This window comes from Bos indicus, chromosome 23 (assembly GCF_029378745.1).
Source record: "Bos indicus isolate NIAB-ARS_2022 breed Sahiwal x Tharparkar chromosome 23, NIAB-ARS_B.indTharparkar_mat_pri_1.0, whole genome shotgun sequence".
In the NCBI taxonomy this organism is placed as follows: Eukaryota; Metazoa; Chordata; class Mammalia; order Artiodactyla; family Bovidae; genus Bos; species Bos indicus.
The window spans coordinates 24430513-24567186 of record NC_091782.1 but is presented as its reverse complement, the minus strand read 5'-3'; the positions used below and the strand labels follow the sequence as shown (position 1 = coordinate 24567186).

The following is a 136674-nucleotide window of genomic DNA, read 5'->3' as shown; positions in this document are numbered from 1 at the left end:
AATATAAACATCAACAGGAACAAAGTTAACCGAACCTCGAAAATGGGTGCCCCTTAAGGCACAGGGTTTCCGAATTTCATCGAAGCAAACGCTCACCTCCTTGCCCCCTTTCCCCACCCCCTCTATTTTTCTACTCCCGTCCAGGGTGCGGAAGGATTCCCACTGCCAGAAGGGAAGTCCAGTGGAGGCTCTCTGCCCCTGGGGCAGAAAATAAATGACAGGAGGGAATGAGGAGGGACCAGGGCAATTTGGGGTGGAAGTTATTAAACCTGATAAGAGTGAATCTGCAAAGGGCGATTGTCTCTAAACCTCTGGACTGCCGAGCGCTGCCTTGCGCTCGAAGGAGAGGGCTCCGGACAACCGCGGTGGATATCGATTCGATCAAAACCAGGAGACGCTTCATATCGTGCAGAATGAACAAGTCTGCAGATTTTTAATTTATTTTTTAAAAAGATAAGTCACATGAAAGAAACTCGAAGAAGGTGCATCAGAAGGAACTTCAGAAATGTGCCCTTTCCTCGTTTCCAGTTTAATTTTTATGTTGTCTTTCCCTCCCTTCCTCATCTCTCCTTCCTTTTTCCCTCCATCCAGTCTTCCTTCTACCCTCCCTGACTCCTTCCCCCACTTTCTTTCTCCCTTCTCTTCTCTACTTTAAACATTAACACTTTAAATTATACAAAATCTGTACAAATCTTCGGCTAGGAGCCTGACCGAAGATTTCCTTCTTTGCTCCCGAACCTAGTCTGGACATGGGCAGGCATTCTTCCTGATTTTGTTGTGTGGTGGGACGTGAAACGGGCTTTTACCTTCTCTTTCCAGACTTTCCAGAACTAAAACCAATCTCAGATCAATATTGTCCAAGATAAATATTATAGACTTGGAAATTCAAATTCTCTAGACAAAATTTATTAATGGGAATAGCTGTCTTTTCCCTTTCAAGTCAGTAATTCCTTTATCCTTTTTACTTAAAGATCATTCCAACCCAAATAAAAAGCACTTGGAAAAAAACTTAACTTTTTTTCTCTAAATGCTTTTAACACCTTTTCATCTCTTTTTTGTATATCATTGCTTAGTCTAAAATAAATAAACTCTAAAGCTTGAAACAAACAAAAAAGCCTGAGAAGGATACTTTTATATAAACAACTACTTAAAAATACCTAATATGTTGTTAGGGTAACTATTTTACATAGCCGTATATAGAGAATTTCAATTTTTCCGTGTGTAATTTTATTTTGTGGTACAATTGTGTATTTTAAAAATTAGAAATGTCTTGAAATATTTGTTTGAAATTTAAATTCTTCAGAAAAACGGATATCTGGTTTATTAGGAATGAAGCATAAATTTAAAAATATGTACACATATACATATATGTAAGAGATACCCAAAGAAATACATAATTTATCATTAAAGTCCGAGTCAATTTTTCAACGTGGGCATTATTCAAAAAATCCTTGAAATTGCAAGGGAAATTTTTTTAGGAAGCCTTCCCTAAGTCATTGAACGGGCAACAGCGCCCTCTGTCGGGGTTTTGTGTAAGCAAATTCTGCACGAAAGCATGATTTTTTTTTTTCCCGAGAGATTTCTTTCGGTTCTTCAAAACCTGTTATTACTAAGGACATTTTAAAAGTTCAAGTCTTATCATATCTACTAATTTTAGAAATGATTTTTCCGCATCTAAAAATTCCAAATGCTTCAAGTATGTACAAATAAAAGCTCATTCTCTTCTAAGAAAAATTTCCTAACTTGAGCCAGCTTCTCTCTAACTTTCCATTGCATTTCGCTTTAACCTCCAATCACGTGATGCAGGAAAAGCTTCCCACGAGGACTCAATAAATGCAAAACAAAGGCAAAGGCAAAACAAACTCTGGTTTCGAAGGGAAGATAAACGACCCAATGTATGTATTTTCATCATCATTTCATTTTCCATTTCATCATGCCTTACACACACACACACACACACACACACATATATATATATATTTTTTTGTTTTTGTTGCTTTTTCAAGGCTGGTACACCTTGAACCACCCCAGGTTCATATTCTCCGCTCTCACTTAAATTTATTTCCGTTTTTAACAGCAGGAAGGACGGTTGATTATACTTCCCTTTCCTCAGTCTCAGAGAGAGGGACTATTTTCCGATAAATGTAGGAGCCATACATGGAAGTGAATGCTCTTAGCATGGAGCCCTCTGCTGGCGGTTTTCTAGTAGATTTCGAACCTTTTTTTTTTTTTTAATATCATCGAAAAATATTTGATTAAATCAACTATTCCCACTCTGATGTCTCACTTCTTTCTTCTAAAAATCTAATTAAGAACTGTCCAAATTTCTCCGACTTCCTTCCTTCCCCTATTTTCATAAACTCTCTCTCCCTGTAGCTCCTTGTGACTGCCTTTTCTTTTACACAATACGCTGTCGGCCTGGGTTTCCCTCTTCTGTCATTCCAAGCCACAAAGACAGTAAAATGGGGGAACACCAAGATTTAGGATTACCGTGTCACTTTAGGACCCGGATCCCTTTCATTTGGGTGTCGGAGTAAGCTATTTAATAGCCAGCGTACTGAGCTGTGTAATGGGAATGCATGTGAGAATTCGTTAGGATCACACATGGGAAGGAATCCATTCCATACTGTCACTTTGCAAAACAATTTAATTTCCCATCATCAATTCAAGACCCCGAACTGGGTGTAAAGAAAATGAAGGCTTTCATCAGCTGGGGATGTGCATAATTTCCTGCTTAGAAAGTAAGGGTGAGAACCCCAACCTAGATGTCCCGGCTATGTACATACTCAGCACTTTCTCCACACTGCTATGATGCTGTCTTTCTTCCTCCTACCCTTCTTTCCTTCCTTCCTCCCCAAATGAAGGAGACAATATTTTTGGACTATCACTTTTCTCCAGAGTTATTGTTGTCCTGGATTCATAAACAGGCAAAAGAAAGCAAGAAAAAGGAGCACTGACTGATTTTCACATACCCAAATACTACTTCAACCTCTTACCCATCAAAAAGCATAATCGCTCACCAAATCAGGCATTACAGGTACAAGTTTTATCCTGATAGTCTGACTCTAATTTGTTTTGTTTACCACATTTCTATCTGGAAGCTTTCTTGTAACCATATTTTGGAGGAATCTTGATTATATATTTTTAACATCACTTTGGAAAAATTACTGTTGAATGTGTGAAGCTACAGTTCAAGCTCCTGACCTTAGGCTTATAAGACTTTGCTACCGTGTAAGTGTCAGTGATCTGGATATGAGAGAGCAAAATAGGAGGGACTAATGTTTGCATTAAGGTTTTCTTTTTTTAAAATTAAACGCAGGTGGAATGACCTCTAGAATGATTCTTCATGATTATACAGATGGAGGCAAACACTGGAAAGGAAACAGCTTTTCTTGCTTTAACCATAACGTTTAATCAGTGTCAATATTGTGAATTTCTAAAGTGATGTTTAAACTGAAATCACTTGTAAGGATGAAAATCACTGTGACGACAGAAACTTCTACCTTCTCTTGGACTTTGAGGAGCAGCAGTAATTTTATTGCCTATTTTGGATGTTCGGCCATCCTCAGGCTTTCAAAACTGTTTAATGTGGGGGGTGTGAAGTTGCAGAAAGGAACACTTTTCAAATTTCTATCTCCTGCAGATAAAGAGGTTAAGGAATGGAAGATAGGGTAGGGCTTGGAGTAAATGGTGCAAACAGCCAGAGAACAATTGTTTCCAACACCAGTGGATATTTCACATACAAAATGTGAGAGGTGCTCATTTTCCCTGGCGTGACCAATGCAGGGGGACAGGTATTTCCATCATTGTGAATATTTTCCATATTATTGCTTAAAGAAGGGGCAATCTCAAAGGGTGAGAACACTAAACATTTCGGTTTCAAAATGCAACCAATAGACCAATACACATCTGTGAGGAAAAATTTGCAAATAAAGACATGGAAAGATGTAGAGCAGAAATCTAACCTTTAAAGCATGAGTAAACACATACGATGTATAACATCAGAGCTGAAATGTCTCTTAAGTCCAAGGAACATTCAGGAGAAATTAACATTACATTGGAACTATTTCCTAAAACTCCCATTCATGAACTTTGAGAAAAATGGAGAATTACATGTATTCTATGACTTTTTATTTCTTTAAGCAGATTCTTTCACTTACCAGCTGTGTCATCTTGGGCAAGTCCTTGGATCTTTCCATGCCTCAATTTTCTCATCTACAAAATTAGGTGAATTTAATGAATGATATCAAAGTTCTTTTTCCTTAGAAATGGATTTAATGAGATTTATAAAAGCAACTAATGGTAATTAATGAAAATTTTAAAACAAAAGTATTTCTTTCTGAACATGTTACAGCAAAATCTGAACTCTCTGGGACCATCTAGGGGAAAGTTTAAGATAACTGACCCTGATCTTTTGATAAATACTAGTCTCACACATGGGCTTCCCAGATGGTGCTAGTGGTAAAGAACCCATCTATTCATCAATGCAGGAGACATAAAAGACATGAGTTTGATCCCTGGGTCGGGAAGATCCCCCAGAAGAGGATATGGCAACTCACTCCAGTATTCTTGCCTGAAGAATCCCATGGACAGAGGAACCTGGCGGTCTACAGTCCATAGGGTCGCAAAGAGTCAGACATGACTGAAGGGACTTAGCTCACATGCACAGAAGTTTTTAGGAAAATCATATTGGAAGAAAATGAAGAAAGGATAAGAATAAAACTTGAAGGAAGAGGGAATCATTTTGATAGTACCTAATAGGTGCTTTGAAAGAGATTAAGTGTCAAGTCTAGAAGAATGACATCCTAATATAGTCAAGAGTTTGCAGTTTCAATCTTGAAATTATGGTCAGTTACCTTTGAAAATCATTGGAGAAGGAAATGGCAACCTACTCCAGTGTTCTTGCCTGAAGAATCCCAGGGACGGGGGAGCCTGGTGGGCTGCCGTCTCTGGGGTCGCACAGAGTCAGACACGACTGAAGTGACTTAGCAGCAGCAGCAACCTTTGAAAATGTATGCAAAATGGGAAGAATGTGTAATAGCAGAGGCTGGAAAAAAACTTATTTTTCATAAAGAGGGGGAAAGAGGGGCTCTAGAAACTACAGGTGGGGAATCATGCTGTTGTTTCCACAGAAAAACGATAGTTTAGGTTGTCAGCATGGCTAGTCGTGTGCTCTGGAAGGACAAGAGGGCACCCCTAGGGGCCAGCATGGATTCTGGAAGAACGGATCCTTCCATGTGTTTGCACATCTTCTGCTATAGATTTACTAGACTGACACAGAGACATTTCAAAACTTTTCTCACTGACTCTCCAATCTGAGTTGAGTGATGCCATGCTGTGTGAAGACATTTTGCCTTTAGACTAAGGACATGAGCTTTGGAGTGGGACAGACATTTGTGAATTTCAGATCCATCTTTTGCTCTCTTGGATATTAGAAAATTACATAACCTCTCTCAGCCATAATTTTCTTGTATGAAACCCTTGGAATATACCTCTATATATGAGACACATTCATTATATGAAACGTGCATAGCGATAATCTTTGCATGGGCATGGTTATGATGATTAAATAAGGTAATACTTTTGAAATGCTTATCATGGCCTCCAGCATAAGGAAATCAATTGATATGTTGTATATACCATTTTCACCCCAGATTTGCAGCTATTTGAATAATTCTCTCCCAAAGAGGTTGATTGACTAATAGAAACCAATTTGAGACAGTTGTTTCAATGATTTGCTATAGGACTCTTGTCCTTAGCCTTATCCTTTCTAATATTAAAAATTAGTGACTCAGAAGAATTAGAAGATGTGTTCATTAGAGTCAGTACCTTGCATTGCAGAATGAGGATCAAAAATATTTTGACAGGCTAATACTTTGAAAAAAATCCTCAAGGGTATAATTTAACAAAGATAAAAATAAAAACGTAAGCGTAAAGGGGATGATGAGAAATTGACAGAGGAAGACACGAAAATATGTACCGTATGGGGATTCTCTGGCAGTCCAGTGGTGAAGACGCCACACTTTCATTGACGCAGGCATGGGTTCAATCCCTGGTTGGGGAACTTAGATCTTGCAAGCCACAAAGCACAGCAACAATCACATAAGCATCTTGCCCAACAACATACTGAGACTGACAAACACAGAGAGTGAGTGAAATCCCGGATTGCATTAGTAAAGATCACGGGTGATGTGCTTAAGACCTCATTTGTAAACCCAAATGTCCCTAAAAGAGAGCAACCAGATTAAAGAAAATCCTGGACATCATGTTGAGGGAGAAAGAGTTGAGGAGACTGGGATCCTTATCCTAGAAGAGAGAAAACTTAAGAGTTGTAAACCCTATCCTCCAGTATTTGGGGCTGGTTTTGGGGAAGATGTAGACTGAGGATGAAGTTGATATTTGTCTCTTTCATTCTTACATTGCCAGCATACAGCAAAGTGGTTCACCCAGACGTGCTCAAAGCATTTTAGGTGAAATCATGCCCTTTTCCTGTAAAGATACAGGATAAAGGTCAGTCCAGAGATGTTACCAGGAGAACTGATTAAACTCAACGTGAGAAAAATTTTTTCTAAAAATGTAAAGGACTGGAAAAGACAGCTTTGACTGTGGTGAACTGTCTGTGCCTTCAGGATGTAAGCTTAGCCTGGGCGACCTCTGTCAGGGATGGGGTAACACCAACTGTATAGAACTGGGTGGGAGGTGCTTAATGAAGCCAGAGTATTGTGATTCTGCTCCACGTGCTCAGCTTGACGTTCTATTGCAAGTCTAACAGATTACTCATCGTAAAGGACTGGCATTGAGAGGTATATGCGGAAGACCCTGTCTTTTCTGCATCTGTATGACTATCATCTGATTGAGGAATTGCACACATCCACTCAGCTGGGTTTCCAGGTACTGTGTGTGTTACCCAATGTCTATTAGTAGAAATAATATCCTAATAATTATACTCAATAATATTATTGGTCTGTCAGTATCTGATTCTTTTGCTTCTGTCATTATCAGAATGATAATGATAATGACATTTTCTTTATTTAATTGGATTTCTGGGGGGTAGTTTTATAGAATTATAAAAAGAAATTTATTTAGGATATGGATGAAGGGCACTTAAGCTTTCATTTGTAATCATTTTTAAGGGGCATTTATTTGACCCATAAAAGTAATAAATCCTTTGCCAAGGATTTAGCCAATGACCACACTCCAAACTGAATTCTCTTGGAGCCAGTTTCAAAACTCTTTTATTATTAAGAGATTATTTTGTTATTCTAAACAATGAACAGTAACTTTTATTTCTGGGTTCTTTTGGGTAGGCAAATCTTTTTGCTCCCATACTACAGTAATGCTGTATCAACTTAACTCATGAAAAGGTATATTAAATAAATAAATAATTTTAAACAATGACAGCACCACAACAAAATCTTTAGACAGTTTAACAAGCACACGATAATGGAAAGTCTTTTTTTTTTTTTTTTTTTTACTATTTTTATTTTCTATTTTATTCAACTTGTGTTGTTCAGTATTTTTATTTTCCATTTATCCAACTTGTGTTTTTCAGTTGCTAAGCTAAGCTCTTTGCAACCCTATGGACTGTAGCCTGCCAGGCTCCTCTGTCCACGGAATTTCCCAGGCAAAAATACTGGAGTGGGTCGCCATTTCCTTCTCTGGGGAATCTTCCTGACCCAGGGATTGAACCAGTCGTGTCCGACTCTCTGCAACCCCATGGACTATACAGTCCATGGAAATCTCCCAGCCAGAATACTGGAGTGGGAAGCCTATTCCTTCTCCAGGGGATCTTCCCGACCCAGGAATTGAACTGGGGTATCCTGCATTGCAGACGGATTCTTTACCAACTGAACTACCAGGGAAGCCCCCTGCATTGGCAGGCAGGTTCTTTACCGCTGAGCCACTAAGGAAGCCCAGAAAAGTCATTCTTCTAAAATATGTCTTTAATTGCTTTCACCATTATTTATCAAGAAATTATGGAGTATATTCTTTTCCTGTTGTATGTAAAATGTTTTTATTAATGCCACCATCACAACCTAAACAAAGAGTGAGAAAATATTTTAAAGCCCAACTAAGTATGGACAGCATGTTTTTAATCATTTCTTTCTTACCAGTTTCCTTCAAAATTTTGGTCAATACATGAAATACAGAGTTTTCAGCTTGAAAACTATCTGGAAGCTTCGAAGGAATCAAAATGAAAGCTTCCATTAGGTCATATTTTCAAATTTGAAGCCATGGGAGACGTGGGTTTGATCCCTGGGTTGGGAAGATCCCCTGGAGAAGGAAATGGCAACCCACTCCAGTACTCTTACCTAGAAAATTCCATGGATGGAGGAGCCTGGTGGGCTACAGTCCATGTGGTCAGGAAGAGTCGGACATGACTTAGCGACTTCATGATGCTTTTATGGGGCCCATCCTTTCACTAAATATTTTTTAAGCGTCTATTGTTTGCAGTGCTTTATACAGTTATAAAGATAAATCAGAGAAGGAAGTTAATTGGAAAGATTTTACTGTCTGGCAAAGGAAGTGAAATAGGATGAGAAGAGTTTGTGATTTTTGCGATGAAACTACATTAAGTGTTATTTTATTTTCTAATGTAAAGCCTTAAATAACATCACATTCTATCTAGAGTTTAGAAGCCCTAGTTCTGACAAATTTTGCTTTTCTTTCTAAGAGTTTTGTTTTAATATACAAAAACTGTGATTAGTGTTAGTAAATGAAACGCATTTGTGTGTATATGTGTGTGGGTTCAGTTCAGTTCAGTCGCTCAGTCGTGTCCAACTCTGCGACCTCATGAACTACAGCACACCAGGCTTCCCTGTCCATCACCAACTCCCAGATCTTGCTCAAACTCATGTCCATTGAGTTGGTGATGCCATCCAACCATCTCATCCTCTGTCATCCCCTTCTCCTCCTGCTTTCTATCTTTCCCAGCATTAGGGTCTTTTCCAATAAGTCAGTTCTTCGCATCAGGTGGCCAAAGTATTGGAGTTTCAGCTTCAGCATCAGTCCTTCCAATGAATATTCAGGACTGATTTCCTTTAGGATTGATTGGTTTGATCTTGCAGTCCAAGGGACTCTCAAGAGTCTTCTTCAACACCACAGTTCAAAAGTATCAATTATTTGGTGCTCAGCTTTATGGTCCAACTCTCACATCCATACATAATTACTGGAAAAACCATAGCTTTGACTAGACAGACCTTTGTTGGCAAAGTAATGTTTCTGCTCTTTAATATTCTGTCTATGTTGGTCATAGTTTTTCTTCCAAGGAGCAAGCGTCTTTTAATTTCGTGGCTGCAGTCACCATCTGCAGTTATTATGGAGCCCAAGAAAATAAAGTCTGTCACTGTTTTCATTGTTTCCCCATCTATTTGCCATGAAGTGTGTGTGTAGGTGGGGTCTATTTGTTCCCTATCAGGCTCTATGATCCCTGAGCTTTCATTTCTTAATAGGAAGAACTGTTCCATATTTTGCCAGTGGTGACTGTGTCCCATGAAGTCTCAGCCTGAGCACCCCAGGTCTTGTTTACACACTCAGTAGCAGAAGCCTGGGCTTCCCTGGGGACTCAGACAGTAACGAAGCTGCTTGCAATGCAGGAAACCCAGGTTTGATCCCTAGGTCTGGAAGATCCTCTGGAGAAGGAAATGACTACCCACTCCAGTATTCTTGCCTGGAGAATCCCATGGACAGAGGAGCGTGGTGGGCTACTGTCCATGGGGTTGTAAAGAGTCAGGCACGACTGAACTACTAACACTAGCAGAAGTCTATCTTCAAGGTCACATCTCTTATCATCATCATAACTTTTGACACTTGGCCCAAGGAAAGCAAAGAGCTTTGGACTGTGAACTCAAGAGGAGGCTAGTCCTGGCCTGGACACCAGAGTACTCAGTACCTGGTCTTTTGACCTCCCTGGGCCTCAGAATCCAGGATAAGTATTCTGTGACTCAGTGTTGAATGACAGCTTGTGGAGAGAGCTAGGTCAGGCAGCAACTAGGCAGTTACATGGCGATGCTAAAGAGGATATGTTCCAGGATTAACATCTTTACCAGCTTTTCTGATTTTCACAAATCTTGAGTTCAAGTCTGACCTTGGTTTATTCTTAATCTGGTTTCATGGGACAACAGCTCCTTTTTAAAAAAAATTATTTATTTATTTTAATTAGAGGCTAATTACAATATTGTGGCGGTTTTTGCCGTACATGAACATGAATCAGTCATGGGTGTACATGTGTCCCCCGATCTTGAACCCCCCTCCCCACCCCATCCCTCTGGGTTATCCCAGAGCACCAGCTTTGACTGCCCTGCTACATGCATCAAACTTGCTGCTGCTGCTGAGTCACTTCATGTCCGACTCTGTGCAACCCCATAGATGGCAGCCCACCAGGATGCCCTGTCCCTGGGATTCTCTAGGCAAGAACACTGGAGTGGGTTGCCATTTCCTTCTCCAAAGCATGAAAGTGAAAAGTGAAAGTGAAGTCGCTCAGTTGTGTCCGACCCTCAGCAACCCCATGGACTGCAGCCTTCCAGGCTCCTCCATCCATGGGATTTTCCAGGCAGGAGTACTAGAGTGAGGTGCCATTGCCTTCTCTGATCAAACTTGCACTGGTCATCTATTTTATATGTGGTAATATACATGTTTCAAAGCTATTCTCTCAAATCATCCCACCCTTTCCTTCTTCCACATAGTACAAAAGTCTGTTCTTTACATCTGTGTCTCTTTTGCTGCGTGGCATATACAGTCACTGTTACCGTCTTTCTAAATTCCATGTATCTATGTTAATACATTGTATTGGTGTTTCTCTTTCTGACTTACTTCATTCTGTATAATAGGCTCCAGTTTCATCCACCTCATTAGAACTGACTCAAATGCATTCTTTTTATAGTTGAGTAATATTCCATTGTGTATATATACCACAACTTCCTTATCCATTCGTCGGCCTGTGAACATTCTAAGTTGCTTCCATGTACTATTTGTGACAACAGCTGTTTTTAATCATTGGCTTTGATGTTATTTTTGAAAATACTTTTCATTTCAGCTCCAGTCATGAGGACAGTCGTAGAAAATGAGGAATACAATTTTAGATGTGATGACGTTGGCTGCAAAGCAACCTATTACCCAAAGGAGTCCAAGAACAACAAAAATGAATTTGACTACAAAGAGAGGCCTCCAAGTCATATTTGATATGAAGGGAACCAATTTATCAGCTCTACCTTTTGAAATTAGGGTGTTTCAGAAATATTCTCCAAACATTACTTGGTGAATTTATTGTTTCCAGGCATAATTTTTTTCTTCAATAGTAAAAGGGAGTCATTACTTTTGGAATGACTATTATATTAATGTATTTCTAGCTCCTCCATCCATGGGATTTTCTAGGCAATAGTACTGGCATGTGTTGCCATTTCCTTCTCCAGGGGATCTTCCCAACCCAGGGAGCGAACCCCAGTCTCCTGCCTTGCAGGAAGATGCTTTACCATTTGAGCCACCAGGGAATCCCGTATTTCTAGTACCACACACTTACATTTGAGAATAAACTCAGTTGTTCCTGTGAAATGGTCCCATGACAGACACTTGGAAGGAATTAGCAATTTTTTGGTGTAACTTGGCAGAAAGACTCAAAGACTGATTGACCATCAATAAATTTGCCCTTTATTCTGCATTTATTTTCTTTGGGCTAATTAGATTGTACCTGTTTTGACAACTAACAATAATAATGCCTTAACTGCTATTGTGAGCTCTTCTACTCTTAAAATCTCTTCACGGTAACTGAGGTATGGCTTCCTTTTCCCTAGTAACCTCCTATTAGTAAGTAATAGTTGCCACCTGTTGAGACCTTCTCCCGTCCCATGCCCTAAGCTAAGTACAGTAATTAGTTGAGCTCACTTAAACTTAAGATTCCGCAACTCCAATGCAGAATTTGATTCTTGCTCAGGGAACTGAGATCCCATGTGCCACATGGTGTGGCCATTAAAAACAAATAACAAAAAAACCCTAAATGTCCATGAGATACGTACTACTGGTCATCAGCATTTTAATTCAGTTCAGTTCAGTCGCTCAGTCATGTCCAGACTCATCAGCACTTAGGTGATGATAAGGATGGCTGATGCTTACTAGGTGCTTTTCTGTGCCAGGCAAAGTTCTAAGTGTATGTGTTATATATAGGTGTTATCCCATGTACTGTAGCAGCCACCAGACGATCTGGAGATGAGTAGAAATCAAAGCAGGAGTCCTTCATCCTTTGGGAATATGTATTTAATTGAGAAGCAGTGCATACGAGCCTGAAACCCACTTGTATATGGAAGTGTCTGACTCAGTCTAAAAGAGAAAAGGATAGAAGGGAAAGCTAGTACTAGTCAGAACATGATTTTAATCAGAAAGGATTTCTAGGAGAAGGTGAATACGCAGCTAAAACTTTGGGGAAGCAGAGGAGAAGGAAAAACATGAAGAGGAGGAATGGGAGTGCAGGAATTTTGAAAATCTAAAGATAGCTCCTCCCAACAGCAACTGAGAAATCCGTGGAAGATACTGGAATATGCCCTTGGTTGATGGATTGTTTTCCATGGTTATATCTGAAGGTGGAGTTCTGAAGCTAACGAAGTGACTCAAGATGAATCTAATTCAACTTGATCCTCATGACCTTGGGACCTGAAGTCTTTGTGTATAAGCCGGACAGAAGGCAGTCTGAGCTGCGAGGGGCTCCAGCAGAGGGACTGTGCCCTTCTCAGATGTAGAAATGGATGTCCATACCTCTACAGTGCATTCAATAGTTTATTTTTTCATCTAGCTAGCAATCTCATTCAGTGAGATGAAAAAAAAGGGGAAAAAATTATCTATTTTCCCAGGTGACCAGAAATGTGCATAGGATGCTGGCTAATAGGCTCACTGATGTAGTCAAATATTTTTGCTCAAAGGTGTATCTCACTCAAACATTATATATATGGGCTGATTTTTTTAAAAGGAATAATAATACCACCCTTGTTTTAATAATGCTACTTCATTACATTAAAATAATATTGACTATTTTAGAGACACTATAACAAAATCCTAAAGCCTAGGTATGAAATTTCATTATTTGGTTTATTAAAAATATGTTGAAAAAGAATCATTTTGGTTAAAAAAATATAGTCCACTAATTTACCATAATATTCTGGTGGGGGGGCTACCTCTAGTTGAACTATCACAAGAAAGGCCCAGTTTTCATCTTTGTTACTTAAGGAAATCAGGAGGATTGGCCAGATTCAAGGATGCTCCTGGGTCTATGCAGGGACTTGTGTCATTAGGGAGTAGATTTTTGCAAAGCAAATCTGGCTCTATTTGCAAAGCAAATCTGGCTCTATTTTTACTTACTGGTTTATTTGTTTTCACCTTTTTGATTTTTTTTCCAGTGGTTCTCATTTGCCTCTTCCCTGGATCATTGCTTTTGTAATCTTCAAAAGCAAGTTGTTATGTCCTTGACATTTCCTATCTACAAGATTTGAAGTTAGGAATAAATTACACTAAAGTCATATTTTAAAAGTTTTTGTATAAAGAGGATTTGTAATTAAAATCAAACATTTCAGATTAATCCCTGATACAAAATGGAGCAAATAAAATGAGTGAAATATGGTGAAGGAAGATAAGTAGCAAAAACTGATAAAGGAAATGTTTCTTTTTGTTAACATTTGGCTTAGGGTTCATGTGGAATGAAATTTCATATGGCTCTGCAAATTTGAATTTTGGCATAATTTGTTGTTAGACAATGGGAAAAATATAGCTTTCATTTTCTATGCAAATAATAGCAATGTTATACTTTAAGCATTCATGGGAAAAGATAAATTAATTCAAACAAATATTTTAAAATCTTTTTTTTTTTTTTTTGTATCTTTTAATACAAGTGAAGGGCTTCCCCAATGGCTCAGAGGGTAAAGAATACACCTGCAATGCAGGAGACACAGCAGCTGCGGGTTGGTTCCCTGGATCAGGAAGATCCCCTGGAGGAGGAAATGGCAACCCACTCTTAGTATTCTTGCCTGGAAGATCCCATGGACAGAGGAGCGTGGCAGGCTACAGTCTAAAGGGTTGTGAAATGTCAGTCATGACTGAGTGACTCAGCACAAGATACAAGTGAAAATGTCTATACCAACTCGAGGAATTGGACAAAAAAATAACACAATAAGCAATTTTCTTTTTTTTCAAATTCCGAAACATCAGATGGGAACTAAATATTCCCTTCAACTTTCCAGGCTATGGGTCTACATATGTACATACAAAGAAAGAGTGAGAACATAATTGGTTAGATACAAAGGATGGAGAGATGGTGGGAGCCTTGAAACCTATATGTGATTACAAGTGGGAAAAAAAAGTTGTCTTTGTAGCACTCACCCGTTTCTTACAAACTCTCCAGATTGTGAAGTAAATAAGATGGTAAAACTCAGTCCTTGTGATTTAATGTCACCTGATTCATCCTGCAATTGTGACAGATAGGCAAGGGTAGAATGCAAGTGAAGACATTTTGCTTGAATGTTTTGCCTCAGACAGTAAAGAATCTGCCTGCAGTGCAGGAGACCCTGGTTTGATCCCTGGGTCGGGAAGATCCAGGAGTAGGAAATGGTAACCTGCTCCAGTATGTTTGTCTGGAAAAATCCCATGGACAGAGGAGCCTGGAGGGCTACAGTCCATGGGGTCGAAAAGAGTCAGATAGGACTGAATGACTAAGCACAGCACGGCACAGAAATCACGTGTTCTCACTGCATCCTATTAGAAGGTGATTGATGTCAGCCTGTGCCATGATTGGTGCTATCAACGTTGATCGATTGGCTCAAATGGTGTCTGCCACATGTCTCCACTGTAAAGTTATTTTTTCCCTTATCAGGAAGGGACACTGGACACATGCAATTTGAGAGATATATGACAAAATAACTGCTCATGTAATAAAAGAGGGAGAAACTGTTCCATATTAAAGGAGATTAAAGAGATAAGACAGCTGAATGGGGTGCATAATCTGATATTTTCTTTCACTTTAAAAGACGTTATTGGTATAATTGGTGAAATCTAAATAAGATTGTAGATTATAAATAGTATCTTAGCAATATTAAATTCCTGATTTTGCAAATTGTGTTATGGCTTTGTAAGCGAATACTTTTCCCTACTAATATATAAAATGGAAAACTAATAAAATCTTACTGCATAGCACAGGTAACACTACTCAGTACTCTGTAATGCTGATAAGGGAAGAGAATTTTAAGAAAGAGTGGATATATGTCTGTGTATAACTGATTCATTTTGCTATACAGCAGAAACAAACGCAATGTGGTAAATCTACTATACTCCATTAAAAATTTAAACGATCTTAACAATTAAGAAAACTAAAAATTTTTTGAAAAGAAAAAAAGAAAGAAAACTTAATGAAAAAAGAGAATACCATCACACTTAGGAAACACACTGAAGTTTTCCAGGATAAAGCAGCGTTATGTCTGCTGTTTGTTCTCAGATGGATATACAAAAAGCAAATGAACTAGATGGTTAGTATTTGGAGAATATGGTGAAGTGTATATTAACATACCCATCAGCAATCAATAAGGCAGAAGAAAAAGCCCAGGGAACATACCTCAACATAATAAAAGCTATATATGACAAACCCACTGCAAACATTATCCTCAATGGTGAAAAATTGAAAGCATTTCCTCTAAAGTCAGGAACAAGACAAGGGTGCCCACTTTCACCATTACTATTCAACATAGTTTTGGAAGTTTTGGCCACAGCAATCAGAGCAGAAAAAGAAATAAAAGGAATCCAAATTGGAAAAGAAGAAGTTTTGATTTCTTGTCTAACCCTGGGAAAAATCCTGGGGCATCTTACTTTTTAACTACCGTAACCATCACTCTCACTATTTTTCACCTCAGTCTGTTCTCATTTGTAAAGACGTCATATTCGTGTTCTAATGCATTTCTAGACTTTCTATTCACTTTCTTACTTTACAACCTTAATGAGTTCAGTTTTGCTAGGAGTAAACTTTGCTGAGAGGCTGTCTTTTCCAGCCTCTGAAGGTCATATATGTATATGACCAGTGAACTAAACATGCAGTGAAATTTCAGGATGGATGCTCAAAGAAAGATTAGGCTGGAAGAGTACTTTTAGTCTTTTCTGTCTTCCTCAATTCTCTTGCCTGCTATGGGGGTATGGTGGCGGTCATCTTGAACCATGAATTGAATCTTAAAAATGGAAACCAGCACTTGAATGGTGGATTTGAAGGATAGAAGGAGCTTGGGCCATTGATGACTGGCGTCACCACACCAGCCCTGGGCGGCTTACTTCTGGAGTCCTTTTATCAAAGAGAGAAGTAATTTTTATCTTACTTAAGGCATTGATATTTTGGATTTTCTGTTAAACCTTTTCCTGATTAACCATGTTACTGTGAGATTCTCAATAAGACAGTTTCTCCAGGCACTTACTTTTTAAAGATACCAAACTTAAGTTAATCTTAAGTCTTTCAAGCTTGGCAGGCCTGATGGAATGAGTACATGGCCAAAGATCAAGCTATTCTTTAGGTTTATTTATTGAGGGAGATTGAGTCAAGACATGCTATACCTTTGGTTCTTCCCAAAGAGCTGCAGGTGGAGGACCCAGAAGTATAGTGATTTTAGTTTTCTTCTTGTGCAGAAGGGATGCATATATTTCTCGTCTCCTCCCAAGACTTTAGAAGTTCACTAGGTCTGGAAAGGGGAGGCTTCTGATCCCTGGGAGAGGCTGACAATGTATGCCTATTCTTGAGGGAAACTTACAGTAGACTCAGTATGTAGCTCAGACCTTCCTAAGACAGTGCTATCAACATCTCCCTTTCATGTTTGAGACTTCCACTGTATTGTATCAAACCCTCTGTCTGGACTTTAAGACTTCCAAAATATTTCTCCATGCCCTTTATCTGGTTGTTTCTCTCAGTCCTTATCAACCAGTTTCCATAATTGTACATCAATTACATCATTCCAATTCCCATCATTCCAATTCCCATATCTGACTTTTGTTACTCTCTGCCGAATTTCAACATTATATAAGAATCAATCCAAGTTTCACCTTCTCCTTGAATCGTCCCTCAATAGTTAGTGCTCCTTGCTATCTCCAACTGCGGCTACAGTCGGCAGCACACAGGTTAGTAACTGATTATTATATGTCTCATGGCATAGCTTTCTCCTTGCACAAGATTAACACCTGCTTGAGGGTAGACAATACAGCTTATCCCTTAGTGAGTGCCATAATTGCCTCTTCTCTTCTTTTGTGTACATGGCTTTCTGTATCCTTGCTCTTTTTTTTTTTTAATTTTTTAAGTGTCTTTTTAAATTTTTTTTTAATTTGGCTGCTCCACACAGTTTGTGAGATCTTAGCTCCCCAACCAAGTACTCAACCCATGTGCCCTGAGATGGAAGTGCAGAGTCCTAGCCACTGAACCAAAAAGGAATTCCCTCCTTGCTGTTTTCAATTTCAAAACACCCAAATGAGGTATATAAAAGGTATTTTAAAAAACAATTATTTAATAGGAAGAAAAGCCATAAGGCTAAGAAAAGTGAAATGGTTAATGGAAAATAAATTGGACAATAAACATTAGAACCCAAATTTTGTTTTCTAGATCTTACTCATCCATTCGGTAACACAAGTTAGAATATATGCTCCATGAAGGCAGGGACATAAGTTTGCTTTATTTGCTGATATATCCCCAGTGCCTAGAAGAGTGTCTGGAACACAGTAGGTCCTCAGTAAACATTTACTGATTAACTGATGGGAGCTTTTGAGCCTAGATAATCATTTGCTCTTTATTTAAAGACCACAGACAAATAAGTGTTGGTCAGAATGTGGAGGAAAGGGAACTCTCCTGCACTAATGGTAGGAATAAAAATTGGGGCAGCCGCTATGGAAAACAGTATGGAGTTTCCTTCAAAAATTAAAAATAGAGCTACCATATGATCTGGCAATGCCACTTCTGGGTATTACCTGAAGAAAATAAAAACACTAGTTTGAAAATATATACGCATTCTTGTGTTTATTACAGCATTGTTTATAACTGACAAGATATGAAAGCAATCAATAGGTGCTTATCAATAGATGAATGGATAAAGAAGATGTAATATATATATATATATACCTATATATATATACACAATAAATATTATTCAGCCATAAAAAAAGAATGAAATCTTGCCATTTGTGATAACATGGATGGAGCTGAGGGTGTTATGAAACAAGTCAGACGGACAAAGACAAAAACTGATTTCACTTTAATGTGGAATCTAAAAAACAAAATAAATAAACAAAAAGAAACAGACTTATAGACACAGAGAAGAAAAATGGTAACTGCCGGAGATCAGGGGATGTGGGGGAGAGAAAAAAAGGTGAAGGGGATTAAGAGGCATAAACTTGTAGGTACATAAGTCATGGGAATATAATGTACATGATAGGGAATACAGTCAATAATATTGTAAGAGCTTTAAATGGTGACAGATGGTAACTAGACTTATGGTGGTAAACATCTCTCTCATAACATATATAAATATCAAATCACTATGTTGTACACCTGAAACTAATATAACATTTGTACTTGAATTTTAAAAAAAGACCATAGACATATAAGCTCTTTTCCCATATCTTCAAGACAGTGTCAGAATGTCATGTATTTTATGGCAGGAAGCAAATAAAAATACAAGGTCTATTTCCATCAAGTAAATATAAATATATGAAACACCTATTTTTCTTATGTTCTTAATTAGCTGATAGAATGAGTCTTCAAAATCCAGGTTAGTAAAATTGCTGCTTTTTTGGATTTGTAAAACAAGTACTATTTTTAAGACATTAAAAAAGATCATTTGTTTAAAATAAAAAAGGAGACATAATTTATTTTAAGAAATGAAGAATTCTTAAATGTGACTTTATTGCCATATAAATTTGTACTATATTTTCAGGGGTAGTGATTTAGAGTATTGTTTTAAAAATAGAGATAACCACATGCAGCTGGAATGTACTGATTAGTACCATGGAAACTAACCTGAAGTTAAGTGGAAATTCCCTCAAATTTTCCAGCTTAGAGTCATAAAAGCCTGTTTCACCAGGGGGTTTATGAATGAACCATATAATTTCGTGGTTCACAAGTAAGGTGTTTTCATGATACCTTCCCATCTGTTACTTACGTATGCAGGTTGGAGTTGCAGACACATGAGGAAAGACTTGAAGGATAACACTTTGATCCCTGGGAGGAAATGCTTCACCTGGTTAAAGCAACCAAGAAGGGCAAACATTCTTACAGGGGAGGACATTATAAAATGGTTAATGGAATAATCTGGGCTGAAGACATGCCTGCTGAAGGGAAATGAAAGGTATCTACCCTGAAACCACTGGACCAGCAGGGAGGTCACCTCACTGCCCAAGAGGCTCTGAGAATCAAGAATGACAGCCTAATCCATCTCTACTGTGGTCCCGGACCTTATGTTCTTTCTAAATTATGACTTAAGAGAATGAATTGATTTTCTCTTTGCATTTTGGACACATGGATTCTTATAATAGATAACAAGGAGGCTGGTCTGGATCTGTGTAAGTCATGGGATTGCCCTAATAGTTTAGAGGTTAGCGCTGGAGGTAAAAAAAAAAAAAAAAAATCCTCACCTTCATAGCTGCTCTGGTTGTAAACATCAATTCAGTTAGGTCCAAGAAGGGGAATCTATCCTATGGCTCTAACTAACCTGGTTATGGATAAAAGAGGGGAAAGGAGCTGGAGAAGCAATGGTACATGTAAAGACAAGGGTATTTCTCTCTCCCCTCAATGCTCTATAGGGGCTCCAGTTTCTCTCAGCTGGTCACCTGTTTATGGGTCTCCACCCTCAAAATGGAGGGTCTAAGAAAGGTGATTTTTCAGTTTTCTTCTTCTTTTTTTTTTTTTTTTGAATATCAAGCTGCTTTATACACTTCAGTTACAACAAGTTTAAAAAAAGTTAAAACAAGAAGCAAGATCTCCATTCTAACACAAATTTGTAGCAGTTCTATTTTTCTGAGCTGAAACTACAGTTCCAACAGTGGTTTTGGATTTTTTTGTTTTTAATTTCTTTATTTTAATTGGAGACTAATTACTTTACATCATTTTTCTTCTAATGCTGCGTTCTGCAGGAAGATCCTGCAGTAAATTCAATGAGTGACCCATTGCTTTTAGAAACTGAAATACTGCCAGGTAGTCCATAAGGACCAAGTCATTAAATGACAAAATACCAGCAACAGTTTTTTTTTTTCAGCACTTGCTGGGTGCCAGGACTCATGCTTCACACTCTGTATGCACTGTCCCACTTTCTCCCCTAAATTCGGCAAGTTGAGTTTCTTTACTTTCATTTTATGAATGAGAAAAATTCAATGCAGAGAAGATATTTCATGACTCACTAACTCCATGATTGAAGTCAGTGAAAGTTACTTAATACTTTCTGTGCCTGAGTTTCATCATGGGTAAAATTGGCACCCCTCTCCCGGGTCTCTTAAACGTGGTATATACTATGCAAGTATTTGCTCTAACAGATATTCAGTGCTTTGTTAGAACTGAGATAAAATTCCAAGTTTGTCTGAGTCTGAAACCTATGCCTGTTCGCAGCATGATGATGAGAATACCATCCTTGAGTCAATATTTCTGTCCAAACATGACCCCAGTGAGTCACGGAGGCATCATTCAGAAGTGAGTGTCAGCAATACCTGGCAAGGGAGGATACCAGCATGTTCCTAAACTGCTGCTACTGCTAAGTCGCTTCAGTCGTGTCAGACTCTGTGAGACCCCATAGATGGTGGCCCACCAGGCTCCCCCGTCCCTGGGATTCTCCAGGCAAGAACACTGGAGTGGGTTGCCATTTCCTTCTCCAATGCATGAAAGTGAAAAGTGAAAATGAAGTCACTCAGTCATGTCCGACTCTTAGCGACCCCATGGACTGCAGCCTACCAGGCTCCTCCATCCATAGGATTTTCCAGGCAAGAGTACTGGAGTGGGGTGCCATCGCCTTCTCCGGTTCCTAAACTAGACCTGCTTAAATTTTAAAGCCATTTTGTTTCCAAGTTTCTGGAAACTTTGAGTTAACCCTATGGTTCTAATAAAACTATGACATTAAATACGACATCTGTTCTTAAGAAAATTCAAGCACACACAGTTGGTCACCCTTAGGGTACTTGGAATATTGGAGTAAAACTTAGATGGGTAAGCTAAGGTGCAAAGAGATGCAACTATTTATCAAATGTGTTCGGGCTCTCACGGAATACATATAGAATAGAGAAATGAAATAAAGTATAATGCTGTGATAAAACCTTCTTTATCTATCCAGTTATGCTTTTCTTACCTGACAACAATTTTCCAGTTTCTAGCCTAAATCTTTTCCCTCTGCAGAGCATCTTCAGTGTATCGATTATCTGTATATGGGTTAGGACATCTCCTTTCACATTCCCTCCTTGTCCAATGCCTGCCATCTAAAAAGTGTTATCCTAGTTTTATTTTTCAAGTTTGTAGAAGTTTGACTTAGAACGGAAAATAGATCTAACGCAGTTGCAGAATATAATCAATCTTATCTCTGAATAATAATCTATACATCTATCAGTTATCTATCGTCTCTATCATCTATCCATCTATTTATCTATGTATCCACCCATGTATTCATCTATCATCTGTCTATGTCCATATCCATCACCTGTTTTAGATGATACTTTGGCTGACAGATGATAACTAACCTGGATTGGTTAACCGAGAGAGCCTCCATTTCCTTTCAGGTTGATGGGTGATAATTCTATCTTCCAGCAGAGGGCAGTAGAATACGGTCTCTTGCTTATCAACGCCTTCGGAGCTACGGCTAATATTTGGAAAAGGGAGTATTCATTTGGAAAGAGGGTAATGTGAAAGTTTTAGGTGAAAAAATTTAGAGGAAAAGTAGGGGTTACATTAATTCTTGTGATAAGAATGAAAAACTATTTTTATTATAACTTCTTTCTTCTTCAGGGAATTGGTAACTGCTGCATGACTCAAGCCTTCATTATCACATAACCCTGTGCTTTTCCTGTATCTTTGTGAATTATCTTCTATATTTGAATATTTCATCCATTTTGTATTTCCTTGTGAAATGGGTTCAGTATAAATATAACGCCTATGTGTCTGTGTGTGTTCAGTCGCTCAGTTGTGTCCGACTCTTTGTGGCCCCATGGACCGTAGCTGGCCAGTCTCCTCTGTGCATGGAATTTTCAGGCAAAAAGCGTCTCCTGCATTTGCAGGCACCACTATCACCACTTGGGAAGCCCCCGTGACACCTATGGTTACTAGTTTAATCAGTAAGGTAAATCTGTGCTTTATAGTTACTAAAACAATTAGTAGTCAGAGAAAACTGTGCTCTTAATTATTAGTAGTAAACAGTAGTAAAAGTCACTCAGCCATGTCCAACTCTTTTCGACCCCATGAACTGTAGCCCGCCAGGCTCCTCTGTCCATGGAATTCTCCAGGCAAGAATACTGGAGTGGGTAACCTTTCCCTTCTCCAGGGGCTCTTCCCAGCCCAAGGATGGAACTCAGGCTTTCCCACTGCAGGCAGATTCTTTTCCATCTGAGCCACCAGGGAATCCCATTTTATTCAAGAAACGTGTAAAATAACTTTTAAAATGTTTTAGAGCCAGTGGGCCAGAGCCCCACCTCTATAGACGATTTTATCCCAAACCTTGTTTATTTGTGCCATTCCTGTAAGTGTGTGAGGATATACAGGAAGTTCCCTCAGTCCTTGGATCTCACTGCCTGTTTGATCATATTTTTGTTCCCTGTTACCCACATGTACACATCTCCACCATTTGCAAAATGTCAGTGCCAATTTTCAATTAAGAAGACAACGTACAGGAAGTAAGAAAATGGAAACGTTCCCCCAGGTCGCAACTCCTTGAGGTCTCCTGGTGCTGGAGGCTCTTCGTTGTTTGCTAGCCATGATGAAGGCGAAACTAGAATTTGGGGAAACAATGTGAAGGAAAGAAGGGTGGGCCATCATAGGAGAGATGGGAAAGTTTGCTGAGCAAAGTCACAAAAAGTTTTTTGTAGCTGTTCTTTCGAAGATTTAAGGTCTGTATCACCTCAAATACTCTATTCATTCCTATTTTTAGGACTAAGAGACTGAATTGTTTACATGTATGTTTTATTCCAACTCCAAATTCTCTGAATAGCTCTTCTTATCTGTTGTCTGGTTGGTTTGATGCAACATCTTCAATAACTTTTCATGCTGCCCCAGGTGCTGTAGGAATGAGATAGATAAAATCCCTGCCCACTCATGGACTTAATAGCTCAGCAGAACTCACAGTGAATAGATAAACCCAATCAAGAATTATAGGATTGCCCCTTTGTTTAGCCTTTCTTTATGTAATTGACTGACATGAATATTGGAGTGGGTTGCTTATCCCTTCTCCAGTGGATCTTCCTGACCCAGGAATCAAACCAGGGTCTCCTGCACTGCAGGCAGATTCTTTAATAACTGAGCTATCAGGGACGAAACATTAAATTTTCCCACACATGGAAGCTCATTTGAAGGAATAAATAGGAGAAAATTACTCAGGGAACTGTTGTCAAGAACTATGTAGAGTCTAAGATTTTACTATACTCACAAGCTAACAACTTAGTCTGGCTTGATTTCATATAAGCTGGCAAAAAATATGAGAATCCTGGGTCAGAGAAGAAGGACTTTATTAGGAGCCAGAAAATAAGCATTTGTGTCTGTTCCCACAGGACAATGTGAAAGGGTCGGGTAATACCTATACATGCAGTGAGTTGTGTTATAAGGGAGGAAACCTGAGCTTCCTGAACTCAAATCTTTTATAAAAGACAGTGAACAGAAGCAGGGCTATCCCTTGCTCCAGAGGGAGACACTATACTATCTCCTGTGATGGAGCACAGTACAAGCAACCTTGAAGAGCTAGTTCAGACCAGTATACTCAGTGCAAAGGACAGGAACACAGGAGATCCATGGAGGACAGTCCTCCAACAGCTTTGTCTCTGTTCCAGTCCACTTCAACATGGGCCATGATATTATTATATGGCAAAATGAGACCGAAGTGCATCTGCTTCTTTTTTTTAGTAACAGTATATCTGGATCTATCCTTAGTGGGTCTGCACAGGTGAGTTTCTGTGACTTGCTGACTCTATACATTAGATCTGCAGACTTTAGTCCTTCCTGCAGACCTGTTCTGAGAGGCCAGGAGGTTTGGGGTTTTAGATCCTCCCTTTTGTGGCTGGAACAAGCACAAGCTGGAATCAAGATTGCCGGGAGAAATATCAATACCCTCAGATATGCAGATGATACCACCCTTATGGCAGAAAGTGAAGAGGAACTAAAAAGCCTCTTGATGAAAGTGAAAGAGGAGAGTGAAAAAGTTGGCTTAAAACTCAACATTCAGAAAACGAAGATCATGGCATCTGGTCCCATCACTTCATGGCACATAGATGGGGAAACAGTGGAAAGAGTGTCAGACTTTATTTTGGGGGGCTCCAAAATCACTGCAGATGGTGACTGCAGCCATGAAATTAAAAGACGCTTACTCCTTGGAAGAAAAACCTGTGACCAACCTAGACAGCATATTGAAAAGCAGAGACATTACTTTGCCAACAAAGATCCGTCTAGTCAAGGCTATGGTTTTTCCAGTGGTCATGTATGGATGTGAGAGTTGGACTGTGAAGAAAGCTGAGTGCCGAAAAATTGATACTTTTGAACTGTGGTGTTGGAGAAGACTCTTGAGAGTCCCTTGGACTGCAAGGAGATCCAACCAGTCCATTCTGAAGGAGATCAGCCCTGGGATTTCTTTGGAAAGAATGATGCTAAAGCTGAAACTCCAGTACTTTGGCCACCTCATGTGAAGAGTTGACTCATTGGAAAAGACTCTGATGCTAGGAGGGATTGGGGGCAGGAGGAAAAGGGGACGACAGAAGATGAGATGGCTGGATGGCATCAATGGACGTGAGTCTGAGTGAACTCCGGGAGTTGGTGATGGACAGGGGTTTCTGGCGTGCTGCAATTCATGGGGTCACAAAGAGTCGGACACAACTGAGCAACTGAACTAAACTGAACTGAACTTTTGTGACTGTTGGAAGTTTGTTACACCTTTTAGCAAACTTCAAAGCTGCTTTTCCTGTTTACATGGCATTTCCATGCTTATGTATAAAGATAAGAACAAGGTAAAATAAAACATACCGAAAAATAGCTTAATTAGTAAAATTATTGTAGAGAATACATTGGTGGTTGCCAGGGGAAGAGGAGTGGGAGAGGGAGGGATTGGGAATTTGGGATTCGAAGACGCAAACTGGTGTGTCTTGCCTTCCCACGTGGCACTAGTGGTAAAGAATCTGCCTGCCAATGCAGGAGATTCAAGAGACGTGGGTTCCATCCTGGGATGGGGAAGATCTTCTGGAGTAGGAAATGGCAACCCACTCCAGTATTCTTGCATTCTTGCCTGGAAAATTCCATGACAGAGGAGCCTGGCAGGCCATAGTCCATGGGGTCACAAAACAGTTGGATGTGACTGAGGACAGAAACACACACAAACTGGTGTGTGTGTGTGTGTGTGTGTGTGTGTGTATAACGGGTAAACCACGAGGTCCTGCTACACAGCATAAGGAACTATATTCAGTATCCTTTGACAAAACATAATGGAAAATAACATGAAAAGATACATATATATATAAAGCTGAGTCACTTTGCTGGACAACAGTACTTAACATAACACTGTAAATCAACTGTACTTCAATTTTAAAAAATCAACACATTGTAAATCAACTATACTCATAAAAATTTCAAAAAAAATAAAATAAAATAAAAAATTTAAAATTGTCAATGCGGTACCTCTTAAAAAACTGTCGTGGAGAATTCTCCAGCCAAATTTTTAGTAGATATTTAAGACTGGGTATCCTTTTTGATGGCTACTTAAATCTGTCAGTGCTTCTAAGTGATTTTCAATCATATAAATAATATTTTAATTGTTACCTTTAACTCTAGAACTCTAGTTACTTTAAAGTTTAATGTTATAGTATTTTCATACAACATATATTTAGTTTCTTATGCAATAATTATTGTTAATTTTAAAAACGAGAAATGCTATTCTTGTCAAACATACAAAACAACCATTTTGGGGAGCTGCATGGATAAAAGTATTTTAAAATACTAAAGGAGACAGGACCAGTGTCTTAGTTAAGCACAGAATTTTTTTTTTTTTGGCAAAAACCTCACACTTGAAAGATCCACTTTGTTTAAAACCATTGATCAATCCAATAGAACATCCAACTTCACAAAGTTGAATGTTGATTTTACCCCAAGTCCCTGTCCTCTTTTTTTTTGGATAAACTATTGTATGCTAAATCTAGATGGCGCTTATCTATTTAAATAGGAGTAGCTTTTTCTTCCGAGAAGGCAATGGCACCCCACTCCAGTACTCTTGCCTGGAAAATCCCATGGACCGGGGAGCCTGGTAGGCTGTAGTCCAAGGGGTCGCTGAGAGTTGGACACGACCAAGTGACTTCCTACTTTCACTTTCCACTTTCATGCATTGGAGAAGGAAATGGCAACCCACTCCAGTGTTCTTGCCTGGAGAATCTCAGGGACCGGCGGAGCCTGGTGGGCTGCCGTCTATGGGGTTGCACAGAGTCGGACACAACTGAAGCAACTTAGCAGCAGCAGCAGCAGCAGCAGCAGCAGCTTTTTCTTATTTTTCCTCTAAAGAAGGTAGGGTGGGCATTTTTAGATGAATGTCATCAATATTTCTATTTCTGGATATCACAGAGTTAATGTAAATTCATATGCCCAACACACAGTGAGGACAAAGAAACTGAAAGCAGAGAAAAGTTCATTGCAGAGCCATGCAAGGAGACATGTGACTCATGCCCTAAAAAGTCTGGAACTCCCCAAGGGTTTTGGCAAAGCATTTTTAAAAGTCAGGTGAGGGAGCAGGTGTTGCAGGGTACTTTGTCAGATTGTGCAAAACTATCTGATCGGCTAATGGTACATCACAGAGGTTATCATTGTCAGTCCCTGGCTCCAGCAGACCTGGGGCTATGTGCTCATGGTGATCAAGTAGTTAACATCTTCCAGTTGGTAGGTGTTTTCACATCTGCAAAACAACTCAGGAAATTTGCATCAAATACTATAATCTAGGTACTTCAAGGAGTAGTCAAGGAGTATGTCAAGACTGTATAAGTCACCCTGCTTATTTAACTTATATGCAGAGTACATCATGTAAAATGCCAGGCTGGATGAAGCACAAGCTGGAATAAAGATTGCTGGGAGAAATATCAATAACCTCAGATATGCAGATGACCCCACCCTTATGGCAGAAAGTCAAGAATTAAAGAGCCTCTTAATGAAAGTGAAAACAGAGAGTGAAAAAGTTGGCTTAAAACTCAACATTCAGAAAACTAAGATCATGGCATCCGGTCCCATCACTTCATGGGAAATAGATGGGGAAATAATGCAAGCAGTGAGATACTTTATTTTTGGGGGCCCCAAAATCACTGCAGATAGTAACTGTAGCCATGAAATTAAAAGGTGCTTGCTCCTTGGAAGAAAAGCTACAACCAACCTATACAGCATATTAAAAAGTAGAGATGTTACTTTGCCAACAAAAGTTGGTCTAGTCAAAGCTATGGTTTTTCCAGTAGTCATGTATGGATGTGAGAATTGAACTATAAAGAAAGCTGAGTGCCACAGAATTGATGCTTTTGAACTGTGGTATTGGAGAAGACTCTTGAGAGTCCCTTGGACTGCAAGGAGATGCAACCAGTCCATCCTAAGGGAAATCAGTCCTGAATACTCATTGGAAGGACTGATGTTGAAGCTGAAACTCCAGTACTTTGGCCATCTGATACGAAGAACTGACTCATTGGAAAAGACCCTGATGCTGGGAAAGATTGAAGGCGGGAGGAGAAGGGGATGACAGAGGATGAGATGGTTGGATGGCATCACTGACTCAATGGACATGAGTTTGAGCAAGCTCTGGGAGTTGGTGATGGACAGGGAAGCCTGGGGTGCTACAGTCTATGGGGTGGCAAAGAGTCAGACATGGCTCAGTGAATGAACTGAACTGAGGTACTTCAGAAATGAGCTAAAGCAGAGGATATGGGGGAAGGCCTGTCCTGGCCCCATAGGGTCCTACCTGGTTACAACAGGAATATTTATAGTTTTAAAAACTAAGAAGATGTGAGCTGGAGTTTCTTAGGCCAGGCCCCATATTTAGAGAGCAATCTCATGCATCTCACTGGGCTTTCCTGGTGGTAAAAAAAACCTGCCTGCAATGCAGGAGACCCAGGTTCCATCTCTAGATTGGGAAGATCCCCTGGATAAGGAAGTGGCAACCCACTACAGTATTCTTGCCTGGAGAATCCCATGGACAGAGGAGCCTGACGGTCTTCAGTCCATGGGGTCACAAAGAGTCCATGGGGTCACAATGAGCAACTCACATTAGTCCAACAGTGTTAAACTTTATGGGAAACCCGTGTTCTTGGGAAACAGCAATGTTTAAGAAATCCTCCCTCTCTTCTGCTTTCGGGAAATGCATTACTGCCAAGAAACACACTTCCCCATGTGACTTTGATAAGACCCAGGTATCCCCTCACTGACCTTTGGCCATGCCAGACACACACCCTCCATATTCTCATTCTTTGTCTCATAAATGATGGGTTGAACAGTTTGTACCCACTGACTAATCTGAACAAAATCCCTGACTTGACCAAAGTGAAGTGAAGTTGGTTTCTTCCCACAAACTCTTGAACTTTGGGTTACTCTCAACCTGAGCCAGTGGACAAGCCCTCCTTAACAACCCTTCCGAGAATCAGCTGACCCAAAGAAGAGGCACTCCTGGATGAACTGTCGATCACTCCACGTCCTCCCCCACCCCAGATTCCTTCTAGCCTTATTTACTCTCCATCTCTTATTAAAGTTCTAATGAGGTGGATGAAACTGGAGCCGATTATACAGAGTGAAGTAAGCCAGGAAGAAAAACACCAATACAGTATACTAACGCATATATATGGAATTTAGAAAGATGGTAACGATAACCCTGTATGCAAGACAGCAAAAGAGACACAGATGTATAGAACAGTCTTTTGGACTCTGTGGGAGAGGGAATAGGGGGAAGATTTGGGAGAATGGCATTGAAACATGTATAATATCATATAAGAAACAAATCACCAGTCCACGTTCAATGCAGGATACAGGATGCTTGGGGTGGTGCACTGGGATGACCCAGAGGGATGGTACAGAGAGGGAGGTGGGAAGGAGGTTCAGGATGGGGAACACATGTACACCCGTGGTGGATTCATGTTGATGTATGGCAAAACCAAAACAATATTGTAAAGTACTTAGCCTCTAATTAAAATAAATTTAATTAAAAAAAAAAAAAGTCCTTTTCTGCTGGACCATTGAAATCCTGCAGACCTTCCAGCTGGGGTGTCTCCCTCCTGCAAGAGGTCCCCCTTCCCATCCTGCAATGATCTCTTTGAATGAAGTTTCTCCTTAACTAAGTTCAAACCAGTTTTTATTTAACACAGGTTTAGTCTCTAATACTGTTCTTTTCACCCCTCTTTGAGGAAATTGTCAACCTCGTTTACACAGAAAATTAAGTTCAATTCACAGACATGTTCAAAACATTCAAAACACTTGACTGTGGATGGTCGGGTGTTAACTAGGACTACCATGATGCTCATTTCACAATACATACAAAATCCGGTCAGTATAATGGGCACATGAAACTAATAAAATGTTGTAAATTATATCTCAATTAAAAGCAAAACAAACAAAAACACACTTGACTATGGTTTCCAAAAATGCTTGGAATACATCTAAAATGTCAAGTTCATATGAATTTCTTGGGGGTCCAGTGGTTAGAACTCCATGCTTTCACTGTGGAGGGCTCCGGTTCAATCTCTGTTCAGGGAATTAAGATCCTGCAAGCCACACAGGACGGCCAAAAAATAAAATAAATAAAAATTTGAGATGAACTTTTGCTGCTGAATACTTGCTAGTGAAAAGTCAAGTTCAGTTTCTAAGGAAGCCATATACTAAAGATAAAACATGATGTGGCAAATAGTTGAATATCAATTGGTTGCCAGACCCACTCTCAGCAAGTGCTCCTGGGGAATATGAAACTTCAGACATCAAAGAGAGTGGCTCTGCCATGATCTTTGGTTGGGTATCTTCACTGAGGACTTCAGCAATTCAGGATTTTGAAGATGCAGATTATCACACTTACCCCGAGGTCTAAGGGGTAGGGGGCTGGGCAGCCTCCCTCTATATTCTCATCGATGCTCCTTGTCCACCTCATCCTACAGACATGCACCTGCTTTTCTAAAGAGATTTTAAAACATTTATTTCCAAGCTCCCAAAATTATTTACCTGTTTCCAACTGGAAGGGAGCCCTAAAAAGAAAGAAAAACATAAGGGTTCTAAAGGACAGATAGGAAGAGGCTTTGAGGACTGAAAACCCCAACTGGTTTCATCATTCTTCTGGATTAAAAACTCTCATTGGCTCTCTACTGCACACACTATGAAATACAAAATCTAGAGTTGGACCACAGGTCTGGAACATTCCTGCCATTTCATCTCCACCCCTACCCATGGCTCATCTGGTCCTAACTCACCCCATGGGAGCCACACTGGCCTCTGACTGTTCCTGCAGATGCCAAGCTCTCTTCCTCCTCGAAGTCTCAGCACTTGCTATTCCCCCACCAGAAGTGATCTTCACTGTCCCCATGGATTAAACACCACCGTCCTTCAAGTTATTTTCCGTTTCATTAGTAAGGTTTACCTTCTCTCTCCTTGCCTAAATTAAATCTTTGTCATCTTGTCTCCATAATAGTACTTTACATTACTTGTTGATTTGTTAATTCATTTCAAATTAGTGAAGTGCTGAGTTTGAGAAACTCTAATCTGCTGAAAGAGTGTTGTTCATTGTTCCTTTCCCAAAGATTTTTTTGAAAGACTTTCCCCCTCTTAATCTAAGTGTCAGAAATAGTTGTATTTCTGCCTAGCAATTGTTTTGGCTTAGTCTTAGGCGCAAACACAGTGAGCTGAATAAATGATCAATTTCCATTTTACTATTAGAATTAAATTTGTTACCTACCTGTAGTAAATGGGACTTCCCAAGTGGCTCGGTGGTAAAGATCTCCTGCCAATGTAGGAGATGCAGGAGATGTGGGTTCAATCCCTGGGTCAGGAAGATCCCCTGGAGAAGGCAATGGCAACCCACTCAAGTATCCTTGCCTGAGAAATCCCATGGACAGAGGAGCCTGGCGGGCTACAGTCCATGGGGTCACAAAGAGTTGAATGTGACAGAGCACACTTATAGTATATACTCATAACTCTATTTTTTATTTTCACTTTATTTCTGGCTCTACTTTTGATGATCAGTTTGTGTTTCCCAGCTGTTTCTAAATTGTATTATGTTATTATCTGTATAAGTTCCTGAAAACTGTATTAAATCTTATTTTTAAAGAATCCAGGGGTATAAATGAATAAATGCATAACACAAAATAAGGTATTTTCACTCTGGATCAAGGACTTACTAAAAAATAAGTACATAATAAGAAATTCTACATAGCCACTGGAAATGAGCATGAGGATTTGAAATTAATATGAATCTTTAAATATTTAACGTAGTGACTAGCATGTACTAAGTTCTCAGTGAGTATTTGTTGAATGAATAAATAGATGAATGAATTTGATTAGTCTCCGTTCTCATCATGACAGTGAAATGATTTTATAAGAAGAATTTCTGGGTTCAAGAAAGTCTGTTATTTAATATGATCTATTGCTGAAAATTAGAATTTTAGCTTGAACAATTTGTAAAGAAATCTGGAATTCCCAAAGTTACTATTATTTGTTCTAGGAGTTACATGTCCTTATAACAATTAAATACATGCTTTCGTTCAGTGTAGCCAGGCGATAGAGGAAAAACTTATATACAGTGTGCTCTGAGCATAATACTGCTTTTTTTTTTTTACATGTTCTAAGAAAGTCACAGGCAATCTTCGCCAAAACCCTTTCAATAAAATCATTATAAGTCTTCTGTTTCAAATCCAATATAATAGCTTTATATCTTCTAGGATAAAAGACTATAATTATCAGTGAAATTCTGTTATTCATTAAGAAAGCAAAATTTATCCACTATAAAATGGAAGTTAACTAATTAGAGAAAACATTTAGGAAGTCAGAAAGAAAATGCAGCTTTGCCATACCTTCTCCACTACTCCAGAAAAAAAGCATCTCAACTGCTAGTAAATAGGCTTTATAATTAGGATAATTAGGAACAATAAGCATTTATACCCATTTCAGTACTTTTTGAGGATATGATACTATGTACCAAGAATGCTCTGCTGTGCATGAGACAACAAGTTGTCAGTTTTGTTTTGCATTGCTCTTTCATTTAAAATCTTGGTTTTAGCAACGTGCTTACAGGATTTATGCACTGGATTTATGAACGTGACAGTGACTTTTTCCGTGTTAATGCAGGAGATATTTTGCTCCTATCACTCTTTGTTCTGGCACTGTGAATCTGAAAACACTTCTAGGGCACTCAATAATTTATGATTGTCCATTTTCTTAGAGTCCAACCTGCCCTGCTCACCAGCTACCTGGGTTCCTTGTGGGTGTGCCTGAAATATCCATTTTTTGCTTCATCTCTATGAGTTGCCAGAATAGCTACTGCTTTTGTTTTCTGCTCACATGCACATCGTCCTGGTCTCTCCTGGCCATGCTGAGAGACTCTTCTTGGGGAAAACCCAGTGAGGTTGTCCGAGAACTGTCTGCCTAGACACACTCCACGTAGACAGCATCCCAGCTTCTGCTCAGGGCCGGGTCTTCTTTCTCCCTCCTGCACCCCCAGGATGTGGTCTCATCTTAGAGGGATGCAATGATCACTAACCTTCCTTCAATGCTTCTTTTATCCTCTCATTCTTTTGTCAGCCTGAGGACTATTTTTTTGGGCTGCCATATGTGTGTGTGTGTGTGTGTGTGTATGAGCGTATGAGGAGAAAGATAAAGGTCCTGACTGACTTTTAAACCTCAAGTTCCAGGACTTCCCTAGGTTAGGACTCCACGCTCCCAATGCAGGGAGCCCAGGTTCCACAGCTGATCGGGGAACTAGACCTCGAATGTTGCAACTAAAGATCCTGCGTGCCACACCTGAAAAAAACAAAACGAAACAGAAACCCTCAAGTCCTCCTCAGGGCCTAGGGTTTTGCAACTGGAAACTTGTAGAGTGGCGCAACGGCTCTGCTGCCTGCATCCACTTGGTCCTTCCCTGAGGCAGTATGGGCGACTTGTTAGGTGCCCTTGCAAATGGAGGGAGAAAATAACCAGAAATACAAGCAACATCAGTTAGTCTTCAAAAATCACATCCTGCCCTAAATGTTTTTAACTTACCCAGAACCGTAAAATCTCCTATTTCTGGTTTCTACCTTTCCCTTCCACCTTTACAACCCCCTCCTTGATTTCCCTCCCTCCCCACAATCTCCTGGACCTGGGTCTGGTTTGTGTCGGAGTAACTTGAGCACATTTACATCAGGATGCTAACCATATTCTAATGGCTGGGATCATCATAGGAGACCGCAAGAAACCCTCAAGAAAAACACTTAATCCCACCATCTTCAGTCTCTCAGACAGAGCCTGACATATATAATAGAAAAGATTCAATAAACTGAGGAGATAAAAAGTATGGTTTGTCCCAACTCTAAGTATGAATGACAACAACTAATACTCAAGTAGCAGTAGCTACGCCCCTGCTCTTGGCAATTTGGATATGTCAACTCTTTGATTCAGACAGTAATTCTGTGAATAGGTATCTATTATTATCCTTATTTTACAGATGGGGAAGTGGAGACACAGAAAGTTTCAGCAACTTGCCCAAGATCACACAGAAGCAAACGAAAGGTTCATGATCTGAACCCAGGTAATTTGGCTTTAGTCACTATGCTCTTAGTCACTATCTCAGGCCACCTCTCATATATTGACTTGGCTTTCATAGGGAGATGGCATATTCATTGTGTAAAAGATGGTGATACATTTAAAAAATTACTGGCCAAAAACACCTCCAAAGAAACCCAAAAGAAAGAAAATATAGGGCAATGGAATTACATTGCTTTACTCGTCTTAACAAGGATAATTCATTGACACGTTTACTTTAAAAGCGCCAGATGACAGGGTCTGGACGCTCATCTATGCTAAAGGTCATGTTTGGTCTTAGACACTGAAGAGAACACACCCTCACAGATGGGAAAGAAAAAAGGAACTACAAAACTAGAAAGAATTACCCTTTTTAAAAGCATCTGGAAAGAAGGATGCAGGAGAATAGACTAGATATTTTTCCTGTGCCCTGATCTTTCCAGAGAAGAAAATATAGAATAATTCAGAGTTTACTTTGAGAGAACCCTAAACTTAAGTTAAAAAATAACTCCAGTGAAATAACCATGGAAATGGCATTTAAATTGGTTACTGAAATGGCTTTAAAACAAACATTTCTTTTTGTGGGAGTTTGGCTCAATCTTTCACAAGTTTATTAATTCTAATAACGGCACCCCACTCCAGTACTGTTGCCTGGAAAATCCCATGGATGAAGGAGCCTGGTAGGCTGCACTCCATGGGGTTGCTAAGAGTTGGACACGACTGAGTGACTTCACTTTCACTTTCCACTTTCATGCATTGGAGAAGGAAATGGCAACCCACTCCAGTGTTCTTGCCAGGAGAATCCCAGCAACGGAGAAGCCTGGTGGGCTGCAGTCCATGGGGTCACACAGAGTCAGACACAACTGAAACGACTTAGCAGCAGCAGCAGCAGCAATGACAGGTTTGGACAAAATGCCTGGGCCAGTAATAGTTAATCTAGAAAGCTTTTTCATTGCTTTCTTACTAAAACACTGAAAATCAGATTTTGGTGAACTTTCTTCCTTTGCTATAAATTATGATACTGATAATGATGATAATTTTACTTCTGTGGACATTCTGATACTTACCTTGTTGCTTTTATTGTTTTATATTAAATGCACCTAATTGCAACTAATGTGATAGAGTGGAAATATTTTCTTACTCAAATAAAAAGTGTTATCCATAAACTACCTTGGAAGAATCCAGCCAGATTGAAGCAATGGGTATCAAAAAGAAAAAAAAAATCAAAAGTAAAAGGTCCTTTGGCCCATTTTGGACAAAGAACACACACACATTCATTTACTCATTTATTTAAAAAGTGTTGAGTACCTATTATATACAAGGTAAAAGCTGGCATGTTAACAATGTCTATTAAATATGATAAATAATTACTCTGAACATGACCAGTCCATTGATTCATTTATGTCCTAATGGCTGGTTAAGTTAAATGATGGGTGCTGTCCATTTAAGGCTCTGAAGACACCCAAAATCCTGGTAAATAATATGCACTGTAGTTATAGTTATACTTCTGTTTCCAAAGTTAATAAATATAACACCCCAATGAGGTGTTAAGAACCCCAACTAGTTACATCTATGGGTGAAGTAAGCTGGTACTATAAGCCGGATCTAATTTTTTTGTCTGATTATGGGTGAACATTTGACATGGTATATAACTACATTAAGCACCTAGCAGATATGCATATCAAAATGCCATATTAAGTACATATGTATGTTAATAATAAAAGGAATAAAAGTCAATGTGGAAATTTCATTAAGGAAATAAGTAGCCCGCATTATCTGCATATAGCTTTCCTACTACTTATTAAACTGAAATAGTCATCATTTTTTGTTTCATGTATATATTTTACAATATGGGAATTTTCATGTAAAATGGAATCAATTTATTTTGTGATGAAATTTGGAACTGCAGCAGAATCTCAGCTTTTATTCTATTTTATTAAAAAAATTTAAAGCCATGAATAACGGTAAGATTTTAAAAAATGGAACTAGAGAAACACACGAAGTCACAATGCATTACTTTTACATTTTCTTTAAACTCTTCTACTGCGTTAACTATAAAACCGCTTTATTATAGAATCCCTTATTAGGGTCTTTTGTTAACGGAATTTAATCTAGAAAATTTAAATATCCATTGGTTATGTTCCTCTTTTCTGTATAAGATTGAAGATAAAAGTTAAATGATTTTAAGAATTATCAGGTAAAAAACATTTTCTTGTGATCTCTTGATGAAAACTCTCAAGCAATTTCCTTTCCATTAAAAATAATAATAATATTCCTTATGGGGTTATACTGTGGCCGAGACTTTCTGAAAGTAATTGATGTATGTTAACGAGAGGAGAATATTTTCATGCTAAACAATGTCAGAGGTTCACGTGTTTTTTAAATGATATTTTTCATTGATGATGACCTACATTTTTATTTGCTTACAACTTTGAGAACTGTTAACAGTAGAAAGGTTAGTACTGTGTGGTGCCAATTAGGTTTCTCTACACATTCAGGTTTTAATGGACTGAACTTTCATTCAATTAGCCCCTGGACTTTGCAGCCAGGAACCTCTTGTTTTCAGTGTTTTAACTAAAGGACAATAAGGCTTAAGAACAAGCTATGAAAAAAGGAAGCATCTAAAAAGCAAAAGTCTTCTCTGATCACTGTGTTTTCGTTTTCTTTATTGAACACAGACCTGAATGCTTTGAGCCTCTAAAGGTTTAGAACACAGCTACTGGCAGGTAGAAGAACGACAAAGGCAGAAAAAGAAGAGCGGCTGTCATTATAACCACACAATCATTGGCCGCCAACACTTCGAGGGGCCTCCACGAGTTCCCTGGCTCCTCTCCTGTCTCTGAGGGGCAGGGCTTCCTGGACAGTGCTGTTCCTATTCTCATGCTTTTCCAGGTGAGACACTACCACAGCTTTTCTTTGGAAGCCTAAGTAGCCGAGCTACCCTTTCCTATATCCATCTTGCCCTGACCCGCTATGTGCCGTCTGCTTCCTTAAACTGTTAGGCTGGGGATGTGAGGAGATTGGATAGAAGAGGTCATCTCTTATCTCTTAAACATTCTGCTGAGTCTTTTCTTTTAAAAAATTGGTCTTAGGATGGGGTGGGAATAATCACATGAAGAGGGGATAGAGTTTTCTGGAGTTTTTAAATACCACCAAGGCACTGGTAGTTAAGTGGGCTAGCGGTGACCAAGATTTTAAAATTGCTGTCAGTTCACAGGACAAAGATTCATGAATGCCCTTTTCAGTTCCCAAAGCATTTATTGATGGATTGATCGCCAAATTGGTCTATTTAGTGGAAAGAGGCACTCTTTTGTTATAGGGGATTAAGTGGAGAAAGACGGGCACTGTGGGCGCTGGTGGTGGGTTCCAGTTTGGTCATGCTTTCTGATCCCTAACTACAGAGTTGGATAAGAAAGTGCATCAGTTAGATGTGAAAAAGCATGTGCTGCCTCTCCAAAGTCCAGAAGTGCTTAAAAATTGTGATGTATATAATTTGGAACAATAAATTACGTGCACAAAAGGAGTTTATCATAACATAAATTAAAAAGTGACAACTTTATCACACAGTTACACTGCTGTTTTCCTTTTTTTTTGTCTTTTTTTTTTGATTTTGTCCTTTTTTGTTTCATTTTTCATTTCCATTTTTGTTTTTTTTTTATGGAGGGCTGGGGGAGGGCAGAGATTTTGTCCACTGAAGATTAATCACCCTCAATGATATATAAATTAGAAAAAATATCAGCAGCAAGACTCTCTGGAAATAGATTCTGTTTGATGTAGTTAGTCTGTCTTTTCGGTTTTGCCCTCTTTCACGGCGGCCTCTGAAGTTTTCCGCAGGGGGGCTTTCTCCGAGGTGCCATGTCCTTGGCCAGAATCTGCTGCTCCACCATTTTTGTGAGTCGTGTGTTTTTCCAAGTAGTTCAGCATTTCACTGAGGACTGTTTGGAAAGTGCTTAGGGCTGCACATATTGCTGGGGTCCCAAAGCCATGAGTGATCAAACTGGAAATGAGAAACAGTAGAAAAAGAGATGAGCAATTGGCAGTATGATATGGGATAACAAATCATCCCTCCCTCCCCATTTAATCTGGAACATTACATTAAAAAGCATTTATTATTCCTAAATGGTGCCAAGCATGGTGGAAGGTAGACGCAAGTCAATGCTCTGAATGATAAGAAGTTTAGGTCTATTTGTTATAATATGTCATTAATAGACTTGATTTGTTGTTGTTTAGTCACTGAGTTGTGTCCCATGCTTTTTTGACCCCCATGGACTGCAGTCCGCCAGCTTCCTTTGTCCATGGAATTTCCCAGGCAAGAACACTGGAGTGGGTTGCCATTTCCTTCTCCAGGGGGTCTTCCTGACCCAGAATTGAACCTGTACCCCCTGCACTGGTGGGTTCTTTACCACTGAGCCACCAGGGAAACCCTGATAGACTTGGTAGGCACTAATTATTAGCAATTCCAAGTGTTTGACACATGCCTTGACTCTGCGTCTCTATACCATTAAGAAAGCCAGTAAATACAACTTTCTATTGTGAGAATCATTGCTTTTAAGAATGGCACATACACTTACATAAGCCCAGATCACACAATAAGAGACCAAAAGTGGCTGAGTGTGCCTGACGGTTAGCTGTTCCTCTAACTTCATTTTTCTTTTCTTCAAAGTTATGAAGTTTTATCTGAGCATAAGGCATCCTGCTGGAGGCCACATTCCCAAGCTTCCCTTGCAGGTAAGTTGGACCCAGGACTAACCTTTCCACAACAGACCAAAAGAAGTGATGTTTGCAATTCCCATCTGCTTAAAATGAAAGGTACTGCCCTCTACTTTCTCTCAAAATAGCCATGCAGCTGTGCAGATATGAACAGAACAAGATGGCAGGAATCTACTCATCTCCTGTCTCCTATCTCTTTTCTGGGGTTTCAGCAGGTAATTAATTCACTAATAACCATAACTAATGAGTCATGTAGGGAGGGCTGTGGCAACCTCAGCATTGGTAGCCCATCCAACCGTAACAAACATCCTCTCTAGTTGAACAAACACCTAAGCGTAGATTCATTCTTTCTGCAAACAGAACCCACCCAGATTATTCACTTGTGTCTGTTGTTCCTGAAGTGACATTGTCAGGTTGCTCCCCATTACTCATATCTTATAAAATATAGAAAAACATGTTTGATGTACATCTTGCACATGTTATTATATCCATTTATCTATAAATACCATGGCTGATAAATGGTACATTTGATAAATGAAGTCGTTAACTACTTACAAGCCCTAGTTGTTATAGTTATTGTGACGTTATACTTAGTCGCTCAGTTGTGTCCACCTCTTTGTGACCCCATGGACTGTAGCCCTCCACGCTCCTCTGTCTGTGGGGATTCTCCAGGCAAAAATACTGGAGTGGGTTGCCATGCCCTCCTCCAGAGGAACTTCCCAACCCAGGGATTGAACCCAGGTCTCCTGCATTGCAGGCGGATTCTTTACCAGCTGAGCTACCAGGGAAGCCCACTGTGACATTAGCAATTTTAAAATCAGATAGTACTATCCTTCACAATATGTTAGTTTGCTAGTTATCCTTCTTTAGGTATGTAATCTTAAGGGACAAAAATGACAAGCTCTTAAAATATTGCAAATGATGAATTTAGGATCAAGGCAGCTACTGATATGCCTCAATGGTGATAATAGTAAGATCAAGCACATGGAGTTATTGCTTATATTAATACACACAAAGGAGTCTGGAGGATGCCAGACTATTAGGAAGTGTTTCAGCAAATGGTAGAAATTGTTGGCTGTGGGATGTTCATGGTGAGGGTGAATTTTTCTGCATGTCCATTATATTTTACAGGTTGCTACTATCTTTCATGCTGGCATTTTACAAAGCCTACCCTATGCCTAAGTCACAACTAACATACATTAAAAAGAAAAAAAACCAGACCTCAGTCACCAATTATTTAGAAAACAAGACTGGTTAATGCTTGGGTAACTATATACACCAAAGTTTGCCTTTTATGAGTAAGGCATCACCATTGTTGAAGCATATACATATACATATCTCACATTGCTGAACAGGAAAACTGACTTCGGCTCCATTTCTACAATGATAACAGTTAGAGGGGAATCCAAATGTTTTAGAACTTACCAGGAAGACAGAACATAAATGGAGTTGATTAAAGTGGTAGAAGAATTAATCATGGTGGCAACCGCATAAAGAACAAATGAGGCCATCTATTAATGTCTAGATGCTTGGCCCTGAGCTCAAACTATTTGGTTGACCAAAAAGTTCGTTCAGTTTTTTCCATAGGATGTTATACATGCTAACGGGATACCTCTTTTCTCATGCTTTATTCCTGTTCAGGGCTCCTTGTACCATTGAAAGTGAAAGTGAAATTCACTTAGTCCTCTGCGGTGTCTGACCCATTGTGACCCCATGAACTGTAGCCCACCAGGCTGCTCTGTCCATGGAATTCTCCAGGCAAGAATACTGGAGTGGGTTGCCATTTCCTACTGCAGGGGATCTTCCTGACCCAGGGATCAAACCAGGGTCTTCTGCACTGCAGGCAGATTCTTTACCATTTGAGCTACCAGGGAAGCCCATTAGACGAATTTATTTTCCTCTCTATTGCCATGTCCTCTCAGTTTTGACTCCTCTTTCAGAAATTACAGAATTTAGTTCCACTTGGGTAAATATTAAGGTTAGTAGCCAATATCTGAGTTCTGACCATATGCCAGGCTGTGTTCTGAGTGCTTTCTTCTGCACCTCTGATATAATCTGGGCAACAACTCTAAGAAGTATTATTATGTCCATTTTACAGATGAAGAAACAGATACTCAGACATATTAAATAATTTGCAGGAGAAATTCTGTATTGACTCTGTGCTTATTTACATTCCTCTCAGGCTGTGGGTGTGTTTATGACTTCATTTTGAGAAATCAGTCTATTGGCTGTTTTTGCTCAACTTCTCTAACTGAGCTTTGTTCTATGGGCCGGCTCGTAGCATGAAAGATCATTCTTACTCATTTTCCTGTTTAAAGCTAGGATTCTAAAAGGCCAACTACAGGAACTTTCCTGGTAGTCCAGTGGCTAAAACTCTGCTCCCAATGCAGAGGGCCTGGGTTTGATCCCTGGTCAGGGAACTAGGTCACACATGCTACAACTAAGCGTTCACATGCCTCAACTAAAGATCCCACGTACAGCAGTGAAGCTCGAAGACCCTGCACACCGCAACTAAGACCTGGTACAGCCAAATACATAGATAAAAATAAATATTAAAAAAAACTTTTTTAAGGCCAAGTACAAAGTAGATGGGTCTATATAAATGCTCTACTTCTCCATGTTGACAAGAGTGGTTGCCATAATGAAAGATTCTCAGGTTGGCATCCCTCCTTGGCTGATGGTCTTTCTTGCTTCTAAAATCTGTACCTGATCTTTTGTAAGCTGCATTGTCCCATGTGCCCTGGGTTGAGAACTCTTTGCACAGAGTCTTCACATTGCCTTTGACCTTAGGCACTGTGTAATTTGTGGGAAGTTACAAAGAGCCTTGTAAGATGGTCTGATGAAAACATCTGCAAGTTTCTTTCCAGCTCTAAGCTGAAGTTCACTGGAATAATGCTTATGGTGCACTTCTTAAAACCAAGGACATGACAGAAGGTTATGGACATTGAAAAACCACTTAGCTCAACAGAGAAGTCTAAAACTCGGAAATATTCGATGTAAGAAAAGGAAGGATCTGAGGTGTTATCTTCAAAACAAAAAATATAATGTAAATGTTAATTTCCTTGATTTCACACTACCTGCACATCAAAAAATATGCATGGAACATTGCATAGGATAATGCTAAATGCAAAGTATAGCTCTGTTCTAGCAGTGTTCAGTGAGGTTTATGAACCTAAATAATTAAAGTAATCCGATACTGTATGAGAATCACAGAACAAAGTGTAAAATCAGAGGATGATTAAAACAATTTCTGGGGACATCCATGTTTTTCTTTTGGCCCCAACCATTTTAGAAAAATAGGTATATCTCTCATTTACAGTGACACGCAAAAAGGAGAAAAGGAATAATGTAGAGTCTACAGAAAAACATGAGAAAAATGGAAAGATGAGGCTGATTTTCAGTCCTAGACAGAAAATAAAGTCATGTGTAAGGTAACACACCATAGTCAAATCTTCAAAATCTTTGATAAGGCCATTTTTTTGCCCTTAGAAAATATTTTTTAGCCATAGATTTAACGCTTAAGTTATATTTGGCATTTGCATCTATTTTATCAAATTAATACCAGAGAGCATTTCACAAGTAAATATTACCTGGGCTAAGTAGCAGCCATGATGGCTTGAAGTAGGTTATCAAAATATAAAAGTCTTTATAAATTCATATTCATCTAAAAGTTTGCCCTCAAGTAGACAAGTGAGAAAGACAACCAACATTGTGCTAGATGTTTCTAGCACATGCCACATTTAACACATTTTGCTCAACCCTGGCAGACAATACAAAGGTTATATCAGCTTTCTTAATGTGTTTGCATTTTACTGCTCTCCTTTCTTCACTCTTTATAATCATATGTTCTATTATTTTATTTTTGAAAGGCTTATCTCTTCTCTATCTTTAAACCTACAATGGTCATTCCCACTTGTGTTTGTTTATCCTCCACCCCCCTTTTTTTTTCCAGCCAATCTAAAAACCACTCACCCTTCAAAGCTCCTTGGATAATATTGAAAAAAGGAGTTAGTTTCCTGGTCCCCTGATTAAGACATTGAAAAGGATATGCTTCTACCAAAGGACAGAAACTTGCCAAAGTGATGAGAAAACTTGAATTCTGAAGAGAAAGGAGTAACATTCCCCACCCCACCCCCACCCCAAAATATAAAACTAGAGCCCAGAGAACACAATGAAAAGAAAATAAATGAGGGCAAGATCTCATCATCAAAGAGGAAGCTATATGGAGCCATATCAGTTACAGCATAAGTGATCATCCAAGTTTCAACTTTGACCATGCCTGAAAAGGCAGTCATGGAGGTCCTCCAGTGCCGGCAGGAGGGCCTGGGCTCCTGAGGCTCCGAGGGGAACAGCAGCCTCCAGGTTCTGCCCTTGCCCTCAGGCTTCTAGAGACTTCTCAAAGCTATTCCTCAACTCTGGAACCCCTCTTTCTGCTCTGTGTACGTAAGCTGTGAACAGATACCAGCTCTCATGCGTACACGTGTGTCTACCCAATGCAGGGGAAGATGGTGCTCGTGGCTTCCTCCAGGCAGCCCTCAACCCATCACTCCCTGCAGGGCTTTGGCGTTTGCACGGCCCCTGCTTGAGGCCTGAGCTTTCCTGCTCTCAGCACCCTGGGCCGCGGGCTGCTCCCAGGCCGGGCCCTGGTCTCCCTTCTGCCTCTGGCTGGGTTGCCTGCCCTGGCCAAGTGAGTTCTGACAGTGCCTCCCCTTCCTGGGGCCTTCAGGAAAAGTATTTTTACACCTCTCTCTCTCTCTTCCTTTTTTATTCAACTTGTTACTAAAGAGCTTGTAGTGAGAAAAAAAATTAATATAAGATTTAGTATATTAATATAAAATCTATATTAACATAGATTTTAATGTAAGTGGCAAATAAGATGTTAAATGTATCTCCAACAATCTGTGGCTTGAATTCTTACTGTAAACTGGTAATCAAATGTTAGAGTCTAGCCTTCAAAAAAAACCAAAATAGAACCAAACCACCAGCCAACAACAACCAAAACAAACAGGACTGAGCGGGGCACTAATATTGTCAACCTGCGCTCTACTTGGCTCAGAGGTTAAAGCGTCTGCCTGGAATATGGGGACCCAGGTTCGATCCCTGGGTCAGGAAGATCCCCTGGAGAAAGAAATGGCAACCCACTCCAGTACTCTTGCCTGGAGAATCCCATGGAGGGAGGAGCCTGGTAGGCTACAGTCCATGGGGTCGCAAAGAGTGGGACACGACTGAGCAACTTCACTTTCACTTTCACACTCTACTTGACATTGTCTGATTGCCACCATTTGGGTATTTGTCACTTCCAGGAGGCAGAGTCTTGAGGGAGAGGAGGCAGGACCCCCATGTACGGAATAATTGAGTTAACAAAGACTAAAGTTTCCTTGGTTTCGTCCAGGAGTCTCTGTTACCCCAGCCTGTAGAATTTAATTTTTTGGGGTTGTGCTGGGCCTCCATTGCAGGCACACAGGCTTAGTTGCCCTGAGGTATGTGGTATTTAAGTTCCCCGACCGGGGGACCTGTGTCCCCTGCATGGAAGGTGAATTCATAATCACTAGACCACCAAGGAAGTCTAAGACCTGTAGTTTGAATTTCTGTTCCAAGAATGAGGAAGAAGAACAATACAGAGACAGGCTTAGGTGAGGGAGTACTACGTTAGCAAGTGAAGGATTAAGTGGTAATTAAGATACTTTGCTTTCTTTTCAAAGAGGTTAATCTTTAAAACTGGCAAGGGTATTAGTGGAACTGCAACTTTTTTTTTTTTTTTAAAGTATAGGAAACTCCTATTTAAAGATAAAACATAAGTGTTTGCTTCTGAGACATTCGAGTGGCTGAGTAATCTTTGAAAAATTATAGAAGATGGAACAGAAGTAGTGAAATAGAATACTCCAATACACTGGCCACCTGATATGAAGAGCCAACTCATTAGAAAAGACCCTGATCCTGGGAAGGATTGAGGGCAGGAGGAGAAGGGGACGGCAGAGGATGAGATGGTTGGATGGCATCACATGAGTGTGAGCAAACTTAAGAAGATAGTGAAGGACAGGGAGGCCTGGCGTGCTGCAGTCCATGGGGTTGCAGAGTCAGACACCACTGAGCGACTGAACAACAGATACCTTAATAATCAAAGCAGGGGAGGAAAGAGACAGATTTTAGAAATTCTCGGTTATTAAATTACATTTAATTAGTCCCATAGTAAATTTCTTATAATGAGATATTTTTAAAAATCATGTATACCTAGTTTGAATTTACATACAGTAATACTAATCCTTTTTAGGGATGTAGTTTGTTGAATTTCGACAAACTTACAAAGTTGTGTCATGACTACCATTACCCAAAACATTTTCTTGTAATTCGTTTTGGTCAATACACTTTCTTCATCCCAAGATCCTGGGAATCAGTGTTCTAATTTCTATCTATATAGTTTTTACTTTCCCCCTGAATGTCATATAAATTGGATCATGAAGTCTACAGGCTTTTATCACTGGCTCTTTTCCCTTTGCCTAATAATTTTGGGATTCACCCAGATTGTGGTGTTTATCAATAGACGATTTCTTTTTACTGCTGGTAGGTTTTCCATTAAATGGAATTATTGCAATTTGTTCATGTAATGAATACATCTAAGGGGCTAATATTTTTTTTAAAATATCACTACAGTGTTGCATGGGTTCAGTAATAATAATTGAGTTAACAAAAGCTAAACGTTCCTCAGTTTCCAGTGGAATGCCGCAAGACTCTCATTAATCCTACTCTGCTCCACATCTTAATTGACAATGTGATTGACAGCATCATGGATTTGTAACTTAATGGCTGGCATTAGAATAGAGAGGAAAATTGCTGCATTGGATAACAGAACCAAAGTTCTGAAATACCTTTACGTGGTAAAAAGCTTAGTTGGTGGGCTAAATCAATGATGTGAAATTTAGGAGAGATTAAGGAAAACATCCCCTTGCAGTACATTGAGAAAAGGAGACAGCTGACTCGAGCAATTTTCAGGGAAAAGGCTCACCAAACAGTAAGTCAAACCAAAAAACGAGGGTCAAAATGTGAAGTTTGGATGCTAGCTAGTCAGGCTTATAACTACATTCACCTTGAACTGTTTTCTAAGTAGATTCCAGCTCATTGATTTAATTTTCCCACAACTAATTTCACACTGAGGAGCAGACAGGTTTTGACAACTACCTACTGAGAAAACCCAGACTGTTGTAGTTTACAGCACCCAATGTTCCAGAAAATGTAACTTATATTTAACAGTCATCTTCTTACTTTTACTCATGGTTTTAAAAACCCCTGATTTGCTAGACCTCTTAATCGACATTCTCTACAGCATCTTTCTCGGAGAAGGCAATGGCACCCCACTCCAGTACTCTTGCCTCGGAAATCCCATGGACGGAGGAGCCTAGTAGGCTACAGTCCATGGGGCCGATAAGAGTCAGACACGACTGAGTGACTTCACTTTCACTTTCCATTTTCATGCATTGGAGAAGGAAATGGCAACCCACTCCAGTGTTCTTGCCTGGAGAATCCCAGGGAGTGGGGAGCCTGGTGGGCTTCCATCTATGGGGTCGCACAGAGTCAGACACAACTGACGCGACTTAGCAGCAGCAGCAGCAGCAGAGCATCTTTCTGCCACATAAACCATCTTCTAATTGGCTCAGTTTAGGAAGTTAAGTAACAGTTTGCTGGATCCAGAGGTGAAACCCTATTTTTGACATTGCCCCTAGTGTTAAAGTATGTTTGTTCACATCTCAGCAATGGGACAGACACCAAATGGTAAAACCACCTTTTCTAGGGAGACTCTGCATTAGTGTATGCACACATGTACACACAATTGACTTATACTATTTTTATTGACCTGAACACATACTACAGAGATAGATTTTAACTTTTTAAAGGAAAATATATTGCAACAGTTCAAATTGTACTCTCTGTTAGTGAGATTAAAAATGAAAAAATTGAGAAACTCCCTGGTGGTCCAGTGGCTAAGACTTCGAGTTCCCAATGCAGGGGGTCTGGATTCGATCCCTGGTCAAGGACCTAGATTCCACATGTCTCAACTAAGACTTTGCATGCTGCAACTAAGACCCAGCACAGCCAAATAAAGAAATAAATATTTTTTAAAAAAAGAAGAAATTGAGGAAAAATGAAAGCGGTCATAGAGGATAGTAGAGAAGAGATTGTTGCTTGAAAAAGAATAAATTGTTATTCTTTATTCATTCTCCCTGTGCAATTTTCTAAGAAGACGTTATTAACAACCCATCTTTAACTCCAGCAGTATTTATGTTTATAAACTACTTGACATTAATCATGAGGAATTATCAGGAGACTTCTATATAATAGAAATTTCACAAACTCCCTGTGATCTCTGGCTAAATGAATATTTTTTGCTTGTGGCTACATCCTTACGTATTTATCTTTAAAATCTCCAAAGCTTCAGTGCTTACTTGGAATATAGGTTAATATAGGATCTGAATAAACATCTACCAGAGGAACAAGTAAATATAGTTTACATTTCAACAGCCTTGCTGTCCGCTAGAGACATGTTACAAAGCTTTTTCCATATTGCCCTAATTGTCCTTCAGAAATGCTTTATCATTACTTTAATTGATTTGTCTAAACTAATTTAAATTAAGCTACTAAGGTAATTTTCTAAAGCATGGCCTAAAGCAAATTTCTATGGAATCTTCCCCTGAATTCTTCCTATCTTGGCAAGAGTTGGGCCTGGCACACGAAAAGACGGATCAACACCACTAATATTAGAGAAATGCAAATCAAAACAACAATGAGACATTACCTCACACTTTTCAGAATTGCTATCAACAAAAGTATCAACAAATTGCTATCATTTGCAAGTAACAAATGTTGGTAACGATGTGGAGAAAAGGAAAACCTTATACACTGTTGATAGGAACATACCTTGGTAGAAAACAGTATGGAGCTTTCTCAAAAAACTAAAAATAGAGCTATGATATGATATCCAGCAATTCCACTCTTGGGTATATATCCAGAAAAAAATGAAAGCACTAATACAAAAAGATACATGTATGCCAGTGTTCACAGCATCATTATTTACAATTGCCAACATATGGAAGCAACCCAACTGTCCATCAACAGATGAATTTGCAAAGATGTGGTATAGCCACTGCAGGAAAAACTAAGGTCTGCCATTTTAAGCAATGTGAATGAACCCAGTGAATATCATGCTTAGTGAAATAAGTCAGAAAAAGACAAAGACAAATACTGTATGAAATCACTTATATGTGGAGTCTAAAAAATAACACAGATAAATGACTATAACAATACAAAAACAGACTCACAGATACAGAAAACAAACTAGTACTTACCAGAGGGCAGAAGGAAGGGGAGAGGGGCAAGTTAGGGTTAGAGGATTAAGAGATCCAGTTATTATGTATAATAGATAAGCAATAAGGATACACTGTATAGCACAGGGAATTATAGTCATTATCTTATAATAACATTTTAAAAAGTCTAAACATACTGAATCACTGTGCTATATACTATATACTGATATATACTGAAACTAACATAGTACTGTAAGTCAACTGTACTTGAATTTTAAAAAAAGTTGGGCCTGAGGTCCAACATATCCTTTCTACCTACTAAGTAAACATTCTCTAATGGCAGAAAGTGAAGAGGAACTAAAGAGCTTCTTGATGAAAGTAAAAGAGGAGAGTGAAAAAGCTGGCTTAAAACTCAACATTAAAAAACTAAATCATGGCATTTGGTCCCATCACTTCATAGCAAATAGAAGGGGGAAAAGTGGAAGCAGTGAGAGATCTTATTTTCTTGGGCTCCAAGATCACTATGCACAGTGACTGCAGCTATGAAATTAAAAGACACTTGGAAGGAAAGGACATTTGTTACTTACTTTCCTTGGAAGGAAAGTTATGACAAACCTAGACAGCATATTAAAAAGCAGAGACATCATTTTGCTGACAAAGGTCCATATAGTCAAAGCTATAGTTCTTCCAGTAATCGTGTACAATGTGATAGCTGGACCATAAAGAAGGCTGAGCGCTGAAGAATTGATGCTTTCAAACTGTGGTGCTGGGGAAAACTCTTGAGAGTCCCTTGGAAGGCAAGGAGATCAAAGCTGTCAGTCCTAAAGGAACTCAACCCTGAATATTCATTGGAAGGACTGATGCTGTAGCTGTAGCTCTAGTACTGTGGCCACCTGATGTGGAGAGCCGACCCACTGGAAAGGACCCTGACACTGGGAAAGATTGAAGGCAAAAGGAGAAGGGAGTGGCAGAGGATGAGATGGTTAAATAGCATCATCGACTCAATGGACATGAATTTAAGCAAACTCTGCAAGATAGTGAAGGATAGAGGAGCCTGGGGTGCTGCAGTCCATTGGGTCACAAAGAGTCAGACAAGACTCAACAACTGAACAATAACAACAACGAGCAAACACTAATTTAACAGGATTAGAAGGAAAATGAAAGTCTCATTACTATGTGCCACTGAAGACTGCCTCACTCAGTTGTGTCCAACAACCAAGGACAGATTTTTTTGGCTTTCTTTTGGGAAACAAAAAGCTGGGCGTAGTAGATACTATTATGCTGCAAACTGGAAGACTGAAATTCAAGGGAAATATCCTGGGACTTCCCTGGTGGCCCAGGGGTTAGGGCTCTGTGCTTCTCCTGCAGGGGGCATAGGTTTGATCCCTGGTCGGGGAACTAAGATCCCATAAACCACACGGCCAAACAAAAAACAAAAAGACAAAAAGAAAGAAAGAAGATTATCATTTAGATAATTAGAGCAAAACCTGATTTTATTTTATCAAATTTTAACTTTCTATCTGGAAAAGTTTTGGTGTCTGTAAAGGTTGAACTAGTTTGGGCTGCTCCTATTATTTTGTTATGTTGCATCACGCCAGTGTGTGCTTGCTCTCATGCATCTTTGATGTCCTGCATAGCATACGGATGCCACTGTCACCAACCTCAGTTCTGCTTTCTGGCCTCCGGGAGGCATGCAGGTAGCAAGATTTAAAGGGAAGATAAGTCTTCTTTTCCTTCTCTCCTGGATTATTCAATGACTGCAGGTTTGGGTCCAACTGTAGCCTGAGGCTCAGTCTGTACTCCTCACTACAGTTTTAGGTGGCAGCTGGAAAAATGCCTCCTTCCACTTGTGAGAAAAGCCATGAGGGCAGGAGGCTGGGAAATAGCCACTGGAGAACACCAGCAAAGGATTGTGGGGCTTCTCTGCAAAACCTTAGTTCTTTTCAGAACCATGAGGGGAAGATGCTTCATGTCTCCTGAATATAGGTCATGGAGAGAGACCTCAGCCTGAGAAAAACAGCTGGGGCCTTTGCACCCAGAGCTGCTTGATGACATCTATCCTTTGTAGCCTAACCGGCAGAGGAAGCAGAGAAAAAGGGAACTGGCTGACTGTGCTTATTGTCTACATAAATTATATTATCCCATTGGCCCAAGGGCTTTTAAAATGGAGGTTGATTGAGGTGCATAATTAAGGTGTATGATTCTCTGGTAGTGAGGAATCCTTATAGTCCACTCATTAGCAAGGCCTGTCAACATTCAGAAAAGGTTCTGTGGTTCCTTTGGGTGCTGGTTCTCAACCCTGGATACATGCAAAAATCACCCAGGGACATTATTTAAAAAATGCCAGTGGTCTGGATGGGAGGGGAATTTAGGGGGAAAATGGATACATGTATAGTATGTTCATTGCTGTTCACCTGAAACTCACAACACTAGTCTCCTATATGCTGAACCTAAAACTCCCCAAAAACGTTATCAAATGACCTGCAATAGATGTTTGAATGTTCGAATCTCTTGCAGCATTTGGTTTGGGGCCATGCATGTTGGGAAGTGGTGCTTCCCTGGTGGCTTAGTCAGTAAAGAGTCTGCCTGCAGTGAAGGAGACCTGGTTCGATCCTTGGGTCAGGAAGGTCCCTTGGAGGAGGAAATGGCAACCCACTCTAGTGTGATTGCTTGGGAATTCTCATGGACAGAGGAGCCCGGCAGGGGTTGCAGGAGTTGAACATGACTGAGTGACTAAATCACTGCCACCTTATGAAGTATAATAAATGTTGGCAACTGATTTACACTTTAATTTCCTGCTTAACATTAAATGAAGGTAAGTAATTTAATGTAGATTCACACAAGAAAGGCATCGTGGTTTCACTTGTCTGCTAAGGAAAACAGTTGTCTGTTTTATTTTTTAGTCTATATTTCTTTCTATTGAAAGTTTTCCTTCAAGGGAAATGGGTTTTTTTCTCTTATGTAAATACAGACTATCCTTTTTAACTTAAATAGTGAATAAGACTTGACCACTTACACATTACGTTTTTCTTTGCAGTTGTGAATGTAAGTACATTTTTTGAGTTTAAGTTTTAAAGTTTAATTTCAACCTTATAAAAAGGAGTTTAAGTTGGCAAAGCATACGATTTTTTTTCCTTCACAATTCAGGCCTATTATTTCCGATATTCTTAAATAAAATGGTCTTTGAAGTCGCCTTGAACTGGCAAAACATCCTCAAGGAGGCCTAATGATTCTATTTCTTAAATCCAAGCCTAGTCATGTAATTTATTTTATGATGTTTTTCTTTGGGGATTGGAGGTTGGAGATTTAATTGAAATTTAAATTGAAATTACTTCTCTTCTGCCAATAACAATGCTTTCACAAGATTAATAAAATAGCCCCTCCTCACCATTTTTCCATCCCAAGAAAATTTAAAAAATAAAAGCAAACAACAAAAACAGTATACATCTTAGGCTCCTTGGAGAGGAAGACTAAACATGCTCACATTTAGTAGAGACACATATCCTATCTTCCACGTGTCGCCAAGCCAGAGCACTCAGAAAACACTAGTCAAGTTGACTGGAGTGCATGTTATGTGTGGAACACAAAGAAAAGGAAGATGAATAGCCCAGAAAGAGAAAACTCAGAAAGACATGAGAGCTGCCTTTAGAAACTGGAAGGGAAACAGGATTAAACTGACTCTGTAGGGCCCCCAAGGAGTGGAATGTTAGGAAGACAGATGTTGCCTCAGTGGAAGGAAGGCATTTCTAATAGAGCTGTCAGAGCTAGAAGGGATGCCGAGGCAAGAAAAGAGCCGCCTATCATGGGAAGGTGTTCAGCCTGGAATGGGTGACAACTTGACAGGGATGTTGGAGGGACGATCCAAATGTTGAAGGAGAGTGGGCAACTTGAGGGGCCTTCCAACACTGAGAATCAATGATGAAAATTTAATCACCAGCAAACACAGATATCTAGGAAGCCTAGGCATTTCTTATTTCCAAGTGTTACAGAATTTGTAGGAGAGTCTATTTCTAAGAAGATGTGATGTCAGTACACTTTATGACTCAAACAGAAGAATTTAAGTACATTGATCATTTCACTTCCCCAGCCCATGGTTCAATTAAAATACTATGGCCCTGGGAAGGAAACAAGGGAGAATGCATACAAGACCTAACAGAGTTAGTATCATAATCTACATTTAGTAAAATATTTATTGGGCACATACTAGTGCTAGGAGCTTCCCCAGTGGCTCAAGCAGTAAAGAATTTGCCTGCAATGCAGGAGACACGGGTTCAATCCCTGAGTCAGGAAGATCCCCTAGAGAAAGAAATGGCAACCCACTCCAGTATTCTTGCCTGGAGAATCCCATGGACAGAGGAGCCTGGCGGGCTACAGTCCATAGGGTCGTAAAAGATTTGGACACAACAGAGCATGCACACACAGTCATTCATTTACCAGTGCTAAGTACTGTGGATCTAAAGAGGAAATCCTTCAAGTACCTGCTGTATAGCACAGGGAACTATTCTCAATATTTTGTAATAACTTATAAGGGAAAAGAATCTGAAAAAGGACATATATGTATGTATAACTGAATCACTGTGCTGTACTCCTGAAACTAACATGATTGTAACTCAACTGCACTTCAACTATAAAAGTATTTACAGTAAAAAAAAAAAAAAAAGAAGACATCCTTTCCGAATTATCCCCGGTAACTACCTGCACTCTGCTTAACCCTCTATTATAAGCTCCCTCTCTCTTGTATTTTAAATCTTTGTATGTAATTGTCTTCCATATTAGAAGTTCTTAAAGATGGGACAATTCTTTAGCCGTCTTTGTACCGCCTGCCATTAGCATGGAAAAATACAAGAAAAAATAAAATAGACTCCCAAGGTGGGTGTTGAGAAAGAAAACGTCCTTATTTTTCTGATAGGCTGTTTTCTCTAAACTAAGTATTAGAAAGGGCTTTCCTGGTGGCTCAGTCAGTAAAGAGTCTGCCAGCAATGTGGGAGACCCAGGTTCGATCCCTGGGTCGGGAAGATTCCCTGGAGAAGGAAATGGCAAACCCACTCCAGTATTCTTCCCTGGAGAATCCCATTAGAAACAGTCTAACTTCCTCCCTTTATGTTTGCTGCACTTTCACTTGACCTCAGATTCAAGGATATTATGAGAACATAAGAACAAAGAAGGGCAAAGTTATTAATTTCTTGAGCTCTCCAAGAAGGGAATCCCTATCATTTCAGAAAATCAGAGTTTTGATTTCTGTCTGAATGGTGTCTGTAGGGGTGTCTGTAGATTTTTATCAACTGTCTTCCCCTTTCCCGTAGGTGTTGTGGTGTCTGCTATGTTCTCTAAAGCAATATACACTTTGGATGGCACTCAGTAAACTACAAATAACGAATAAACCTGCCTCCTGTCATTTTGATAGAAACAAGCAGCATCCCAGGCTGTGAGTCAATCAGCAGAAGGGTCACTGCTCTGCCCACAGTTTCCCAGAGCACCCTGATATGTCAGCTACCACAGAAAACTGGAAGTAGTTATTTGGGCTTCACAAGGCCAGTTCATTTCCTAGCTCTACCTGGACATATTCAATCTGTTGAAAGTAAGCCAGAGTTCTCCAGATATCAAAGCAGCCACCCTGGAAGGTGTAATTCAAGAAGTTCGCATTGGGAAGGAGATTTTGATCAAATAAAACAGTGTAGCACAACTTGATGCTACCAGAGTTGTCTCTATGCCTGTCTAATTACACTGTCTCCTTACTTCTTTCCCAGCCGGCACTCAGCAAAAACAGTGGAAATCAGTCTCTCCCAATGGACTGCTTTCAATGTCAGATGTAATATACTTTCTTTCTAAGTCATTTTTCTCTTGAGCTGATGCTTCTGTCAAAATTAAAGTTACCACTACCAGGAAATTATGAAATAGATACCCTCCACACTAACACATTGCTACCCAGATTATCAGTAAGATAATAGATGTAGAATTCATTTAATTCACTAGTGTACAAGATAGAACTTTACATAATTCTCAGTCACTTTAAAAATGAATTCGAATTATTTTTTCTTTTAAGGGAAAAAAAGCTAATAGTCTAGGAATATCCTAGGACTGTGGCTCTTTCAAGCTGTCTATGAAAATCAACTTCAGATTTTGCAAATTATACAGATGCCTGACTCCAATCTGAGACCTGACCTATTAAATCAGATCTTTAAGAATGTACATCAGGTTTCAAGATTTTTAAAAAGCTTCAAGAGAAATTCCACTATGAAGCCACATTTAAGAGCTACATTTTTAAAGTGTAGAGTCTTTTTCCAAGGTCAGGCAACAAGCTGGACTTTACAGTCCTATTAAGATATTTTACTGAGGCTACTTTTAATAAATGCATAGTAAAAACCAAAAAATACACATTTAAATTCAGTTTACAGCAGGAAACTTAAGTTTGGATTTTAATTGGAAATGTCAATCATGTTTAAACCCTTTGTTTAAAAGAAAATTCTTTAACACATGCAAAAAAGTGAAGTTGGACACATACTGTATACAAAAATTAATTCAAAATGGATCAAAGACCTAAACATAAGGCCTAAAACTATAAAACTCTTAGAAGAAAACCTACTAGGGGGAAAGCTTCATGACACTGCAAATGGCAAGGATTCCCTGGAAATGACACCAAAATCACAGGCAGTGAAAGTAAAAATAGGCAAATTGAACTACATCAAAAACTTCTGTACATCAAAGAATACCACAGAATAAAGAGGCAACCTATAGAGTGGGAGAAAATACAAATCATATGTCTAATACGGGGTTTATATACAGATTCATAAAGAACGACAACTGAACAACACAAAGCAATCATGTTTACAAATGGCAAAGGATGTAAATAAATATCTTTCCAAAGATATCACAGAAATAGCCAACAAGCATATTAAAAGATGATTAACATCACAATCATTAAGGAAATACAAATCGAAACTTCAATGAAATATCACTTCACACTCACTAGGGTAACTACCACCCACCCCCCAAATCAAACCACGATGGTGAATAACAAGTGGGGGCCCTGTGCACTCTGGGTGGGAATGTAAAACGGTACACCCACATTAGAAAACAATATGACATTTTCTCAAAAATTAAAAATAGAAAACCACATGACATAGTGACTTTACTACTGGACATATATACAAAAAAAATTGAAAGCAGGCTCTCCAGGACATATTTGCACATGTATGTTCAGAGTAGCAGTATTCACAATAGCCAAGAACAGAGTAGCACCATTCACAATAGCCAATAAGTGGAAGAAACCCAAGTATCCACTAATGGATGAATGGATAAACAAAATGTGGTTTATGCATACAGAAGAATACCACTTAGTCTTAAAGGGAAGGAAATTTAACATGTGCTACAACATACATGAACCTTGAGGATATTATGCAAAGTGGAATAAGCCAGTCACAAAAAGAAAATACTTATCAATTTACTTATACAAAGTATTTAGTCAAATTCATAGAGACAGAAAGTAGAATGGTGGTTGTCAGGGGTTGGGAGGAAGGGGAAATTTGTTGTTTAATGATTATAGGGTTTCAGATTTGCAAAATGAAAAAGTCTTGGAGATTGTTTGCCTAAAAATGTGACTATACTGAATACTACTGTATTAGAAATCATTAAGATGGTAAATTTTGTGTTGCGTGTTTTTTTTTTTTTAACCACATTTTTTAAAATGATATAATTTAGGAAATTTGCTATAAGGTAAATTTTGGTTAAGTGATATCTAGTGTCATACTATCTGCCATTATGAAATCCAGAAGATTTCATCTAAATAAATAATCTGGGATGTAGTTAAAGCAAAATAAATGAAAAAATCTGACAAACATTAAAAAAGTATAGTAAATGAGAGTTAAAACTTTCTGATGGCAAACTCTTCAGCATATAAATAACAACACCAAAATTTTATACGTGATACTTTTATAAGTAGATATACCAGGTAATGTTGAATGTTTTAAGACATGGTTATACATTTCAAATTGCTGTGATTGAGAATCTGCAGCCATACATCCTCTCGAGAGTTTTACACCCAAAATGTAATCTCTCCCTTTTTTCTTTAAACTGAGAATAAGGAGGGGGTAATTTACCATACATTTAGCTCTTCTTCGGGAAACATCAGATTAGTTTCTCTGGGTAATTCTAGACTAGATTGTTATCATATTCTGCATGGGTAGGAACCAAATAGCATATAAAACACACTAGAAAACATTCAGCCCAAGTGTAGCAATGAACATTTTCTCTAAAGAGTCCTGAGGCATTAAGCTGGCAGTGACTAAAAATTATAAACAAATCAGCGGATTGTGCCTATGCTAAACAAACAAATGGTTGCTGATAGTCAATTTACACATTGATATGTAGTCTGTTTTGAGCCTGGTAAAGGACAGACCACTGTCCAAAAAAGCTGCAACATCTGTGATTGGAAATGACCTAGTACACATGACAGAGAGCCCCAGTTCTCTGTATTTGAACAGTGAATTCCTTCTTAGAGTAAATTCGTAACTCAACAAACTTCCTTAAATCCAGAATTAAACTTGCATAAAAATTATTAAGTTTTTAATTGAACTTCTGTTGAAATTATCTTTTTAGTATGTACATAAATAAAAATATGGAAAATATTTGTACAGATATGATAGTAGAAACCTTTAAACTTGGATCAGTGGTGCAGTAAACAGTGTTTATTTATCAAATGCTTACTCTATGCTCATTTTCTCACTTTAGCCCACTGCCACTATATAATGGCAGGGTTCTTATTCCATCTAAAGCTATAGAAAGATAAGCTTGAGAAGAATACATACATTGCCCTAGATAACCCAGATCAAATGTACTAGGGGTCCGGATTTGAAGACAAGTTCTCTTGACTCCAAAACCTTTTGCTCTTACCTCTGGGCACTATACTTTCTCCAATTTTAGCACATTCACCTTCACTAATCCAATTGAATGGTAGGAGAAAAGTCCTGGGAACATATACTACATTTGATTCATTTTTAGAAGATAAATTCTAAGTTTAGTTTTCAGAGATGTGTCTGTTACATCTTGAGGAGCATTGTGATGCATGAAAAAAATATTCTTTTTTGACAATCTCTAAATTGCTATGGTTTTTCCAGTAGTCATGTATGGATGTGAAAGTTGGACTGTGAAGAAAGCTGAGTGCCAAAGAATTGATGCTTTTGAACTGTGGTGTTGGAGAAGACTCTTGAGAGTCCCTTGGACCGCAAGGAGATCCAACCAGTCCATTCTAAAGGAGATCAGTCCCGGGTGTTCTTTGGAAGGACTGATGCTAAAGCTGAAACTCCAATACTTTGGTCACCTCATGCGAAGAGTTGACTCATTGGAAAAGACTCTGATGCTGGGATAGACTGGGGACAGGAGGAGAAGGGGACGATAGAGTATGAGATAGCTGGATGGCATCACCAACTCAATGGACATGAGTTTGGGTGAACTCTGGGAGTTGGTGATGGACAGGGAGGCCTGGTGTGCTGCAATTCATGAGGTCGCAAAGAGTCGGACACGACTGAGTGACTGAACTGAACTGAACTGAACTGAAATTGCATATAAAATTCCAATTTATTAAATACTCACTACTTTATATAATGTAATATCCTCTTCAAAGGCATTATAGTCATCGAGAGGTATCAAAAACTTTTTAAAGTTTAATTTATGTTAGTCTTTCCTTAGCGTTGCTTTTTTAAAAAACTAAATGATAGTAATAAAAAAAGAGGATAAATATTTTAATTGGTGAGAAATACCATGTTGGCATTAGAATTCTAGAGTTTTACAATTGGAAGTCACCTGAAAAATTATCACAATCTTTTTCACATTGCATTCAGGGTATAAATTAATCAGGAAAAACAGTCTATTCTCTTCCAAAGTATCTCAGAAAATTAAAGATATGCTTTCAATAATCCTGGGTTCTTTAAAAGTATCCGGGTTCTTTAAAATATGTTTTTGTGGTCTAACTTAAGAACCATTAACTGAGGTGTACAATTTCTAACTGCAGAGAAATCATTAACGTAGTCCTGGAAAAATCAGTCTATGATAGCCTACTAATTTCATCTGTGCATTCAACAATTTATTTAATCAAGATAAAGAACTGCTTAAAGGATTTCAGTATCCTAATCTGAAAGTGTTCTTGTCTGAAATAACAGCGCTCACTCTCAAAGTCACAAACTCTTGGAAATCACACAAAAATATAAATTTTCTGATCCAAAGTGCTTTATGCTTTATTTATCTTTACAATTTGATCTCAGATGCTTGGAATTTCAAAAAATTCAGGCAACATCATACAAATATATATGTTATCTCTAAATGGAACTGTGGCAGGACTACAAACATGCCTAAGTTAGTAAAGACTGTTTTAACAATGGAAAAGAGAGTCAACAGAGGGGAGAATGGGGGAAAGGGATAGTTAGGGAATTGGGGATGGACATGTACACACTGCTATATTTAAAATGGATAACTAACAAGGACCTGCTGTATATAGCACATGGAACTCTGCTCAGTGTTATGCGGCAGCTTGGATGAGAGGGGATTTAGGGGAGAATGGATACATGTATACGCATGGCTGAGTCCCTTCACTGCGCACCTGAAACTCTCCCAACATTATTAATCAGCTATCCCCCAATACAAAGAAAAAGTTTTTTTAAAAAGGGGAGTCCAACCAAATTGGAAAACCAGTCTTACCTGAAATGTGTTAAGTGTCTCTGAATGTCAAGGTCTAGAATTGGAGTGGGTCTGGAGGATCCCAGCGGTGATCTATCTTGGCTCAAGAGGTCTTGAAATTCTTTACAAATTTGTCTAAAATGAAAGACTCAAAATTAAGGTTGAACTCTTTAAACAGGGTTTTAATTTCATTGCATGATATCTTTCCAAAAGTTTGTTTTCTCTTTTAAAAGAAGGCTTGATAAAATTTCACAAAACAACCTCTGAAGTTCCATCTACAACACACAGGTGAGGAGGGACGAATTGACAGAATAACACTGAAACATACCCATTAACATATATTAAAAAGACAGCCAGTTGGAATTTGCTATAATGATGCAGGGAGTTCAAACCCAGCACTCTGTAACAACCTAGAGGGGTGGGATGGGGTGGGAGGTGAGAGGAGGTTCAACAGGGAGGGGACATATGCATGCATATGGCTGATTCATCTTAATGTTTGGCAGAAAATAACATAATATTGTAAAGCAATTATTCTCTTATTAAAAAGAAACATAAAAAAACATACAGATGAGGTTCACAATGGCAACTATGTCTCAAGTACTATAAGATGATTATTTAAATATATTAAAAAATTTAAATGGAGGTTAAAACATTGCTTTAGTTCTTGTATTAGGATATTTGAATATTTTTGATAATTGAATAAACTAATTTATAAGTTGGCAAATCAACTGCCATGCTGTTTAAACAATAGAATCAGTTACAATAAAGTTAAAGCTGAGGAAGAAATGAGGAAAAAGCAAGTATGGAAAAATTTAGCTTATGCTAAGCAATTCAAGTACATCACACATGAAGCTGTATCCGGAGAAGTTTCAGAATTTCAACCTTGATGTTTGATTCTTCTTCTTAACTCACTGACTTAGGAGAGCCTCCAGACTTAAAAACAGATGACAACTTTGTAGATTTCCTTTAGGCAATTATTATATCTTATTATGACAGTTACTGAGTTATTATTTTTAAGCTTGATTTCATTCTTATTTAGATTGTTATTTATGAAGCTACAGTAAGAAATGTTCTTATTTTTTAAGCAAAATGTCACATTATGAATTATGTAATGCACAAGATGATCTTTGGTGAATCATAAATTCTAACTTTATCACTTACGTCATTGTCCTTAAGGACATAACTTTTTAGCTGATGTCTGAATTTAAAGTTCTGTTTTTCCTTTGACCATCAATGTTACGCTATCAATTAAAACTCCCTAGCTTTACCCTAACACAGATTAGTGTTAATCATACTGAATTCTAAATTCAATGAAGAGGTTTACTCATGTTTTTCAAAAATCAAATAAATATTTTGTCGGGTACATTTTTCGATTCCCAAAACTGTCTAACTCATTTCTATTCCTCTCTTTAAATAATTGTCTAATTAATCAAAATATTTCGTTAATCAACAAAGCCCTGGGAACTATGAGGAGTTAGGAGGCTAATGGCATTTAACAAGCCCTTCGTACAATTGTATATTTGGCAATATAATTAAATAGAACAGAATCTGTTATTCATAGAGGTTAAAAAAAAATATGCAGCCCAATGTGCCAAGGCAGATCAGTAATTGGGTCTCTCATCTAAAGAATTTTGAATTTTGTATATATTTTGGATACAGTTGTCACAGTCTTGTGAACAAAGGTGAACTAATCAGAATGTAATGAATATCCATATAGACTACTTCATTTCAACTTTGAACATTTTATTTGAAAACAGCCAGTGCTTTACTGCTGGAAAAATTAGAAACTACTCAGAACACATGTTGGATGCACTAATATGTTACAGAAAGGCATTAATTCCAAAACTCTCCTTACTTCATCTACTTATATTAATGACTACTTGTATTTAGTACATTTGCTATGACTGCATAGTCTCTGGTTCTTCAATCCTTCATATGGTCTAAAAAAAGATGGAATGGATATATAAAACCACAAAGACAAATTATTTTGTCTGTCTCTTAATTTTTAGATATTTATAGCCTATCTACTCTTGTATAAAATAAGGTAATTTTAATTAGTGAATTCAATTCTTGCTTGGGCAGAGGGATCAAAAAGAATTACATGTTCTTGAAATATTTTTTGAAATCAAAGTTCAAAATATCACCTAAAATAATATATACTACTTAGATCCCAGGTAACAGGGAAATACTACTCCTTATTGAATCCACTACTGTAAGACAGATGTTTCTGTATAACTTTGACAAATATGAAAATACTGATGCTTCCCTTACTTCTCCTAACTTCTTCTAATGTTTACTTCTATGAAAACAAAATCTCAGCATCCATTTGAATGCACTGGCTTCCAAACACTCAGAGTGATGGGAATTCTTAAGAAAATGGAACTTGTGTTTGGAATGGTAGCGCTGCTGTGGATGGTAGGAGTGGACACTTATAAAGACATTTCTGGAGGAAGGAGGACAAGAAGGATTTCTCTGGATCAGGGAGTGAAATTCTTGGAATATGCATGGTAAAACCACAATCAAGTGATTTTGAGGTATAAAATATGAAGGTGTTTTACTTTGGGTAATTAGTATTGGGCGATAATAGTATCATTCAGAGGTTATCACATGGCTGTACATATTGGGAAATCTGTAAAATCCTGCCAGTTACAATGCTTTGGGAACACCTAGAAGATGGGACCTAACTTGTAGCACTATATGTTTCTCTTAATCTGTAACAAATTGTTAAGAGTCTCCTGAGATTATATTAAGAATAGAAATGAACAAATGACATGTGTTGGGTTGGCCACAAAGTTCATTCAGGGTTTTTGTAGCAACATTCAGTTCCTTCTGGAAAACCTGAAATATGGTGGATAAAGTCCCCTCTGAGTCCAAAACTGTTAGAAGAGGGAAAGAGTAGAAACAAGGCAGAAGTGAAGACGCCCAGGGAGATAACAGCACAAAAAAATCGAGGTTTAGGTCTTTTCACTAACAAGTATTCAGGAACTTCCCCGCCACAAAGCTCATCTCAAAATTTTAAGCCCAAATGCTACACCCCTCACAACATTCTTTCTCTAACTCTTGGTCTTCACTCTCTTTCTGCTATTCCTTTCCCCTTTATCTCCTTGTTTTGTCTTTTCTTTTGCCCTACCTTATGTTTCCCTTCTCTCTGGGGGCAAGATGAGAGAGCTATCTAGTACTCTCAGAAAAGCAATGAGTAAATACATCTGAAACCCAAGCAGTGACAGCCATGAGCAGCACAAACACCAAATGAGGGGTTTGCATTTCTTGGGCAAGCCTGTTGGGTATCCCATATAAAACCTTAAATTTTAAAAAAGACCTAACTTTCATTGGATGGGGTAGAAGGAGGAATATTTAGTTTTTGTTTTATGCATTTTGAGACCATTTACATTTTAGCCAACACATCATAAGGTCATTTTTTGAAACAATGTTTCCAACGCTATCTACCATATACTTTCTCTTTAGAAGTTTCCCCCAAATAAGAAACTAATTTATACCATCTTTCTAAATTCCATATATATGTGTTAGTATACTGTATTGGTGTTTTTCTTTCTGGCTTACACTGGGACGACCCAGAGGGATATTACGGGGAGGGAGGAGGGAGGAGGGTTCAGGATGGGGAAAACGTGTGTACCTGTGGCAGATTCATATTGATATATGGCAAAACCAATACAATATTGTAAAGTTATAAAATAAAATAATTTAAAAAAAGAAACTAATTTATAAATGATAAGTTAATCAGCTGGAACTATTAGTTCTAAAATCTGAACACAGAGTTAGGAAATTAAACAAGACTATTAAGGGTCTATATTTAGCAATAACTTATTTTAGTAAAGAGAAGAGAGCAAGAATTAGCTACCACTTGAAAGATTTTGGTCTAAAAATCTGAATGTGACTTGAGCAGTACTTAAGTACTTAAGCAGTACTTCTACTGGGTTTTCACACAATAAATGGTAGTTCTTCCTTTAATTATCAAAAAGTTTTCAAGTTTGAGGGAATATGGAATCATCTTATGCAAGCTTCTTCCTTTCTGCATCATTTCTCTCATTATCTTAATTCATATTTTAATTGAGCTTTTTACAATTTGCAGAAGTTCACATAGATTCTATCCTTTTCTTTTTGACAATATCACATGAAAGCTGGGACAGTACACAGATCATTTGCTTAATCACATACAGGAAAAAAATGAGGGCACTGACGCCAATCCTGGATCCTAGAGGTCTCCCTGTTACCTCTCATGTATCTGGGTCCTCAATTTTTGTCACACTCCCTGAACACTTCTAGTGTCTCAGATCTTTATCCCCATTTACTATGGCACAGTGAGTGGCTTAGACCAAATTACACGTTTAATACCAACTAACTGGCATATCTGCCTAGAACTTACATCTTCTAAACACATTTTTCTCCTAAGAGTTCCCATTATTCTGAAGAGGTTTTCTAAGAACTTTCATCAGGGTCAATGGTAGCTCCATCACTAATACAATTGGCAAATCTTGCTACGGGTACCATGTTGAGGAGGTCCTTGTTTAATACATCTAGCTGCTGGTGTGGGAGATCCTCTTGTTTTAGAGAATGGGTGTTTTCTAGACTGTTTTCCCTCATTCAAAGAAAATGAAAAAACAGGATGAAGGCACACAGAGGCTTCCCCATTCTGCTTACTTGGTGGCTAGGATCATCTTTTTTCTTGCTGTCTGTTCTTTCTGTTCCATATGTTGTCTGGCAAGATGTTCTCCTACTGCTTTGGCTGGAAACTCTGTTTCACAAGTGTAGCCAAAATCTCGAGCCAAGTGTAACGCCTCCCCTGTTGGCAGACAGTAAAAGTCAGTTTCTCACTGATGTCCACACTCAACAAGAGGAACACCTTCTCTTTCCTCAAGCCTCCTTCCTGGCTGTGGGTCAAATGGATCATTTTTCCCATTCATTGTAAACAATCCAAGAGGAAAGGAGCTTTGAGGGGGGTGGGGGCAGTGAAGAAACAGAAGTTACTTACCTGGCAGGGGTATGTTGAAAATTGTAGGAAGAAAACCGGAACCACCGTCAAGCAGTTCTGACTCCCCACAAGGCTCTGACCATTAGACCAGACGGACATCAGAGATCCTACATCTTAATGCCCTGGGCAAAAAGCTCTATGGGCATGTCATTTTGTTGCTGCTCGACCTATAACTTATTCTCAATGTAACTGAAATATTCATATATATTTTCCATGATATCTTCCCTTGTGGCTTCTATAATAGCTTCCTTGTGGCTCAGCTGGTAAAGAATCCACCTGCAATGTGGAGGACCTGGGTTTGCTCCCTGGGTTGGGAAGATCCCCTGGAGAAGGGAAAGGCTACCCACTCCAGTATTCTGGCCTGGAGAATTCCATGGAATTCCATGGGGTCGCAAAGAGACACAATTGAACAACTTTCACTTTCACTTCACTGCCTTTTCCATGAGACCTATCAAAACATTGACAAATGGTCCACATAATTTTTCAAAGAAGTTGGAACACTTTGGAAAGGCAAATAATCGAATTATGTCAATTTCATAACATTATGTTGCTAAAGAAAGCATACTGCATAATTATAGTACTAGCAGCATCAGGCTTTATGGTGAGCCTCAGTACCTTTTAGCACTATGTACAGTGCTTCTTCAGTACATTATTAAAAATAATAATATTTTAAAGTATAGTATAATGATTAATAATGTTTGTTCTTTCATATAATCTAAACCCTGAGCAAACTTTTAAGACAAAGGGTAAAACGACTTATCGGCAAAGTAAGATTTGGCCACGGATGTCAGTTTGGAAAACAACAGTATTTTAAAAACTCAATCAAACCAATTCTTACTTGACCATTAAAACTTAAAAAAAGCAAGGTCTTGCTACATATGTACTAAGCACCTATTTTGCTCAAGGTGCAATGCTAGGTAGGAGTAAAGGGGGATAAAAGGACACCAAAGATTGTCCCTGTTTCTGGGAAGATGACAATCATATCAATGATAGTAGTCACAGCAACAATAAACCCAGAAAACACCTTAGTAGCACTTCATAAATTATACTGCATCTATGTAAGCATTATCTATAATCTGTACATGTTCATTAACATTATACTAATATTGTATATAATGAATGTTATCATATTGTATTACAAGTATCAAGTGACTATTAGAGATAAAAGATTTTCAGAGGAGGAGAAGGTGGTACTCATGGAAAGGTGACCAAACAGTCAATCAAATTTTGTCATGAAGAAATTAAAAAATAGTCAGGTTTGATGTGTCAAACCTCATGACATTTGTTTGGTTATTGGCCAGAGCAATGTATTTGATTCTGTTTTATATTCACAGAATAAAGAGTAGTCAATAAACCAATACCAGGAAGAAATAAAAACGATTAATATTACTACAGAGAAGGAGGAAAAGTTTATAGATAAATACACATAATAGGCTAACTAATTTCAATGAAATGTCCCTTAGTAAAGATACTATTTTTTTTTCCTCTAGAAAAAGAGAAAAATATTAATCTTTCAGATTGGGAAGCTCATATTTATAAAAATGACACCAAAATTATCAACAACAGAAAACAGTTTAGGATAGTATAGAGCTGAAAAAGTATAATCCTGAGAGTACTTCTCCCTTAAATTTTTCTTAGATACATTTTTTTCCCTTAGGATCTTTAGTTGTAAAAAATGTAAATAATTATGTTCAATATTTGTTTGTGGGATTTTTTTTTCCTAAAAGCTTCTATCTCAAAGGTTTTTCCTATCTGCCTTAAGAAGAAAAAGGAACAAGATGAAGGGTTCTTTAATGATGGTTTAGTTATGTGATTTACGCCCACAGAGCTAATGGAAATTGGTAGGGTTCCTGCTCTTGTTTATCTCACAGAAAGGCACACGTAGCCTATGGAAAGCTCCACTGTCACTGTGCAGGTATTAGTTAATACCCTGATTTGAAGTTTCAATGTGTACAAATATTAACCATACATCAAAATCAGACTTCCATTTATACAAGTGTGTTTAAATTTTATTTACGCTACTATGAGACAGGAATGTTGCAATTCATCCTTTTCATTCATTCCCTGAGTCTTTAACAACTTTTTTCATTCCCCAAACCTGAAAAGCCCTGTTCTAGGCCTTGGAAGAGTCTAATTTAATATAAAAATATGATAATGTGGTAAAATGCTAGATCAGATAATGCTTTGTGAATGATCCAGTCATAATTCTCCCCTTAGTCTGTTTCAAAGCAGCAGCAGGTCTTAAGACTTCTATATTCATGTGGTAGAAAACATCATTTTTCCTCCATTCAAAATAGAAAGATGACAAAATGGATAAAAAAAGGTCTCTATATTGACTAGTCTGAGTAGTGCTAATTATTGGAAGGTCACACTTTTGGATAAAGCTGCAAGGTATGAGTAATATTTTAAAAGTGCTTATCACAGGAGTTGATCACTCTAACCAATTAGGAAAGAAAATGTGTGCTTATTTGACAGAAGAAAAGGCACAAAAGTTTTTTTAAAAAAGGGACATTGTAGGGACGTCCCTGGAGGTCCAGTGGTTAAGACCTTGTTTTCCAATGCAAGGGGTGCAAGTTCGATCCCTGGTAGGGGAGCTAGGATCCCACATGCCTCGTGACCAAAAAACCAAATGCAAAAGGAGCAATATTGTAACAAATTCAATAAAGACTTTAAAAATAGCCCACATTAAAAAAAATCTTTTAAAAAAAGGACATTGTAATGCCATGTAGGATGATGACTTTTGCTAAGAAAATGACAGAAAGGAGATAATTCAAGAAATTTCAAATGTGAGGTAAAAAATCTTAAAGCTTGACGCAACAAAGAATGGCTATAGCACCTGACCAGAGAACAAACTCATGTGACCTTAGGACTCAGAAGTATTTTGCAACTAACACAAACACCTTTTATAACTTCATCCTTGTAGAGCAAGTTGAGTTATTTAAATTGATATGTCTTCATATTGCAATATTCACACAGAAATTGATATTTAAATAAAAATTCAAGAGACTATTATAGATATACCCACACACATATATATGGATATATGTACATTTTTCCCCTCTACTGTTTGTGCAATAGGAGGAGGAGTGAAACAGTGCATACAGGGGAATGGCAGCATGCCTCTTAAATTTTATGCTAAAACCTGATTCTTGGGGATCTGGGTCATTTTATGCAAAGCTCTCACCGTGCGGAAGTTTTAAAAACAGTTTGGATGGAACAGCTGCTATTTACATTTGCACTGACAGCCAGATCCTTTCTTCCCTTAGCTCTGTTTACTGCTTTCTCCTGCTTGCGAGGTAACATTGTTACTGGATGTACAGGGGTCCTACATCAAAAGAAGTGGCAAGTGAAGACACTCTGATGTGTAGTTAAAAGGTGTAGACTGTGCCACAAAGCTTTGGGTGTGAAAACCCAAGAATGAATAACTAAATGGGTCCGTGAATTAAAAGCCACACGATATTCAGGAACAATGACAAATCTATAGTTCAATCCTGTACCACAGGCATCATAGAGTCAACAGGTTTAAGAAAAATGAAATAGGGGGAGCAGAAAAGCATGTGAATAAGACGTTGGGGGATTCAACTGATTGGTAACAATAAAACTCTACAAGCGTCTCTGTCTCTGTGGGGGGCGACAAAGTACCCATGTGAACAAGTAGGTGCAGTAACCTGGGGTGACAGAGAGATCCCTGAAGGGCTATATCCCATACAGCAAACATGGCTGCTGTTGCCTCATTTCTGGGCATGACGAGGTGGGCTGCCCCCTGGTGGCTGTTGCCCAAAGTGGATTTAATCTCTTTATTTCAATGCACTGTGCTACCTGACAAACCAGTGCTAGCCCACCCCCACTTTTTTACACCACCGAAGCAACAGAGTAACTTTGGCAAACACCTCCATTGTTATTTCATGCCATTGCAAGAATTACTATTTTAGAGGTAGGTTACATGGGGATAGTAAGAGAGCTTAGAGTATTCTCAGTGCAAGGCTTTAGGCTCTCTAGGCCAAGGAGTGCCATCCTCCCCTTCCAAAAAAGGGGAAACCACTCAGGGTTTTCGATTTTTCAGCAGGAACAGCAGCAGTTGATGACCCATGTTGAGGATCTCTCTCCACAAGTTGGTACACACAAAGTTACAGAATACGGGAAGAACATAAAGAGAGAATTTGCTCCCTGGTTTCAGGGCATTCATTTTTCACACTGTAAGGCAAAAAGGAAAAAAAAAAAAACTAAAGGGTAAATATTAGGAAAAATGTAAATGGCAATTATTGATGCAGCCCAGAAATGGACAGTTAATGGAAAAATGTTTTCTGAAGAAAGTGAATTGCTCATTTTCCTGACATTCTGGGTTTCCCCATTATTTTACCTGAAGTAGATCTAAATGCATCGTTTTCAAAGATTTTTAAAAATTGGAGTATAGCTGCTTTAGAGTGTTGTGTCAGTTTCTCCTGTACAACAAACATGAAATCAGCCACATGTGTACATATATTCTTTCCTTCGCATCTAAATACAGTTTTAAAATAGAAATGAACACATCTGATTTCAACCTTTTATCCAGTCATTAAGGATTTTTTTCTTCCTTTAAAATTACTGTATTTTAGAGGTAAATATATTTTAGACAACTATCAATAAATATATAAAACTAGTTTGTACAAAAGATACTTCTACATTATTATTCACTGGATAATTCTCACCAAATGTTGCTAACTGCATTGCCTTAGAAACTATTTAGGTTTAACTTCTTACTGTAATACTCAATAGTATTCAATGGACGCAATAATTCATATGTGTTAAATTCTACTCACTTATCTGTGATTTCAATTTTAGTTACATGTGTGGAAAATAATACATTCAAACCTATCTCTGGGATTATTCCAAGAAGTACCTATTGGAAAGCAAATTTGAGAATATTTTCAAATCTGGATAAGATATTATATTAAATAAGTTATCTTATAACATCAAGCTGCAGTAAATTCTAAAGCTGAAGAACAGGTTTAATGTATCTGTTAAGGCATCCAGAAAGATTCTAATAGGAGTGCATTCTGTAACACTATATATCATACAACCTGGGTTATAGATAAGGGTCTTATAAGATGGTAGTTTCTCTATTTAATGATGATTTTGTTTCAATACCAATACCTTGTTTTCAAAGTGATAGTTTTATTCCCCATTCCATGCCCTGTACTTAGTACAGTATTTGATTCATAATAGGTACTTAGTAAACATTTCTTAAATGGAAAAGCTTTCAAATATTTTATTGGCAAATTATAAAAGTCTTGAGAGGTACCCCTTACAAAGAATATAAATGAAAAACTAGAGCAAAAGAGAATTGCTAGAAAGAATGAAATAAAAAAAACACTTGAGTATATCACTGTATCAGTGAAGCCATTTAATAAAATAGGTAAATTTAAAGGTAGTGTTTTTCAACCCTTGCTATTCCCACAACCGGGGAGTCTGTTTAATATGCGTATATACAAGTGTGCACACACACACTCACACACACTCACACATACACACATCAGGGTTTCATCCTTCATCATTTAATCTCTGGAGCCAGGGCATCTGCATTTTTTGAAAGCTCCCAACCTCCTCTCTAGCCAGGTTTGAGAATTACCGTCCTAAGGTGAAAGGAAAGCGTTATGTGGGAAGGAACTCTACAGCTTCCCCCAAACTAGGATTCTGTGGCTGATGCAAAAGAAAGCAGTTGCTACAGAGTTAATATTAAACTGTAAAGACCTGTGTCTGTCTGGGTTCTCTGTGTTCTGCCTTATTGGCTTTAACACAGTACACACTATAGAAACAAAAATGGCTATGTGGTGGTAACGGAGACATAGCATTCTCGGGGGAAAAAAGTCATCAGTCTATTAAAAACTACATTTGTATAAGGAGATTTAATGTGAGATAAAACTTGCTTATCATAACAGTAGGGGGAAATGAATTATCAATAAAAGGTGTTGGGACAACTGGCTGGCCATCTGGGCCAAAAAAGCGAATAAAATTATATCTATATCATATATCCAACAACAAAAAACCTCCAGATGGATCAAAGATTTAAAGTATAGATCCACAAAGTAATTAGAAGATAATGTAGAAGAAATATTTTATACTCTTAGAATAAAAAAAAGGACTTCAAAATATTATAATAAAAACTAAAAGCTATGGAATAAAATATATGAGAAATATGATTATATCAATATAAAAAAGTTCTGCATGATATAGAACTGAACAAATAAGCAACCAAACCAAAAAGTCATAATAGCAAACAGACAAACCAGAAACGGGGTGGAGAGGCTTCACAACTCATATCAGAAACATACAACCTGTTTTCCTTATATATAATGAGCACTTACAAATGAATGAGAGATATGTCAGAAATTACCCCACCAGGACAAAGGAATAGACAAAAAAGCTCATAAAATTCTCCTAAGAATATACTTAATCTCTTTCATAAAAGATGGAGTTTATTTTTTCCAATCAAATTAGCAAAGTAATTAGCCTCTAATTAAAATAAATAAATTTAATAAAAAAAATGAAAAAAAATAAATTGATAGTACCTGGTTTGGACTAGTGTATAGAGGGAACTACTCACATATCGGTACTTCTTATCTCCATCACTGATAAAACTTTAAATTTAAAACTACTGTAAAGAGCAATCTTCCAATAATCTCCCAAAATTACAAATGCAAATATCTTTTGATCCTATAATGCATTCTTAGGAATTCACTGAATAGATGTACTTGCATATCTGTAGAATTATTTATATAAATGTAAGCTTGCTCATTGTAGCACTATTTGTAAGAGCCAAAGATTAAAAACTCCTATATGATATCTAGTGGAGTACTGGTTAAATACTTTATGATGCATTTAAACAATGGAATACTGTGAGTGTTTAAAAGAATGAACAACTTGCAAAAACTGAAATAAAAAGAACACTAAGACAAGGTGTGAAAAAATGTGTAGGACAGTATGTATAGGTTGCTATAAATTTTTTTATTTATTAAAAATAATTTATTTTTAATTAAAGGATAATTGCTTTACAGAATTTTGTTGTTTTCTGTCAAACATCAACATGAATCAGCCATAGGTATACATATGTCCCCTCCCTCTCGAACCTCCCTCCTATCTCCCTCCCCATCCCACCCCTCTAGGTTGACACAGAGCCCCTGTTTGAGTTCCCTGAGACATAGAGCAAATTCCCATTGGCTTAGATTGCTATAATTTTTAAAACAAAAACCAAAACTATGCACACACACACACACACACACACACACATCTCCTTGGAAGAAAACAGACAAACCAATAACATTTCTTTCTTCCAGGAGGGGAACTAAATGAAGGATAAAGTGAAAAGAAGCTATTTCACTCTTTTGTAACTTTTGGGTTTTTACCATCTATATAAATTATCTATTTAAAATTATATTAATTAAAAACAAAACTACTCTCTGACCTAGATCTTAGAAAGTTTTTATTCAAAACTCAAATATTTGTTGCAAATTAAAACCTAAGCAATTTCAAAACTTCCACTACTATTCAATGGGCATTAGACAGCACTAGGAATTATACAGTTTACAGTTTTATTAGAATACCTACAAATTTTGATAAATCTAAACAATGGAAATAAGCAGAAACAGGAGTGTTTGAAAAGCACATTAGCTGGCATAAACTTTGAAAGAGAGTATAATAGAAAACAGAAAAAAAAAAAAAACCTAGGAAAGTAATGCAGAGACATGCTTTTAAGGGAGCATCACGATTCATGAGAGTGAGTACTAAGCTGGACCTAAGGGGTAGGGAAGCACTGAGCCAAACAGGCTTGGATAAACTTGACTTTTTGTGCCAGAATAGGAGTAGGACTCTAAGGACCCCACAAGCACACAGTCAGACACAAAGGCATGCGTGTAATAATAGCCTATTTCTTCTACCCCTACATGTAAACACCTTTCTCTCTGAAAATGAAAGAACCGTAAGATGCAGGTCAGAGAAGTACTGTTAGGAAGTAAGCAAACCATTTAAGAAAATCCCTCTGAGATTGTGTCTATTTATGCATAATATTATAAGACACTGAGACCGATCATTGACAATTCTGACAAATATTAGATCTCAAATATTAGACAAGGATATTGGATTGTAATCTATCAATAGTCAAAGCAGAGCCTCTCAGATAGAAACTATTCCATGAGTTAGAATAAGAAATTTACAGATAAGACAATACCTATTAGTCTGAAAAAGAGCCATTTTCCAAGAAAGACCTTAACATGACTGACTAACATAGTGTGCACTGGCATTTACTTATTGAGTCCAACTCCACTGGCATCTCTGAAATGCAAAACTGTGCCCGAGAAGACACTGTCAATGCCAGAGTGTGTGCAAAAGGGGACAGCAGGGTCCCCTAGTGATTGGGCTTTTGGAGAAGGAAACACCCACTCCAGTGTTCTTGCCTGGAGAATCCCAGGGATGGGAGAGCCTGATGGGCTGCGGTCTATGGGGTCGCACAGAGTCGGACACAACTGAAGTGACTTAGCAGCAGCGGATCATATGACCAAAAGGAGCACCAACAAGAACAGTTGCAATATAACAAGGAGTCAATTTATGGTCTTTCTTTAATATCGTATACAGTTTTAGAAGAAAGCTAGACCTTGTTATCCCAGAGGAGGGACTAAAGCGGAAATATATCTGGAGTGGGTGGTGGAGATGTTATATCAGGATGATGGTCCTTTCATATCTACAAACATGCCGTGAGTCCTTGGAGATCACCCTTAAACTCCACATATCCAGAGAAATCCACTGTGGTACTTGTGTGAATATCACAGTAATATCAGCTTTGTCCTAAAATCCCTGAGAAGAGCAAACAATCCTGAGCATACCCTGTGAGTGTATTATTACTGATACTAAAGGATTTTGGTGTTTTGAAGCCTCAAATAGTGAACAATACCTCTTTCTAAATTAAACAGCCATAAACTAATTATAGAAAAAAAATCTGCTCCCTATTAACTCTTTTAAAGGAAAAGAGTTCATTGTCAAGTTGATGGTTCTTTTCCCTCTTTTCTTGGAAATGCAACTGTACAGACTCAAGATTAGAGGCAAAAGGGAAATAGCGCCAAGTGATAGCACTCCTTTCTCCTATCTTTGGTTGGTTTGGCTGAAGTGGAAAGAAAATATTTTGTAAGATAGTCTAACCAACTAGATTGGCATCCTCTTGAAAGGACAAGAGATACTTTTTATAATTATTCCAGAAAAATGGAAAGAACCAAGATTTAATGTCATCCTAACTTTGAGGGATTAAGTGGCAGCAGATGGTGTATCAGGATGTTTTAAAACAAAAAAGGACAAGAAAGCTCAACAAACGTGCTCAGGATTCCTACCAGCACGGGATGTCCAATCCATAGTGAAAAACAGGCCAACTTCTTTCTATTCCTTGGTTATACTGTTACACTGTTATAACTATAAATATATAGCTGAATTCAGAAGTAGTTCAGCAATGCAACTGTTCAGAATCTATATCACTAACATAAATCTGAGTGGAAAACACATGATAATGTTGCAAATCAGACCTGGATTCTCGTCCTTGCTGTTCTCATAATCCTGTGCAAAATGGTGAATCTCACTGTACCTTCCTTAGTTTTCTCATTTGAAAATAATGATCACTAAATTTAATTGACACTAACTTTGTGCTGGGAACCCTGTGAACCACTCTACAAACATTCTGGTTTCACTCCCATGACAATCTTATGAGGAGAGTACTGTTATTGGTGATGGACAGGGAAGCCTGGCATGCTGCAGTCCATGGGGTTGCAAAGAGTTGGACACGACTGAGTGACTGAACTGAACTGTTATTAACACTCCTTAACACTGATGCTCAGAGAAGCTGTGTGTCTTTGCTTATACGACACAGCTAGCAAGTGGTAAGTGGTGGAAGTGGGTTCATACAAGGTTATTTGACTCCAGAAGCACACTGTTAACCAGAGGTACTATGACTTAGCACCTTGGACTATTCAGTCTTCCATTTCCCTCCAGGGCTAAAGTTTTATGATTCGGAGTAAATTCTGCTATGAAGTAATACTGTTAAGGAGAGTAATACTGTTTAAGGAGAGAAAAACGAGAGGACAGGTACTAATTTTTAACAACTGCCTCTGTGCCCCATGGTGTCAAGTGTTTAATCTAGCAAATGGATTTAATGCCACAAAAGACACATAAGGCAGATGTTATGGAAGAAAGGGGTGCTGGACTGTCCAAGGTCTGTCCTTTCTCTAACACTACAGAGTTGTTGCTAAGAAGGTTCGGGACACGACATTTTCTAGCATGTCTCACACCCGCCTCTGGAATTAGGTGTGCTCGTGGGACTGGTTGTCATGGAACGTAGACAGCAGCAATGTAGGCTACTTCCTGGCCAAGCGGGTAGGAAGCTATGTGCTTTTACCATCTGATCTTTCTTTATTGTGAGCTGAGTGCACAGGGCTCCGAGAACCTAGAGGAGGGCATAGCTAGAGGCAGAAGGATTCTGGCCCCTGAATGAGATGATGAGAGGAAGGAAGGGTCCCAAGGAGGAACACTCATGTCATCTGTGAAGACTGAGAAATCAGCTTCTATTGTGTTAAGCCCCTGAAAATTTGGAAATTAACTGTTATAACAGATAGCACTACCCTAACCATTACAGATAGTATGACCTTTATCTGTATATTAGGAAAATGAAGCTTAGTCAGGTTAAGCAACTGACCCAAAGTCAGACAAAATGTCAAAAGTGATATTATGGGGGGTGTACAGGATAGGGTCTGGAAGCCTACTGATTTCTTTTTAACTAAAGAAGGAAGCAATAGCAACAAAGGTTTTAGATTTGAAAGAGTGAATAGAAATCATACACATATTTGTAAATGGTCCCCTTTCTTTTGCTGATGGATATTTATACCCTTCCCTCCCCCTATACTGTTTTTTAAAATATATATGTTGTTCAGTCGCTCAGTTGTGTCCAATTCTTTGTGACCCCATGGACTGCAGCAGGCCAGGCTTCCCTGTCCTTCACTATCTCCTGGAGCTTGCTCAAACTCATGTCCATTGAGTCGGTGACACCATCCAACCATCTCATCCTCAGTTGTCCCCTTCTCCTCCTGCCTTTAATCTTTCCCAGCATCAGGGTCTTTTCTAATGAGTAGAATTTGACCTCTAGCCATGACAAACTGAAAGGGCTTCCCAAGTGGCGCTAGTGGTAAAGAACCTGCCTGCTGATGCAGGAGATATAAGAAACACCGGGTTCAACCCTTGGGTCAGGAAGACCCCCAGAGGAGGGCATGGCAATCCACTCCAGGATTCTTGCCTAGGGAATCCCATGGACAGAGGAGCCTGGCAGGCTACAGTCCATTGGGTCGCAGAGTTGGACTGAAGCAACTTAGCACGCACTGCACGCGTGACATGCACTACATACATGACAAACCGAAAGCCAAGGCATTTACGTTTAAGGACTTAAAGTGTGCTTCAAACTCCTGGTGTTGCCTGAGAATGCCATGTGAGTTTCGCAAGTTCAGCAAAACTGTCCCAGGAAAGCGCCCCACTCAAGTAAACAAAACTTCCCTTCAGCAACACTCTGCAACTTTGACCATCTTGGAAAACCTCAAGTGAGGTGGGAGTGATGGGCAAGAATGACTACATACCTGACTCTCATATTTGTTTCAACACCACCAACACTGCAAAGATTGTTCTGGAGCAAAATGTAGGGGAGGCAGTTAATTGGTGATTCATAAATAATAAATATACAGCAAGGATATTAGAACTAGGACAATAATATTGGCCAAATTCTTGGAATGCTTTCCAGAGATAGAATTTTTCCCACTCTAAGAGAGTCTGGGATTATCCCAAGATCTCAGGAAGATCAGTAAATTGGGTTAAGTAAGTCTAATCTGAATTTTCCAGAGAATGACAACTCTTTGGTATTATAGATACTACAGTGGACCAAGGAGAAGTCATAGTAATGTGATTAACAAGGGGAAATAAAAAGAACTTCAGGCTTGCAATAAAGTGGATAAAAGAAGCTGTACCAACCATTAGTTATATATTTAAACCCCATTAAATGAAGGTAACAAGGAAACAGTTACATTCAGGGGATTATTTTTTTTTCAATTATAAATTACCAATATTTATTTTAACCACATAAGGTAACTTCAAAGTTTTTTTTTTTTTTTTTTAATCTAGAGAAAGTAGAGGGAAGGAACCACTACAATATCTAATTTAGCTGAAAGCAGAGTTGTTAGCTACTGTTTTGATCAATGAGGGCTCCTTTATATATATTATTTCAAAGCGACAATAATAAATAAATCTTCCGTTTAGGGTTTAGTCATCAAAACAAAGGAGAATCCTAGTCAGGACGGGGACAGCATGATTTCTGCCATGGTCCCTCCATCGACACAAACTCAAAATTCAAGATGCTGGCTATGAGCAAAAAAACATCTTTACTGTTTGGGATGTAACAAGGAAACAGTTACATTCAGGGGATTAGTATTACATTCAGGGGATTCTGAATTCAAATACTTATATTTTATTATAGATCAAGTATATCTGTACATGTGGACCAAAAAATAAATCCCCATTATAAAGACATACCTTACTAAAATGTGCCCTTTCAAACAGCTTTAAAGGTGAAAAAAGTCAGCTACTTTTGAGTTTATCCCATTGGTTACTAGGTGCAATGATATTTGTAACAAATGTTGTGAATAATTTAAATCTTGTAAATTTGCATGAAACAGCCCTCTCATACATTCTTAAAACAGTCCCTAAAATAATGACTCTAATACGTTGATTTGACAATGATGCTAGGATGGCACTATTAATAGAGAGATTCCATTTAAAAGAAATATAGAAGGGAATGATTATAAACATAATTAAAAACTAAATGATTGAAAACCCAAAGCAAACATGGAAATCTAGGACTATCATGATGAAACCACTACTAGATTAGGGACAAGTTAGTTGTTGGTTCCTTTTTTTTGATAAATAAACTTTCATTTGCTAATTTCAATCCCCATCATATGGTACCTTACTGTTCATTGTTTGCATCTTGACAATGGTTAAGTCATGTCTGCATGGAGAGTCTAGTTGGGTCCCCATATACCACTCTTTCTTTGGGATTTTTATCAAAATAGCAACAATGGAAAGGCTGAATTCACATCATTCCCAGAAAGCAGCAGACAAGTACTGAAATGTCACAGAAGATGGACCTTCAGGAGATGTATTTCTAAGTGTGGTCAAGGAGGAATAAAGCCCATCAGATATTACTTATCTTGTTCTCAAGTGCTATACCAAAATGGGAAAGGGCTGAACCATTGCTGAATGCATTGGGCCATCAGGAAGTTAAAAAATTTCCATTATCATATGTGAAAAGGATCGCCAGTCCAGGTTCGATGCATGAGACAGTGTGCTCAGGGCTGGTGCACTGGGATGACCCAGAGGGATGGCATGGGGAGGGTGGGGGGTTCAGAATGGGGAACACATGTACACCTGTGGCGGATCCATGTCAGTGTATGGCAAAACCACTACAATACTGTAAAGTAATTAGCCTCCAATTAAAATAAATAAATTTATATTTTTTAAAAAAGCATTCACAATCACAGTGTATTTGTAAAATGCAAATAAACTTGATTGAAAGTTAAAAAAAAATTCCAAATGATTGAAAAAAAAACTAGTATTCTTTCCTACAAAACGAGAGGTTTACAAGAAAGCTGATGAACTATTTTTGACAATTAGAAATCTCATTTTAGAATTTCTGGAGAAATGCTTCTAAAATGTTGCTGACTCCTGTAAAAATGTTTGCTTGAGGGGCAAAAATATTACCCAAAGACATGGTCAAAGAAAGGTCCATGAATACCAGCTAGTAAATATGGTAAAGTTTTAATATTTACTAGCTAAAATTATGTAAGCAAAACACACGAAATAACTAAATCAAATTCACATTAGCACCAAAAGGACCAAGGTCACAAAATATTAGGTTCTCCTCTTACTTTAAGACAACTTGCAGTTTTTAAAACTGTCAGTCATGACACATGACTCAACAGTGAGTCTTGAAATAAATATAGTGGGCTTACGTTCAACATTTAAAAGTAGTAGGTCTACAATTAGCATTCTAAAATAATATAAAAATATGGAATAGAATAAAAATACTATAATACATATTAATGTATATAATATAGTATATAAATGAAACTTAAGATGTGTGTGTGTGTGCATATGTGTGAGAGAGAGAGAACACACACTTGAAGGTCATAACATAATATGTGAGGAGTTAAGAGATACAAACAGTCCTTTTGCCCTTAAATTTCATTTTTTCAGTTCCATCAAAATGCCTGGCCTGGAATTCAACAATGAAATATTTCTTTCTCTACATCGTGAATATCTGGGGGATTTCAAAAGCATCCAGTGAAAAGTAAGACGTATCTGTAGAACTCTGCTCAGTGTTATGTGGCAGCCTGGATGGGAGGGGAGTTTGGGGAAGAATGGACACATGTATATGAACAGCGGAGTTCCTTCACTGTTCACCTGAAACTGTCAGAACATTGTTAATCGACCATACCCCAAAACAAAATAAAAAAGTTTAAAAGAGAAAAACATAAAGTAAAATGTATCTGGGAAGAATAAAATTTTAAGTTTCATCAGCCAAGGCTGACATAACTCCTCTGTGACCAGAGGTCAAATGAATAGAACCCAAGTTAGGCATTTTTGTGATAAGAGAGGTTTGCTGGAAAAGTAAATGCCAAAAGCATGAGATTGGTCCTAGGATTTCACACATTTAACCTGTATCCTTTCTGGTAGCATTGCTCAAGGATTCCCTCACCGGATACCATAAAAATCAACAAGAAGAAATGTGAATATGTGCTTTTAGGGTTCTCAAGGTTTTACTGGGAAGCCTGGCGTGCACAGTCCATGGGGTCACAGAGAGTCAGATGTGACTTAGCGACCGAACAAAAACAACTGTTATTATATTGTACATCTGGTACTATTTGTGTGTGTGTGCTGGCATTCCAGCATGCGAATATCCACATTCACAGACACTGTGGATAAAGGTCTTTCTTGAAAGTGAAAGGAAAGTGGAGTTGCTCAGTCGTGTCCGACTCTTTGGGACCCCGTGGACTGTAGGCTACCAGGCTTCTCCGTCCATGGGATTCTCCAGGCAAGGATATTCCCGACCCAGGGATTGAACCCAGGTCTCCCGCATTGGAAGCAGATGCTTTAACCTCTGAGCCACCAGAGGTCTTTGCTTTTCATACCAGCTACATGGAAAGTATCTCAAGGAACATTTAAATCAAGGATCCTTAAACTTCATTATATATCAGGGGCTGTTTTTAAAAATAAAGATATGTGCACCATACCCCCAGAGACTACATTTCAAGTGGTTTGGGAATGGGGTCCAGGGATTTTTAATAAACATCCTCAGCTGATTTTACTGTGGAATTGGGTTTGAGAACCAATCAAGTTCTTCTATTCATGTAATTCTTGAATTCACCATTATATTTTGAACATACTTTTGTTCTTTTGTTAGGTAGCTATAATTTTAATGATAGTTTTACTTAAGCAGGAATCTGCTTCTCTTTTGAATGAACCCATGAGTCATTTTTTTCTACTTTGACCCCTGTGAGTGGATTATGAGTCAACTTCCTTACCATATGCCAGCTCTCAGTATCAGCACACATGGGCAAGTACTACAAGACGTACAATATAATGACAGTTGTTTTCGTTCAGTCGCTAAGTCACATCTGACTCTCTGTGACCCCACGGACTGCGCACGCCAGGCTTCCCTGTCCTTCACTATCTCCCGGAGTTTGTTCAAACCCATGCCCATGTGATGCTTATTAAACGTTCATGGCCAATAATAATATTGTGGTTGTTATCATTACTACAACTAGGAAGTAAAGCAAAGATACCTGTTAAAAGCAAAATCACCAAAGTGATTTTGTCAAGACCAATGTCAAGAACACACTACTTCCCAGAGTTGTTCAATAAATAGTGTGTGTTGATAATCTGGAAAAGGACAAGATATTTGTTTTTGTGTTTCACTTACTTTTCACCTCCTACAGTGCCTTATAGATATCAGGAAATCAATGCAAGGCAAGTGTCACAGGTGTGTACAGGTGAGTCTTGGCAACAAGGTTCTTTCATTCATTTTTAAAACAATAGCATTCTAGGTTATACAACAACTCTCCCTGACATTCAACGGCTCCTCTACAAAGTGTGGAAGATGTCCTTTTCTTAGAAGATTGAACAAGAATATGTAAAGTTTAGTTCTTACAGAAGAAACACAAGAGAAAAAATAAATTGAAAAAAAAACTTATGAAATATGTTACAGAAAATATGTTATAGAACATATTCTATAGCACAGAATATGTTCTGTGTTAACCCCATTGGTTAGCCTTTGTGGGTCAGCTCATTTGCTCATAAAGCCATGGAACTTCACTGTACCTTAAGAGATGTCTACAGCATTAATACAACGTGCTCTCAGACTCGTGACGATGCATTGAGTCCTGTGAACTCCTTATAAAGGATTATTGGTTATCCTGTAGATTCTGCTGCACTGAATAACAATTAGTTAAGCCAGATTGATCTGAACTTTAAAATAAACAATAATAAAAAAAGCTCAGTTTTTTGTTGCTGTTATGTGGGGAATACTTGTCTAAATATCAAAATCTTCCATTGCCATCGTCTTTTCTATTACTGCTAAGATTAGTAAATGCAATGATAGTCTATGAATCTACATCTAAGCCTTCTATTAAGTCTAATTGAATCATCACTATCACAATTAGTTGGGAAATTCACCTGTAAATCAACTGTGTTTAACATATAGACAAAAATGAAATGGCATCATCAACAAACCTGAATTTCAAAGAACTGCTAACCTGCCATCATTACTTTGCTGTGCTGAAAAGTCCTACCTTCAACTAAGGAAGTGAGCAGGGTAACGTTGGCTGCTTTCCGTCTTCCCGCTGGCAAGTTCAGACCCAGCCTATCCAGCTTCTCCCTCAGGCAGCGACCCCCGTTCTTGGATTTTGCTCTGTCCAAGAACAAACAAAAGCTAGGTTTTGCAGGTTGACATTTAGAGGAAAACAATGAGAAGACTTGACCATCTGAGGTGTTCAACATGGGACAGAAGACATAAGGGCTGAGGGTTGAGGAGTGTGGTACCATACAGTTAGAAGATCACAGTGCCAGTGACTTCCCTGGCCGCCCAGTGATTAAGACTTCGAGCTGCCAATACAGAGAGTGCAGGTTCAATCCCTGGTCAGGGAACTAAGATCTTACATGCCACACAGTGCGGCCAAAGGATAAAACACCAACCCCCCTACCCCCCCCCCCCCCAAAAAAAAACTACAGTATCAGAAAACTCCTTTGTCTTACCTTCTCAAAATGCCTCCCAAGAGTGAAGCATTGAGGCATTCAGGGGGTGAGAGGCGTCTCTTCACCTCGGCAATGGTCACCTTGTATTTGGAAGTAGAACTGAGAAGGGACAGACGACCAGGGACAGAGCAAAACAAGTCTGTGGGGTTGACCACACAGGTGCCACCTTTGGAGGGAAAAGTATATTATATATTAATGACCATGAGCACAGATACTAATAACTATATAAAACATAGTTACTATCATGGTGCTACTTAGGATTTGGAAATACCCAGTACGATTTTTCTTATACATTCACCACCTGGGTCATCTCAGAAAGCTGCTCTGAAGATGTCTCTTCCAATAACACTCAAGCTTTGGTTTTCAAATATCACACGGAAAATGTTTGTGAGGGTATGATTTTCATTTTAGCCAAAGTTAGCATCCTATGAAGTGCTGGCTGGCCCACCAATGTTCATTTTGCCATCATCCACACCAAGAAACAACTTCAATTAGTTAAAAATCTCAAACTATACCAACTAGCCCACAAAGGGTAGGTATGATATAGCCATAGCTCTGTGTATGGTTGTGTACACACATATACACAATGAATAGATATAACTGTATCCATGACTTACTATATACACAAAAGTTTTGAAAGCTCTGTTCTAAAATGACTGAGAACTGCCATCTCTCTTCCCTTGTCTATCTGCCAAGTACAGGCACCAAAGTCAGTTAGTCCCTAGGTACCGTTAAAAATCACGTGCCCATTGCCAGACACCTCCAACCCATATATGCATGCCTGCGTGCTAAGTCGCTTCAGTCCTGTCCGACTCTTTACGATACTATGGACTGTAGCTTGCGAAGCTCCTATGTCCATGGGATTTTCCAGCCAAGAATACTGGAGTGGGTTGCCATTTTCTCCTCCAGGAGATCCTTCTGACCCAGGGATCGAACCTGTGTCTCCTGTGGCTCCTGTATTACAGGCTTTACCGCTGAACCACTGGGGAAGCCCTGCACTGTGCATGAGACACACGAACTTGAGTTAACATTAGAACATAGTAATAGTAACATATAAAATGCTAGTGGCCACTAGCCACAACTAATACTGCTGTGCTTGTTATTATTACTACTACTAGGGAACAAAGCAAAGATAACTGCTGTTGGCAAAAATCACCAAAGCAATATCCCACTGCTGGTGCTCCTGGAGCAGAAGCCTTCTGTCTCCAGGATCCAGAAAGCCCCTGGAGCTTTTCTGTTCTCCAGGAATAACAGAGAACATCCCCAAACTTCAGGCAGCTGAAGTAGACTGAAGACCCAGAGCAATCCGTCAATCATCAGTGGGCAAAGTTTCCTATTGTCTGACCTTCCTTTATTGCAAAAATCCTGAGCCAGTGTCCACACCACTGCATAGCCCCAGGATGCAAGGCTGCCTCCCTGGGCACCAAGGGCAGAGCTTTGGAGGTTCAGTAGCAAGTTCAAATTCAAAGGTTACTTTTCTGAGCATACACTGGATTTCTTGAGTTATGGGCAATTTTAAGACCCATTTCCAGAAAAGGGTCAAGTTCAATGAGGTTAATGAGAAAAAAAAAAGAGAGAGAGACGACGATTAAAGAAAAATGGGCAGGAGAGTGTCAGCTAATATTGTTACTCAAAGGGTGGCTCTCAACTGGCAGCAGAGGCATCTCCTGAGAGCTTGTCAGAAATGCTGAATCGCAAGCCCAGCCCCAGATCTTGAGTAGAGCCTGCATTTGAACGAGCCCCTCAGGTGGTTCAATGTGCACCTTAAGTTTTGAGAAGCGCTGGTCTAGGACTCACCACCCGCCTTCCTTTCTTTGACAAAGCAGCTCAGATGGAATGTTATGTCCATCAGGTCTGTGGCATTCAGATTCAGGTATATTTTCTAGGCACAGGGGTTAAGGAACCTGGGAGGATCTTTAAAAAGCTAAAAGAGGCCCTGGACCTGGGTGCAGAGAACAGACTAACTTTGCCCCACTCTTAGGGGATTTCTACCCCTGTGCTGCCTGGAATTCTTCCTGCTTTCCTAGGGTTATCCAAGATTCCCCTGAAAGTGCTGGCACCCATCAAGGTCTTTCTCCTGAAGCATTCCAAGGCTGGAAATCTCCCTGAATGCCTCCTACCCCAAAACACAAGAGAAGATAACGAGAATATCCAAGCAGCCAGCTCGCTACAGGTTGGAAGATGGGCCATGTACCGTTGGCTAAATTCCCAATGCTAGAGTTTGGAAACTTGCCCTCAGTTTGAAATCTGAAAGGTAATAGTTTCAATGATCAGATTTGAATCTTTTTCTTGGTAATTAAACTTGTAGCCAATATAATGAAAAAACATACAAATGCCTGCCTCAGGAGCAGGGAATACAAATTCAACTGTGCTTCTTCACCTCATATTCTCAGAGAAGATTTTAAAACCAATAATAATAATAGCAATAATAATTTCCCCAGATGTCTAGAAGTAGATCCCTGGTGGCTCAGATGATAAAGAATCTGTCGGCAATGCAGGAGACCCTACCTCGACCCCTGGGTCAGGAAGACTCCCTGGAAAAGGAAATGGCTACCCACTCTAGTATTCTTGCCTGGAGAATTTCACAGATAAAGAAGCCTGGAGGGCTCCAGTCTATGGGGTCACAGAGACTCAGACAGGACAGAGTGACTTTGCACACAATGCGCTAGAAACTACCATCATACTTTCACTGATGTTCTCACTTTGTACTTGTAGATGCAAAATGTATTTTAAGGACTTCCACGATGGCACATTGGGTAAGAATCCACCTGTTAGTGCAGGGGACACAGGTTCAATCCCTGGTCCCTGGTCCAGGAAGATGCTGTGAAGCAACCAAACCCACGTGCCACAGCTACTGAAATCTGTGTGCCTAGAGCCTGAGTTCTGCAACAAGAGCAGCTGTCACAATGAGAAGGCATGTCGCCACAACGAAGAGTAGTTCCTCGCTCAACACAAGTAGAAAAAGCCCACATGCAGCAACAAAGACCAATGCCCTTATCCAGGGGATCTTCCCAACCCAGGGATTGAACCCAAGCTTCCCACATTGCAGGCAGAGTCTTTACCATCTGAGCCACCAGGGAAGCCTAAGAATACTAGAGTGGGTAGCCTATCCCTTCTCCAGGGAAACTTCCCGATCGAGGAATTGAACAGGGGTTTCCTGCATTGCAGGTGGATTCTTTACCAGCAGAGCTACCAGGGAAGCCCAACAAAGACCCAATGCAACCAAAATTAAATAAATAAACTCAAGCAACCACTCAAAAGTTGAGATGAATAAGAAAGTAAGTTAGGTATCAGTAAATCTGGATTTTATTGTCATGTAAGAATCACGACACAGTGAGCTTCAGAACTTAGGTCACACTGAGTTTATCTGAAGCAGAAATATTAAGAAGATAATACCCTGAAGGTTCAGTGGGTTAGGACTCTGTATTTGCACTGCTGGGGGCCCCATGAGCCAGAAACAAACAAAAAAGAAATGATAATGTTTTTACTAAAAATTCACACGTTTTCACCTGAAAATGAGCCTTTCCCTGTGGTCACTATGAATCATTAGCTAATTTATATTCTTGCATAAATCTTCTCTTGCACACTAGCCAGTACACAGTGGAAGACACAGGAATCTCACTCAACTGGTCTCAAGTTTATTATAAGTGTATGTGCTGTTTTCCAAGAAAGGAAAGGGCATAGTTTTAGAACTTTCCTATCTTGGCTAATCTATGGTAGGTGAGACATGAAATTTAGGGAGATGCAGAAGATTGTAATTTTTGTAAAAATTAAAAAAAAAAAAAAGTTAAATTGGGCTTTCTCCAACTGGAAAATCGCTCCCTTTGGACAAAGTGAACCCGCATGCTAAAAGCCAGCTACTTTCAAGGAAGTCACTGAGTTTGCTACCTAACCAAAGGTGAAATCCCTGAACCCTAGGCCTTCTCCCCTGCATCCAGGTTAGTCTTCTGGCTTATGCTCAAATAAGCATTTATTAGGTAAGTCACACAGACTGCATATTAAGAATATGTTTTATGCACACACAAATTGCCTGGAGGATTTATTTTGTATTCAGGATTAGCCATCAACTCCAGAGTCTTTTATTTTTTATGTCACAGCATCTTTAAAGGGAATTTCTGTTACTTTGATACTTGGCATTGCTGCAGCCTTGGGGAACTCTCTTGTCCTGGCTGAAGATTTGGCAACTTGTAGAGTTTACAGCAGCGCAAGGAACCTGATGTCTTTCTTCCCAGTGCTTTATTTTTTAAGGAGGAAGAAAAGAGTCACAGGTCAACATAACCAGAGTTTTGCATTTGGAATGAAGGTGGGACATCTCTAAGGGGATCCAGATGACAATGATGAGATTTCAAAGAAGGAAAGGATGCCAGGGTCAAGGATGCCAAGCCATTGACAGTGTTCCTCCCCAGTGTCGCTAGCTGAAGTTCCTCATGGTACCTGCATTGCATGTCAGCTCTGATTGAAATCATGCAATATTCATTCTAGATCCAGCACTCCAGTTAGGGGCATCTCTGCTGCCATGGCCAAAGTCCTCATGCCCAGCTCTCTTTTCCAAAGAGTACATCTCTTTTCCATTCATAGTGTGCAGAGGCAATAATACTTCCACCGGACTTACTATTTTAAAAATCAAAATTTGGAAATAGAGATTCCTATTTCCAGTGAGGCTTCAAACTCAGATGGGTAGCTATAGTAACAGCATAAGAAATCACCTACTCAAGGTCACTTGTCTAGGACATGGCTATCATAAAAGGGATAACTTTGCCACAGCTGTATTGAAAAGTCAGCCAAAGACGGTATGTGGGGCAAAACCAGCACAAAATACAGAGAGGCAGATCCTCCAGCTGCCAGATTTTGTCAGATCCTATGAAGCTAAAAACAGCGCGGGGAGGGAGCTGCGCCTCTCCTGGTGTGGCCGGGGACGGTGTCAGGGCGGGAAAGAAGTAAAACGTTGGCCATCTAGTGAACCATGCCACGTTAGGGGAGTAGTTCTGGGCCTCAGTCTGCCCATCTGAAAAGTGGGATGCTCTCACCTGCTCTATTTAACTTAAGGAGGTAAATAGGCAAAACGGAGGCACACGCCCTCAGTATCCTGGGTTTAGGCCACTCAACCCCACCATTGTGCTGAGCAGCCGTCGCGGCGCTGGGTGCAAGCGCTGGAGCGCGACAAGACTCCGCCCACTTTGTGCGCGGCTACGGAATCGGAAAGCCAGGCGCCGCTGCCTGGGCGCGCTTTTTCTTCTCCTCCCAGGCAATTAAGGCCGAGGAAACAGCCCGAGCCCTCTCCCAGGAACTGCGGCTCCCCTGGAGCCCCTAAAGCTGCCTCTAGGCTACTCACCCCCACAGGGTGCCTTCCCGTCTCGGAACAGAGCGGGTGATGGCTAGAGGCCCCACGCGCTCTGCAGGTGCGATCAATACTTCCCGGCGGGCTTCCGGGCGCGGGCCCGTGCGCGCAGCCTCTCCAAAGCCGCAGCGCCGCCCCAATCGCCGCCGCCTCGGTGTTGACATAATTAGACCAAATCTTGAGAGCAAAATAAATGTTCTGTTCGCCTTACAGCCAAACAGATGTTTACAATTCAAATGAAATAAATACAAACGGCAGGGATTTTTTTTCTCTCTCTCTCTCCTTCTTCATCTCCAGTGATCGCTCGTTTTTTCTGACACATTAAAAAATGTGTAAGCGATTACAGGAGTTTCCTGTCCCTGTTTGTTCTTCGGCTGCATTTCTGCGAGGTGCGCGTGTAAATGGGGTGAGGTGGGATCGTTCTCGGCTGCTTCCTCTCTAGCTTCTCGACCTTCTCCATCCCAAACCCCCCAAGAATCCCCTTCCTCCACGCAAAGCGGATGTTAATTGTAATCAAACACCAAAGGGATAGGGGCTTAACTGCAATTAAATAGGCCTCGAGATGCTGTATCTGCAGCGAGTTGCAGTGTTTAGGAGAAGGTTATGTAGTAACAGGTATTACTGGATTACCAGGTCTGAGTGCGCTTCTCCGGGTGCGGATTCCACGCAGAACAAAAGAAAGGGAAGTCTGCATAGAGAGACTACTGTCTTAAGGTGGCGATGGATGTTTAATGGTGTGTGTTAGCGGAGCGGGGGGGAGCAGGGGGTGAAATTAATCCCCATTCCCTAGCGCAGAGAGTGCTTGGGCTTTTGGTGATGTTCAAAGCAATAACGAAATTCAGAGAGGCGGCGGTAGGCTATGGAAAGTAGTCCCCCTTCCCCGTAAAATAGATTTCCCACAAACCAGGCCTCTAGATCCTCTCCTACATGAATTTTAAACTTCTTAAAGGAGACTGAATTCTGGATCTGCAGCATCTGAATTTGGGTAATGCAAGACGGGTAAGGCTCCTGGTGTGTTTCTGACAATATTTTCACAATGGATGAGCCACAGAAATGAGTTTTGGCGGTTTAAGAGCGATTCCCTGGGCTCTGAGGAAAGAAGAGGAATAAGGCTTCTCACCCCGCTTCAATCTTACTCCTTTCAAGACCTGCTGAAAGAGCCAAAAGGCTCTCTCTAAATCCAGCTCCAAAACTCAGGACCCTCACGAAAACCGAAAAAGCAGAAGAAAGTTCATCTTCCTGCCCAAGCCGCCTGTGGGCAGCCATGAAGGCAGCAGACAGGAAGAGCGATCAGGCCCATCCACTGTTATTGGCAGACTGGGCGACTGATGCTAAGCTCCATTTCACGGAAGCTTTTTTTTTTTTAAATTAAATCAGATCTGACAATGTTTGTACCGCAGCGTAAATGCCTCCGCTGGCGTGCCAGTCACCTCTAAGCGATCTGACAAACTCCAACTCTCTTAAAACGTGCAGAGTTCAGATCATATTAATTCCCCAAAAATGTTTTGATTCAAAGTAGTTTGTATTTTGTGTAGCCACGGGCAATCCGGTAAGCGCTCCTGCCTGCCCGTGGCCGGGTCCGCTCCCTCTCCGCGTGGCCCAGAGGCTATGGCGGTATTTAAGCTTCTGAAATTAGCCTGGGGCTGCAAGGCAGAGTGATCACAAAGCGAAACAAGGGCGCTTCCCCTCTACACTTTTTTCATTTTTTTCTTTCTTCCTTTTTTTTTTTTTTTTTGAGTTTGCCATCCCGATTTCACACACAAAAAAGACCAGGGCCAAAATGTCACTTTTTCACCCAAATATGGAACAGCTATGTCTTCTCTTCTAATCTCCATTCTCTTCTGAAAGCCAGGAGCCCCTACCCAATTGAACCCCTACCCCTGCGATTTCAATCTGGATACACTCATTATTAGCTTCATCATCATCATCGTCGTCATCAACATTGTTCTCCCTCTATTAAATTCTCAGAGCCAGAAATGAAAGGGACCAGCATCTGACAAAAGGGAGGGGGCCATGAGGGAGCCTCAGAAGATTCATGGGGAAAAGAAGAGTGGGTTTTCCTTTCTTTCTTTCTTTTTTTTAATGATTAAAAACACAGACGACTCCTGTAAATAGAAGCCTCATTTCTTCAAGAGATGCCTTTTGAAACCCACTATCTGAATATTCAACGAAGGCAAAGCTCCACTCTGTACGTACAACATTAATATGATCTCTGCAGAATTTGCTACTCAGAAATATTAACATATCAAAGCCGATGCCGGAGGCGAGAGAAGCTATCGATACGCGAGCACAGGGTAAAGTAAAGATTATTGGTTCTGATGGTTGGAGTGGCGGAGCTGCGGGCAAAATCGTGCACACCATTAACCGAGAGTGAGCGCGCGGGGAGCTGCACCTCCGAGGCGGTGGCAAATATTTTATCTAGGTGGTAATTACCTCGCCGCTGCCCCTCTTCCGCTTTCTTTGGCTATAGGGCTTCATTATAGGCAAAAACAATGTAACTGGTACTTACCAAAGTGAGTCAAGGAAATGGTATTTTGTTCTTTGCAAACAGAAGTGGCTAAATTTAAAGAACTGAGATACCCCTACCCCCAACAAGCGCACACACACAACACTGTAAACAGGACAGCTTCTCCCTGGTGAATTTGTGTAGGGCATTAAGGGATCTTTTTTTCTAGAAGAGCATCCGGGGGTCTTGAGAAGTTAAAGAGAATCTCTATTTTTTTTTTTTTCTCCCATTGCATATTTTAGAAATCATTAGAAATTTAAGTTTATCCAAGAGCTCAGCAGGAGAGAAACAATGGCAAAAAGTGGTGCTTTTCAAATCATGTTTCATATGGTGAGTCACCTGCAAAGCATGAATTAGACGAGAAACAGACTTCTCCATCTGAGCTACATTGCACAGTGTGGTCATATAGCAAAGCGCTTGAGTTAAAGTCCTCCCAATTCTTGATGAACAAAGGTGGCTTGAGCTATGGATATTAGAATGCTGTGTGCTGCCATGACAATAGAGACAACAAACTTCCTTAACTGTTCTTGAAAAACGAGTCCTAAGATGAAGGACCTGGGCCAGCGGCAGGAGAAACACCACCTTTTAATGCAAGACTTCCTTGCTATCCATTTGTAAATTGTCATGAACATTGATCGTTTCAGAGTAAACAGACACACAGAGACACACTCCCTGGTCTCTGAGGCACAACTAAGTTAATTGGTCTTTTTTTAAGACACGTGGAAATAGAATAGACTCAGCAGCTAAATTCTGAATTCCTTCGCATGGAGGGGGATGGATCAGGTTTAGCCAAACAATAGAGATGTAAACCCCAAGTTACCTCCCATTTTTGCTTGGAGCCCTGCTGTTATTCTAAAAGATCAATATTTGGTTTAAAATACATTCAGCTGTGATTTTTAGGTGAATGACACCGAATTCTACAAGAGCAATCAAACATCACCTAAGGAAAACCATTTCTGTGGCTCTGAGAGGATAGGAACGCAGTTCCCTTCTTGTGGTGACTGGAGAGCGTTGGCCTTTCTTGAATAGCTGGTGAAGTCTATTCCGTAGATCTCTTCAAAAATTCAACTCATTGCACAGCAGCCTGTGCAGACTTTCCAGCTCCCCGCCTGGGTCTCAAATAATTCTAACCCCCTGTCAGCTATTGTATGATCTGATGCAATTTCCAAGCATTTGAAAAGGTGATCTTGGAGCAAGCGCGGAACTGAACGCAAAAACGCAGTAGCGCGAGTCGGGCTCTGCGAGGAGCCGGCTCCGGGCGCTAATTAGTGGCGCTGTCCTTCAGCACCACCGACATCTTCGTGCGCCCTGACTGCTTGGCGTCACCTTTAGTGTGGCCGCCTCAACACACTTGTCACCTGGTCCCTCTTTCACTGTGTGTTTTAACCCCCTCGCTCCAACAATATGTATATTTTATTTCAATTTTCACTAGTCTAGGGCTATTTCATGTCTTTTCAATATGGATGAGTATTGGCCTAGCTGACAAGCTTAAATCTGGCTCATTTTTAAAAAATCTTCGTGGAACAACGCTAGCAGTGCGGGGGAGGAGGGGGGGTACTTTCAAATCTCCATAGGGTGAAACAACAGATTTAAATAGCCATTTTCCATGTAATGGAAATCCCAAATATCCACTCTGACAATAGTTTCTCAAAGGAAAACATTCTGTTTTCTTCCCACCTCAATTTAAATGGATGTTTCACACTGGACACTGGGTTGTAAAACCTGCAGTTTAAACATGAAAGAAACCAATGCTTCCTATCCATGCAATCCTTTCTTTGGAAAAGCACTGTAGTCTTTCAATAAGCTTTGAAAGGGATGGAGAGGGACTGAAGAACATTTATTTGGTGCCACCAGGAGTGACTCAGTTTTTAGTCGTTCAGTTACTAGAGACAACTGTGGCCCTGGAGCTGGAATTAGTCCTGGTGAATAGGCCATGTCTTATTAATTCGTATGAAGTTGGGATAACAGCTGGTCCCCCTTGCCTTGTGTGCTCCTCGGGTTACTCAGCTTGCTAGGAAAATAAGCCTCAGAAGCTCTGAGTACAGTGAAGTGAGGAAGCCAGTGAAATTGGCATTGCCTTGAGGCTCATAAAATGTCATAGTTCAAAACCTTTTGTCAAAATGGAACATTTGAGATGCAGCCCTCTTCAGTGTCTGGGCCGAAATCAACAGCTCTCCATTCTTGCCTTGCCCCCACCTTCCCATTCCATGGGTAACTCTGGGTTCAGATGTTTTCCTCAACAGATGGGAACAAGAAAGCTTTATCCAGTACAGTTAACACCACCTCCTCTTCTCACCCTCCCTTAAAGAAAGAAATGTTCTGGACACTTAGAAAAATAAGGGCAGCTACAATATTGGTGTTTCATTAGTTTTCCCTGAAGCCCAATGAATTTAGCCTTTCATAGAATCCTTCAAAGCCTCAAGCTAACACCAACACCTCAAACACCCAGGCTGTGGCTGGCACATTTAGGGCTAAAAGAGACCAGAAATTCTGCTCGAGGATGTGATGATGGGGGAAGGGTTTGTGAGAAAGATTTTTTTTTCTTCTTTTTTCTTTTCTCTTTTGCCTCTAACTTTGATTCTGTCACTGTTTCATTGAGGAAGAGCAAATCTCTTCTATCACTCTCTTTTGGGAACAGGCTAGTTCAAGCCTCAGTGGAGTAAGGGAAGCTTTTTAATGTGGGTATGCCTGTGTGGGACAGGCGTAATTGACCAAGAGTCATTGTTTTCTTTATCATCAGGTGGGGATCTGATGTTTAAAAGCGCTGCTGGACTTTGAAAACAAAGTAACAGATGAGAGAAGAATGTTTAGTTTCATTATGTTGTTACTTACCCCTTCTTATCACACCACCTTGGCCATTGAGAACAAGCCCACATTGGGCTTCCACAGAGCCCTTAATGAAAGAAAAAGAAATACAATCACTCATATGGATACTAACAGATACATGAGTTAAGTCTTTCAATCTGCCCCAACTCTGAACCCCATATCCTCATTACCCCATAGTAGACATTTAAAAGCAACCATTGAGCTGAAGCAACTTTGGCAGCACACACTATTGTAAGGGGGAAAAAATTGCCAGAAAAACCACAATCTAAAAGTTGTATAAATCTTAAGGTATGCATTTTACAGCACCATACAATATTACACTTCAAAGCACCTGAGTGCCTTTTATCTTGGCATAAGAGAATGAGAAGCCCTTTAAGTCTCCATCAAGGCACATAGCATACATATAGACAGTTTCCACAGCACTTTCTGCATGGAGCAAATTACACTGGAAGTGTCAAGTCTGGCACTGCAGGTTTCTTGGGAGCTCAGAGGAGCTATTTCAAGTGCAGGATTCAAGGTATCTTATGAAGGTACTGTTTTACCCCAGATGTAGAAATATCCTATCATGCTACCCAAAATGTGTCTTATGGAGGGAACACCTTCAGAGTCACTCACTGTATATCTTCAAGCTCCTAGTGGATTGAGGGATCATTTTAGCTGGGAAGAAGGAAAAGGCCTGCTGATTTTTGATTAAGAAAAATAAAAATTTCTGTCTCTCTCTCTCTTTTTTTTCCTGAGTCGAAATGTGTTAAAGGCTCATTTTCCTTTACAAACAAACGAGGTATTGGACTTGAAAGAGGCCTTGAAGGGTGTTAACCTACCCAACAGCCCGTGAAGAGTTAAGTAAATGCGGAGAGAGTCGGTGCATAATAAAAACCCACTTTACAAAACAACCTTTACAGCCCTGGCTCCCTTTTGCTTCCCCATTTTCACCATATTGAGGCAGGCCTGTAAGACCCCCCTTTTCAACTTACTCATGAGCTCTTTCTTATTTTAACTGTTCTGCCTTAAAGTGATTATCAAATCAATATGAAAAAAAAAAACTTAGAGACTGAGCATAAATTAAAGCGGTGATGGGAAAAGGTGTGACAGTTTCCTTTGTTGGCCATAGCAAATCTTTTTAGGGGACTCAAAGATGGAACTGAAGCCACAAGACTGTTTGCATCTGTTAGGCAGACTTAGACCGCCCTCCAAACCATTGGACTTTCACTTAAAATTCTGTGCAGGGAAAAGTATATTTACATTTGTTGCATTGGAAATGAGGCATATGCTGATGAATGTTTTAAAAAGGAAGAAATAAAAGGAGAGAGACGGGTTTCTCCCACACATCCCCTCCCCATTTCTCTTTTAAAAGTAGCTATGACTGTTTTTCTTTTTCATTTTGACAACTAAGTCCAGGAGGAGTGGAAGAAAATAACTTGCCAGAATTACAACTTTCTCCATATATCCCTATCTTTGTCAAAAATGTATATACACACTTCTATAGACATAGATACATAAATATATCATATACCTCTGTTCTCCATTTCTGCTATTATCTTGGAGTATGTCTCTCTGTATGAATTTTCCCTCAGTGTGAGCAATAAATGGGAAAAGGTAGGTTAAGAATGTTAAAAAAAAAAAAAAAAACATAACAAACAGGATGAAAATAAAGGTTTACAAAATATCTGAAATGGAGATGGTAGAGGCCCAGAAGCTCTCCAAGGGAGGAAACCGCTTTTCCTCCTGGGCTCTGGCGCACCGTTAAGATGTTTATTTTCTTAGAAGAAACGAATCTTGGTCTCTTCACTTAACAAACTTTCCCCCCTCATAAGTAAAACATGTTGTTTGGTCGGATGACATTGCATAAATGACCAGTTGAATGGCACTAAGTCGAAAATTGGATAAACTACGGTGTTCTTTTGCACGGGATTCGCTCTTTGTCTGGTGCTTGCAAATGTTCTAATCCCCTCTTTTGAAAAATACCCGGCTTTGTGCCTAGCACAGAAAAAAAATTTGTACAGATACAAAAAAATCAGCAGCAGACGCGGCTATTAAAAGAAGTAAATAGGTTTTAGTTGAGCTAAGCATTGAATGGCAGATTTTTTTCCTCTTGAGACATAAGGAGATCCTTGTGAAAAATGTAAAAATGCCCTGAGCGTATAAAATTATTTCGTGAATGTAAATGTAGAAAGTCAAGGTTTATGGAGCCAAATCTTTTTTCTTGTGCACCGATCTTGTGGCTTGGGCTCTTTGTTGGGACTGTAAGGGCTTTCACTTTAATTTTAAAGTAATCCCTTGCTCAGAGGTAAGTGAGGGGGAAAGATTTTCTGTGCGCAACGAGGGATCTCTTCTGTCTCCAAATCCTGCTCCTCCAGAATCTCCTTTTTCTCTTTGGGGACCTTAGAGAAAGTAGCCAGCTTTGTGCAGACTCACAGGCAAAGCTGTAATTTCAGCCAAAAGAAGTTACAAATTTGTGTCTTCTGGGTCTGTTTGGGACATGTGTAGACTTGGAAATATGGCTGTGACAGTGTATCTACATAATTATAAATTCTATTGTTGGCAAACAATGTGCAAAAATACATAAAGAGAGAAAGTACATCATCTGATTGAGTCATGGCCTTCACTGTAATGTGAATTCCTTCCTTCCTTCCTCTTTCTTTTCCCCTCTTTTCCTCTCTACCTATCTTTTCTTCTTTCTTCCTCCCTTCTTATTCATCTTCTCTCCCCCCACCCCCTTCCTTATTTCATTTCCTTCTCTTTAAGGAGTTGCATCTTATGTAAAAGTTAATGGCTTGAAGAGACGGGAGAAAAAAAATAATAAAGTTGTGAATCGTCCAGCGGGTGACGAGAGTGGGCACTCCTCAGGCAGCGAGAATTGGGTTCAAGCTTGCACCCGGGTCAAACGCACCGTGCAGAGGCTTTTATTGGGGTTCATTTTTGAGGATTTCATTTGGGATCTTTCACTTTTCACAGCAATCTAGAATACTGGTGAAACTTTCGCTGGAGCTCAGGGCTTCCCCCCCATCCCGCCCCGCAAAGTTTTGGAGCAAACCAGCTCCCCTACTTCACAGTAAGCTCCCCACAAGCTCAGTCTGGGACAAATGCCTGAAATACTCGGGTAGACCCAGCAAAGCGCCGAGACTGAGGGTGCGATTGGTCATCAACTTATCGGGTCTTACTCTGAGTCCAGTTGGCTCAACCCCAGCCTCCTTGATCTCCCCCACCCCATCCCCTCAGGGACAGAAATGCGGATTCACAAAAGACCTTGGTGCAGACCGACGGGAAGTAGGGGCCCCGCAGCTAGCCGGACTCCCGAGCGTCCAGGTGAAATGCCTGCTCCAATGAGACGGACAGAATGGCACACGCCTCCTCTAATTGTTTTGATAACTTTCCATAAGTGGTGTGTGTATGTGTGTGTGTGAGAGAGAGAGAGAGAGAGGAAGAGAGAGAGGAGACGGCTTACAGCCGGAGTATTAATGGTGCGGGAGGGGGAGGGAGAGGAGGGGAGGGCGCAGACAAATTCGCCGCATGCTTATTTACCTGCAAGTCGTCGGCTCCCGCGGCGGCCAGCCCCAGGCTGGGCCCTGGCAGGAGTCTTTGATCTGGGTGCATTCCATACTGAGAGCCATGGCTCATGAGGGACAGGTCGTGACGGCGGTAGGCATCGAGGCAGCCCAGCTCCCGCCTCTGCTCGTCCAGGCAGGACGACTTGAGCGCCCGCGCATTGTGCAGGTTAATAAAGTCGGTGGGCTCCCCGTGGTGGATCTGCTGGTAGTACTGCTGCGAGTGGTGGAGCGAGTTCAGAGAGTAGGCGTCGGGAGTGACGGCCGGGTGGCTGTGCTGAAACTCGTAATGGAAGGACTGGTGGTGGAGCGGGGTGTACTGGTGGTTAGTGGAGAAGTAGGGGGACGCAAACTCGGTGCCGGTGGTGGAGTAAGTTAGAGGGGAGGAGGAGGAATAGGCGACAGTGGAATTGGCTACGGACTCCAGACAGCCAAGCTGCATCAAACGGTAGCTGTTTGATCCGTCGTGACGTATCTGGAAGGAAGAGGGGGAAAGGGGAGAGCAGAAAAACTTGAGGTTTGTCATTTTGCAACCGAGGCGCAGCTCTCCCGGAGCCCGGGAGCTTTCTCTGGCTCTCCGAGCGGCGCGAGCGCGCAGGGCTCGGGCCGAGCCGCAGCCCGGCTCCGCGCCTTTGCCAGGGAGCGGCTGCGAGCAGGCGGACTGGGGGTGGGCGGCCTCGTCCTCACAGTCGAGAGCGCGGAAGAAAAAAAAAAAATCCCCCACCCTATATAGGTGCGGGTGACACACACACACACACATACACACGCGCGCGCACACACGCGCACACACACACACACACTCAGCCCCTGCCCGACTTGCACAGGGAGCTGGGCTCCGGGAGCCAGGTTTGCCATTGACTCCGGGGCTGCCCGGAGCAGAACCAGCGAGTCCACAGGAGCCTCGGAGCCACACCAACCCGCTCCCAACAGCGAGATGGCTCGGCGGTCCCTGCCGGGATGGTCTGCCAGAGCTTCTCAAAATCATTATCTATGTATTTTTTTTTTTTTTAATCCAGTCTGTGCAAATCGTCCAACTTGCTCATTTCTTAACCATTTGGGGCAAGGAATCCGACGCCCCCCACCCCCTGTTCTGCTTTACTTTCTAGAATAAGCCCATTCCAAACGAGGTGCGTGTTCCCCACCCCCCTTGGCCACCTACCCGCCCCCCCTCATCAATCTCTTTACTTTGCGTTTCTGAGTATCTTTTCTCCATCTCTATCTCTTTCTCCTCACCCCTCCTCCCTTTCTTTATTATTAGGATTATGTTTTTCCCCCTCATTATGGCAAATGTTTCTTAACGTGGCAGAGAGTTGCCCTTCCTGGCGACAGATGTCATAACGAACTTTCCTCCCTTTCCTTCCGTTCCCCCGAAAGCCAGATTATAATTAAACGTAACGGTCCGATATAGATTAGAGACAGGGAAAGCTGCCACCGCCGCCGCCACCACCGCCGCCACACACACGCGCGCTCAAAAAAAAAAAAAAAAGTAATAATACCTCGGCATCGTGGACTAGTCCCGGAAAGGTAGTTGACATGTTGGGTTTCTCCGAAAGCTTACGATGCAATTTCCCCCTCCAAAAAAAGAATCAGGAAAAAAATCCAAACTTCTTGTATTTTCCAATTTTTTTAAGGAAAAAAAAAATGTTCTATAGATAGAGATCTAAATTGTAATGGCTTTGCCCGGATCAGATAGCTCCTTGCCTCGTACTCACTTAAAAACCTGTAGGAACAAAATTTTCCCTCTGCACAAAAGCAGCTCCCTGGAACAGATTTTGTACTTGCTGAGTATTTCTTTGGCTGATGTCGTAGGTCCCTTGGTAATATAGAAGTTTTGAAAATTAAGCATCAGCACTGAGAACTGGGAGGACAATAGGCAGAAGAGATTTATCCCAGGAGACAAGGAATAAATATTGTATCTTCGCCTAATAAGGAACTGGAGGTTCTTTCAACATTTTTATCCATTTTTTCCAACCTTTATCATGCTTTTCTATACCGACTGAGGTGGGGACTCATCTCTGCAGAGAGCATTTGCACACATTTTATTGTGAAGATAAAGATCTAGCGCTGCTGTGTGTATATTAGAGATAGAAATATATATTAATTAAAGCTTCCTTTTCCAAGTAAGTGTTCATTCCTATTGGTTCCACTTCCTGGTTGCTGAAAGCTGCTTTTTTTCCAACAAGCACCCAAATCAATTTCACCCAGATTGGGGTATCTGCCTTTGCCCAAGTGGGAACAATACTCCTCTGTCCACATTTACATGAATTTGGGTTCTTTTCCCTTTTTTTGAAAGGCAACACCTGGCAGTAGCTTACACTTTCAGCAGCTTTAAAACAAATAACTATGATGGGCAGTCCCCAGTTTCCCTCATAAAGAAATAGTGTAACTGGCAATATATTTAAGAAAAATATAAGAGAATAAAGACTTGTGACAAGATTCTACGTTTAGGTGAAATGTTGTCTTCCACTTCTCAACCCAACCCGTTTCCCCCTCTTTTTGTATTTTCCTTCTTCTTTTTCAGAATGACTGCCAAATAGGGGGTGGGGTGTGGACCATTTAGCACTGGTACAAGGTATTTAAACACCATTACCCCCTAAATAACCCTTATATGTTTGAGTGTAATATTTTACAAAGAGAGGGCAGAAAGGAGGCAGTGCACACCTAGCTTGGTCTCTTTGGTGGCTTTCTCAACTTCCAAACAGTGTTTGAGCTTTACTTCGTTCAAAATTCAGCTTCCCACACTAAGTGCTCTAGCGCCTGGAGGGGGTAGCTGTGGCTACAGGCCCTCAATACTGAGGCTCTGCTGATCCGCTAGCCAACTCTGCCTATCTCCTAAGAACTGGCTGGCCCCACAGACTCATCTCAGAGATAGAAGGGGTAATTTGGTCTTAATTGCCATTTCATTTGGTTAGCTTTTAAGTGTTTAAGCTAAGAAGGTGTCTTAATAATAAGCCGCAGGCAAACAGGCATGTGGCTTTTTTTTTTTTTTAGGTCGGGGTTTGGGAGGGTTTATTAGGATCTGCTCATGCAGGCTAACTGGGGCTGTCACTCAGCGCTCTTCGCTTTATATAAATGGACAAAGGCACACGACAAGAATTGAAATGCACTTTCTGAAATGGAGATCCATGATGCTTCAGTCCTGAGCAAGGGTCAGCTGCCAACACTTGCTGCCCTTTTCAAGGTGTGCACGTGCCTCCCTCCCAACTTCTTGAAATTCCATATTTTGGTTTAATGAAACCAGCCTAATGAAGATGAAAAGCAAGAATGACCGACCAACTTGGTCTTTAAGTAGGAGGGGTAAGATAAGGGCCATTGCCACTGAGAAGATGACTTCCAAAAATGCTTGCAGTGAAACCTTTTGTTTGGCAGGACCAAGAAAGGCCTCTATATTCAGCCCACAGACAAAACAACTGTCCGTGGGAGCCTGCTCCCACGACCTTCCAGCAGGAACTTCCACCCCTACAATACTTCCCCCGCAGAAGAAGAATGTGTAGGGCCTGAAGCTTACCTGGGGAATGGCCAGACACCCTTTCTTTCCCTGGGTGACTGTTGTTGGTTTCCCAGTAAGTCCCAGCTGAGAAGGATGGCCCCTTCTCAGACAAGCTGCAAATCCCTCCCCCAGCTCCCCTACTGTCAGATACATCTCCACTGAAGTTGAAGGGACCTTCTTTCCCCGGCTTAGGTCCAGGCAGCAGACGCAAAACCCTGTCCCTCAGGAATGACCAGGAGGCCCAAGATATCTTGGCCGCCTGCTCTGCCTGCTTGTCCCAGCCTGTTTGGCCCTGCGTTTGTCCTGGTCGAGGCAAAGATCCACAGCCAGCCCCTGCACTTCTGATCCTCCCGGTGATGAGCTTTTGCCTCGAGATGAGTACATCCACAGAATGACCTCTGATTGCCTCGGCCATCTGAATCCTTCTGGACATCACCGAAGTCCTGGTGAATGTACCTCTCCCTTCCACTCCCTAACCCCTCGCTGTTCTCCGGAGTGACTTCTAGGTGCCAAGACAAAAGACGCCCAGGGCTTCATTTACTATGCTTCTAGACCTCCCACCGCTGCCCTCACCGTGATATTAGAGGACACTAAAGATCGTGAAGGGTGAGGATAAAAATAATAATAATAATAATAACTTGTATTTAAAGGTGATGAAGTGTGGAGGATAAAGTGCTTCTCTTTTTGCTTAGGAGTCTACTTTGCCAGGACCCACGTGTTCTTTGGAAAGTGCTCCTCTCACCCGACTGCCCCAGCTTCCTGCACCAGCGTCTCAAAACTGTAGGGAAACCCCATTTGACCAACTGCTTCCTCTCGCCTCATCCCAACTTAAAAAAAAAAAAAAAAAAAAAAGCTGTTTGTCCCTGAAAGAGAAGTTGGGGGAATCATGTGTGCCATATGCACATACTGGTCAGCAACTCCCTTCCATCTGCTCTGGGGTTGCTCAACGCGCCCCCTTTCTAAAGAAACTCATCGAGGCAGGTGTGTGCTGTGCTTGGTGTCTGTGTGTCTGTGTGTGTGTGTGCTGTGTGTGTGTGTGTGCTGTGTGTGTGTATGTGTTCTGTGTGTGATATGAGAACACAGGATTTGTTTCTGTCAGACAGACCCCTCCCCCATCTTCCCTTCCCATCCAATTAATAGTCTTAAGCAATTAATAAATGCCATCTTGCTTGATCCAAAAGGCTGGGCTTTTCAGCAAAGCTCATTCCTCTTTCTCTGCTTGGGCCCTTTCCGGGAGAGCGACTGGCCACACATTCTCCAGCGGGCGGCGTAATTGAATTAACTGGCCAAGGCGAGTTGGAGACACAGTGACAATCGCCTGGGGCTCCCTCCCTCAGGAAACCGATAGTGAGCATCCCAGCCTGAGCCCCGAGGCTCGGCTGGCTCCCGCCCACTCGAGATGGCTCATAAAAGCACAGAGCACCAGCCTGGAACCCTAGAAGCTGGAGAGGGTTTCTCTTAGCACCCAGCGCTTCTGTTCTGCCTTCTGATTCTATGCTCCTCACTCCAGGAGGGATTGTTCCACTGCAGTCGCTTTACAGATCTGCAGGGAAATCTTTATATCTATACTAACTGTTTTGGTTGGGATCCAGAGCTGGAGAAGAGGGTTTCTGAATGGTTTCCTATAGTTCAGACTTTGATACGGGAAGCTCAGGACCTGTCCTGGGCTTCTGAGAGCATGCATGCTAAGTCGCTTCAGTCGAGTTTGACTCTTTGTGACCCCATGGACTGTAGTCCACCAGGCTCCTCTGTCCATGGAATTCTCCAGGCAAGAGTACTGGAATGGTTGCCATGTTCTTCTCCAGGGGATCTTCTAGGCTGGTAGCATATCGGTCACCTCAGTTTTCATCCAGTCCCAAGCATCTCCATGGAAAAGGTCTGCCACCTACTGTGCGTTTGAGTTTTGTAGACAATTAGCAACAAGCAAGGGCCTATCCCTAGTTTTATTAAAATATATTTCTCCTCCTCCTCCTGCTTCTTCCTGCTTGGAATTCCTTTTGCTCCTCCAAATGGACATTTTTTTTCCTGTTGCTTGAATGGACTTTCCCTACAAAATTGCTTGCATAATGCTAAGTGAAGTAGAGTAGTTAAGGACTGTAATTACATGGGCATTTTTCAACAACAAAAAAAAACCCTTCCTTGTATATTCACATACACCAACCAAGATTTCTCATTTCCTCTCTCCGTTTTTCCTCATTTCTTTTCTTTCTTCCTTCCTCCTTAGAGGAAGGTAGAGATTGAATTCATCAAGCTTTAAGACAGCCTTGTGTACATTCTCTAATAATGAAATTTAGTGTGGTCTGTTCCCAGTGGGGGAATATGATTCCATAACCCAGACATGAGATGGCAGAATAGGAGACAATGTTTACGATCACAAAGACCTGGCTTCAGAACGATACTTGTACAGGAAAACAGCAAAACACTGACGACCCAATATTTTCTCTCCAGAGTGGCCAGGAGGTGTTAAACCTGTTCATCAGTACCTCTCCTGGCCCTTTCAAGCTTTCAAGCCCATCTCCTTTTACTTTTTATTTCAGATGCACATAAGGAGAAGAGGTGCCTTTAGAGATTTTTAAAACCAACAAAAAACAGTGTCCTATCTTAGTGGTGTCTTATCTGGGTGGTGTTTTGGTTCTATCTGCCCTCACCCTGTGAATCTCTCACCTTCTGAGCACTCTGAGCTGGATAGCCTTCTAAGACATCAGCCTAGGGTCTCCAAGAGCCAACCACACAGAGGTCCCTGTTTCACAGTCCCTCAGGATTGTATTGACCTCGAAGCATCTTCTTATCCAAGGACCTACTGGTGTGATTCTGGTGTGATTCTCCTGGCATCTCCCCATAGTGGGTAGGTGGGTGGGTGGGGGAATAATCCTTCAGGTGGTGGAAAGGGAGACAAGTTGGGTCCACCAGACAGTATCATAATCCCTGGTTCATTCAGTTTTCCTGACTAGACAAGCTAGGGAGAGAAGAGTGCTCCAAATATCAGGAAAATTCGGGTGGGAGCCAGGAATCTAAAACTTGATCCAGTTACATGGACCGGGATATTACAGGAGAAAAGTCATGGCAACGTGAGTAGGTAAAGCGCTCGCTCGCGGTCAGATTCCCCTACCCCTACCCCTAGAGAAAAATGAATAACTTGCCTTTCTTCTGTTTGCCTAAGCTGGTGCTGAGTCTGGAAGTCTTTCTAAGGGTCCCTCCCCTTGCCTTTCCAGTGAGGATTCGCTAACTCTTCTTCCTCTTGGGGGTATTCCCTACCCCCAATCCCATTCATCCATCCATCCACAAGAAAAGGTCCACTTTTAGAAAAAAGGTTACCTTAATTGCAAATGAGAAACGGCAGCCTATTTTTAGAAAGAACTGTGGGGTATTTAGGAGAAAGTAACATTTCTGATAGACTCGCCAGTCATTTCAGTTTAAGGGTTGTCATTGATTTAAAAATCAAACAAACAAATTCTGTTTTCTTTTTCTTTCTTTCCTTTTTGTAAACTTTTTTTTCCCCCCTATAAAACCTTCAGGCAGGACCCTACCGCCCCTCCCTCTCGGCTGTTTGTCAAAAGCCTAACGCGGATCTGTATTCCGCCGTAGCCTTGCAGCCCACAGGCAACGCGGATTCCGTAATCGTACAGAGAAAATGCATTTGCAAGCAATTAAAAAGCCCCGCGAACGTATTAGTCGAAAATTAAGCGGCAGAACTCTCTCGTCTGAAGTCTTCCCTTTGATAACAGTGCAACTTGGAGCGGAGGCCCTCATCCGAGAGGGCGGACTCCTCGCCCTGCTGCAGCAGCTGCTAAGTTGGGCCGGGGCGGGGCGCCCACCCTCTCCCCGCGGCGCAGCCGCAGCCCCGCGGGTCTGGGGGCGCCAGCCCCGCGCGGTCTGGGGGCGCTCACCCTAGGCAGCCGGGCGAGCCCTGGAGGGCGCGGCGCCCGGAGGTCTCCCGGCTGGCTGCGCTCTCCCTGGGCAGGAAGCTGAGGCCTTGCTCTCCCAAGGGAAACTTGCCTCTTTTAGCTAAGAAACGCGTGAGTTCGCAAACGACAGCGCTGCGTCGCTCGCTCCTCCCTCCGTTGGTCTAACCTTGGAGAGTGTTAGGGGTTTCGGAAAGTCAGCCGGCCGGAGTTCCAGTATCCTGAGCCCTCGTTTACTAAAGCACATTTACAAGTGTTGATTGCTCTGATCCCGAGAGCACACTCTCTTCCCGTTACTTTCTTTTGATAAAGCAAAGAGTAGCAATTAAGTAACAGCAACACTAACACCGGGCACTTCTACGTGTGAGCTCGGTTCCGAGCTCTTCAGGAGCGTTGTCACCCTACACATCCTTCCAGCATCCGTATGAGTCAAGCATCATGAGGTAGGTACAGTGTGTTACTATCTGTGTGAGACAGGTGTGAGCGCCAACGAGAACCCTGAAGCGCTCGGCTGCTCAAGACTCTCCCTCGCCCAGCAGGTGGGCAAGCGGTGAAAGTGAGGTTCAAAGAGATTTGAGTGATCGCCTGGGTCACAAGAGCTTTGAACTCAGTGACTTTCGGATTCAAATCCAGATCTCTCTCCCCCGTCCCCCTCCTCACTACATCTTCTGGCTTCTCCTGCATCTAAACTTTTACCAGGTTTTAATTTCCTCCTTTTATGCCCAGTCTCCATTCCTTTCTAGATGTCTAACAGAACGCACCCACACGAGGTACCCACATCGAGGCATCGAGGCCCCCGGTCCAAGTTTTTTCTGTAGTAGTAAGAGAGGATCGTCTTGACACTCTTGGCTGCAAATCCAGGTTCCCAGATCTGGCCCCTCCCTTTACTGGTGTGGGGGGCTTCCTGAGTCTGCCCCCCATCTCCTCACCCCCAGGACGGTCTGGCTCTGGCTCTATCCCCGGGAGACAGTGGTTCTGGCCGGCCGGCCCCAGCATTGACGCTCTGAGGCTGCGGCGCGAACGCGGGAGCCAGGCCGCAAGGGCGGCCAGAGGTACCCGCCAAGCTCCTCTTCTACGTCCTTCCCAGTTCTGCGGCGGCTGTGGTTTTGGCTCCACCGCGGGCCTCCCGGGCCCCTTTGTAACTGAGATGGCTAATAGTCCTGCTGTAGAACCGCCGGATTTGGAACCACACAATCTGAGCTTCAATCCCCGATTCTACTTGAGCAACTTACTTCATTTTCTCACTTGTACAACGGAAGATAAATTACTAACGCTTAGCTCCTCTGCCTGTTGTGAGGCTGAAGTGGAAAAATAATCTTATTATCTATCTGTCCTTTTAATCAGTCTGGATCGAGGGGAGCTTTTAATAAGTGTTGGGTATTATTATTCGAAAGGAGGGCAATTGTTAAGAGAGGTTTTGTTAGTAGGACATCCCCGCTTCCTTAGGGTCCATTTTTGCAGCCCTTGAACAGATGGCACCAAAGAAAATCTAGCTGAGAGGGACTCCAGAGGCCACAAGATCCTATCCTTTGCTAAAGTGTAAAGTCACACAACTAAATAAGCCACAGGGCCAGGGCCAGAGCTGCACCTCAGACGCCTGTGGTTGCATCCACATAGTCCAGGGCCTCTCTTCAGGATCCAGGGAATGGACAGCTCACTCCCTCCACCCCACTTTCTTTTATGGCTAATAAGTATTTTCCCTTGATTTAATTAACATGTTGGTCTGTAAAAAATTTTGAATTTCATTTCTTCTCATTCACTCCTTCACTCTCTTTCCCCTCTTCATTTCCTCCCCTTCCTTCTCCTCTCCCCCTACTTTTGCCCCAGAGTCCCCATATGCTTCCTGGGATCCTACTCATTTATCTCCCTCCTTTCTAATCTCTGGTTTCCCTGTGGCTCAGTGGTAAAGAATCTGCCTGCCAATGCAGGAGACACGAGTTCAATCCCTGGTCGGGGAAGATCCCCTGGAGAAGGATCCAGTATTCTTGAATATATTCTTGCCTGGGAAAACTTCATGGACAGAGGAACCTGGCAGGCCATAGGGGTTGCAAAAGAGTCGGACATGACTGAGCAACTAAAGAACAAGAACAAACAACTTCTAATTTCCAAAGGCTTTTGTGTCTCACCTTGGGCTCAATATCCTGGGCATCTTCTTAGTGATGTGGTTGGGGAGAGGAGGGTCGTGTGCTTCTCCATCTTCAATGTTTCAAGTTCCGGTCACCCTAGTACCTGTCTCACCTCCTACCTTCTAACCACCCACTGTGGGTCTGCCTAGTTGCTGACCCCAAGCCCCTGCCTCTGCTTCTTCTCCCTCCTACTAACCTTGGGGAGCTTTGAGGCATCCAGGCAACCAAGGCCGCCTTTTTTTTTTTTTTTTTTACTAAAAGAGCTTTGTCTGCTTCTTCTGTCAATTACCCCAGCAGCCTCTCAGAGGTCCCGTTTATTTTTCCATTGACCTTTTCTTCCTTATGTACTGGAACAATGGCTTATTATTTTATTTATCTTAATCTCTGGTGCAATCTCCCTTTTATTCTTCAACTTGGCTGTGCTAGTGTTTGCCTTTACACTTTCTTGACTTCATTATGTAATCCTGCCGAATCTCCACGCTCTGTGCATGCTGTTTAGACCTCACGTCTGTCTTTTACTTACCCTTGAATAGTTTTGTTTTGAAACTCCTAGTCCATCCATATTTACCTTATTCCTTTGTTTCCTACTATCTGTCTGCTGCCTGGAATGCCCACGGATATTGTCCAGAAATTTGCACCAATCCTGCTTTATTGCACATCTTACCTAACAGGATGCTTTGTTTAAAAAAAAAAATTTTTTTTTTTTCCTACTTTCGTCCTGCCATTTTTGGCAGCCTGTGATAATGCCCCTTCTTTCCAAGTCATTTCTGGTTATAGGGTTCATGTGGTCCTTAGACAATTGCTAAGTTTCTCTCTTTTGATTTCCCTTTGAACAAGTGGAAGATGATAAAGAATGCATAAATCCTGCCACAAATTAGCTCTGTGACTTTAGACAAGTTACTTCACCATTCTGTTCTCTCTCACAACCAGGTTATGTTAAATGGGGGCTAAATATGTATGAACCAGCATTGTAACTGATAATGTGCTTTAAAATGATTGGGTATGATTTATTTCTGAAAATCACCTTCTTGCTGATAAGCCAAGTTGCCTCATTAGGTTTGTATCAGCTCTAATTGTGATGAGGGCTTCCTTTGTGGCTCAACTGGTAAAGAATCTGCCTGCAATACAGGAGACTTAGGTTCAATCCCTGGTTTGGGACAATTCCCTGGAGGAGGGAAAGGCTACCGACTCCAATATTCTGGCCTGGATAATTCCATGGACTGTATAGTCCATGGGGTCGAAAAGAGTTGGACACGACTGAGTGACTTTCAGTTTACTAATTGTGATGAAGAGTGTTGTTTCTCTTCCATGACTCATCCTTTCCAACAGTAAATTCTGCTTTGTCTGTCTTTGTAGAAATGTTTACATTTCTACTAATTTCCATATCAGAAGACTGTGTTCCAGAAGTCTAGAATCAGGAGACACTTTTTGCTCAAGTCTATTCTCCATTCTGGAATCACAGAAAGCCTCGAGGGAACCTATATGCACCTTCTAAATTGCCGGTCTCTTTTTATTATTTATTTGGCTGCAATGAATCTTAGTTGCAGTTTGCAGGATCTTTGTTGAGTCATGTGGGGTCTTTCATTGTAGCACATGACTCTCTATTTGTGGCATATGGGCTTCATAATTCGCTGGCTCAGTAGTTGTGACTCATGGGCTTAGTTGCGACACATGATCCATAGCACGTGGGATCTTAGTTCCCCAACCAGGGATGGAACCTGTGTCCCCTATATTGCAAGGCAGATTCGTAACCACTGGACCACCAGGGAAGTACCAATTCCCTGGATCTTAGTGTGCTTTTTGAAAGATGGAGCTTGCAGTCCCAGAAACAACTCATCAGCACTCCTGCCCTCTGGTAATCCCCTCCCTATCAATTTCCTTTTCCGCTCTCAACTACTCACTCCCTTTCTCTCTCCCTGTCTTCAGATGGAGAGTCTTAACTGAAGGAAGAAATTACCTCAGGAAAGAAGCAACCCACTTGGGGCTTTGCCCCCTGAGGGGTACCCCGATAATCTTCCTGGGAGTAGATCATGTTATGGAAGGTCCATTTTAAGAAGTTTAGTAAAGTGGGACAGTATGGGTTAATGTTTTGTGATCTTCAGATGTGAAAATGACACCTCTCAAGCCTTCCCTTTTGGAGGAATTAGAGATTAAGTCTAGCACTGAGATTTCTCTCTGGTACAAGACCTGGAAACATGTATAGACTGTGATGTATTAAATATGTGCCATATATTAGAAATATCTGTAATGAATGCAGACATTCTGATAAATAATACAGTGTAAGGTTCTTTGTATGACTGAACACTATCTACTTCTCATATATTTATCTGGCAGCAGTTAAAGAGAACAGGTTTCTTTCCCTAGTTAAATACGTTGAAAGGAGTGTGTTCCAATCTGAATGCTAAGATTTAGATGGTGACAGAACTAAGCACATGTAGCTGCTCTGCTTTGGCACATTCAGTTTTGACTTAGAGGAGAAACTCTCCCATCAGTTATTTGGATTCTGGTGGTGGAGGAGCTGCAGTAATGCAAAATGTTAGAGTGACATCCTTTTAATGTTTATTTTCATTGATGAGATCAAGTGCATTTCAGATACAGTTGGTAGCAAAATTCAAAATCCTTGAAATGTAGAAATTGTATACCTTGACAATGTCTTTATCATCATTTTAGAAAATAACTGTAGGAAGGTCATCCTACCTCTTCCCAAGATGATGTGTCTAACATGAGATGAGGTTATGTTAGGACTCTTACTTGGTTGAGAAGAATGTCAATAGGGTGACTTGAAATGACAGAGTTAGTGTTTTATGACATCATAGAACCTATTTTTAAGAAGTGATTCATTGACTGGACACTCAGAAATGCTAAAAAGTAGAAAGATGTTTCACCCATTTATTGAACTGCTTATGCAATTCCACACCAACACAGAAAATTAGGCCATATTCACACACCTAATTACAGAACTCTTCATCATGTAGTCAGTACATTACATGATAGGGAAAAAAAAAACTGATGAGAAAGAGAGACCAAAGAAAATCCAGAGCTTCTTCACTAGCAGTGAAATTTGAAAAATCTTTTTGATTCTACTGGAAAATATCTCCAGTCAAAGTGACTCTCTAACAAGTAGACACAATCAATTTCAGATTGTCTGAAATAACTGCTGTCTTATGCAGTAATAACTAGCCACATGTGGCTATTGAACACTGTTATGGACTGAATTGTGTCCCCACCCCCCAAATTCATATATTGATGCCCTAACCCCCATGTGACTATAATTGAAGATGGGGCCTTTAAAAAGATAATTAAGGTTAAATGGGCCATAAGAATGACTCATGTCCTTATAAGAAGAGGGAGAGGCACCAGAAATGTGTACCTGCAAAGAAAAGGCCATGTAAGGACAGAATAAGAATAAGAACTCAGCCATCTGCATGCTAAGGAGAGCCTCCTGGAGAAACCAAACCTGCCAACACCTTAATCTTGGACTTCCAGCCTCCAGAACTGTAAAAAAATAAATTTCTGTCCTTTACTCAGTCACTGATATTTTATTGTGGTGAACTTAACCAGACTAACACAGGCACTTTGAGGAAGACAAAAAAAAAAAAAAGCAAAACGATTCTCCATTGTTCAAGTGTTGGACTAGTATCATCAGTTAGGCGCTGGTGTTGCTGTGGGCCAGCCTGACTGACACTCACAGTCAGATCTTGGTGTCCCGTTGAACCCAAGCCTTCACAGAATGTCAACATCAGACAGTGCCACGCTGTGACCATGATGGATTAAGACGGAACTAAAGCTACCCTGGAAGCCTCTCTGAACACAGAACACAGAAGCACCCAGCATATACATCTCTTGGTTAATGCGGATGACTGTTGCTTCCTCACCAATACAACTTTAGCTGTAGTTTTTCCTGTCTATAAAAAGTTCATTGGGGGACTTCCCTGGTGGTCTAGTGGTTAGGACTTGGTGCTTTCACTGCTGTGGCCCAAACTGGTTGGGAAACTAAGATCCCACAAGCTGTGGCATGGCAAAATAAAAGGTTTGTTGATATACCCAATCATAAAATTCTCTCTTTCTGAGAGCACTTTATCTAGTGTGAACCTCTGCTTCCTTGCCCGTCCCTGAAATCACCCAACCAAGACATATATCCTATAATAAGTTCTTCCTAATACCTTTTGTTGGATGTTCCATGATCCTTGTGATGTATGTCCTCTCTTGCTACAAGTTATAAACCCAGTTTCTTCAGCTGCAGAGGTGTGTTCTGTGGTTTTTGACTAGAAGGCATTGGCAATTTGAAATGAAGCTAGTCCAAACTGAATGTGTTATAAAGTGTGAAACATATACCTGATTTTCAGATACTTAGTATAAAAAAGATAATGTGAAATATCTCAATTTTTGTACTAATTATAATGATAATATTTTGGACACACTTGTAAATACATTATTAAATGTTTATTTATTTGTTTCTTTGCTTTAAAATGTGGCTACTAAATATTTAAAATTACTTATGTGACTTACATTTTATTTCTTTTGAGCAGTGTTGATTTATAATGTCCCCCCAAAGGTCAATTATTAAGAATTCCAACCATGGACAGCTTACTGCAGGGTTTTTTTTTTTTTTTCTTCTAAAGGAGTTTATTAGTTAAATTACAAAATGCTTCAATGTAGTAACAACTCCAAAATCTCTGTGGTTGAACACATCAAAAGTTTATTTCTCTCAAATACACAATTGATCCTGGGTTTGGAGTCCTCCTGCTGCTAGCCTCTATCTCCATAGCCTGAGGGACCTACTGAGATCCTTATCTCTACAGTATCTCAAGGTGGAGGTTTGGGAGTGCTCTGCAGGGTCTAGCACTAGTAAATTAAGTAAATTATCCTTTGTTCCTTTGTTGGAAAAGACCTTGATGATAGGAAAGATTGAAGGCAGGAAGAAAAGGGGAAGACAGAGGATGAGATGGTTGGATGGCATCACCGACTTGATGGACATGAGTTTAGGCAAGCTCTGGGAGTTGGTGATGGACAGGGAAGCCTGGCATGCTGCAGTCCATGGGGTTGCAAAGAGTTCGACACCACTGAGTGACTGAACTGAACTGAAAGTGATATTTTTTTCCAGAAATAAGTGGCCAGATCTAGTCACGTGGCACTGGTTAAGTATAACGCTGAGAGAGAGTGTAACCTTCCCATATGCCCAGAAAGAGGGGAGAATTGAAAATGAGAAACAATAGTAATTAATACCCTTCATAAGGGGAGAAATGTAAATAGAGATACAAGTTCTAGGTCTCAATTTAACACAAACTTGTAAAGGTATTTTATTTAGGAGACCTAGACTCAGAGAACATCTACAATGTTTGACACATGGTCAAAAAATGCTTAAATTTTCCAACTCACATTTCTTTGATAACATTTTAAAGTTTCAAGTTCCCTTTAAATGAACACAACGTGTGATTACCAATAGCTCACAATTACTTACATCTTTTTTCTTATATCTAGGTGAACCTTAAAAGAAAGTTGAAACTTTGCTTGAAAGCAGTATATAATTGAATTAAATAGAAAAGAAGAAGCTTTTCAAGATCATTAATATTCTTCAATTGGGGATCAGACTCTATGTCTATATCTATATCAACTCTATTTCCATGTCTCATTATACATATACATACAGATATATATACACACACACACATATATGTATTCACACACACACACACAGACACATTTCACCTGCATGTATTACTTTATTCAACAAGGATTCAAAACATTAAAAACAAATGTGATCCTGGAGATTTCATTAGTAAGAATCCTCCCATCTGCAGGAGGGATTCCTAAAATGCAGGCGAACTTGCCTTTTCTTATCTTCAAAGGTCTCCTCCTAGCATCAGAAAAGTTGTTTGTAGTAAGCCCAGGGGAGAGAGGAGGGTCTGACAAGCTTTCTCCTCCCCTTTTGTGGCTGAACTGAGCAGGCTTCTAGTATGACTAATTTTACCAATATAGATCAGTAGGTTAATTTCTGGGGGAGGCAAGCCTATGGCTGTGTGGGGCATAAAAAGGGGGTGAGGGGAGAGTCAGCACTTGTTCTCATTCTCCCGCTCCCTCTTTCTCTTCTCTCTCCTGGGTCTGCCACTGCCCTCCTACACTGCTAGCCCCCAGCACACAGTCTAAGAGAAAGGAGCTGTCCGTTCAGTACCAGGGCCACGTGCAACCTGCCCGCCAAAACACAAAGAACTGAAATATTAATTAAAAAAAGCCAATCTGCTCAATCCTCCGCCCGCAGGCAGGCTCTAACGGAAAACCGCATATGCTTTCCCTTTCTCTTCAATAAATCTTCATCTGGGCATTAAAATACCTAAAAGGATTAGTCATTAAATGCTTGTACATTTGGCTTAATTCGCAGGAAACTGTATGTCACAGGGTTACATCAGAACTGCAGTTTAATCTAATTTGCAGTATTTGCGTAAGTGCTTTATTTCTTCTGCTCACTTTTGCAGGGGATAATATTAATATCGCACGTGTCCAGAGGGAGAAGGTTAACACACCAGCACGGAAATGAGCTGGATGCTGACTGATGTATAAAAATATCAAAGCTTCTTTTAAGGTAAAACACAAAAAAGAATAAATGGGAGTGTGGCTTTTCCTCCTCAAGCTGCATTTATTATTATTATTTATTATTTGATCCTAAGGTAATAAGGAAAAGGCGTTTTTTTTTGAAAAGGGGTTTTGCACTTCAGTTGGGTATGCTGTCCGACACAGAGCATTCAAAAGCTTTCTATATGGAAACAGTGAAACAACTCTTCAAAGTCTTTAATTGTACAGTCGTTCTTATTTTTTTCTGAAGAGTTCCTGTAGCAACAACATCCAGTCCAGTTACGTGACTTATTTCTTCCTCCCACCCCCTGCCAAGCATTTCTCCTTCCACTGAACTACTAGAGCACATATTGTTTGTATTATGCATCTACATCTGGCCCTGATAATGTACTTTTTGGCACACCTACTTAATTCTGTGTGAGGTTTTTATAATTTTGTGTATGTGTGCTCAGTTATGTCCAACTCTTTGTGACCCCATGGGCTATAGCCTGTCAGGCTCCTCTGTTCATGGAATTTTCCATTTCTAGGCAAGAATACTGGAGTGGGTTGCCATTTCCTTCTCCAGCCGCTCTTCCTGAGCCAGGAATTGAACCCAGGTCTACCACATTGCGGGCAGATGCTTTACCTACTGAGCTATGAGGGAAGACACTTTAGCAGACAGTAAATCCCCAGGCAAAAAGAGATCAAAGCTCTAACACTATCTTTAAAAAAGTCTAACTTATTAAATACATATTTATTGATCACATGCTCTGTGTGAGCCTTCACTGTGCTGATTTTATGCATGATGTATTTTCCAAACTTATTTTTTGATTACATATTTTGGACAATCCTAAATTAATGAAAGAAGCTCTTAAATTGGGTTAATTCTTGTTTATCTTGCCAGAATGCACACAGAATGAAGCTAATGTATTTTTAAAATATGCATTTAAAATTTAAAGTTTGTATTAATTTTAGTGAAACTAGTTTTTAAGGGTATGAGAGATTTGAATGTGAATTGCCCAAACTTTATCTATTGGTAATAAGTAGCATCAGACTGGGTCTTCCAGGTGGCACTAGTGGTAAAGAACCCCCCTGCCAATGCAGGAGACTTGAGAGACCCAGGGTCAATCCCTGAGTCAGGAAGATCCTGTAGAGGAGCTCATGGCAACCCACTCCAGTATTCTTGCCTGGAGAATCCCATGGACAGAAAAAACATAGTAGACTACAGTTCAGTTCAGTTCAGTTCAGTTCTCAGTTCAGTCACTCAGTTGTGTCTGACTCTTTGCGACCCCATGAATCACAGCATGCCAGGCCTCCCTGTCCATCACCAACTCCTGGAGTTCACTCAAACTCAGGTGCATCGAGTTGGTGATGCCATCCAGCCATCTCATTCTCTGTTCTCCCCTTCTCCTACTGCCCCCAATCCCTCCCAGCATCAGGATCTTTTCCAATGAGTCAACTCTTCGCATGAGGTGGCCAAAGTATTGGAGTTTCAGCTTTAGGATCAGTCCTTCCAATGAACACCCAGGACTGATATCCTTTAGGATGGACTGGTTGGATCTCCTCGCAATCCAAGGGTCTTCACCAATACCACAGTTCAAAAGCATCAATTCTTCAGCACTCAGCTTTCTTCACAGTCCAACTTTCACATCCATACATGACCACTGGAAAAACCATAGCCTTGACTAAACAGACCTTTGTTGGCAAAGTAATGTCTCTGCTTTTGAATATGCTATCTAGGTTGGTCATAACTTTCCTTCCAAGGAGTAAGCGTCTTTTAATTTCATGGCTGCAATCACCATCTGCAGTGATTTTGGAGCCCCCCAAAATAAATTCTGACACTGTTTCCACTGTTTCCCCATCTATTTCCCATGAAGTGATGGGACCAGACGCCATGATCTTCATTTTCTGAATGTTGAGCTTTAAGCCAACTTTTTCACTCTCCTCTTTCACTTTCATCAAGAGGTTTTTGAGTTCCTCTTCACTTTCTGCCATAAGGGTGGTGTCATCTGCATATCTGAGGTTATTGATATTTCTCCCAGCAGTCTTGATTCCAGCTTGTGCTTCTTCCAGCCCAGCGTTTCTCATGATGTACTCTGCATGTAAGTTAAATAAGCAGGGTGACAATATACTCCTTTTCTTATTTGGAACCAGTCTGTTGTTCAATGTCCAGTTCTAACTGTTGCTTCCTGACCTGCATATAGGTTTCTCAAGAGGCAGGTTAGGTGGTCTGGTATTCCCATCTCTTTCAGAATTGTCCACAGTTCACGGGGTTGCAAACAATTGGACATGACTGAAAACAACTTAGTATGCATGCATATAGCCTTAGACTCGTAAAGAGTCCATTTCAATCCCATTTTTTCCTTTGTCCATGATGTGCTGGATGACATAAACAAATGTTTCCTCTAACAACTTGGAAGATTAGCAGTAATACTCTATTGACATATTGTGCAGGTGGAGAATAAAGATGATAAATGGACAATCAGACATTCCTTGGAAAAGTAGATGGTTTTAGTTGAGTCAAAACAGCAGCATTACAATTGAGCCCATGTGCATTACTATTCATGATAGATGAGTGAATATCTGTATATTGTGCTAAAATAGCCTGTAAACGTATAGAGAGTATTTTGCATTCTTGGTTTAGTCTCTAATTTTTCCATCTATAACAAATCTTTTGGTCTCTGATGACTTACCTCCAATGTCAGGCCAGTATATTAGGCATTTTTCAGATTTCTTCATGCTCTGATCTTCTTTGAATTCAGCTCCTGAAATTTTCATTCCATGGCCCATCATGATATTCTTATCAAAGTTAAAAGTTTTCTTGAGTCACTCTTTTTAGTTTATCTTTAATAAAGATGTAATTAAATGGAGATTTTAGTTAACAGAGCTGAAATCAACAGGATTATTTCAGTTTTTACTTATTGTCTCTGACATTTACTTTATTTCTTTACTCCTATCTCCTTTAGGTGATATTGTTGCTGAATAACTAATTGTTTGTCAAAACATAAAATGATTATTATTGATTTCTTAATAGTCGATCAAGGTTATGACTTGATGTTTTTATCATCAAAGTTTTGTTTTACTTTGAAAAAATTTGTTACACAAAATTAAACTGATTTTGATGCTCAATGCTATTTTTGACTCTATTTAAATGTAGGTTTAACATGTTGCTTCTCAATAATTTAATTAAATTCCAATAAAAACAATTACATAATTAGTAGGAACCTATTATATTTATATCTAATATGTTATTAAATAGTGAGGAAGGCACTAGGAAGTAATAAAAATAATTTTCAGTGGGGAATTTACAATCTAGTTGGGAAAACAGTATTCACATAAAAAAGTAAATTAAGAATACAAAACCAATTATAATGAAAGGCAAAATGTGATAATAAAGTGTGACTCATGAGGTGAGTCAGAGAATGGCATAGGTTAGTTTTCTGGGATTTGATGAAGAGGGACATTCTAAAACAGCATGGTTATAGCCTAGGCATTGATTATTGGCATTAAAATCAAGTTACAAAATCATAATAATTTATTCACATTTTCAGCCTCTAGTTCTTTGACAGATAAAATTTTCTCCACTTTTATATTAGAACATGGCTATTATTTTGTCCTTTATATAAAGCCTTTTTTTCTCCCAAGAAACTCTCATGTTCTCTTTGCTCTAAGGAAGGAAGTGATACTCACATTCAAAGCATAAACCTGAACTTCCCATGGGATAGCTTAGATGATAACTGGATAAGAGAATTACATTAGGGCAGAAGTGCAGGTCATATCATATCAAACCAAAAGCATGAGGCGAGAGTCAGTTTTAGTGAATTTTGTTTGTATCTGATCATTTTCAGGTCAGCTCTGCAATTTAAGTCTTCCTAAATAAGGATAATATTCCTGCCACTGAACGTTCAATTGAGTTTCTTTTAAAGTGATAAACTAGCACACAGAGTACCACAGACTCAGAAATTAGACTTGATCTGAAACAAATTGAAATGAGTAACTCCTAATTAAAATAATGGCAACTAAAATATGGGAACCATAGCATTGATTAGATGAGATTTTAAACTAAGCATATTGTTTTTTAACAAGTCCATCATTTCCAATGCACTGGCAATTCTAGGGAGAGAAGTTTGGGGAAACTTGTAATCTACAAGACTATTTAATATCATCTGTTGTCTACAAAAATACATAGCACTTACATCTAATTTGTATTTTTAACAATTATTTTGAGAAAGTTCTTACTATGACAAATGCTTTTTTGCTAATATATTCTATTACATTTGGTACATATTTACAAACTCTGAAATAGAGAATTTAGGGTAAAAGATGCCTTAATTAAGTATATATATATACACATATATACTACTTGCTGTATAATAGTTTCATTTAAATAATGTTTGAGCTATAGTCTTGAGGCAGGAGGTAGATGGGTCCCTTCTCAGGATAGATACTCCAAGATGAAAATATCAGGACAGTTGAAGGAGAAGGCTGCTGCTGCTGCTGCTAAGTCGCTTCAGTCATGTTGGACTCTGTATGACCCCATAGACGGCAGCCCATCAGGCTCCCCCATCCCTGGGATTCTCCAGGCAAGAACACTGGAGTGGGTTGCCATTTCCTTCTCCAATGCATGAAAGTGAAAAGTGAAAGTGAAGTCGCTCAGTCGTGTCTGATTCTTCGAGACCGCATGGACTGCAGCCTACCAGGCTCCTCCGTCCATGGGATTTTCCAGGCAAGAGTACTGGAGTGGGGTGCCATTGCCTTCTCCAGGAGAAAGCTGAGCCCTGCCCAAATAGAAGTGACAAGGCCCTGGCTCTTCAACTTTGTAGACAAAGAATTCCCACAAAGACAGAAAGTAGAGAAACAAGGAAAGTGTTTATTGGGAGGGAAGAGTACAAATATGTGGGCAAACTCAGAGAGACAGTCACGAAGTATCACCCTTGTGGCAGGTTAAATCACTTACATGGGGCTTTTCTTCTGGGTTTTTTTGTTCGGTCTTTTGATTTGCTTGGTTCAGAGTCCCTATTCTGTATATCTCAGGATCCTCCCATGTGTGCGCAAGCATCTCTTAGAAAAGACGGATTCCACTGAAGAGGCCTATGAATAATTAGCATCACTTAGCGTCAGTCCTCTTTTGACCTCTAAGGAGCCTCTCTGCACAAGTGTAATTGGAGAGGTTTCCTGTATCTCTCATTCTTGAAGTAGGAAACCTCTCCAATGCACACATGCACACATGGGAGGATCCTGAGATATATAAAATAGGGACTCTGAACCAGGCAAATCAGAAGACCGAACAAAAGAAACCCAGAAGAAAAGCCCCATGTAAGTGATTTAACCTGCCACAAGGGTGATACTTCGTGACTGTCTCTCTGAGTTTGCCCACATATATTGTACTCTTCCTCCCAATAAACACTTTGCTTGTTTCTCTACTTTCTGTCTTTGTGGGAATTCTTTGTCTACAAAGTTGAAGAGCCAAGGCCTTGTCATTGACCATTGGTTTAGTGGCTAGTATTGGTGCTATTACCACCATGACTCGACCTCAATCTGTGGCAGGGAACCAAAGCCCTACTTTAAGCTACTGCAGGCTGAGGCCAATGGAGGTCAAAACCAGGATTTGGACTCCATTTCAATGCTCATTTTCATTTTGGTTTGCTTGAATGGAAATTCCTAGCACTATTTTTTGTGTGTGTATGTCTAAAGAAAGTGAAACTTGGTTTATGTCCCCCACCTCCTTGCAAACTTGGCTATCATCACACGATAATAAGAAAATATATCTGGTTTCTTATGAATAGCATAGATAATGATGAGATTTTTAAATTTAATTTTGAGCCAACACTGAAATGTAGAGAGAGCAGCTTAGATGTGGACACGATGTGTCAGAAAAATTTCATGTTTAATTTTTATGTGGAGTAACAAGAATCTCTGCTTTTGAATAACGATTCAGGAGTGATTTGCTGGTTGGAGAGACAATATGCTTCAAACATATGTTATTCAAGATTGGAACAATTTTCAGAGTCCAGTCTTAAATTATTTCTGAGAATGTCCTGTGGAAGGAAAATGAATTAGAAAGGATCTGATAAGGAAAATTCATTTGCATCCCCATGTACAGCAGAGAACCTGTTGAATGACATTTAAAAGAGGATTAAAGCTGATTTCTTACAAGCTCTGGGATAATCAGATTTCTAAACTACGACAGAATTAGGACTTCCAATTCACTTACAAAGTAACTGATGTCCTTGACCAGAACCCTCACAGTACATTTGCTTCTGGACAAATGATCCCTGCATCTTTTTATCTCCTTCAGGACTTTGCTTCTTTCCAATATATTTTGATGATGGTGGTTTAGTTTGCTAAGTCATGTCTGACTCTTTCAACCTCACGGACTGTAGCCCACCAGGCTCCTCTGTCCTTGGGATTTCCCAGGCAAGGGTACTGGAGTGGGTTGCTATTTCCTTTTCCAGGGAATCTTTCCGACACAGGGATCGAACTTGCATCTCCTGTGTCTTTTGCTTGGCAGGCAGATTCTTTACCACTGAGCCACCTGGGAAGCCCATTTTTTCACAGTGGGGCTAAAGATGTATTGTTGTTTTGTGTTCCTGCTGTTACTGATGTGCAAACTCTAGCTAGGTATTTTATAGTAAGGATTAGTGAAGCCATGCTATGGTTCCACAGGCTCCATGTTATTTCTTGAACAGCATAAATCCTTCCATTAATAAATACTAGCTGACAGACATAAGCACACTATTGAATGGAACATATTCCTTGAGTGAATAATGATGTTACCATTTTCATCTTGTCAATGGAATGTGTACTTTTGAGATCATGCCACTTTCCCTCTGGAAAGCTCTGGATGCTGGGGTCTATTGGATTTCCTTGGGAATAGCTTAATGCTCCCATTATATTTTTTGTCTATATTTGTTAAATTTGACTCTGTTCATTTTAAAGTGAAAAATGCATCTTGAGTGTGATTTCTGGCTATTTTCTTTACAATTAGAATATTTCTCCAGATTCCTTTTATTTTTTTCCCCTATTTTTGATTGAGATATAATTGAAATATAACATTGTTTAAGTTTAAGCCATATGATTGATATCAAACAGAACCCTGTGGGGCTCCTGGGCACAAAAGCCTTTCTGTGTTTCCCATTTCTTGATTACAGGATGGGCTTCATTCAGCTTCCATGATCTTCCCTAAGTTCAAATGTGGTAGGTTCAAATAGTTGCTTATTAGAGAAGGGAAGGGAAGCTGAGACAAGGAACAGTCAAAAGAAACAATAGAGCAGCCTTGGCATTAAGGTCCTGGTTCCCCCTCAAGGAATATACATAGCATTATCTTTAAGCTGTTGGGCAGATACCTAAACCTCCACTAGGTGGGAGAAATCAATGGTAAGTGCCCACAAGCAAGTAGATCCCAGAGCTTGTTAGAACCAGAAGGTTGATAATGTTGACTCCCATTCATCTCCCCACCAACTAAACAGAAGAATGTCCATGTGCTGATCATGCCCTCTTTGAATCATGACAATAAAACTCTCTCATTACCCCCTCCAGGTTAGTACACATAGGTCTGAGGCCTTTAGCTCACTGTAGCCCCCTTTGCCTGCAAAGCAATACAACAATTCTTTTAGACTTCCCCCAAAACTCTGTCTCTGAGATTTAAATAGATGTCGGGGTATAGAGGTTGGATTTGGCTTCACAATCTGTTGGTGTGATACTTTGATACATTGTAATACAATTGCCATCCTCGCATTAGCTAACACTGCTATCACATCACATAATTACTCTCTTTTTGCAATGAGGACCCAAAGCCTAGTCTCTCAGCACCTCTGAAGTTTATAATGCCGTATTGTCGATTATCGTGACAGTGCTGTGCGTTCGATCTTCAGAACTCATGCATCAGCTAGTTGTCAGTTTGTACCCGAATTCTCCAACCCCCAGCCTCTAGTGACCACCACCAGCCCCCTCTGTTTTACAGCTTTGGCTCCTTTAGATTCCATATTTACGTACTTGTCTTTGTCTGACATAGCATACTGCCTTCCTTTGCATAATGCCCTTAAGGTTCATCCATGTCGTCACAAATGGCAGGCTTGCCTCTCCACGCTGTTCTTTATTTTAAAATTCTCACCTTCGCGATCAGTTGTCATGATAGTCAGGATTATTGTTCAACATGCATTCATTCCCTCCTCTCACTGAGGGTGGAGGATGCTTTACTGCCCTGTTTAATATTGACTTTGGCCATGTGACTTGCTTTGGCCGGCAGAGTGTTCTGGAAGTGTAATATATGCTTTCACAATTTTGCTTTGTTCCTGTACTTCTGCCATGACCATGATGTCCTGGTGGCTGCTGACCCTCAGCCTGACCCCAAAATCTGACCCATGGAACAGGTCTGTCCTAGCCCTTGCCCTAAAGCCAAGCCCAGCTGAGTCTGGCTGAGATCAGCAAAAAATTTCAACTCCCAGGAACAAGAAAGGTAAGTATTTGTTGATATAAGACACTAAGAGTATGCGATTAGTTGTTATTCAACATTATTGTGGCAATAGCTGATTATATGGATGGGTAAAATCATTGATCTAACATTTTGTGACAGATACATCAAGGCAAGGAAAAAGGATTCTCAGAGCATACATGAGTTGTGACACTGGGACTATCACTTTATTACTTTGAGAGTAAATTGCTTATTTTATTTATTATGGATGATGCTCAAAACTAATCGAGTACTTACTATAATATATATTCTGCACTGTACTAGATCCTTTATATGGGGTACCTTATTTATCAAAAAATTGTTTTTTAAAACATTGAGTTTATTTATTTGGCCATGCCAGGTCTTAGTTGGGTACATGGGATCTTCAATATTGGAGTGGGTGCCATGCCCTCCTATAGGGGATCCTCCTGATCCAGGGATTGAACCCATATCTCTTAAGTCTCCTTCATTGGCAGACAAGTTCTTTACCACTAGCGACATCTGGGAAACGCTTCTATCTTTTAGTTGCAACATTAGAACTCTTAGTTGCAATATGTGGGATCTAGCTGTCTGACCAGATATCGGACCTGGGCCCCGTGTGTTGGGAAGGTGGAGTTCTAGCCACTAGACTGTCAGGGAAGTCTCTTGGAGTATCTTATTTAATTTTCACAATAACTCTGAGAGGTAGACCAAGTCATTACTGTTTTAGAGCTAAGAAAATGAAGGCACAGAGAGGTTTAGTGACTTTACCACAATCATTGGCTGGTTAAATGGTGGCAGTGAAGTGAAGTGAAAGTTGCTCTGTCATGTCCAGTGCTTTGCGACCCTATGAACTGTGCAGCCCATGGGATTATCCAGGCCAGAATACTGGAGTGGGTAGCCTTTTCCTTCTCCAGGGGATCTTTCCAACCCAGGGATCGAACCCAGGTCTCCCTCATTGCAGGTGGATTCCCTACCAATCAAGCCACAGCGGAAGCCCTAAATGGTGGATCTAGGATTCAAACAGGCAAGTGGGATTAAGACCATACTCTTGACATTGATCTAATAAGGGAACATCTCTTTAGGTTAGTAAAACATCTCTTTATGCATGTCCAGTGATACCACACTGATAAGAACATAAAATAGTGTTTTGTGTGAAAGCATCACGGTCTTCATTTATTTTCAGTAGGAAAAAAAAGAAACCTCAATGATATATAACCTGATTTCTTTTCTCTAGCTGTAGGTTTATCATTTTTATCTCTTTCCAACGTATAGATCTTCTAGTTTATGCCACTACTTGATGAAATCTGTATCATAGATTTACTGCTCACAGTGGTGAGTGGTTTATCCTAAAAACAACTCCTTCAAATTTCATGACTTAGGTCCTAGTTTTGAAATTTTTTAATTTGGTGACAAAGTCTGATTAATCTTACTCATAACTTTCTATAAATTGCAAACCTTCACACCTTAAGTTTTGTTTTCCTGATTCTCCCATGTCCTGCTTACTTCAGTTACTTGGGTTGTATTTCCTCCAAACCCTTTCTCAGGGAGTAGTCCTTATTTTGCACTAGAGTTAATTACTACTTTCGCTTTTGTTTCCTACTGTCTTCTGGAAGATCTCCAGAATTATTCTGAACCTTCAGCTTTTGCCCTTATCATCTTTAGGAATGTGTACATTTTAGATTTTCCAAAATACTCAGCAGCACTTAGGCCATGTTTCACCAATGTTACTATACTTTTCCTAAAATAAGTTCTCTATAGTTCAGTTCAGTTCAGTTCAGTCGCTCAGTTGTGTCCGACTCTTTGTGACCCCATGAATTGCAGCACGCCAGGCCTCCCTGTCTATCACCAACTCCCGGAGTTTACCCAAACTCATGTCCATCGAGTCGGTGATGCCATCCAGCCATCTCATCCTCTGTCGTCCCCTTCTCCTCTGGCCCCCAATCCCTCCCAGCATCAGAGTCTTTTCCAGTGAGTCAACTCTTTGCATCAGGTGGCCAAAGTACTGGAGTTTCAGCTTTAGCATCAGTCCTTCCAATGAACACCCAGGACTGATATCCTTTAGGATGGACTGGTTGGATCTCCTTGCAGTCCAAGGGACTCTCAAGAGTCTTCTATAGTTACAGCGAGTCAATTTTGGTCACTTTCTCTCTCTAGTAGTAAGGATGCCCAGATTGCATGGTTTTGTTGCCTTGATAATGCAAATATTGAGGGAGTATTCATATATATTATAGGTACTTTTGAAACACTCTTGACAAATGCCTTGTAATAAGAGGACTGTAAGCATGTCCTTGCCAAAGTGTATGTTTGTTAGGGGGCTTCTCTGGTGGCTCAGTTGTAGAGAATACAACTGCAGCGCAGGAGATTCTGATTCAATCACTGTGTTGGGAAGATGCCCTGGAGAAGGAAATGACAAGTCACCCCAGTATTCTTGCCTGGGAAATCCCATAAAAAGAGGGGTCTGGCAGGCTACAGTCTACGGGTCGCAAGAGTTGGATGGACACGACTTAGCAACTAAACCTGCCACCACCATGTTAGGTGGGGATGGCAAGTTGTAGAGTGAAAATGAGAAGAGTGTTGTGTTTCTGCTTGGTTACGATCTTAAAAGCCACAACAGAAACAATGGAGGACACACAAATACCATATCAGTAGTCAGGTGGGAGTCCTGTTTACTCTGGCCCATGAAAGCAGTTATGCACATTTGATAGCAGAGTAAAATCCAGTATACAGATTGGGTGGGGATGGGATCTGGTTCAAGATGGAATGTGTTAATTATGACTTATTTAGTTTCCCATTGCTTCATGTGGAAATGTGTTTGTAATTTACACAGGGATGAAGTAGACGCTGAAGAATTGATGCTTTTGAAATGTGGTGATAGAGAAGACTCTTGAGGGTCCCTTGGACAGCAAGATCAAACCAGTCAGTCCTATAGGAAATCAATCCTTCCAAATATTTGGAATCAGTCCTTCCAAATGAATATTTGGAAGGACTGATGCTGAGGCTGAAGCTGCAACACTTTGATCACCTAATGCAAAGAACTGACTCATTGGAAAAGACCCTGATACTGGAAAGGATTGAAGGCAGGAGGAGAAGGGGACGGCAGAGGATAAGATGGTTGGATACCATCACTGACTCAATGGACATGAGTTTGAGCAAGCTCTGGGAGTTGGTGAAGGACAGGGAAGCCTGGCGTGCTGCAGTCCATGAGGTCTCAAAGAGTCGGACATGACTGAGTGACTGAACAGAACCGAGACCTTCCAAAGTATATCAGCAGAAAGTAGCAAGATATACACAGACACACTCACACATGCACACATCCATACTTGGCCTGTGTTCCCTGTCAATTAGACTACTAATATAGATGATTATGGGCTTCTCCGGTGACTCAGTGTTAAAGAATCTCCTTACAAAGAAGGAGACAGAGGAGACATGAGTTTACTCTCTGGGTTAGGAAGATCCCCTGGAGGCGGGCATGGCAACCCACTCCAATATTCTTGCTGGAAAATCCCATGGACAGAGGAGCCTGGTGGGCTACAGTCCATGGGGTCACAAAGAGTAGGATTTGCCTGAAGCTACTGAGCATGCATAGATGATTATTCCCTTGCTCAGCTTGTCACAAGCTTGTGATTTGGACTCTGAGAGTGTAAAACTAGTCATGTGACAATATTACCACTCTAGATATGTTTTTTTTTTTTTTTCCATCTCCTTTCTTGGCATATCACAGCACAAATAGAACAGACTAATAAGTTTGAAAAATCAATTTTCACCCATCTTTAAAAAAAAATTTATTTATTTGGCTGCACCACGTCTTAGTTGCAGCATATGGGATCTTTCAGTCGCAGCATGCAAGCTCTTAGTTACTGGCATGCAGGATCTAGTTCCCTGACTAGGCATCACACCAGAGTCCCCTGCACTGGAGGCTCAGAGTCTTAGCCACTGGACCACCAGGGAAGTGTCTTCACCCATCTTAATGGCTAATATAATGTTTACATTTTATATTTCTTATAATCTTAAGAAAGACGTACGGCCTTGTATGAAAATATAGGGGATGTGACCATCATTATACGGCAATTTGCCCTGGAGTGGAGGCTCTAAAAGTACAGAAGTTCAAGGTTTTCACCTCATCCACCAGTGGAAATGTACAGGGATAGAACCAAAAAAAAAAGAAAGGAGACCTTATATTCCTTCTATCCAAAAAAAGGAGGGCTGCAGAGGTTGGAGAAATGATTCTCAGCATGATTTTGAGTACCGTTGTCACTTAATTGGGGTTGGTTTTGGGTGGAGCTAGAGGTGGTACACATAATGATGGTTTCTGTGTAAGGTTATGTAAAAGCATTCTTGTATGAATTTCTTTTCCTGGGAGCAGCAGGGGCCTTGCAGTATCTTTTGTCTGTCACTCAGGTTTATGACTAACTAGAGAGGAAAACTGTAGGAACTGAAGGGATGTTCTTCTCCCTGCCCCATCTCTCCTGGGAGACATTCAAAGAGAAGAAAGTCTAAACCACTAGATATCCACTACTTAGTTTTGTAACTGTAGCTAATTTCTGCCTGTGACCATCGACCTTATATCCTTCCTTTCATCTTCCTGTACGCACCCCTGGACAATACTCTGAAAAGAAGGACGGAGGGTGCTTTGATGGGTAAATGAAAAACCATCTACTAAACAATAGATTTACCAGCAGCTTTGAAAGAAAATAACAGAATGTCCGGAGGAAAGGTAAATCACCAACAAACAGAAGTAGCAAGTCGCTTCCCCCCAAATTTCAATCAGCAACCCCCATTTTGAGCAGCTTGACGACAGTTCAAGAGCTCATTTGAAACCAGGAGAGTCTGGCCCTCTGGATTAAGAACTAATTTCGTACTTCTTTTTCTATTTTAAACCCTTTTTCTTTGTTTTCCTAAATCTCTCCAGATTTTGCTGAACTTCAGTTCTCCACTGTCATTCTAGCAGCTTATATTCAGAAGCTTCCCTCCAGGCTAAGAAATCATCTGAAGGTGGCCAAATATCATCTTCCCTCAAAAAAATAATGATTGCATTTCTTTTCATTTAACGTCCACTTACATTATATGATGAGAAGTTACTAACCAAGTTGCCACCATTTCACCCCTTAATATCCAGAGTGTGGTTTAAAATTTAAATTCAACTTGTATTCATGACTTTTAGTTTTCAGAACCTTCAATATTTAAAATATCTGCAGTAGTAATTAAATAAGGTAATTCATGAAGGCAGTGCCGAAGTAATAACATCCTTCCTTAAAAAAACAGTAAAACAAGCAAAAAAGAAAGCCTTAAATTTTATTCTATTTAGTGATCAAATCTGTTTCTTGCAGAAAATTATATAATTGGGGTAGATATTTTAAATTGTTTTGGAAAATACTGTGGTTATGATATGAAAAATGGTTTGAATGGTAAATTATAAAAAATACTTTACAAAATAATAATGAGGAAGGGGATTTTGATGTGCTTTTTGCTTTTTCCCTACTATGAGTGTACTAGGTAGGTTTTGGTGTGTATGTTTTGGTGTGTTATCTAATTTTTTTTCTTTAGTGGAATAAAGATCCAATTCAAATTACAATTAAATTTTGTCCTCTTCTTTCTATTACTAGGTCTTCTTAGAGAAAAAGAAAATGAATTCCAGCTTAAGTGTGTAGCAAAGATGAACAATTATTTTTTCTGGGTAATTTTCACTGGTTAATATTTCTCATTCTCAAGAAGCATTTTTTTTTTTTAAATTATCTTCCCTGGACTCTGCCCTAGTGCCTTCTTCCTTGCTGTTTTTAATCTATATTCTTTCACTCTCATAAACCGTAACCCTGAGGACAATAGCTCTTCTGAGTTCTTTGAGTCCTCACAAATCACTGAACCTCGGTGTGATTTTGAGGGCCCTCAAACATACCTCTCCAACAAGTTTGACTCAGCCCCACAGGTGGAGGAGAAAGGGAATCCTTCCTTCTTTCTCAGCTCTATGAGCAGCATCTGTTCTCAAGAAGCATTTTTTTCCAAATGATTTTTCAAACTGTTTTAAGTAATGTATTAAGAGCCACTAGGGAAGCCCAATAGCATCCAGTGGTTTGCAAAAGGCTTATGTGCTAATTACAAATAGCTCTATCTATTAATTATAGAAAGACTTTAGAGAACTTAGGCAATGCTTCATGAATCTTAGGTATGTAGGGGTGTGTGTGTGTGTCTGTGTGTGTGTGTGTGTGTGTTTGCCACACCATAAGACATACGGAATCTTGGTTCCATCCCCCAGGGATCAAACCTGGGCCCCCTGAGTGGAAGTGTTGTGTCTTAACCATTGGACCATTAGGGAGATAATTGAGATATCTGAGATATTTGATAAAATGGAAAAGTGTCCAGTACACACTCTGTGTTAATGTTGCTCCTTTTCATTTGGTTCACTCATTAAATATGTATTTAACAGGATCTTACTGTCTTCTAGAATAGTGCAGAAAAGGGGGTTAGAGACTGCTGGAGGTTGATGGGGCGGGGCTGAAATGTTAGGTAGGGAGGATTGAGATTTTATTGAGCTGACATTTAACTGAGACCTGAAGGAAGTGAGGAAGCAAGTCACCTGGGAGAGGAACATTGTGGGCAGAGGAAACAGCAAGAAAAAAATTTGAGTACGAGTGTATCTGGAGTCTCCAAGAGACAACAAGGACATTGTGTCAGCTGGGAAGATAGCAAGGAGGAATGGAGGAGGTGAGAGGAGTTATACGGGCTTGATCATTTTGATGAGGCTGCCCCTGCCCCCCACCCCTTGTGTTTTACTTTGAATGAGATATGAAAAGATTGAAGAATTCTGACCTCATGTGACATAGTATTAATAGATTCACTCCGGCTCCTGTGCCGAGTATTTTCTCTAGGAAAGCTCAGGCGAAAAAAGTTATTATAATGATTCAGGTGAGTGATGATGGTGTCTTGGGCCAAGAATGGTGAAAGTGGTAAAAAAAAAAAAAAAAAAAAAAAGGTCCGGTTCAGGATATATTTTAAAGCTGACAGGACTTGATGACAGAATGGGGTGGGAGAAAGAGAGAAATCAAGAAAGACACCAAAGATTTTGGTATGATAACTGGAATTACTGAATGAGAATTATGATAGAAAGCTTAAGAGAGGAACAGATTGACGGAGAAGTTTATACCTTTGATTCCAGGAATAACTGGGTTTAAGAAGCCTGTCAGACTTCAAAGTGGAGGTGTAAAGGAGGCAATTTAATATTAGGAGGCAGGTTGGTGCTCAAGGTGTATATTTGATAAAATTTTGGAATGATCATTTTAAAACCCACAGACATGGCTCAGGTAAATACAAAGATAGGAAAAAAGAAAGTCAAAGCCTGAGTCTTGGTGTCCGCCACTGTCTAGAGTTTGGAAAAGGAGGGGAGATCACCAAAAGGGGTTGAGAAGGAATGCAATGAGCCTGGAGTAGAACCAGTGGAGTGTGTGTCTCAGAAGATAAATATGAAAAGTGTTTAAAGGAAGCCCGTTGCCGCTGACAGATCCAGGAGGAGGATTAAGTGCCAACTGTAACAGCAGGTGCAGGTCATTGGTGATTTTGATAACTGCAGATTTTCTTTAAAAAGAGAGAGAGAGATCTGATTGGATTCCAAAATGAAATAGAGCAGCAGGAAGAGGCAGAAGTAGGGTTAAGTAAAGCTTTCCTTTTAGGCTGAGAGATGTAATAACATGTTTATATACTGATGGGAAAGACCCAGTAGAGAGGGAGGACAAGATGATTCAATAGAGAGCAAAGGAAGTTACCAAAGGAGCAATTATTTTCACGTTGGTGAGAGAGGATAGGATATATTGTGCACGTGGATGGGTTGACTTGCCCAGGAGCATAGATGGCTCATCCTTAATAGTAGCAGGAAGACATATCATAAGGGGACAGGTGCTGATAGGAAGCGTATGGTAACTTGTGGATGTTTTCTTTTGAAGCAAGTATGAAGCAGGGGGTGTTGGAGGATTGAGGATAGAACATGAGGTCTGAAACAGACATCTACAAGTGTTGCTTGAATGAACCAGGAAAAGATACTATAATCTCAGAGGTTAAAGTGTCTGCTTCCAATGTGGGAGATCCGGTTCCATCCCTGGGTGGGGAAATTCCCCTGGAGAAGGAAATGGCAACCCACCCCAGTATTCTTGCCTGGAGAATCCCATGGACAGAGGAGCCTGGTGGGCTACAGTCCACGGGGTCGCAAAGAGTTGGGCACGACTGAGTGACTTCACTTACTTAATCTCCAAGCAGTACTGAGAATCTGCTTGAGATTTGTGGTCATACACTGGAAGTGAGATCAAGTCAGCAGGCTTTTTTTTTTTTTTTCAGCCTGAATACACTGTTCAGGTCAATTATTTAAAACGTTATTTTTTCATGCTAAATGTCATGTACTGGGGATATAAAAGTGACTAGGCAGGCATACCTACCCCTGAGGAGCTCATAGTCTACTGAATTTGAAGGACCTTTAAACTAATATTTCCCTGGTGGCTCAGACAATAAAGAATCTGCCTGCAATGCAGGAGATGTTTGTTCGATCCCTGGGTTGGGAAGTTCCTCTAGAGAAGGGAATGGCAACCCACTCCAGTATTCTTCCCTGGAAAATTCCATGGACAGAGGAGCCTGGCAGACTACAGTCCAAAGGGTCACAAAGAGTCGGACATGGTTCAGTGACTAAAGCATCAAAAAGTAAAAATATTGGGACAATTTCTATAGTAATTATATTAATATAAAGTGTGCTCATGATTTACTTTACACTGGATGGAACTCAGTTGTTTACATACCAATTGGTCATAGCAAAATGAAAAAAAAAAGATCTTCAGAGAATGCTTATTCACTTTGATATTTGGCATGTCTGTGTAAAGCATATCTATGGTATGTGTAAATGGTCGCAAGATACATGCTTTAAGGAAATTTAGGGAAATTGTTAGGGTTACAGAAAATCAGAGCTGGACTGAAACATATGATTCAATCTCTTACTTTTACAAATGAAGAAGCTGGATCTCAGAGAGGGAAAGCCAATTGCCTAAAAGGACAAGCCTGGTGACTCTCAACCAGGACTCTTTCTGTTTTACCACCTGCTAGCTCCAGATCAGGACTTCACTCAACCCAAGGCACTATAAAGTTTTTATTCTATCCAGTTTTATTCTAACTGGACTTGGTACTGAACTTTTCTCCTTTGCAAGACTTTCCACTCTTTCATAGTTTCAGAACAGAAATTGCTGTGGTTTACTTCAGAGATTAAACTCGAAAAGTACGAAAGCAACCCAGAAGTGAAAAAGAGACAAAAGAAATTGTGTGAAGCTCTTCAGGACAGAGTCATTACAGGGGATTTAAATTTTTTCTAAATTTCTGCTTTTCCTCAACAGAACACATATTATTTCAGGATATCTCATCAGGTGTTTTGAGCATATAGAAAAATACAGAAGACTGACACCTTTGAGAAAATTAAAATCCATGAGCTTAGCAAGCAAACCTGCATATCCCTCCATTCCATCCTCCTTCCTTTTGTTGATTTCTCCATCCATATTCCAGCCTTACAGACACTCCTAAGTGAAAGGAAGTATTATCTGTTATGAACTCAGTAACTTTCTCTTAACTCTCTGAAAACATCAGTTCAGTTCAGTTCAGTCGCTCAGTCGTGTCTGACTCTTTGCGACCCCATGAATTGCAGCACGCCAGGCCTCCCTATCCATCACCAACTCCCGGAGTTCACTCAGACTCACGTCCATTGAGTCAGTGATGCCATCCAGCCATCTCATCCTCTGTTGTCCCCTTTTCCTCCTGCCCCCAATCCCTCCTAGCATCAGAGTCTTTTCCAATGAGTCAACTCTTCGCATGAGGTGACCAAAGTATTGGAGTTTCAGCTTTAGCATCAGTCCTTCCAAAGAAATCCCAGGGCTGATCTCCTTCAGAATGGACTGGTTGGATCTCCTTGCAGTCCGAGGGACTCTCAAGAGTCTTCTCCAACACCACAGTTCAAAGGCATCAATTCTTCGGTGCTCAGCCTTCTTCACAGTCCAACTCTCACATCCATACATGACCACAGGAAAAACCATAGCCTTGACTAGACAGACCTTTGTTGGCAAAGAAATGTCTCTGCTTTTGAATATGCTATCTAGGTTGGTCATAACTTTCCTTCCAAGGAGTGAGCGTCTTTTAATTTCATGGCTGCAGTCACCATATGCAGTGATTTTGGAGCCCCCAAAAATAAAGTCTGACACTGTTTCCACTGTTTCCCCATCTATTTCCCATGAAGTGATGTGACCAGATGCCATGATCTTCATTTTCTGAATGTTGAGCTTTAAGCCAACTTTTTCACTCTCCACTTTCACTTTTATCAAGAGGCTTTTTAGGTTTAGGTAAAAAATACACCAGAGAAAATAAGACTTTTTTTTTTCAGCCTAAAGGTCATAATAAGTACATATGACAGTCCAATCAGCCCAATTACTCAATTAGTTAATTATTAAAGAATTAAATCAACATTTATTTAACAAGTAAATCAACATTTGAGTGTCCATTATAGGTGCTCAACTGTTTTAAAAGCTACAGTATATGTATCAATTATCCATGCATAGTATAGAATACATAAAATGTGAGCACTGAAGGTTGATAATGAGTCTAAGTTGATAAAAATATCTCTTAAAATTTTTGGTTTCTACACTTAGGTAAAAATCTTTGATTTCTATTTTTGAGTCATAACAAAATGAACACAAGTTGGAAATATATATGTATGTTCATGTATATATACTGTTGTTTAGTTGCTAAGTCATGTCTGACTTTTTGCAACACCGTAGATTGTAGCCCACCAGGCTGCTCTGCCCATGGATGTCCCAGGCAAGAATACTGGAATGCGTTGCCATTTCCTTCTCCAAGGAATCTTCCCGACCCGGGGATTGAACCCCAGGGTCCTGCATTGCAGGTGGATTCTTTTACTGCTGAGCCACTGGGGAAGCCCATGTGTGTTTATACACACACATACATGTATGTATACACACATGCAGTGGAGGCTGCTGGGAATTAAAGAGACAACTTCAGCATGAAGTGCATGAAAACCCCTTCTTGAAGAGTTTTTTTTTGCTACGCCACACAGCATGTGAGATCATAGTTCCCTGACTGCGGATAGAACGCGTTCCCGGAAACACAGAGTCCTCCCTGGCCTGCTAGGGAAGTCTCCCAAAATTCCATCTTAATGATCATAAACAAATAGCTGAATGAGATGTTTATTATTATTATTAATTTTTGGTTTGTGTTTCTCTAGTTGTAAACAGAACAAGAAAATTGGAAAACCACATCCATCTTGCACCATTATTCTTGCTTTTCCTCCTGGTGAACAATCTTCCTAGCTCTCCATCCTTTAATTGGTCCTTGGAGAGTCCTCTCAAACCTTTACAATGACATTCAGTGAACAATTCTGAGTGGTGCCAAGACAGAATCTCTGTGATAGCTCACAAATTACGGATTGAACTAAAGCTGTATTACTTCCTTTTGCGATGTTTAATGCATGAGTTTTCTTATTTGGTATGGCTAAGCTGATGACATACAATCTTTCTTTTCTTCTTAAAGCTTCATGAATTTTGGGGAATATGGTTTAAAATATATTCTTTAAAAATGATTACACGACAAACCTTTCCTTCTATTGTTTCCTCTGCACATGGTTTAAAAAGTCAAATGATTACATATGAATGATATATTTTCGAAAAAGTAGAAATAGTCTCAGAGGTGGATTTAAAATACTTTAAAGTCACTGATTCTGCTTTGACAGTTCCACACAAAGAAAAGTGAATTTGGGAGTATTTGCAGATTTCATCACCATCTCATAAATGAAATAAAAGGCATATTTTGGTGCTTATATAACATCAGCTTGAAAATATCTTCAGTATTGACTAGATAAGCTTGAGATGTAGGAGAGAACTTTAAGAACTTTTTTGAAAAAGAAGAAGGAAACAAATTTTCAAACGTTACTCATAGGTGATTATCGTTTTCTACTTGAGTTTCTCCTTATTCCGAAATTATGGAATATGTTATGTATAAAAATCCAATAGATGTTATTTTGAAATCATGTATGGACTCATTAGATAATATGCTTCCATTCCCCTTATACTTCTTAATTCTTTTTAGCATTTATGATTTTTGGACATATTTTATATATATTACATTTTCTGTTGGCTGACTTTCTCTAATGACTAGAATGAGAGCTCCACGAGGCAGAGGGATATGGTCTAATAATATTTTGCTGACCACTATATCTGAATAGTACACAGAACAGAGGCTAGGGAGGAATGAGGTTGGCCCTATCTGAACAATACATAATAGATTCTCCATTGAACAAGAGGAATTTTTCCAGGACTTGAGTTGCTAGACAGATAAAATAGCAGTCTGCTGTATTTGAGGGACTTCCCAGGTGGTGCTAGTGGTAAAGAACCTACTTGACAACGCAGGAGATGTAAGAGACATGGATTTGATCTCTGGGTAGGGAAGATCCTCAGGAGGAGGGCATGGCAACCCACTCCAAAATGCTTGCCTTGAGAATGCATGAACAGAGGAGACTGGTGGGTTACAGTCCATGGGGTTGCAAAGAGTCACACAGCATTGGACTTGTGGTTTCCTAACCCATCATACTGGGACATACATACAGTAGTACATGTGTGTGTGCTTTTCCCAGCTATGATTTTAAGAATCTTATCAGTTGGAAACAGAAAAGCACTCAGTCCTCCCCAGTGGGAGACATGTTGTCACTTCTGGCTACTATGTCTAGTCCTCATTCCAGTGGATATGTTTTCCTTGATGTGGATCCAGATATGGCTTCTCAAGATTTGACAAAGAATAAAATATAAATTTAACTGTCCCTAACACTCTCCTGGGCTTCCTGTGTAGCTCACTCGATAAAGCATCTGCCTGCAATGCGGGAAACCTGGGTTCAATTTCTGGGTTGCGAAGATCCCCTGGAGAAGGAAATGGCAGCCCACTCCAGTATTCTTGCCTGGAGAATCCCATGGACAGAGGAACCTGGTGGGCTATGGTTCATGGGATCACAAGAGTCGGACACAATGTAGTGCTGTCTTTCTTTCTCTCTTTCTAACATTCTCCTGGGCAGGAAGAACAAGGCATCTCTGCCTTGGCAAGGGAGATGACTTCTTGGTGAGTCCAACAGAAGATTCTACCTGGCTCCTTGTTTTCCAGGACCACAGCAGAACTAGACAGACAGGAATTTCTCTTGTAGGAGCTGAACCTCTTTAGACTCTCATCTCTATAACATGTGGTTTGTTGGTGGTGTGGCAACAGGTAGAGAATGAATTACCTTAAGCCCAGGAATGGGAAATGGGTGACAAGCTTCTGTTTGTCAGACTTGGACTTTCTTTTTTTTTTTTTTTTGGCAATGCAAATACTGTATTGCCAGTCTGATCAACTGCTACTTTATTGAAATTCTTTTCTGTCAGTTGTTCAGGGTGTTCTTATCTAGTTGTGGTCCATGAATATAGACTGCCATCAAAATCCTCTCCCTTGTCTCCTTTTGTAGTTCCTGCTCCTTAGCAATCAGCTTCAGAATTCTGCCCATTTCTCTCATCTTTCTAACACTGGCTTTAATCTTGACTTGTTCCTTCGATCAACAGGAAAGGACAGGCTTCCCCAGATTTTTTCTATATGGAAGGAATATAGAAATTGTTGTTTAATCAATGAAATTATCTACCTATCAAAATGAAATATATTTAGCATATAACATTGTATAAATTTAAGGTATTGTTGTTGTTCAGTTGCTCAGTCATGTCCAACTCTTTGTGACCCCATGAACTGCAGCATGCAAGGCTTCCCTGTCCTTCACCATCTTTTTGAGCTTGCTCAAACTCATGTCCATTGAGTCGGTGATGCCATCCAACCATCTCATCCTCTGTCATCTCCTTCTCCTCCTGCCTTCTTTTCTTTCCCAGCATCAGGGTCTACTCCAATGAGTCAGTTCTTTGCATCAGGTGGCCAAAGTATTGGAGCTTCAGCTTAAGCATCAGTCCTTCCAATGAATATACAGGGTTGATTTCCTTTAGGACTGACTGGTTGGATCTCCTTGCAGTCCAAGGGACTCTCAAGAGTTTTCTCCAACACTACAGTTTGAAAGCATCAATTCTTCAGCTCTCAGCCTTCTTTATGGGCCAACTCTCACATCCATACCTGACTACTGGAAAAACCATAGCTTTGACTATACAGACCTTTGTCAGAAGAGTGATGTCTCTACTTTTTAATATGCTGTCTAGGTTGGTCATAGCTTTTCTTCCAAGGAGCAAGCATCTTTTAATTTCATTACTGTGGTCACTGTCCACAGTGACTTTGTAGCCCAAGAAAATAAATCTGTCACTATTTCCATGGTTTCCCCATCTATTTGCCATGAAGTGATGGGACCAGATGCCATGATCTTCGTTTTTCGAATATTGAGTTTTAAGCCAGCTTTTTCACTCTTCTCTTTCACCTTCATCAAGAGGCTCTTTAGTTCCTCTTCATGTTCTGCCATAAGGGTAGTATCATCTGCATATCTGAGATTATTGATATTTTTCCTGGCAATCTTGAATCCAGCTTGTGCTTCATCCAGCCTGGCATTTTACATGATGTACTCTGCATATAGGGGCTTCCCTGGTGGCTCAGATCGTAAAGAATCTGCCTGCAGTACAGGAGACCTGGGTTCAGTCCCCGAGTCAGGAAGATCCCTTGCAGAAGGGAATGGCAATCCACTCTATTATTCTTACCTGGAGAATTCCATGGACAGAGAGGCCTGGTGAGCTATAGTTCATGTGGTCACAAAGAATTGGACATGACTGAGTGATAGAGTGATCACACACACACACACACACAGTCTGTACATAAGTTAAATAAGCAGGGTGACCATATACAACCTTGACTTACCCCTTTCCCAATTTTGAACCAATCCGTTGTTCCATGTCCTGTTCAAACTGTTGCTTCTTGACCTCCATTCAAGTTTCTCAGGAGGCAAGTAAAGTTGTCTTGTATTCCCAGCTCTTTAAGAATTTTTCACCGTTTGTTGTGATCCACAGACTCAAAGGCTTAAATAAGTTTAGGGTATATAGCATGTTACTTTGATACAACTATATATTGTAATATGATTGCCATTGTAGCATTAGCACCTCTATCATGTCACAGGATGATCATTTTTTGTGTGGAAATAATAACTGGTTGGAAAAATGAAAGCAGAGACAAAGGTCTTTGCTGACAAAGGTCCATGTAGTCAAAGCTATGCTTTTTCTAGGAGTCATATTCGGATGTGAGAGTTGGACCATATAGAAGGCTGAGGCCCAAAGAATTGATGCTTTTGAACTGTGGTGTTGGAGAAGACTGTTGAGAGTTCCTTGGACTTTCAAGGAGATCAAACCAGCCAATCCTAAAGGAAATCAACCCTGTATATTCATTGGAAGGACTGATGCTGAAGCTCCAATACTTTGGTCACCTGATGCAAAGAGCCTACTTATTGGAGAAGACCCTGATGCTGGGAAACATAGAAGGCAGGAGGAGAAGGGGACAACAGAGGACAAGATGGTTGGATGGCATCACTGACTCCACAGACATGAGTTTGAGCAAGCTTAAGCAAATGGTGAAGGACAGGGAAGCCTGGTGTTCTGCAGTCCATGGAGTTGAAAAGAGTCGGACATGACTGAGCAACTGAACAACAGCAACCTCTTTCTTGACTGCACCTCCCTTCTCACTGCATCCCCTCTCTCCCCTGATTAATGACTATTTGAACCTACCCTTTGGATCCCAGGGAAGCTCCGGGAGGCTGAAGCCCATTATCAACCAAGCACTGGGAGACTCAGGAAGGCTTCTTCGCCCAGAAGCCCCACAGGGTCCTGCTCAGTTTCACTAGCTCCATGTTCGTACCGTTAAACATCTCTCCTACTCCTAATCTCTGCCCCCACCCTCACCCCTGGTAACTACTGTTTTGCTCTCTGATTTTATGAATTTGGCTTTTTAGAATTCCACATATAAGTGATATCATGCAATCATTTTTTTTTTTTTTGTCTGCATAGACAGTGTTTATAATGTAGACAATTATTACTTTTGTCAGGCTGGCACACATGGCTGGAGTTTGGAGGGGCCTGTCAGATCATAACCCCCCTTTCTCTAGCTCTTCCCATATCACAACTTAATTTTCCCCACTTTCTGCCCTCCCACATCTAATTTTTGCTTGTACTTTATTTGACTCAAAGCTGCCTAATGGGCTGGAAAATGCATGGTTAATATAACCCTTAGCAGTTTTAGGTTCCTCGCTCCTGGCAAAAAAAGTTCTCTTGCAACAAAAGATTCTTACTGTTATCTTCTTTCTTTTCAAGGGATGAATCAGCCTGAAGAGCCTCCCTTTTTGTAATTCCTCACTGGGGTAGCCAGCAAATTCTAATATCATGATATTTTTCTACCGCATCTCTCAAGTTTCTAGTCTAGGTATAAGTATGGGTTGCAAGATATTAATACAAAATTCTACAAAATATATAAAGATAAGGTTATCACAAAGCTAATTATACTTTTCTTCTGGTCATAGTAAAAGAATGAAAACTCCATAATTCTTATAATGAAACAAATATAAACTGATATAACAACCTGAAAAAAATTGAACCAAAAAGAAAACTATAGCTTATCAATGCCAAACTTGTAAATCGGATGTTAGCAAACAGATTCTGAGGACCCTTAAAAATTCATCATGACCTAGTGAAGTTTACTTCAGGAGTGCAAGGGTAGTTTAACAAGAGGAAAACCAGTAATACAATTCAAAATATTGATAGAGCTAAGGAGAATAAATATATTATCATTTGACAAGAAAAAAGATCCTTGACAAAATTCAACAGTTATTAGTACTAAAGGTGCACAATCCATTACATTTAGATTTATAAGACTTCTTAGACTAAGTTTTGTGTAAGATGTGAATCAGAGATCAATATTTGGACTTCCATGGTTGTCCAGTGGTTAAGACTCCATGCTTTCACTGCGGTGGGTATGGCCCTCATCTTACTTAGGGAACTAAAATCCCACATGCTGTGCGGCATGG

The 136674-nt window shown here is 40.1% G+C and overlaps 1 protein-coding gene across 1 annotated transcript; it reads right to left on the bottom strand.

Annotated features, from left to right (window-relative positions):
* Positions 1-37206: 37206 nt before the first annotated feature.
* TFAP2D (transcription factor AP-2 delta) lies at positions 37207-96682 on the bottom strand. The gene is made up of 8 exons (XM_019985401.2): positions 96644-96682; positions 95125-95622; positions 91609-91669; positions 80933-81098; positions 80470-80588; positions 63244-63385; positions 58606-58719; positions 37207-37907 (listed from the first exon to the last, which is right to left on the bottom strand). Exons 1-8 carry the CDS (start codon positions 96680-96682, stop codon positions 37688-37690), a joined length of 1359 nt encoding a protein of 452 aa, XP_019840960.2. The 3' UTR covers positions 37207-37687.
* Between the last annotated feature and the right edge of the window lie 39992 nt (positions 96683-136674).

Bases quoted from the DNA above. Each gene is read 5' to 3' on its own strand.
- TFAP2D (XM_019985401.2), bottom strand. From the start codon at position 96,682: ATGTCAACTACCTTTCCGGGACTAGTCCACGATGCCGAG. The intron at 58,720-63,243 runs GTAAGCAGAATG...CTTTCATTTTAG, and splicing joins AAGATGATCCTAGCCACCAA to ACAAATTTGTAAAGAATTTC. The intron at 37,908-58,605 runs GTAAGACTGGTT...TCTCATTTCCAG, and splicing joins AGACACTTAACACATTTCAG to TTTGATCACTCATGGCTTTG.